The sequence below is a fragment of the Equus quagga genome, chromosome 7 (genome assembly GCF_021613505.1).
Source record: "Equus quagga isolate Etosha38 chromosome 7, UCLA_HA_Equagga_1.0, whole genome shotgun sequence".
Lineage (NCBI taxonomy): Eukaryota > Metazoa > Chordata > Mammalia > Perissodactyla > Equidae > Equus > Equus quagga.
Window position 1 is genome coordinate 39,913,348 of NC_060273.1, and position 144,179 is coordinate 40,057,526.

The following is a 144,179-nucleotide window of genomic DNA, read 5'->3' on the forward strand; positions in this document are numbered from 1 at the left end:
GAAAGCTGAATCCTCCTCTCCTGCCAAAATAGGAAGGCGACAGGCAATGCCCAAAATTGCTAAATTGAGATAAAGCAGAAGAGGCCTATTATTAAGAAAAAGCACAGGACTGAAAGGTTGAAAATGGTCACCTCTGAGGTGGGGAAGGAGCAAGAACTATTAGAACTCATAGAGCTATCTGAATTGTTAAAACTCCTTGTAGAGCCTACGACCCAACAATCACACTCCTGGGTTCACACCCCACAGAAGTGTCTACCAGAAGACAAGCTCGAGGAGGTTCATGGCAGCCTTATTCATGACGGCCCTGTCTTAGTCACCATGGACCGGGTGGCTTATAAACACAGATACTTATTTCTCACGTTCTGGAGGCTGGGAAGTTCAAGATCAAGGCCGTAGCAGATTCAGTATCTGGTGAGAGCCCGCCATCTTCTCCCTGTGTCCTCACATGGTGGAAGGAGCAAGGGAGCTCTCCGGAGTCCCTTTTATAAAAGGCACTAATCCTGTTCAGGAGGGCTGCACCCTCATGACCTAATCACTTCCCAAAAGCCCCACCCCATAGGGATGTGGAAGGGGCACAGACATTCAGTCTGTAAGCCTCAAACTGGAAACAACTCAAATGCCCACCAACGGCAGAATGAAGAACCTGTGCCATGCCCGCGCAGTGGAGCAGCACTCGGCCGTGGGAACAGACAGACACACAGCATGGATGAGTCCCACAGACAGCATGTTGAGCGAAAGAAGCCAGACATAAAAGAGCAAATACCGTATGATTCCATTTATACAACGGTCCAGAGCAGGTGCAGCTAAGCCGAGCTGGAGGCCGTGAGGACAGTGGAGCATCTGGCTGGAAGGGGACAGAAGGAGCCTTCTGGGGAGGTGGCCATGCTCTGGCTCTTCATCTGAGTGGTGGTTCCATGGGCAGGTAAACTTGGTTAATAATTCATCAGGCTAAACACCTAAGACTTGTGTATTTTAACACAAAATTATGTCTTGATAAAAAAGACCAAACTATATGCATATATTTAATTACAAAATTAATTATAAATAAATGAAAGCACCCTAATTTTATTCACTTGTAAGCAGGTGGACAAGTCCACATCTGTAAAGGTCTGGAGGGACACACCCCCAACTGCCAGCAGGGGCCCCTTCCAGAGCTGGGGGGGGCGGGGGGTGTGGATTTTCACTTTTTATTATTTAAACTCACATATAGCCTGAAGTTTGCACAGAGGACAATGCTTGTTATTTTAAAATACATGTGATTATAAATTATATATATTCTATTTCTTTCACTTTAAAAAGAGTAAGACAGGGGCTGGCCCAATGGCCGAGTGGTTAAGTTCGCGCGCTCCGCTGCAGGCGGCCCAGTGTTTCGTTAGTTCGAATCCTGGGCGCGGACATGGCACTGCTCATCAAACCACGCTGAGGCAACGTCCCACATGCCACAACTAGAAGAACCCACGACGAAGAATACACAACTATGTACTGGGGGGCTTTGGGGAGAAAAAGGAAAAAATAAAATCTTTAAAAAAAAAAAAAGTAAGACAGAAAGCAATGGTGGGTGGTAAAGGGTATACAGTCAGCAGAGGGACCATCCTCAGCAAAGGTGTGGCCCAAGCACAGGGTGGCAGGGTGTGTTTGGGGCCAGTGGAGGGCATGAGTACGGGGATCCCGGGCTCCAGGAGTGCAGCAGGAAGTCTGGATGTGGACTCTTAATTGCAGTCTGAGCCCTTTGGGTCTCACTGTACAGAAGATGGGAGCTGGTGAAGGCTCTGGAGCAGAGCAGATGTGGTGCATCAGGAAGATCTGGGCTCTCCTGGAGGGAAGCCGCTTGGGGTCAGCAGACAGGGGAGGGGGCTGCAGCAAAATACGCTGGAGGCACCCCAGGCTGGCTCGGCCCATCCGGACAGGAAGGAGGCCCTGAGCGTGGAATCCTGGTGTTTCTTGTCGGCAGAGGATGTGGTAAGACCTATAGGGCTGTCCTAGGCCAACCCTCCCACTCTCACAGGAGAAAACTTTCTCTGCTCAGGCACAAGAGGGGAGGAAGGGAACGCCAGGCTAGAAAAGAAAGACAGACGCTCCTGTGGGTGGACACGCCCCGCCAGGGACAGCATAGCTGTCCCGCCAGAGGAGACGAAGCCGGGCTCGGTGGGCACCGTGCCAGGGCCCACAACACTTTCAGGGACCCACTAAAATGCTTTCTTTTAAAATCAGAAGAAAAAAGACCTTTTAGGTCAAAAAGTGTATCCATATATAATATCACTATATTCATCATTATACTAGTGGTCATAAGATACAATTCTTAATATTTTTTTAACAGAAGAAGGGGCCCAGGAGGGTGAAAGTGCCCAAGGACCAAGAAAGTCAAAATGCTATCCTGATGACCACAGGGCCTCAAATGACACCTTAAGACAACAGTTGACCCCGGAGTCCTGGAAAGACACCGAATACAGACTGCGAGCGGGAGAGAGAGGGAGTGAGAGGAGGAGAGAGCGTGGGAGGAAGGTTTGGGTGTGAACTGACAGTGACTGTGACCTCGCTGGCGTGCAGAGTCCTGGCCCCACACCACGCAGGTCTCAAACCCTCCCGCCACCCTGGGACCCTGGCACCACCAGAGCATTCCTAGCGGCTCAGAACGCTGAAGCCCAGGGCGGTTCCACAGCTGATTCAAGATGACAGCTACAGGCACGACTTGAACCCAGGCAGCTGAGTCCAGGAACTGTTCCGAACCAGCCTGTGACGTCGCCTCCCAGGCGAGGCCTGACGCCTCCGAGATATACCTGTGTTCCCCCGTATGGGTGACTCGGGAGATGGTAACACAAACAACAAAAAAGACACATGGGAGTGTGCGGGGGTGGGTAGGAGGGGGGCTTCTGTCCTTCACATGGAACAACCCCCCCCCCCCCCCCACACTGCACACCTGGGACAGGCCAGGAATCAACAAGGAGCAGGAGATGCCAAGATGGATGGACACGCTCCCTGCCGGTGGGAGCTCCTGGTGCACCCTTTGTGGGAGAGAGAGAATCCAGGTTTCAGACGTGCTGACCAGGCTGTGGAAGCAGGGACGCTGAGTGGACCCGTCTGGTGGGAAGACCCAAGGTGGGGCAGTCAGGCAGGGCACAGGCCTAGTGTCAGGAGGCCTGGGGTCCAGCTCCACCTCTCAGCCTCAGTCTCCCCATCTGTAAAATGCGGGCAAATAAGGTCATGGGTACGAGAGGGCCCGGCAGGCAGGACACAGGGACTGTTGGACCGACTGCAATCCGAAAAGGCCGAAGCAGGGAAGGGGAGCCGCTGTGCCCAGGAGATCCGGGCGGCCCTCCCTGGCTGTGGCCGGGCCTGGGGGCATCGTCCACACCTTTTCCTCCACACCTCCACCCCTGGCGGCGGGAGGACACGTCTGGAGTGGCTAAAGGTCATTTCTCCACATCTGACGGGCCCTGTTGGGCTGCTGCCCGCACATCTTCAGCGGCCAGCCCGGCCCGGAGCCAGGCCCCCGCGTGGGCCGCAGCGCGGGGCTGGGGCGCGGCACAGGCACGAGGGGAGGCCCTGGGGGAGGCCCCCTGCCCAGGGGGCGGCTGACTGTCCCCCGGAGAAGCCCCCGAGAGGCCCCCACGACCCCAGCCAGCGGCCTCGGAGCAGGTGGGTCCCAGCCGGGGCGCTGCGGCGGCCGGCCGGCCTCGCTCTCGCTCTCGGGCCGCGCGGGCCCCGCAGCTGCTCGCGGGCCTGAGCCTCCTCCGCGGCCGGGCGGCGGGCGGGGCGGCGGGGGCCTCCTGCCTCCCTGCCCGGCAGCTGAGGTTATTTTTTTCCCTCGGCCGCTGCTGAATTTCCCTTCGAGTTGGATAAATAAGCAGCAGGTTCCAACGTCAACGAAACAGGAGTTGAACGGCCGCACAAAAGCGGCTTTCAGCGCTGCGGGCGTCCCCGGGCCGTGCTGGCCGCAGGGTGGCCGCGGGGTGGCCGCAGGGTGGCCGGCCTGGACGCAGAGGGGCGCCCGGAGCTGGGCGCCCTTTCGCCCCCGCGCGCGGGCGCCACGCCCCTTCCCAGCAGCTCCCCCAGAGCCTGCCCTGCAGGGGCCTGCTTCCTGCCGCGTCCGCACGTCCCTGTCCCTCTGCCTCGCAAGCCCGCCTTCCCAGGCTCCGTGCGAGCCCTCCCTCCCCAGGCCTCACGCATTTGTCACCTCTTCCATCCCCGCCTGCCCCAGCAGAGCCCACTCCTCCTTCGCCCCCACAGCACTCCCTCCCTTCTAACCTTCCAGGCTCCCCATTGCCCGAGGGTGAGTTCTGGCTTCCCACCCTCCACACGCGCCCTGGCAGGCTGCCTCCTTTCTCTTGCCCACGCTTTTGCCAAGCCCGTTCCCTCTGTCTAGAACATCCTTCCTTCTCCTCTACCTGGCCCCCCACCTGCCTTTGAGACTCTGCTCATGGGTCATCTTCTCGGACGCCCCCCCCCCCCCCCCCCCCCCCAGTTTCTCTCTCTAATCACAGAGCTCAGCTGACACCATGGCGGTCACTATTCTATCTGTGATGCCAGCTGACCATGAGCACCCAGAGGGCAGGTGCCTTGGCTTGTTCATTCTGTGTCCCCAGCACCCAGCCTGGTCTGTGCTGTGCCACAGGTCTCACGGAGGAGGTGCTGGGTGCATGCTTGCTGCCAAAAATTCCCAAAAACATCGATTACTGTTCCATAATATAAAGGAAATGCAAGCTAATCTATAGTGACAGCAGATCAGTGGTGGCGTGGGGAGGGGAAGGTGGGGAGGGAAAACTTTTGGGGTGAAGAATATATTCATTATCTTTTTTTAAAATCCTGGTGCTATGTCTTGCCCTTAGGCGACTTGCTTCAACTCTCTCTCAAACGGTTTCCTCATCTAAACATTAGAGTAAATAAGAACCACCTCATAAGATGTATGAGGATTAAATGAGATGTAAATTAACAATAAATGGTAGTTATTATTAAGCTCATTGCACACTATACTGACCAGTTATTATATATATGAGTTATGTATGTACCAGTTATTAACATTTTAATGTACCGCTTCACAGTAAGACAGCTGTGTTTTAATTGGAAGATATTTATTATCTGGATCAATTGTGGTGATGATTTCACAAGTATACCCATGTGTCAAAACTCATCAAATTATACACTTTAAAGATGTGCAAGTTTATTGTACGTTAGTAACGGACCTCAATAATGCTGTAAAAAATTCACACACCCATTGACCCAGAAAGTTCTCAGACTATGCACCATAGAAACAAAAGCAAAAATACATTCAGAAGTGGGCAAACTTTTTCTGTAAATGGCCAGATAGTAACTGTTTTCAGCTTTGTGGGCCATATGTCACAACTACTCAAGTCTGCCTTTGAAAGCAACCATAGATTCTATGTAAACCAATGACCATGGCTGTGTTGCAATAAAACTTTATTTACAAAAACAGACAGTGGGCCAGACGCGACCTGTGGGCCACAGTTTGCAGACCCTGAATATAGATACATACGCCCATGCATCTGCATGGGTAATACAGATCATAAGAGAAACAGTCTGAATGTGTATGCATAGGGGATTGGCTGAATAATTTATAATAAATCCACACTGTGGAAATCAGAGTGACTAGCAAAAAGAAGGGGTTGGAGCCTGTGTGTTGACATGAAAAGACATTCATGATAGATTTTTTTAAAAATATTTTATTGTGCAAATTAAAAAATATGTGGAAAAGTTGACCAAAATTTTAGTGATCCCCTGAATTCCCGCCACCTAGATTCTACCATTAACATTTTTCTTCACTTATTTTTATCATATATCCATCCATCTATTCATGATAGATTTTTAGGCGAGGAAAATTAGGTGTGAAATGTACAACATTAGTTCCATTTTAGTAAAAGAAAGAAAGATAAGACTGCACTTCATGTGTTTATAAAGTCTAGAAAAAGTATTAAAAGCGATGCCTGAACTCTTAATACCGATTACCTGAGGGCTAGGATTGTAAGGGGAGGGAGCAATGATCGTTTTATTTCACTGCTCACCTAATGTTGAATTAGTTGTGAAAATTGTAAAAACCCTAATAAGGAGTTTTTAAATTTTTATTGAGGTCATAATAGTTTACAACATTAAGAAATTTCAGTTGTACATTATTGTCAGTCACCATATATATGCGCCCCTTCACCCTTTGTGCCCACCCCGCAACCCTGCTCCCTTCTGGTAACCACTAATCTCTTCTCCTTATCCATGTATTTATCTTCCACAAATGAGTGAAATCATGCAGTGTTTGTCTTTCTCTGTCTGGCTTATTTCACTTAACATAATACCCTCAAGATCCATCCACGTTGTTGCAAACGGGACAATTTTGTCTTTTTTTAATAGCTGAGTAGCATTCCCTTGTATATATATCCATCTCTTTTTTATCCAGTCATCAGTCAGTGGGCACTTGGGTTGCTTCCATGTCTTGGCTATTGTGAATAATGCTGCAATGAGCATAGGGGTGCATAAGTCTCTTTGAATTGTTGATTTCAAGTTCTTTCAGTAGTGGGATAGCCGGGTCATATATTTCTATTTTTAATTTTTTGAGAAATCTCCATACTGCTTTCCATAGTGGCTGCACCAGTTTGCATTCCCACCAGCAGTGTATGAGGGTTCCCTTTTCTCCACACCCTCTCCAACATTTGTTGTTTTTTGTCTTGGTAATTATAGCCATTCTAATGGGTGTAAGGTGATATCTTAGTGTAGTTTTGATTTGCATTCCCCTGATGATTAGTGGTGTTGAACAACTTTTCATGTGCCTATTGGCCGTCTGTGTATCTTCTTTGGAAAAATGTCTGTTCATGTCCTCTGCTCATTTTTTGATCGGGTTCTTTGTTTTTTTGTTGTTGAGTTGTGTGAGTTCTTGATATATTTGGTTTCCTAATAAGGAATTTTTTTTAAAGATTTCATTTTTTTCCTTTTTCTCCCCAAAGCCCCCTGGTACATAGTTGTATATTCTTCTTTGTGGGTCCTTCTAGTTGTGGCATATGGGACGCTGCATTCTTTGTTGTAGGTCCTTCTAGTTGTGGCATGTGGGATGCTGCCTCAGCGTGGTTTGATGAGCAGTGCCATGTCCGCACCCAGGATTTGAACCAATGAAACACTGGGCCGCCTGCAGCGGAGCGTGTGAATTTAACCACTCCGTCACGCGGCCAGCCCCCCTAATAAGGAATTTTTAAAACGCTTCTTAGTAAGAATCGAAGTCTAGTGCAGCCCTTGACATCCTCATAAAGGGAAGCTGAGTCAGAAACAGGGCTCAAGCTTGGTAGAGGTGGGCCCATTCCCAGAGCTGCGCCTGAGTGCCTCACCCAGCCCGCCCTGTGTGTGGGCACATGTGCACGTGCACACGGGAATAACCTGGCTCCTGCGTGTCCTCGAGTGTGCACACACACCTAACTTGCTGCTGACCCCCACACACAGCACACTCAAGTGCCGGCGCCACCTCCATCTGCTCAGGCTGCAATGACACTCCATGCACAGGAGCAGGTGTGTCATTGTACCTGCTGGATCCTCCATCACCAGCGACAGCCCCTCCTGAGGGTGTCCTGGGCGCCTGTTAGAGGTGCTTGATAGCCCTCCTTCTGGTTCCTATTTGCTCACACAGACACCTCTGTCCCCCAGGGTCCGATCAACACCCCTTCCCCAACCTCGGGCCCCACTTGCACTCAGCCTCTTCCAGAAGGATCTACAGCCCCTCCTCATTACGACATTTTTTTCATTCAGTAAACATTTATGGGAGCCTACTCCAGGCCAGGTGCCAAGACACCCAGGAGTGTGGCCTGGCCCCTGACCTCCAGAAGCTCCTGGGCGTGTGGGGAGACAGGCACAGGTGTGGTGGCTGGAAGGCCCAGAGGCGGGTGGAGGGTCGTCCTGGAGGAGGCCATATCGGAGCCAAGGTGGGGAAGGGAGAGGCAGCATGAGTCCAGTGGGGTGAGTGGGGCTACAGTCAGGGAGGACGTGGTAGGAAGGGCCTCTGGGAGTGCGGGGAGTCTAGAGGGGTGTGGGGGGGGGCGGGGAGGACACAGGTCAGGAGAGCGTCCCTTCCCATTCGTGCAGGGCAACTCGTTGGCCCACAGCCAAGGGCCCCCAGGAAGGGAAGCATCTCCCCAGAGAAGAGCAGTTGAGAGGGTTCTGTTCCCACCTCGCCCCCATCTCTGGCCCCCTCCACCCAGTGGAGCAGGGATGGGGGTGGGCATTGATGGTAATCTCCCACCTCCCCCCGGTCCCCTCCGGTCCTCCTCATAGTCTCCCTTTCAGTGAGGCCTCGAGTATTGTTCCACCTTTGTAAAGAGGGGGATCGAGTGACAAAGCCGGGTGGGTGGGCAGGCAGCCCAAGAGGCCTCTTCTCTCCTAGGCAGCATCTGCCGGGGGAGAGGCTGTTCCACACCCCCCACCTCTGGCTTCCCAGGATCAGCTGTTGCCATGGTGACAGGCCTGGCATCCCACAGTTCCTGGGGCACCCTCCCCACTATGGCTGCCAGAGGAAGGGCCCCTCAACCCCTCTCCACCCTGACGGGGGGCAGGGGCACAGAAAACCTGGCTCCCAAGCCAGTCCTAGCAGCGGGGAGCCTCCACCATTCTCAGCTGCCCGGTGAGGCCGCCAGCAGAGGGGGCAGCTCCAGAGCCCCCACCTCCTACAGAAACCGTGATGTGGGGGCTCGGGAGGCAGGGCCATGCTCCACTATCCTCCACGCACCTCTGCCTCCTTGGAGCAAGATACAGGGAGAAGTAAAATGTCCCCATGGTCCTTGAGCAGCTGCTGGTATTGGGGCAGAGGGGGTACAGATGGGGGGCTAATAGTATGTGAGTGCACACGTGGGGGGACAGTGAGTGGGTGAGGACCCTGAGCCCACAGAACAGAGCCTCCAGCCCCGCCCAGGAGAGCTGGGGGGCTGCCCCTAGGAAGTAATGCTGGAGGCTGGTGTGCCAGACAGCAGAAGAGACAGCCTTCTGGGCTGGGGAGATGGGAGGCAGGAGGGACGTAGCAGGAAATGAGGAGGCAGGCGGGGAACTGTGCCCGGAGGGGCTTCTGCTACCATCCCCAGGTGCGCTTCGCCCTGGACAATGGGATGCTGTCACTGGCATTTTAGGAACCTCCGTTATCCTTGACCAAGTGGTCAAAACCAGGTCCTTTTTCCAAAGGTACCCTGCTCCTGAGGTATCCTGCCTCCCTGGGAAGCTCAGGGTCTTGCAGCCGTGCTGCTCACAGCTCACATACCTCAGTCTCAGCCTCACTCACTTATTGTCAGCTGTCACTGGCAGGCTGAGCCATGTCCCCAGGGAGTCATGGTTACTGCTGTGTGGTGCCTCACTGGTTCCCTTTGTACATCGGAAGGGACAGTCTGCCCCTCCCCGTGGTGTAGGGAGCTGGGGGAGTAATAATCTGGTATCCTTCTGATGGCTATCAGGTTTAGGTGAGGAGGGTGTGAGGTGCACTCCTGAGACATTCCATGGGATGTCACTGTACGTCCCCCGTGGGCTCAGTGGGCACAGGAAGGAGAACAGGCCTCTCTGGGGGCCTGGTGGGGCTGGGTGGTGTGGGCAGCACCAGAGAACTGCAGGCTCCCAGGGCAGAGAGGAATTCAGAGGGAAAGCCCTTTGCCAAGGGAGCTCAGAGAACAAGGGGGTGGGGGGAGGGTGCTGAAATCGAGTCCTCCAGCTCTGTGGGAAGCAGTTTCTAAGCAGGTCCAAGAGGTGCCCAAGGGGCGCCCTAGAGAGAACAGGCCCTCCCAGCCGATAGGGTGACAACACCCCTCCCGATGGGAGGACTGCAGCCTTGTGAAATGAGTACGGGGTCCGGAGTCAGACAATCACAAACGGAATATTTAAGAGCTTTATGTCCTCGGATCTGTCACTCCTCCCTGAGCCTCGGTTTCCCCATCTGAGAGAGGGCTAGCGTATCATTCCTGGATTGCCAGACGAGACAATGAGGTCAAGTGTGTAGCATGACTGGTCAGCAGCACGTGAGCAACAAATGAGTTGCTAATTTTTACCGTAGGATTATCTGCCTGTTCTACAGAAAAGGAAACTGAGACTCAGAGAGAAGAGCCGAAAGTCACAAACAACTAGTGAAGAGGCAGAGGCTGCACTTGAACTGTCACTGAGTACAAAGCCGAGGCTTCCCACGCGTGGAAACCCTGGAAATAGTCTCACAGCCGGGAGGAGAGAGGTGACCCCGTATAGGGAGACAAGGGAATCCTGCGGCTGGCTGTCCTGTCGCGGGGAGAGGGTGGGCAAGCAATGGGGAAGAACCGAGTGTGAGCGGGCAGACGAGTTCGCGCCCACACCCGGGCCCCAGGACCGCGGCCCGTTGTTTCCCCCCGCTCGGCTCCGAGGCGCGGCGCCTTTAAAGCCCGGCGGGGGGGCGTGCCCGGCGCGCGGGGGTCCCGCCCCTGGGCGTGTCCGCCGGGCGCCCCGCCCCGAGGCTTGTAGCCGCGGCCCCGGGAGGCGGTGCCCGCTCTGGCTCCCCGGCCGCTCCAGTGGCGGCGGTGGCGGCTCGGTGGGCTCGGCGCCTCCTCTCCCTCGGGCGGCTTCCCCGCGCGCTGCCCAGGGCGCTCGGCGGCGCCCGGATGCACGCGGGCGGCTCGGCAATGGCCCGCGCCCCGCGACGTGGCGGGTGGGCACGGGGGCGCCAGACGGCGCGGCCCGAGTGAGCCGAGGCCGCCCTCCTGCCCTCGGCCGGGGCCGCCCGGGATGGCCGTGCCGCCGTTCCGCGGGGCGCTGCTGCTGTGGCAGCTGCTGGCGGCGGGCGGCGCGGCGCTGGAGATCGGTCGCTTCGACCCGGAGCGCGGGCGCGGGCCGGCGCCGTGCCAGGCGGTGGAGATCCCCATGTGCCGCGGCATCGGCTACAACCTGACCCGCATGCCCAACCTGCTGGGCCACACGTCGCAGGGCGAGGCGGCTGCCGAGCTGGCCGAGTTCGCGCCGCTCGTGCAGTACGGCTGCCACAGCCACCTGCGCTTCTTCCTGTGCTCGCTCTACGCGCCCATGTGCACCGACCAGGTCTCGACGCCCATCCCAGCCTGCCGGCCCATGTGCGAGCAGGCGCGCCTGCGCTGCGCGCCCATCATGGAGCAGTTCAACTTCGGCTGGCCGGACTCGCTGGACTGCGCCAGGCTGCCCACGCGCAACGACCCGCACGCTCTCTGCATGGAGGCGCCGGAGAATGCCACGGCCGGCCCCGCCGAGCCCCACAAGGGCCTGGGCATGCTGCCCGTGGCGCCGCGGCCCGCGCGGCCCCCCGGCGATGCCGCCCCCGGCCCGGGCGGCGGCGGCACCTGCGAGAATCCCGAGAAGTTCCAGTACGTGGAGAAGAGTCGCTCGTGCGCGCCGCGCTGCGGGCCCGGCGTCGAGGTGTTCTGGTCGCGGCGCGACAAGGACTTCGCGCTCGTCTGGATGGCCGTGTGGTCGGCGCTGTGCTTCTTCTCCACGGCCTTCACCGTGCTCACCTTCCTGCTGGAGCCTCACCGCTTCCAGTACCCCGAGCGCCCCATCATCTTCCTCTCCATGTGCTACAACGTCTACTCGCTGGCCTTCCTCATCCGCGCCGTGGCTGGGGCCCAGAGCGTGGCCTGCGACCAGGAGGCAGGGGCGCTCTACGTGATCCAGGAGGGCCTGGAGAACACGGGCTGCACCCTCGTCTTCCTGCTGCTCTACTACTTTGGTATGGCCAGCTCGCTGTGGTGGGTGGTGCTCACACTCACCTGGTTCCTGGCGGCCGGCAAGAAGTGGGGCCACGAGGCCATCGAGGCCCATGGCAGCTACTTCCACATGGCGGCCTGGGGCCTGCCGGCCCTCAAGACCATCGTTATCCTGACGTTGCGCAAAGTGGCGGGGGATGAACTGACCGGGCTCTGCTACGTGGCCAGCATGGATGCGGCTGCGCTCACGGGCTTCGTGCTGGTGCCTCTCTCCTGCTACCTGGTACTAGGCACCAGCTTCCTCCTGACCGGCTTCGTGGCCCTCTTCCACATCCGCAAGATCATGAAGACAGGCGGCACCAACACGGAGAAGCTGGAGAAGCTCATGGTCAAGATTGGGGTCTTCTCCATCCTTTACACGGTGCCTGCCACCTGCGTCATTGTTTGCTACGTCTATGAACGCCTCAACATGGACTTCTGGCACCTTCGGGCCACGGAGCAGCCGTGCACAGCACCCGCAGTACCTGGAGGCCGGAGGGACTGCTCGCTGCAAGGGGGCTCCGTGCCCACCGTGGCTGTCTTTATGCTCAAAATCTTCATGTCGCTAGTGGTGGGCATCACAAGTGGTGTCTGGGTATGGAGCTCCAAGACTTTCCAGACCTGGCAGAGTCTGTGCCACCGCAAGATGGCAGCTGGCCGGGCCCGGGCAAAGGCCTGCCGGGCCCCTGGGGGCTATGGCCGTGGCACCCACTGCCACTATAAGGCCCCCACTGTGGTCTTGCACATGACTAAGACGGACCCCTCTCTGGAGAACCCCACACACCTCTAGGGACACAGGCCTGCAGGGGCGGCTGTTGTCCCCTTCTAGCCCCCCTCCGGAGGAGACAGCTGACTAGCAGCTGCCCAGCTGTCAAGGTCAGGCAAGTGAGTGCGAGGGGGCAGAGGACCAGGGCGGGCAGACTCTCCTTCAACCTACTGTCAGGACCCAGTGAGGCTTACTCCCAAATCGCGTGGCGCAGGGAGTGGGCCTGGCTGAGTCCCTACAGGGTCCTGGGGGAGGATGTGGAGAGTCGGAGGGGCAGAAGGGGGCGTGGTCCAGCAGGGAGTTTATTTAATGATGTAATTTATTGTTGAGTTTCTCTGGAAGCTGTGACTGGAATAAACCCCCGTGTGGCAGTGCTGAGTCCTCTCTGGGCTGGAAAGGCGGAAGGTAGGAGGGTGAGGGCCCTGCAGGAGTCTCCCTTGTGAGCAGAGCTGGGGGTGGGTGCTCTGGCTCCCCACCAATCAGGAGAACATCCCCTGTGGAACAGCTGTATTTTGCAGGAGTCCCAGATTCTGGGTGTATGTGTTTCCCCTCTCGCCTATCTTCGCTCCTTTTGGCAACTTGCTTGCTTGTCTCTGAGTCCTGGGTTCCTGCTTCCCCAAGTGAGACTGGGCTGCCTGCCGGCATACTCAGGGAGTCCCCTGGGATGACACCCCCACTTCTAACCCTGGGGAGTCTAGCTTGTTTGGGAGCTGTGGCTAAGACTCTGCTTCTCTCATTTGTGTAGAAAATGAGGGCATCAGCCTGTCTCAGAGGTTCCCTCGGAGGCTCAGGACCAGCTCCCACTGTCTCCTGTTGACCCATCCTGTTGTCCCCTCCCTGGGGCCTGAGGGCTGAGGCTGGAGTCTGACTGTCCTCATTGCTTTCGAAGATTGCTGGTGTGTCCACCTCACTCCTTGGGGCCCTAGTCAGCGCCCACCCCACCCCCTCATCTCTCTCAGTGGAGAGATATGGGGCTTGACTGGCATTTGGGCATCTTGGTAGCACAGACAACATGGTCACAGAGACAGGGAGCCCCTGAGTATAGTGGGAATGGGGTCCCAGCGCCTGAAGGGCTGTGGGAAGGTGTGAGGTGCTGAGCAGCAGTGAGAAATGGGACAGGTGCAGGAGAGGCTGCTGGCACATTTGTGTACCGGTGGTGGGAAAAGGTACTGTGTGTAAATGTATGCTGGGGGAGCCCAGGGCTGCTGGGACCTGCACTGTCTCTGTCCACTATCAGGTGTGTGCGGCCATCAGGCTGGGGTCAGACCCAAGAGCCCCACCTTGGCCTCTGCTTTGACCACTGTGATGACTCCAGCCAGGTGAGGGTCTTGGTTACTGTCCCTGGGTGCATAATACACAGAGCTAGCGTTCACTGTCACTGCCAGAAGGCCCCAGGGGCCCAGCCCTGCTGCCAGCCTTGCTTTGGAGCCAAGGGGAGGCCCAAGGTCGACTGCTCCACATCAGTAGTGGGGTTGAGCCCTCGAACCCAGGGCCTCTCGGCCGGAGCTCTGCCCTACACCAGCCACCCATCTCACAGGGACAAGAAAGAAACCAGACGAAAATCAAACAGGTGGTGTCAAATCCCCAGAAGACAGCTTCCTCACCTGAGGGAGGTTATGGGCTGTCCCTCACCACGAGGAACAGTTTGCACCCTTTGCTTGTGCATTTCTTGCACGTGGAATATCTTCCACATCTAACTGCTTCCCCTCCAGAGAGCACAGAGTAAGTCCCCGTGTATTCTTTGACCAGCAAAGCCCAGTGACCCTCACACCTTGTAACGCTCCCTGTGAGGGTCCTAGACTGAGACAGAATGAGCATATTTCAAGGGGACTGGGGCCCAGTTGGGGGTGGGAGAGGCAGCGGCTGCATTGTGCTGGGCTCACAGGCCGGGTTTGCGGGGAGTGGAGCTGAAGCTGCTAAGGGCCTGTACCAGGGCAGGGGCAGCCGGAGCAAAAGGAGAGGATTCCAGAGACTGGGGAAGGGAAGGCAAGTGCTGCGTGTATGGGCGAAGGGGGGAGGGGAGGGGAGCATCAAGCGTGGCACCAGCTCACCCCTATTCCTTGCCAGTCGGTGGATGGGGGAGGGGTGGTGCTTGGCTATGTCCCGCTCAGCGGAAACAAGACTGGCTTCCAGAACAACTGGATAGGAGGGATGAGGGAGGAGGGGCAGTGTAGTTGGGATGCGCCAAAGGGGACTCTGCTTTGAGGCTGGGATGGTTCACATGGGCCAGGACTTGGGAGGGAGGGCGTGCAGGCCTTGCCAGCTAAGGCTTCTCAGCACTGGAAAACACTACGGAAAAGTGCCAGACCCTGGAGGAAAAGGAAGGGAAGTTAGTAAAGACCTTGTACAGAAGTTCTCCATTTGATCCTCCTCTCCCCACTTTACAGACGGGGCCATGTTTGGAGGGCTTGGCTGGCTCCACATCAGAGCCAGGCAGTCTGCGGCCTCCGAGCCTTTGTGACTCCCACCACACCACAGGTTCCCTCCTGGGGGGATGGCAGGTGTTATAACCTGGGTGGTTTTGTCCAAAGAAACCCCTCCCACAGCAGGACCTCCCCCCACCCCCAGAAAGGAAATCCCAGAGCCCAAGAAAAACGCCTCAGAAACCAACATCTGCTGGCCTGTGTAGTGTGACCCCAGTCCCTCCCCTCACTGGCCTGGTGGCCCAGCGTGTGGATCTTCAGAACAGTGGCTGTTTGCGCATGTCCATGCAGGCTTAGCCTGTCTGTGTGGTCTGAGCTTGTGCGAGGGAGGGCCAGGGTTAGGAACTTTGTAGCTCTGACCTATTTAGTTCCAGGGACACGATTCAGAGTTCACAGGAGTTAGCAGGAATGATCTTGACTGAGGTCAGACTGAGGAGAGGCCCCAAGGGTCAGTCCCTGCTCTCAGTCCCCCCCTGAAGGAAGCAGCTCCAGGCCCCGGGGGAGGTGGGGGCAGTCCAGCATGTACCAAGGCCTGAAGGCCCCGGGCAGGGGTAGCAATGGAAGCGGTAACCAAAGGGCAAGCTTTTCTTCCTACGTGCCTTGAGTTTCTCACTCAACATCCTAAGGAGACCCTGGCTCCCTGGCAAGTTGGAGACATGGTTTCCTAGTGGAAGAGGGCCTGCCCCTGAGTGGTTGTTTGGAATCCAGACACCACTTCACTGCCACCCAACAGTGCTCTCTCCCCAGAGACAGGGTTTGAGGAGAAGGAAGAATACATGGGAGGGGGAGCCCTCAGCTGATTCCCAGAAGTAATGATTCAGAACCCTGTCCTCAGGAAAAGGTTCTCTTATCCCCATTCGCAGTAGTCAACCCAAATTAGGTGGCTCCCCCTAGGTAACACCCCTGGTAGGGAGAAAGGGGCTGAGATGGTTGAAAAGGACCGGGATAGACCCTAGATGAGGTGACATGGCCCCACAGGCACTATCCTTATAGCCTAAGAAACCCACGCGAGGAAAAGGGTTTCACAGATGCAGGCTGGGAGCCCGAGTCCAACAGTGATTGTGTAGAAAATGCTCAGAGGTACCACAGCTCCCCTTCTCCAGAACTTAAGGGCTGGTCAAATTCGACTTGACCTTGGGGCAATCCACTTCCTCCCCTGCAGGACTGAAAATCCCCAAGTGCTCAGCACCAGCTCGAAGCCCACCCTCACCAAGGCCACAAAGCGAGTCAGTGGCAGAACACACACCCAGGGCTTAGGTTTCTCCTCACATTTCTTCCCGTTTACCTTCTGCTGTCCCCGATTCAGTTGGTCAGGAACTGGACATTTCACTTCTCCGTACATGGGGTCATGGAGGGGTGCTGCAAAATCTTTGAATTCCATAGACAGGTTGCCACCTAGCAGTGACCTATTCGAATCAACCACTCTGACTTTATAAAAAATAAATGAAGCCATAAATAAAATAAAATTGGCTATATGGTAGAATTGTTGAGGCTGAGTACACAGGAATTCATTATATTTTCACTCTCTTTTTGTGTATGTTTGAAATTTTCCTCAAAATGAAAGTGTTTTAAAACGTCAGGAGTTCCCCCAAAATCATGTGCTCGAGGACTACACAAATTCCCATAGTGAAGCCTTAAAAAATACTTCCCCCTAATTCCTACAAGTTTCAAATGAAATTTTTGGGGGAGTTTAGACAGAGACAAGTAGGAGGCTTAAAGGTCACGCTTCAATTACCCAGGGCATCAGAAATCTCTCCCGGAAGCAAAGAAATGCAGTAGATGGATCTGACCTGTGGTTAAAAAGACAAGTCAGAGGGTCCTCTCAATCCTGAAGAAGAACTGGTTCCAAGAGTCAACGGGAAACCCGTGCCGGGACTGCACTAGCCACTTCCACCCCCACGAGCACAAAGAAAGGTTCATCAAAATTGTTTTTTCTTTATAAACACAAGTACATAATGTTTATTTGAAATTCCAATTTATTACAAGTTTACCCTTTAATGGGGTCCTTCCTCCTTAAAGACCATTAAAAAAAGAACAAACAATTCAGGTGTCACTGAAGTGGGAACACGGGTTTCGCACTGTTAACAAGAACAGACTGGCTCTAGGGTAAGAAACGGGAAGGTGTTGGTGGCTGGGATTACGAAGTTGTAATGTCAGTGCTAACTCCAAGCCTGTGGGAGAAGGGACGGTAAACCTATCCAGCAGCCACTGGAACAAATCCCCAAAGTCCCTGGGCGAGGAGGACAGGGGAGAGACAGGGACCACACCTTGAAGTTTAATATAACGAGGCTTTATTCTCAGGTCCTATGAGTTGCAATCCCCTTGGTGGACTTCTTTTCCCTTAATTCAAATAGATACAGAAGAGCTTAGGTGCTCAAATCTTCCAAATTAAAAGTTGATAGAAAAGAAAATTAAACCCTGTTTTGCATTTTTATCAAAATCTGCCATAAAAGGGAAAGAAGACTACAAAGTTTTGCCTAAATCTAACCACTAGCGCTAGACTCACTGTGGGAGGGGGCTGTCTGAGCCCCTCCCTACCCTCCTCCCATCCCCCACTGACACGGGCCACTCAAAGATTCAGGTTCTCAGGGAATTCCAAGTCTGCGGCCAGAACAGGCGCGGAAGGAGGCGGAAACAGCCACCACAGCAGGCAGAGGGACGCCCCCGTCGCCACCAGGCGCCACTGCTTGCCCTGCTGAGCCTCCAGCCCAACTTCTCTGAAGGAGAGAGGACGGGCTGAGGGAGGAGATGGGGTAAAGTAAAGCAAACACATTATCATATAAATTGTACTGTACATGTGCCAAAGCAAGATGACAGAAATATTTTACAAGATGTTCTTTATACAATATCACTGCTGAGACAAGCAACTTTTAATAACTAGAAAAGTCAATTTAAAAAAAATTAAACATTGAAATTCTTCCTGCTTTTCTTCTGCTCCCCTAAGAGCTTGTCTGGTATGTGGGTGGGCTGGGCTCCAACACCCCTCTGGCCAGATCCATCAAAGTAAAGGTTATAAGCATGATTATAAGCAGGACTCCAGTCTCTAAATGAAGTGCCTTAGATTTTTTGTTTTTGTTTTTTTTGAGAGGGTGAAGTGGGGAGAGAACTGTCACAAAGGGGAGGGGTATTCAGGAATGACTCCAGGACATGTCCCTTTACTCTGCCAAGATCAACTCAAAAGACCAAAACTGTTTCATGATGCTGGTGAATACAGAATTCTGTATGGCACTCACTGATACCGTCACCTGAGAGGGACAGGGAGGAAGGGACAGAGTATGGGCTTAAAGAAACAAGACTGGGTATAAATATAGATTTTAAAAAACCAACACTACCGCCCCAATTGGCCTGATTACCCTTGATCCTTCTATGTAATACAGTAATCTCTCCTCTGGAGACCAGAGGGCTTGGCACTGTTTGGTGGCCAAACTGGGAGGGACCTTAGGAAAGAAGAAAGGAAAAGGAATCGGGTTCACAAGAAAAGCTGTACCCTTAGACTCTTCCTGGAAGTTCTTAGAAAGGGGGGTTAAGGCCATCTACTGCCCATAACATTTCTGGGCAGAGACCACCAACCCAACATTAGGCTCTCCAAAGAGCTCTGCTTGATGAAGGCCCTGTGGAGAGTTGTGGAAACACAGCCCACGCTTGGAATGACAGGGATTTCTGGACTCCCTGTGATCTCCCTTCCATGTTCTTCTCCATCTTCCTCTCTGGCCACCCTCCCACCCTCCCTTGCTCTCTCCCTTGATTCCCCCAACCTCAGCTCCCTTACCAGGGCCCTGCCTTTCTATTTCTTCTGTCTTCGTCCCCTGGACTGTCCAATGGGCTCTGGCTCACTGTCCCCTTCATCTTCAGCAAGCCGATCAGGAAACTTCTTGCGTTTCCTACGGACATATGGGTGGCCAGGAAGGTGTTTATGCAACAGAGCCACCAGACACTGTTCTGTCTTCACCATGCAGTTTAGCACATGGCTGCCTCGGCAGTTGTAAAGCTCGGCATTGGTAAACACTTGCTTCATGTCAGTAAGAAACTCCTGCACAGAGTGGTAGCTCCCACAGGAACATTTGTTCTGCATTGTCTGGAAGTCCATGGGGTGGGTGATCACGTCATAATAGTCCTCGGCCTCATCTCTAGTCACGGGCTCCCTGTGGAGAAGAACCAAATGAAGATATTAGCCCAGCCTTGAATGTAACCGACAGAAACCTTATCAAACCACCAGCCACAGAATGCCACCTCTGCTGGGATAAGCCAACTGGCAGGCATAGAGAAGGTGTGGTCACCTTGTACTACGAGCTGTCTCTATCAGTTTGGCAAGCTAATTCCCCTGCCACTGAGACATGTTCTGAAAGGAAAGGATCAGGGTTGTTCCCCGGGGTTCAGCTTAGCGCTCCCTCTGCCAGCGGCTCATCTGAATGCTCTTAGAACCTAGAAGCCGTGCTTGAGGACACAAAGCTCACCTGAAGGGCCAGCTGAAGCGGTACTTCACTATCTTGTGGAGGATCTCTTCACACTTCTGCAACTCCAGGCTTTGCCTCCGGGAGCTCCGCTTGGTCTGAAGCACCTGATGCCAAAGAAAGAAGTCATGTTATTATAGGTCCAAGAAAAAAGAAGAGAAAACAGAATAGAAAATGTGTATATCTACTTAAGAAAAAAAGAAAAGACAAGACGAGTTCAACCATTTTCTTGGAGCAGACAGTCAAAATCATCTGACATTCAAGTCAGGGAGTGCTCTCAGCCAGGGGCAAGCATCTTCCCATCAGCCCACTTGCCTCCTCCCTCGTGGATGGTGATCAAAGAAGCAGAGAGCAGGCAGCAGTTGCCATATTACAGCAGTCCTGCTAGAGGTCAGCTAGAGAGGGCCACTGTCAACAGGACACTAGCCCTCTGAGAGCAGATGGACCTGGGATTATGGGAACACAGTGGATGAGGATAAACAAGCAACTGCAGAAAGCCAGATGGGTTATAGGGACCACGCGCAGCCAATTTTGTGGGGGCGGGGTGTCTGAGGGAAGAAAAGCAAGAGGTACAATGTCCTTTCTGGGCTCTCCCGCTGCAGGTATGTGGGAACTAACTGGCTAGGGAGAAAGGGGGTGGGGCCTCCCCTGCAGGTAGCCATGACAGCTGTGACACACAGCAGAAGGAGAGCCACAGAGTTGAAGGAGTCAGGGCTGGGCAAGCAGGAGGACCTCTCCAGGCCCTCTGAGCTCTGTAATGACTTGCTTTATGTTCCCAACCCACCCCTAACCCCAATTTGACCTGTCAAAACAAGCAAGTTTTCAAGAGCCTCTTTTTGTTCTTTAAAGCTCAAGTGAAATCTAAAGCAAAACCACTACAATTACATTGGTTGAGGAGCAGAGGGGAGGGTAACGTCCCTCCCATAACAACTGTCGGCAAAAGACCCAAGAGTAAGCAAGCCTCCAAATTGCTGACATTCCCACAACAGAGACCCAGCCCCTCTGAGCCACTGGAGACACATGGATACTATTTTAAAATCCTTCAAAGTTAGGGAGGAGCGAGCGGGGGGGCGCCTCCCACCTGTCGCCTGATGAATTCCCAATGCTGGAGTAGGGAATAAGGAAGAGAAACGTCACAGAGGACAATAAAGAATTCTTACCAGCTCATCAACCTCAGTGTCATCCACAGGTGGTGGCTTCGGCCGAGACCTCCTGGCAGGATGCGGCTTCTTACCTGGTCGTCGGCCTGGCCTTGCTACAGGGGGGATGACACCTTGCTTGCCCCGGACAGTCTTTCGAGGTCTCACTGAAATAAAAAATATGGATTCAGAGCAAACAACTGAGGATGAAGGGAGCATGTCTATGGAATGGGGAGATAGTCTGGACAAGCAAAGCAACTGCTTCCTTTGGTTATAAGGTGCTCTTGCCATTTATCTCTTGCCTTACCTAACGGCACACTTTAAAGGTAGCAGGAGTAGATGAGGAATAGATACCTCTCATCAACTGCCAAAGACCTTTTAAGAGCCTCTTCAGAAGGCCAGTCCTTTAGTACATCTATCCTCTGTCCCCACCCTGTTCAGTTACTCCCAGGAATGAGGCCCTTGAAGGAGTTAGTTGTAAATGGACTCCCTCAGGAGGAGAGGCCATTTGCTAATAAGTCTGCCTGGAATTGCAGCCCAAGTTCAGCCTCAGAGAGTGTATATGAGATGGAACTGTAGAAGAGATCCTGTTTCATAATTCCCAGAGTTATCCTACACTCACCATCACAATCTTTTCAGAGTAAAACTGATACTTATGTGAAGTATTCCTCATTGAATCCAATTTAGGGCTAGCCCCAAGTCCTGTTTTCTTACATTTCTGAAAACCACAGACAGTGGGCCAGGCCACTGCCCAGGATCCCCACACAAAGGCACCCAAGACCTACTGTGTCTCAGGTTTACAACAGGTGCTCAATGTCAGACAAATCAGCATTCTTCCATATGCCCTCAGGGAGCAAAGTTCCAGGAAGGATTAGCTCAAAACTTCTCCACTAAAATTTTCCCTAGAAAGTGGGAAGGTGCTGTTTGAACAGAGACATGGGTATACAAAGGCAATGATACAATCAATGAGCAACATTTTATATTCTACTTCTGGACCATGATAACCCTTCGTTGGCTATTTTAGGGTCTCTAAGCTCAAGACCAGGTTAGGAAGAGAAAGTAAGAATCTGATGCCATGGATGAAACTCGGAATACTAGGGACAGCCACCAACCTACGGCCTTGAGTTGCACTAGAGAACATCTTCTTTGGTGGCCTAAAAGGCAGGGCAGACAAAGGGTTCTGAAGCACCAAATACTTCCTAGATCCTTTTGGCAGACAAGTCCCTAGAAACCTGGAGAGGGAACAATTCCTTGGAAAGAGCAATAACTCAAAAGTGAAAAGCAACTACCTTGAAAATAAAATCAATACATTGCTATATTCAGAATCTTTTCCCAGACAACCATGCATCTAAATCATGACTCTCCAGCTGGCAGACAACGGTCTCTGTAACGCAGGGTTAATGGACTTACTTGTCTGTATACCCTGGGTATCTGGGAAATCATGCCCACTGAACAAACAAAAGGAGGCCTACGGGAATAAGAGAAATTAAGGTGTCCCAAATTAAAACCCTGCAGGACTGGGGAGATGGGAGCAGGTGTGCAGGCCCAAAGCCCTCAGGTTTTGGCAGCACCACTGCAGTAAGAGACCGGTCATGCCACACATCCTCTCTCTCCTTATATCAAGTACAATTGGTCAGAGTGCTATGACCTTGGGAACTACACCATCTCTTCAAAAACTCATCAAAACCTTCCTCTGTGGTCTCTTTTACTAACCTACAAAGAAGGGTGTATTTTGCCAGGAGGGAGGCTGTTAAAAGGCTAGACTGGGGGCCGGCCTGGTGGCGCAGCGGTTAAGTGCGCATGTTCTACTTTCGTGGCCCAGGGTTCACCGGTTCAGATCCCCGGGTGCGGACAAGGCATCACTTGGCACGCCATGCTGTGGTAGGCGTCCCACTTTAGTAGAGGAAGATGGGCATGGATGTTAGCTCAGGGCCAGTCTTCCTCAGCAAAAAGAGGAGGATTGGCAGCAGATGTTAGCTCAGGGCTAATCTTCCTCAAAAAGAAAAAAAAGAGGCTAGACTGCAGGACTTCAGGTTTAACCATCAAAATTTGACAAGACTCAGGGCCAGCCCTGTGGCCAAGCAGTTAAGTTCGCGCACTCTGCTTCAGTGGCCCAGGGTTTGCCAGCTTGGATCTTGGGTGCAGATCTACACACCGCTCATCAGGCCATGCTGTGGCGGCATCCCACACAGAAGAGCTACAAGGACTTACAACTAGGATATACAACTAAATCCCAGGGCTTTGGGGGAAAAAGAAAGAGAAAGACTGGCAACAGATGTTAGTGCAGGGCCAAATTTCTTCACCAAAAAACAAAAAAGAATTTGATAAGACTCTCAGACTCATGAAAAATGAACATGAGAGTAAGAATCAACGAGGTGAGTGTAAATGATGAGGCTCTTTTTTCCCTACTGGCATCTAGTGAGAAACAGATCTGTACCTTCCTAACAACTATGCCTAAGCCATGGAAAAACCAATCTTCTCTTTTCAAACTAGCAAATCAATAGCCCTGCACACTACAGGGAAGAGAAAATCACTGTAACCAGAGGAAAACTCATTGCTGTGAAAGGAGCACTGCACCAGAGGCCAAGAGAACTGCTGGAGATGGTAATGGGCCTAGCCCTTCCTTACCCATTGTCCCAATACACCAAGGGGTTCAGAACCAGCAGACGTGTCATAAACATACTTGGGGCCCTGAATGCCACTAAATCTTGGACTAAGTGGATCTGCTATAGGTTAATGTTCTTGACACCAGGCCACCTGGCCTCCTACTAGGAAGGTGGTTAAATGGCACCTTGAAAACCCATTTAAAACCATGGCAGTGGAGTCACCCCCCCAGCCACAACACGTGTGAAAAGGAAGATGGCATGATTGCAATGCTGGGTATCTACTGCCAACCCAGTCTTCCCAGTCATCTTGGAAGGTGGTGAGGTTAACTATGAAGACAAACTGAATACTTACATCGCAAACCAGCCACCTCGTAATCTTCTTCCTCCTCCTCCTCTTCTTCCTCTTCTTCCTCTTCATTGCTCTCATCATCTTCACTATCCTCAGAGGCAGACTCTTCAGTATAATTCCTGTGGGGAGGAAAGAGCATAGGAAACAGGGTTCTAGGCCCAAGTGGTCCTAGAAAGGATGAAGTCCCACAGGGGTCCCGGCAACTTCTTCCTCTTCACGGATTAGAAAGATCTGATGACGAGGAGAGGGAACCTGAATCTTGGCCAAGACACAGGAAACAGAATAAAAAATTAAGCTTCGACAGCATGCCTCCTCCACCAGGCCCCAAATGGTTTGGGTAAGACACCAACAGCAACAGAAATCAAGGCCAAAATGCAACCCCACTCATCCTCACACAAAACAAGACAAAACTCTATTCCTTTTCATCTCACAAAAATAGCCAGATAATGTAACATTTCAGGTATTAAAAGCTGTCCCCAACTCTAGGGTGGACTGAAAGGATAAACAGCCCAGACAGGTGTTACTCCACCTTGATGGCCCCCTTCCAGGAGCTGAAACAGCTTGCAGATGACCATAACATCAAAGCAATGGTAATCCCAGCTCAGAACAGGTGGTCCAAAGCCCCACCATTTCAGAGCAGCATGCCTCATCTCTCTAAGTGTAGCTGGAATGGAGTGAGAAATAACCGAGTAATACTGTTAGGTGGGGTCAGGATCAAACAGCTCTGCCCTTTCAAAGAGAGAACAAGCCAGAGTGCCTATAAGCTGCCCTTTTACAACCTCAAACTTCAACGTGGAAAACACCGGTATTCCCTTGGCAAATACAAAGAGTCTCCTCTTTAAAAGGCCCTGTGATTGGCTTTATTGGGATTGGAGTGAAGAACAAAGCACCAACTCCACTCTCAGAGCACTAACAATCTCATGGGAAGACAGTCATGTAAAAATCTAACCATAAAGGCAAGATGCAACAAATACTGTTTTAGAGATTGAAAGCTCAGTTGGAACACAGAGGAGGAACAAGTAATCCTAAGGATGTACAGAAATTTCAAGAAAGCAGTGCAATTTTAGGTAGGCTGTGGGCAATTTACCCAGGTGGGAGTGCCGAGGAAAGGAAATATTCCCAGCTGGGAGGAAAGCATAACAGGCAAGCATGCACAGTGAACAGCCTGTAATAAGCACATAAACACAGGAATGAAGGCTCATCAAAACACAAGCTAGTAATGTATACTAAGAGCCTCAAGAGTTAGATAAGGAGTCTGGACGCTATTCTAGAGGCAACAAGAAGATTCAAGTCTTTGAACAGGATGGTGACATAAGCAGATCTTTGATTTACGTAAACCATTCTGGTATCACCACAAAAGCTGGATGGATAAGAGGGGGAAAGATATGAGGTAAGAAGTTGAGGAGACACTGAAGGAGCCCAGGTGAGAGACGTAGGAGGGCCAAATGACAGCAGGGAGCATGGAGAATGGACAGTAGGAGACTGATTCATAAGACTTCTGGACATTAAAATGAAAACATCTGGCAAATGAATGAATATGGAAGATGAGGGAGAGGAAGATGTCCAAGGTGACACCACAGTCCTAATCACGATAAGGGAAGAAAACAATAGCTATGGGTAATGAAGGTAACGAGTTTCGGATTTCTAACCAGTGAGTGGTTGCAGAAGTAATCACGAATTAAGAAGTGGGCAAAATGGAAGCAAGAGGCAGAGGGAGATATATTATTATTTGAGAAGAAGGTATGATCAAGAAAATATAGAATACGGCTGGTGGTGAAAACTAAAAATGTCAATATTAAGCTAAAATTAAATCAGAGTCCTTTGAGCTACTATAATACTTTAAATGATAAGACTCTGTATCCAAAGATGAACTTAAAACTCCTTGGAGTCATTCAGTTTGAACAAGCGAAGCTTAATTATAACATTTATTCATTTGTTTTTAAAAGAAGAAATTCTCACCTGCCACGGGAATTGCGCCTGGCAGTAGCAGGCTGGCAAGCTGGGCACTGCCACTCACCATCTGGTACTTCATAGAGGGCCGGCCTCAGACAAAACAGGTGGAAGGCTTTATTACACTCATCACACAAGATCAGTTTGTCATCCTCACCTGCAAGGAGATAACTTGTATAGCACTGTTGGGAGCATGGCAACAGTCAATGAGTTGTAAGAAAAAGCAGCTCACCCTCAATTAACGCCATGGAAGAACAAACATTCTAGCATACCCACCTTTTTTTAAATGTAGTCATTTTCTGAAAAGAAATGTAGCATAAACTAGATGATAACTAATTTAGGGTTCAGGTCTTCTGACTCACATCCCCAAACCTACCTAAGGCTATAAGAGGACAGTTAACATTTACTAAGAAGTAGCCAAGACCAAGTGAAAGCAGGAAATTTTGCTGCTCCTCTCCCACTAAGAAATGAATCCCCATGATGTATTACAGTTTCGGCTCGTCTGCCTCCCTCACTCCCCAAACTATTCACAACTCATACCTGATACAGTTCTCTTAAACCGTTTCGTTTCCCTACATTTGGTGTACTAACCAACTTAACATGATCATATTTCTCCTCTCCAACTTTCATTCCAAATCAGTTTTTAGAGCAATCAAATGATTTTACACAGGTCTTTTCATCCTTGGGAATTAAATCCTAACCTAACTCACAAGATAACTTGAGCCACTGAAAAGTCAGTCACCGGGAGGCTTTCAGCCATGAAATTCCTGTTACACGTATGGGCCCTGAAAGCTCTCAGCATTAAACAGTCCCAAATGCCTTGTTTTGTAGACTCAGTGCTGGAAGGCCCAACCCAAGTATTCTTCACAATGTATAAATACTGCCCTCTGCTGGTAGCACCCGTCTTAACTTCACGGATGACTAAAATTGAGAGATGGTAAGAGAGATTCAAAATTTTAGGTTAACTAATTTTGTTCCCGGTGGGAAATTTAAAGATTAGAGAGTTCAACTGCTCTTACTTTATACTCAAAATAGAGGAACAAAGGGTCTGCTTTGATTTGCTGGCATGTGATTCAAAGACTAGCATTCTACAGACTTCTAGGAAAAGGTAAAATTTGTCCCACCACATTTAAAAACTGTACACAGAATACTTTAGGGGAGAAAAGATCTTGGGAATGGAAGTCCTAGTCCCTAATAGACTCAGATAAGCAACTTTGATCTAAATATACCTTTCTTTCGACAAACTTTGCATCTAGCATTTTCTGCTGACATATCCCACTTGATACAGGCATCAAGCATCCCAAGTAGAACATGCATTCTGGAAAAGGTCTGAGCTTCACGGATTGCTGTCTTCCATTTTTCCAGAGCAGATGCAACCTAAACAGAGACCAAACCAGGACAGCATTACTACAATGACCCCAAAGAACATGAAATGTGAATTTTTCATGCAATACTAACAGTATACACTGAGAGAGGACTAGGAATAGGTAAAGACAAGAGAATTCTGAGTACATTCACCTCCTAGAGCTCCTACAGTCTAATCCATTTATCTTACAGAAGAAATCAAGGCTCTAAAGGGTTAAAAAAAAAAAAAAAAACTTGCCAGAGATCACACAAAGAATTAAGGGCAGAGGGGTGGGGGGTGGGGGGTGGGGGAGGGTGGCCCCATGGCCGAGTGGTTAGGTTTGAGTGCTCTGCTTCGGTGGCCCAGGGTTTTGCCAGTTTGGATCCTGGGCGCAGACAAGGCATCGCTCATCAGGCCATGCTGAGACGGCGTCCCACACAGCACAACCAGAAGGACCTACAACTAGGATAGACAACTATGGACTGGGGGGCTTTGGGGAGAAGAAGAAGGAAAAAAAAGAATTAAAGTGGGGAAATGACTAGAGACAGGTCTCTTCTAGTGAAATCCACTTAAAGATTCCATATCATTTAAATGCAGAAACACTTGTATTGTGTAAGCGCTAAGATGCAACAATGTCATGCAGCTAATAAAAATTCAGTTAACAAGATTATCAGTTTCTGCACTAATAGGTGCCACAATCCCAGACTACAGGGCCTGGAAATAGTAAATAAAATCTATACAGCATTCTACAACCCTTAAAAGTATTAAGTACTGATAGGAAATATTCCTCATGACTCTATCACCACCTTCTAACTTAAGTGAAAATGTTCGAATCCCAAGAGGTTAGCCTGACTTCATTCTGAGCAGTTACTCTCCGCACAGCCTGCGATGCCGCCTCACACCATCAGAAAATGCAAATTAATTCTGAATTAGCCAAGCAAAACACGGTTAGGATGGAGCAAGATATAATCAGACATTTCAATGATAAACCCTCTCCTATAAAATATACATTCTAAGGAAGAACAGAAATGCCATTTTAGGATAATTCACTTATTTGTTTTACTGTTTTATTAGTCAAAAGGTGATTTGGGGGATGTTTTCAGAGCACTTCTTGCCTAAATGATTAGATGAGCATCCATGTAAACAAATGCCAATACAGGCTATCATTCTCAGACAGTTAGAAAATACATCAGACAGTCAGAAAATACAACAGAGATGGATAAGGTAAAGCTTAGGCAACACAGTAGAAGCTGAGAGACTGGGTTGGCTTATTATCATCTACCTTGTGGAGGTCATATTGCTTAACTCAGTCATGAAGGAACTAACGTTAAGTCAGCAATGCCTACCACTTTTACAACCATTACAACCTGGCTTGCTCTAGCTAAATGACAACACCACTGAGGGATGCCCTGACCTGGGCCGAGAGGTCTATTTTAAGTAATATAGTCTTCCTCCTATAGGAAAGGGCAGTTAGCCTGGAAGGCCACAGGCTTTAAAACAGCTGCCAAGGGACAGAGACAGCTGAGCTACTTCTGAAGCTGCAGTGTGAGAGTTGAGGGAGGGAAACAAAGGCTGTCTTTTCTTTTTCCTACAGAAATAGAGGACCACAGAGAGCCCTGTGTCTATAAATTTTTGAATAACAAGACTAAGTAATATAAACACATAAAAAATCTATTTAAAAGACTGCTAAAGTTCTCGTGGAAACACTCATTCCTTACTCCAACCTCCAGTGCATATATTTCAACATCTGCTTTCAAAATACAACACAATTTCCTTCCTTCCCTCTTCAGAGCTCCTCAGTAAAAAGTGAGGTCCACAATCACAGCTACCTTGCTGGTCTTCTCCCCTGATGTAACGGAGAGCTGACATATGACTACCACACATTCACTTACTGCCATAACAACTCGAATCTCTTCATAAATTTTAAAATTTTAGGTTCCGTTCTTAAAAAGAGTGCTATTGAGAACAGGCAGGGAATGGCCAAAATAGGCTTTGCTGTCCTCTAGTGGATAGTCAGATGCACACAAGTATTCAAGAAAAAGTCGTATCAGCATATACTAGTACTGCTTTTTACTTTATTTCCCATAAATTACAAAACTCAACATTCAACAGCTTATCTGGCCTCATTAAAATTAAAAAAAAAAAGAAAGATATCTTGGAAATAAGCTTAACCTCATTTTTAAAACAGATTTATTGAGATATAATTTATATATTAACAAGTTCACCTTGTAAAGTGTACACTCAATGATTTTTATATATTTGTAGAGTTGTGCAACTATCAACACAATCTTAATTACAGAACATTTTCATCACCCCAAAAGAAATCCTGTACCCATTAGCAGTCATTCCCCATTCCCTACCCCAACCCACCTACTTCCCTGCCCTAGGCAACGACTAAGCTACCTTTGGTCTATAGATTCACCTATTCCAGACATTTCATATAACATGTGGCCTTTTGTGACCAGCTTCTATTACAAGCATAATATTTTCTAGGTTCATCCACATGGTAGCATGTAATAGTACTTCACCATATTTTAATTGCTGAATAATATCCATTGTATGGATAATTATGAACATTTTGTTTATCCATCAGTTAAGGGACATATGGGAAGGAGGTGGAGCAAAATGGCAGGGTGAGCTGACCTGGGACACTCTCCCCTTCAAAGTACAACAAAGGACTGAAAAAAAACTCTGAATTTCAGCTAATGAACCTAATGCCAGGACTCAGAGACCTACAGTATCAAAAGACAGAGGACCCCTCGGAGGAGCCGGAACGCGGTAGGAGAGAACATCGCTCCATCCCCTAGAAACCGGGATCGCCACACGGGTCCGGGAAGGAGCAGGGGAGGGGCCGCACGACCAGGGTATTGTCTAGGACTCCCGCTGCCGGTACAGTGGAAACCCGCTGAGGGGGGAAAGCTTCAGGGCGTGGGGACCCCATAAACGCAGGGCCCCGGGAGACCAGAGAACAGAACTGATCGAATCCAGATAGGTCTGCAAGAGAAACCGCCCCTGCCCCCGCCCCAGCAAAGCGCACTGGGCACCGCCATCTTGCCCGAAGTCGGAGAGCTCAGAATGACGGCACTCGACCCCCATCTAGTGGCGAGAGGCTGTAACTGCAACCGAATTCCACCACCATGCAAAAAACCGCTCCTCTACCATCCAGCAATTTATAAAAGCCCCAGACCAGAAGGAAAACAATAAAAACATAGAATTAAGTCCTGAGGACTTGGAATTAGGTAAACTAAGTGAGAATGAATTCAGAGCAGCTATAATCAAAAAACTCAATGAGGTAGAGAGAAAGAGAAACAAGCCAAGTTCTGGAGTTACTTCACAAAAGAGATTGAAATCATAGAGAAGAATCAAACAGAATTACTAGAGATGAAAAACACAATGGACCAGATAAAACAGAATACGGATTCCCTGAATGCCCGGGTAGACTCCATAGAAGAGCAAATTAGCATAACCGAAGACAGACAGGCTGAATGGCTCCAGACAGACGAAGAAAGAGAACTAAGGATTAAAAGGAATGAGGAAAGTATTAGAGAGACAGCAGATTCAATGAGAAAGAATTTAAGGATCATGGGAATTCCCGAGAACATGGAAAAGGAAAATGGAGCAGAAAGTGTGCCTAATGAAATTATAGAAGAGAACTTCCCAAATATAGGGACTGAGGGAGAAATGTGTGTAGACGAAGCTTTCAGATCTCCTAGATTTGTCAGTGTAAAAAGACCTACTGCAAGGCATATAGTAGTACAAATGGCAAGAATGAATGACAAAGAAAGAATACTCAGGGCTGCAAAAGAGAATTACCTACAAAGGAGCTCCCACCAGACTTTCAGTGGATTTCTCTGCAGAAACCTTACAAGCTAGGAGAGAAGGGAGTGACATCTTCAAAGCTTTAAAAGATAGAAATTTGCAGCCAAGAATACTCTATCCAGCAAGAATATCCTTCAGATAAGAGGGAGAAAGTAAATCTTTTCCAGACAAACAAGAGTTAAGGGAATTTGTAAGCAAAAGTCCTCCACTACAAGAAATCCTCAAGAAGGCTGTCATGCCTGAAAAAAGAAAAAAGGGAGAAAGGGGTCACAAACCACAGAGTAGGGAGACAGATAAACAGAACCAGAATAGGATAACAAATATTCAATTATAGCATTAGGATAAAGGTAAGGAAACTACCAAAGCAAAGATGATCTTATCACTGTAACTACAAACTCATAACACAAGTTGGAACAAGAAGTGAAAATAATAATGTAGGAGGGGAAGAGCAAAGGGACTAAATTAGTCTAGGCCAAGTAAGTAAGAGACCACCAGAGAATAGACTATATTATACACGAGATTCTAAATACAAACTTCAGGGTAGCCACTAAACTAAATAACAGAACAGAGACACAAATCATAAATAAGCAAAAATCTAAGAAACCCAGCATAAGAAATTGCAGTATCAAATGGGTAGGATAAAGCACACAGGAAGAGAAAAGCAGGAAAACCAGATAATGAGCAACAGATTGACAGCTTTAAGTCCACATGCTTCAATAATCACTCTTAATGTAAACGGATTGAACTCTCCAATAAAAAGACACAGAGTGGCAAAATGGATTAAAGAACAAGATCCAACAATTTGTTGCCTCCAGGAAACACACCTCAGCCCCAAGGACAAACACAGGCTCAGAGTGAAGGGGTGGAGGACAATACTTCAAGCTAACAGCAAGGAAAAAAAAGCAGGTGTTGCAATTCTTATATCAGACAAAGTGGATTTCAAAATAAGACAGGTAAAGAGAGACACACAGGGACATATTAATGATCAAAGGGACACTTCATCAAGAAGAAATAACGCTTATAAATATCTATGCACCCAACATAGGAGCACCAAGGTTCATAAAGCAACTATTAACAGACCTAAAGGAAGATGTTAAAAATAACACAATAACAGTAGGGGACCTCAACACCCCACTCACATCAATGGACAGATCATCCAGACAGAAAATCAACAAAGAAATAGTGGAGCTAAACGAAAAACTAAAACAATTGGACTTAATAGACATATATAGGTCACTTCATCCTAAAAAAGCTGAATACACATTCTTCTCAAGTGCACATGGGACATTCTCAAGGATAGACCATATGTTGGGAAACAAGGCAAGCCTCTACAAATTTAAAAAAATTGAAATAATAACAAGCATCTTCTCTGATCATAATGCTATAAGGCTAGAAATTAATTACAAGAAAAAAGCTGAGAAACGCACAAGGATGTGGAGACTAAACAATACACTACTGAACAAGCAATAGATCATTGAAGAAATTAAAGAAGAAATCAAAAAATACCTGGAAACTAATGAAAATGATAACATGCCATACCAACTCATATGGGATACAGCAAAAGCTGTATTAAGAGGAAAATTCATCGCAATACAGGCACATCTTAACAAACAAGAAAAATCCCAAATAAGCAATCTTAAACTACACCTAACTGAACTAGAGAAAGAAGAACAAATAAAGCCCAAAGTCAGAAGGAGAGAAATAAAAATCAGAGCAGAAATAAATACTATTGAAACGAAAAAGGCGATAGAAAGGATCAATGCAACAAAGAGCTGGTTCTTTGAGAAGATAAATAAAATTGACAAACCCCTAGCCAGACTTACAAAGAAAAAAAGGGAGAAAGCTCAAATAAACAAAATCAGAAATGAAAGAGGAGAAATAACAACAGACTCCGCAGAAATACAATGGATTATAAGAGAATACAACGAAAAACTCTATGCTAACAGAATGGATAACCTAGAGGAAATGGATAAATTCTTGGACTCCTACAATCTCACAAAGCTCCATCAAGAAGCAGCAGACCATTTGAACAGACCAATCACAAGGAAAGAGATTGAAACAGCAATCAAAAACACCCCAAAGAATAAAACCCCAGGAGCAGATGGCTTCCCTGGGGAATTCTACCAAACTTTCAGAGAGGATTTAATACCTATCCTTTTCAAGCTATTCCAAAAAATTAGGGAGGATGGAACACTTCCTAACACATTCTATGAGGCCAACATCACGCTGATACCAAAACCTGACAAGGACACCACGAAAAAAGAGAACTACAGGCCAATATCACTGATGAACATAGATGCAAAAATTCTAAACAGAATTTTGGTCACCAGAATTCAGCAATTCATCAAAAGGATCATACATCATGATCAAGTGGGATTCATACCAGGGACACAGGGGATGGTTCAACGTCCGCAAATCAATCAACGTGATACACCACATGAGCAAACTGAGGAATAAAAACCACATGATTGTCTCAATAGATGCAGAGAAGGCATTTGACAAGATCCAACAGCCAATTATGATAAAAACTCTGAACAAAATGGGCATAGAAGGGAACTACCTCAACATAATAAAGGCCATATATGACAAAACCCACAGCCAACATCATACTCAATGGGCAAAAACTGAGCACCATCTGCCTGAAAACAGGAACGAGACAAGGATGCCCTCTATCACCATTCTTATTTAACATAGTACTGGAGGTCCTGGCCAGAGCAATCAGGCAAGAAAAAGGAATAAAAGGAATCCAAATAGGGAGGGAAGAAGTGAAACTCTCGCTGTTTGCAGACATGATCTTATATATAGAAAACCCCCAAAGAATCCATTGGAAAACTTTTAGAAGTAATCAACAACTACAGCAAAGTTGCAGGGTATAAAATCAATTTGCATAAATCAGTAGGATTTCTACATTCTAATAAAGAACAAACAGAAAAAGAACTCAAGAACACAATACCATTCACAATCGCAACAAAAAGAATAAAATACCTCAGGGTAAATTTAGCTAAGGAAGTGAAGACCTATATAATGAAAATTACAAGGCCTTTCTGAGAGAAGTGGATGATGACATAAGGAGGTGGAAAGACAGTCCATGTACATGGATTGGAAGAATAAGCATGGTTAAAATGTCCATTCTACCTAAAGCAATCTACAGATTCAATGCTATCCCAATCAGAATCCCAATGACATTCTTTACAGAATTAGAACAAAGAATCCAAAAACTTATATGGGGCAACAAAAGACACCGAATTGCTAAAGCAATCCTGAGAAAAAAGAACAAAACGGGAGGCATCACAATCCCTGACTTCAAAACATCCTACAAAGCTACAGTAATCAAAACAGCATGGTACTGGTACAAAAACAGGTGCACAGATCAATGGAACAGAACTGAAAGCCCAGAAATAAAACCACACATCTATGGACAGCTTATCTTCGACAAAGGAGCTGAGGGCATACAATGGAGGAAAGAAAGTCTTTTCAACAAATGGTGCTGGGAAAACTGGAAAGGCACATGTAAAAGAATGAAAATTGACCATTCTTTCTCACCATTCACCAAAATAAACTCAAAATGGATCAAAGACCTAAAGGTGAGACCTGAAACCATAAGGCTTCTGGAAGAAAATGTAGGCAGTACACTCTTTGACATCAGTATTAAAAGGATCTTTTTGGACACCATGTCTTCTCAGACAAGGGAAACAATAGAAAGAATAAACAAATGGGACTTCATCAGACTAAAGAGCTTCTTCAGGGCAAATGAAAACAGGATTGAAACAAAAAAAAAACCCACTAACTGGGAAAAAATATTTGCAAGACACATATCTGACAAAGGCTTAATATCCATAATATATAAGGAACTCTCACAACTCAACAACAAAAAATCAAACAACCCGATGTAAAAATGGGCTGGAGACATGAACAGACATTTCTCCAAAGAAGATACACGGATGGCTAATAGGCACATGAAAAGATGCTCATCATCGCTGATCATCAGGGAAATGCAAATCAAAACTACACTGAGATATCACCTTACACCCATTAGAATGACAAAAATATCTAAATCTAATAGTAACAAATGTTGGAGAGGTTGTGGAGAGAATGGAACCCTCATACACTGCTGGTGGGAATGCAAACTGGTGCAGCCACTATGGAAAACAGTATGGAGATTCCTCAAAAAATTAAAAATAGAACTACCATAAGATCCAGCCATTCCACTACTGGGTATCTATCCAAAGAGCCTGAAGTCAGCAATCCCAAAAGTCCTGTGCACCCCAATGTTTATTGCAGCACTGTTTACAATAGCCAAGACATGGAAGCAACCTAAGTGCCCATCAACAGATGAATGGATAAGAAGATGTGGTACATATATACAATGGAATACTACTCAGCTGCAAAACAGAACAAAATCATCCCATTTGCAACAACATGGATGGACCTTGAGGGAATTACGGTAAGTGAAATAAGCCAGTTAGAGAAGGATAATCTCTGTATGTCTCCACTCATATGAGGAACTTAAAAATGTGGACAAAGAGAACAGATTAGTGGCTACCAGGGGAAAGGTTGGGTGGGGTGTGGGCACAAAGGGTGAAATGGTGCACCTACAACACGAATGACAAACATTAATGTACAACTGAAATCACACAAGACTGTAACCTATCATTAACTTAATAAAAAAAATCAAAAAAAAAAAGGGACACATGGATTGTTTCCATTTTTGGCTCTTTTGAATAATACTGCTATGAACATTTGTTTATTACTTTTCATGGAAAAAAAGTATGCCCAAGCTCTCACAGTAATTTAGGGCCAGGTCTCCTTCAGTTCTCCAGATCCTCAATCCAATGCTCTTGGCATTATACATACTGGATAGTCATTAGCATCCTGTTACTATCCACTGAGTTATTCATCCAAACCAGCCTAGACTCTAACCAGCCTCTAATTTTCAGGGCAAAAACACTCAGCACACAAGATTTGAAAGAACATCCTGTTTCCTCCCATTGTACAAAATTCCAAACAGTCCAGCACATTGAAAAAACACACACACACACAAAACTCCTACCATATTCGAGACAGTGTTTTTAAAAACAGATAAATAGTGGCAAGATAAAGTTTTGATATTCAACACTGGTGGCATCCAGTAAAGGCTCTCTGTCTAGACACACTACTCTGATGAAAAATTAAAATTCTCTAGCACGGTTAAATAAAGTTGGTTAGTTAGAAATGGATATAACAGAATCAAGGGGAAGCCAGCTTACATGCAAGTCACCATTAATCCCTTTACGTAACAGTATAAAGGTTAATATCATATCTCGGCAAGGATATAATGAGGCTTCAGATCACATTCTTCCACAAAAGAACATTTAAAATGCAAAAACAAATAATCAGGTTGTCAGGACAAACGCATCCAAAGTAAAGAGAGAACCTAACAGAAGCCAGAAATTTGCCAAATTATACATCTTTCTCATTTAATGCAAGAAAATGAAATAAGCATTAAGTATTTGAAATCATCGACTATTACAAAATGGGATTTGAGAGAGAATCTACTTTTATAAATAAGGAAACTGAAGCCCAGATTAAGAGACTGATATTAGCTCATGCAACAACCTAGCACCAGCTGAAAAAGCCCTGGCCTGTGCTAAGTGGAAACCTTCAAAGCAAAGGACAGTGGAAAATTTCAGAGCCATGGCAAAGTTGACCTTTGGTGGGGAACTGCGGGGCATAATGCCATTTTAATGGAGAACATTGTTGAACTACTTAGTAGGCAACCTAATTGATTTTCCAAGAAACTCTTCCATGCTTTCCATTTGTGTACATGTCTGGGCCCCAAGGTTAAACCTGCAAAGTGCTCACATTTTCCTCCCTAACTAAGCTAAGAATCAAGTCTCATATGACAAGCTAAAAAGAGGTTACTTCGCTATGAGGTTGAGTACTAAAAAAGAACTTAATGAGAATTCTACAGCTACTAGTTCCTCGTGAGAAGAAAATGTTACCAGTAAAGAAATGGCAAGGAAAGATCACATCAAGAGACTCTTCCATATAGAACTGAACAAAAAACAAAACCCATATAGTACTCAGTCAGGCTAAAAAGTGTGCCTAATGAAAAAAGATTTAGCAAAGGACACTATTAACTATCTCAGGCCTTCGACTTCATCTAGAAGACTACCTGGATGCCCTATGGCCATTTAAAAGGAACACAGAGGAAGGTGAGAACTAAATCCCAGAAAGACAACGACATAAGTGTGAAGTCTCTGAGTTTATATCATGAATTAATAGTTAAACCTTTATCTAACTGAATCTTCATTCTCTGATCTGCTTACCTCTTGCCCAAAATTATCTTTCTTCTATCACGTATCACCCTTGACCTCAGGAAGAAACTTAGGGGAAACATGACAACTGTGTACAAACATCTGAGGAACTTTAGAAAGTAAACTGGCTCTGTGTAAACTCGAAGAGCAAAACAAGGACCAGCTGTCAATGATGAGAAGGCCAATTTCAGCTCAATCTAACAAAGCCTATGCCCCCTTTCCATGACCTGATTAATTCCTACTTACCCTACAAAACCCAGCTGATACATTCTCCCCTCTGGGAAGTCGTCTCTATTTGCGCTAGGTATGGCTCACACTGCTCTCTCCTCAGTACTTTCCACACTACTGTAGCCATCTCTCACCCTCAAACTGAGTTTCCTGAGGGCAAAGATTTCTGGCTTCTACTCCCCACTATAACCTCCAGACTAACCACACTGGCTGACAGGGGTAAGCTTTTACTAGATGCTTGTAAAAGGAAGCAAAGAGGAAGAGGAAGGGAGAGAGAGAAATAAAAAATATAGGAAAGTATTCCACTGGGTAATGGCTAGGACTTCTCCCTTAATGTACTGTTTTCAAATTCTTTTCTGCACAAGTTATCTTAAGCAGAAATCTAATATACAAAACAGAAAAACATGGAGCTGCTAATTATTCTAATAAAGAAGAACCGGAGACAACATAATGTTCATCAGTAAGGAATCAAGATGTTAAAAAAACAAGCATAGGGGCCAGCCCCATGGCCGAGTGGTTAAGTTCACACGCTCTGCTTTGGCGGCCCAGGGTTTCACTGGTTCGGATCCTGGGTGCGGACATGGCACCACTCATCAGGCCACGTTGAGGTGGAGTCCCACATGCCACAACTAGAAGGACCTGAAACTAAGATATACAACTATGTACCGCGGGGATTTGGGGAGATAAAACAGAAAAAAAAAAAAAAAAAAAAAGATTGGCAACAGTTGTTAGCTCAGGTGCGGATCTTAAAAAAAAAAAAACAAGCAAGCATAATATTAGGTAGATCTACATGGACAGACAGGGAGGAGGAGAAATGCCCAGGATACGTTGCTGAGTGAAAAACTGCACAACATTATGCACAGGATTCCATTCTGTAAAACTCCAACAAAATTATCTTTGTATGTAGATAGAAAACACATCAAACTATTAGAGTGATATCCTTGGGGAGCGAAACTAGGATGGGAGTTGTTTCATGTTTTACCCACCTCTCACATTTGATTTACTTATAATGAGCGTGCTTTTTCTTTTTTTTCTTTTCTGCTGAGTAAGATTTGCCCTGAGCTAACATCTGTGCCAATCCTCCTCTATTTTTTTGTATGTGGGACACTGCCACAGCATGGCTGGTGAGTGAAGTACGTCTGCACCCAAGATCCGAACCCATGAAGCTGGGCTGCCAAAGTGGAGTGCACAGAGCTTTAACCATTTGGACACAGGGCCAGGCCTGTGCATGCTACTTTTAAAACTATAAAAACAGACAACTGGATGATATCCACATGCAAAAAAATGAAGTTGGACCCTTACTTTATACAATCTATAAAAGTTAACTCACACTGCCTTAAAGATCTAAACATAAAAGCTAACTATAAGACTTATAGAAGAAAACAGAGGAAAAGCTTCATGACATTGGATTTGTCAATAATTTCTTGGAGATGACAACAAAATAACAAATAAGTTGAACTTGATCAAAATTTAAAACTTGTACACATCAAAAGACACTATTAATAGAATGAAAAGGCAGCTCACAGAATGGGAGAACATATTTGCAAATCATATATATAAAAGGATTAATATCCAGAACATATAAAGAACCCATACAACTCAACAACTAAAAAAACAACCCAATTAAAAAATAGCCAGGGGACCAGCCCGTGGTGTAGTGGTTAAGTTCAGCATGCTGCTTTGGTGGCCTAGGTTTGTGGGTTTGGATCCCAGGCGTGGACCTACTCCATTTGTAAGCCAAGCTGTGGTGGTGACCCGCATATAAATGGAAGAAGATTGGTACAGATGTTAGCTCAGGGCTAATCCTCCTCAGCAAAAAAAAGCCAAAGGGCTCAAACAGACATTTCCCCAAAGAAGATAGACAAATGGCCAGTAAGCATGTGGAAGAATGCTCAACACCACTAATCACCAGCAAAATACAAATCAAAACCAGAAGATACTAATTCACAGCCTTTAGGACCCAGGGTACTTTCAAACAGAATGTAAGTGTGAGCAAGGATGTGGAGAAACTGGAACCCTGTGCACTGCTGGCAGGAATGTCAAATGGGGTAGCCAATGTGGAAGATGTTATGGCAGTTCCTCAAAAAATTAAATAGAATTACCCTATGATCTAGCAATTCTACTTCTGGGTATATACCCAAAAGAACTCAAAAGTAGGGACCAAAGCAGGTATTTGTACACCCATGTTCACAGCAGTGTTATTAAATGTGAGGGCAATCTGACTGCAACATCTGTCACCCCATTGATCACCAGGGTTGATTTGGCTGATCTAGCTGGCTATCCCCTTCGTCCTTCACCACTCCATGTGCATCCCTCTCAAAGTTGTGCACTTAGAGAGGGTGACCTTCACCTATAGAGGAGGACCATTCTTCGGTCAAGGGTATACAAGTAACTGCACTCCTCTGCTACAAGCTCTCAAGGTCCACAGCAGCATTACACACAATGAGCAAAAGGTGGAATTGACCCGAGTGTCCATCAACAGATGAATAAACAAAATGTGGTACATACACATAAAGGAGTATTACTCAGTCTTGAAAAGGAAGGAAATTCTGGCACATGCTACAACACAGATGGACTTTGAAGACATTATGCTAAGTTAAATAAGCCAGTCACAAAAGGACAAATATTGTATGATTCCAGTTAGATAAGGTACCTAGAGTAGTCAAATTCACAGACACAGAAGGAAAATGCTGGTTGCTGGGGGTTGGGAGGAGGGTGAAATGGGTAGCTTAGTGTTTAATGGGCAGAGTTCCAGTTTGGGAAGATGAAAATGTTCTGCGGATGGATGGTGGTGACAGTTGCAGAACAGTACGAATGTACTTAAGGACACAGAGCTGTAGACATGAACATGGTTAAAAAGTTAAATTATTCTTTTCATATGTTTTACCACTGCCTCTTAAAAAAAAGGAATCAGCTGAGTAAAGGGAGAGGGGGCACTCTGACCCTTTATCCAGCCCTAGAGGCAGGGCTGTGCCCCGCACCCCAGTTTGGAAACCACAAAGTTTAGTCCAGGTGATAACAACGGAGCAACGGCTCAGGAACAGTGCTTATAGTAGCTAAGAAGCACAAGGTCGGACTATTTTAAAAGTAGATCACACGCTTCTACTCAGTCATAAAACTACATCTTCATAACTAAATACCTTTGCTTCCTCTGCCATTTTTCTCTCTTCATCCACCTCTTCAGTCTTTGCTGAATCTTCACTTTGGAGTTTTCTTCTCTTTTGCTTGGGAGCCATGAAGCCCTGAAGAAATTTCTTTATGACACTGGCTTGAAGGGCAATCACACACTCACCAAAATCCTTCAGTTTCTCTAATGAGATCACCTACAGAGTATGATTTAAAAACCAGATTGAATGAAAGGCCAAGAGAAAGACGAAAGGAGGCTATTCTCAACTAAATTCAAGTCAACCTAGACCCAAATGGGTCTCATAGCATTAATTTAACTGGGTTCCTCAGATCAATGCATGGCTTACGCCTTTAACGCCTTTAAAAGTAGCCAGCTACTTCCACTTCCCCGGTGAAGGGATCCCCTAGATGCTGAAACTTGCTCTACTTAGAGAAGTTACAGAACTCACTAATTCACTCAGTAATTGAGTACCTACTATGTGCAAACCACAATCTCAAGGCAAAAAAAAAACTGAGAAGGAAAATAAAAATTTACTGATCTACTGGCTTACAAACTATATGCCAGGTAATATGCTTTACAGACCTGAACTCATCTAAGCCTCATAATCATTTTATGGATGAGGAAACAGAGGCCAAATCACTTTGATCCAAATCATGACCACTACCTTCTCAGTCACACAAAACATACCAATTAAAAGATACCATTTTATAACTAGAAAGAGAAACAAAGAAAAATGATAACTCAATGTTAGTAAGGTATGGACCTGGGTTTTGCACAAAGCAGGCAATTGATAAATATTTGATAAACAAAAAAGTAAATGTAATATTTGAAATTGGCAAAATTCCTTGGGTTGCATAATTCTTCAAAAATCATTAAAAAAAATATTTAAATCCTTTTTCTCAGGAAATGTACCAAGAATTCACCAAACTAATTAAAAACAAAAAAAAGGTTGCTACATAATTTGCTAATTCTATTAGTAAAGAAATAGAAATACAAAAGCCTGACAGTAAAAGATTTATTCTATCGACCCCACGGGTTATTCTGTACCCCAAAGTGATATAAAGACTACAAGAAATGGACAGTATTTATAAACTGGGAAAAATGGAGGAAAAAGATGCAACTGTTCACAAAAATCATACAACTATTAATACAATGCTATAATGCATATGAATAATTTAAAACGACCCAAAATATGAGTATGTTTAAAGTTACATGGACTTTATTATTTAAAATCAGTAGAAAAACATTTTACAATAATAACTGAGAGAAAGTATTCTACAATCTTCTCTCCAGCTTTGATACCTAAACCTTCCTGATTCTGAGATGGGAGGTTGGGGGGCGGATCTCGAATTGTTTCACCTATATCACCTAAGGGTCCTTCTGAGCAGTAAATGACAGGACTATTAATGGGCCTTGAAAGGTACCCATTTAACAGCTTGAGTGTTACCCAACAAAAGCATAACCACTGAGCTGCTAAGGTGTAAAGTAATGGACAAAAGCAGGACACACAAACATGTTTCATACCTTAAAGCATGGGCATCACATGAGAACAGGTAGGTTAAATAATGCTATGTGACTAGGACTTCAAGACTGATTTTCACTCAACTTAATAGAAAAGCTCTTTTTGACCAAAGGTTCTGAGTCAACTATTAGATTTTTCTGGATACCAGCAGAAGACAATAAAGGAAAAATATCATGTGTACATAGAGAATTTTTGGTTCCATACGTCTCTTTCAAGACACACCCAAACATGATTTCCAGGGTTATCCGGGCAAGTCAAGAACACTATCAGGGAACAATTTCATGAGTTTTCCTGAGTAAGAGATGTCAAAGGGTGTTTTCTTATATTCTTACCCGAGCTTCAAATTCTGATGTTTCTTCCACATAACCAAGTCCTCCCTTTTGTAACCTTGTTGCAACTTCAATGAGGTCACTGCGAAGAAAGTTTAAAAGCTCCTGGTTGCCATCACAGGATTTTAGACCCAAATTTGGCTTCCGGGCCAGATGAATAGAATGAATAATGTCCTGGTATCTAGACAAGTTGGGGCAAAAGGAAAGAGAGATAAAGGAACTTTTGAGGATGGTCTATAAATTTCAATTACTTAAATGATATGTTTTATTTTTAGAAGACTTATTTAGATCTCTTTCATCTCTCCTTGGTGTTTTTTTCTTTTCTGAGGAAGATTAGCCCTGAGCTAACATCCATGCCCATCTTCCTTTACTTTGTATGTGAGACGCCTGTCACAGCATCTTGTCGTGCATTGCCAAGTCCACACCCGGATCCGAACCGGCGAACCTCGGGCCACCGAAGCGGAACATGCGAACTTAACTGCTGCGCCACCGGGCCGGCCCCTTCTTGGTGTTTTTTAAGTCTCATGTTTCTTTCAGAAATTTTGAAACTTCTCTTATTATTCATTCATTTTAAAAACACACATTTTTTTCTGTATAATTCCAGTATCTGAAGTGTGTTGCTTTTCCTAGTTCTCATTCATGTTACCTGGTTTGTGTATTTTTGTGACTTTTTTACCATGAGTTTCTTGGAATTTTATCTGTGGAAATTCTTTGAGGCCTGGTTTGAGGCTGTGCTCCTCCAGAGAGAATGTGCATATGCTTATGTCAGTTGCCAGAAACTGCAACCAACGTGAGACAATTTTAAATCATCTGCCTGGAATTCTTCACAACACAAAAGCAGCAAGAATTTGAGCTGAAAACCTACACAAAGACTTTCAAGTTCACTCTCACACTCAAGATTATTAACCCTTCGAGGTCTCAGCAATAAAGACTCCAGTAAGACTCTCCATCCTGGGTGGGCCATAAGATTCACTGTCGGATTCTTATACTAAGATGAAAACTAAAGCTCAAGGTCATCTAAGTTGAGTACTAAGCTGCCTTTTCATTCAATAATAAGAGTTTTTAATATTATTTTTCTGAGTACAACTTCACTGTGTCCCACTGGTTTCTTATAAAGGATTCTCCTTTTATTGCTTTCTAGATACATCATTTCCCTTTTATTTGCTTCTTTGATTTAAGTGTCATCTAGGAATACATTTAACTTACTACCAGTGAGGATCTTCTTGGTCATCTTCAAAGAATTTATTTCTAATTTTATTGCAATCTGATCAGAGAACATATCCTGAAACTCTCTACTTTTTAAATTTGTTGAGATTGTTTTTGTGGCTCAGTATATGATCAATTTTTATAAATGTTCGATGGATATAACAAAAAAACTCTTTTTATGTTTCCAACTGACCTAGTATCCTTTTGTACTTAAAAAACATTTTTTTATTGAGATATAATTGACGGCACATCCTTTTATTTATATCCTTCATCACTTTACATATTTTCTTGTCAAGGACATATATATTTTTGTTTTATAAATTTGAACCTCAAATGGTTTGTGATACATTATCCTATCCCCTTGGATCCCCAGAGGAAACAACTCAACCAACAAGAAAATAGACAAACAAACTGGGATAGATTCACAAATATTGCACAGATTCATGGAATAGTAGAGAGAAAAGAAAATGATGGAGTTCAGTTATAGAAAACACGATGGCTCTTTAGTAAAATAATGCTGAGCAAAGACCAGTGAGTCTCAAAAGACTATGTCCTGCTTGATAGCCTTCAACAAGTTAAAAAAAACAAGCACAACAAAAGAAGGCTTTTTAAAAAATATTCAGTAAAACCAAAGGAAGAAGTGTAAGATTTGCTTTCAATCCTGACAATCTCTAACCTCTTCTAAGGGAAGGATTTGATCTGTTCACATTTAGTGAATGGAACAAGTCTTTTCAATCCAACGCATGTGTCTATCAAATATTTTAACCAAACAGATGTAACACCATAGAAATGTATTCTTTTGTGCTTAATATCCTTAATATATAAAGAACTCTCGCAACTCAACCACAAAACATCAAACAACCCAATCAAAAAATGGGCTGAAGACATGAACAGACATTTCTCCAAAGAAGATATACTGATGGCCAATAAGCACATGAAAAGATGCTCATCATCGCTGATCATCAGGGAAATGCAAATCAAAAATACACTAAGATATCACCTTACACCCATTAGAATGACAAAAATATCTAAAACTAATAGCAACGAATGTTGGAGAGGTTGCAGAGAAAAAGGAACCCTCATACACTGCTGGTGGGAATGCAAACTGGTGCAGCCACTATGGAAAACAGTATGGAGATTCCTCAAAAAACTAAAAATAGAACTACCATACGATCCAGCCATCCCACTACTGGGTATTTATCCAAAGAGCCTGAAGTCAGCAATCCCAAAAGTCCTGTGCACCCCAATGTTTATTGCAGCACTGTTTACAATAGCCAAGACGTGGAAGCAACCTAAGTGCCCATCAACAGACGAATGGATAAAGAAGATGTGGTACATATATACAATGGAATACTACTCAGCTGCAAAACAGAACAAAATCATTCCATTTGCAATAACATGGATGGACCTTGAGAGAATTATGTTAAGTGAAATAAGCCAGCAAGAGAAAGATAATCTGTGTATGACTCCACTCATATGAGGAATTTAAAACTATGGACCAAGAACAGTTTAGTGGATACCAGGGGAAAGGTGGGGTGGGGGGTGGGCACAAAGGGTGAAGTGGTGCACCTACAACATGACTGACAAACGTTAATGTACAATTGAAATTTCACAAGATTGTAACCTATCAATAACTCAATAAAATAAAAAAAAAATGTATTCTTTTGTGATTCTATGTATTGACATTTTCCCTTGTCTTTCTTAATTTGCCTAGTCACATCTGAATTTAGACAGCATGATTCTAAATATAATTTTAATTAATTTACACATTAAGCAGTGGGCGAAAACCAGTATGATTTACCCATTATTATTCACAAAAGTCTGGCCAAGTTGTAGAGAAGGTACTGAATGGTATTTTCCTTCTCCCTTCAATCAAACCTAAATTCAACCACAAAAGCGTGCAGCCAGATATTAAAGGTGGCCTTAAGCCAAAACCTTGTGCTCGCTTTGATAGAAACAATGGCTAGGACTGGAAAGACACTAGCAAATCTAGATGGAGTTGATGCTAATTTTGTAGACAGTTTTTATTCTGGGGGGCTGGTTTGAGATCTAATTCACATAACACTAAACTCACCATTTTAAAGCATATACTTTCAGTGGTTTTTATGTTGTGGATGGAAGCATCAAAACTATCTAATTCCAAAACATTTTCACGACCCCATAAAGAAATTCCAGTCCCGTTAGAAGTCACTCCCAATTCTCCCCTTCCTCCAGCCCCTGGCAACCACTAATCTGTTTTCTGTCTCTATAGATTTGCCTCTTCTGGATGCCTCATATAAATGGAATCATACAGTATGTGGCCTTTTATGTCTGCCTTCTTTGACTCACCATAATGTTTTCTAGGTTCATCCACATTATAGTATATATCAGTACTTTGTTCCTTTTTTACGGCTCAATTTATGGATATACCACATTTTGTTTATCCATCCATCACTTGACAGCCATTTACGGTGTTTTCACTTTTTAACTATTCTGAATACTAAAAGGATATTCTTGAATACCAACCAATGTGGAACTACATTTGCAAGGCTGCCTAACTACAATAAAGCTCTCAGCCTGATGCATGTCATGCATCATTTACTGAATAATTCTGCTACCTTGCATATACATGATTTAAAAGCATTATTTTTCCAAACACGCATGATGTGTCAAGAAAATATCAAGGAAAAGAAGATAAAAGAGTTACAAACATTTTAAAAAATTTACTTTGGGCTGGCCCCGAGGCCGAGTGGTTAAGTTCGTACGGTCTGCTTCGGCAGCCCGAGGCTTTGCCAGTTCAGATCCTGGGCGCGGACATGGCACCGCTCATCGGGCCATGCTGGGGCGGCATCCCACATGCCACAACTAAAACTACACAACTATGTACCAGGGGGCTTTGCGGAGAAAAAGGAAAAATAAAATCTTTAAAAAAAAAAAATTTACTTTAATAGCTTTTATGGCTAAACAAAAAAACCCTAAGATATTTCTAATATCTAATGCTAAACGTGAGATGCAAGCAGCAAGATGAAAATCCTTACCTCTTCTCTAGTCTCTCTTTAAGCTGACTTTCTCTTATTCCCTGAGGGTGCAGGCAGTTTAGCAACTCATCCAGTTCCTTCTGACTATCACATAAAAACCTGTAGAGGCAAAACACATCTGATTAAAAATCTGAAAAAACTCAAAACACTAAGGAAGGGATCGAGGGTTGCTGATGGGAGTTGGGAGAGCAGAATTTCATACTCGTTCACAAGTACAACAAATAATTTATTGTTTCCATGAGGTCTAATGTTAACTTTAACCTAGGACGTTGGAGTCAATGTTTCCTACTAAAATATAGTATAAGACAAATTTCATAAAGTTAATAGGCACATTTGTCCATACACCTTCAAAGAGTAAACTTATATACAAAAATAAAAGACAAAGGTCAAGGGTGATCCCAGCTAGAACAGTCAATGCAATCACAAAGTAGAAGGGACCCTCTCCAAACTTAACTCCCTGCCTAAGGCAGAAGTGACATAAAGGAAGATTAATGGCTATGTATACAATTTTTTATTCTTTAATCAATAAAGATGAAAATCCTAAACACTTCTATTCCCAAACAGACTGAAAAGCATTTCCAACTCTATGTAAGATCTACCATATATTACACATAGTAACACTGAGGGCTGGGGGTGGATAAAATTTCAAGCTCAAACAAACAAACATATTCTTACCAAAAACTCAAGTCTGCTTTTAAAGCAACGAGTCTACATATCCAAGAAATCAAAGTCACACAAAATGATCTTGATAGATAATCACTAACACACTGGTATCATTACATTAAATATTTTCTTCACATTGAAAACGAAACAGAAAGAGCAACCAGATGAATGCTCACATTACCATAGGTTCTGTCCTTGTTTGGGTATGGTGGTCTCTACAGCAATTTCTGTTGCTGATCCATGTTGTGTGTTCATGCTTACATTTTTGCCTAGGTTTGGTTTTTTACCTAAGAAAAATTTATACATCAGGTTGAATACAGTAAATACCCAATTCCTAGTTTCAAACCTAAGCAGTACATAGTGACAAATCCAACAACTAATAGCACAGATGTTGCCTATTAAATATACCCACATGTACAATAAATGCTAATTTCTCTTAAATAAATTACACACAGCACATTACCTGAGATACCTGCTCTCTGTACAGTAGAATAGTTGTACAAATTTCAAGAGTACTGCAACTTAGAATGGAGAGGGATGACTAAACTCTTTATATCAAAGCAAATAAAAAATTTACTCCTTGTACCATGTTTAGCCAAAGGCATCTGTGGTGAAGGAGAGACAACTGAAATATTTTCTACAAACTTACCCCTGGAGGCTTCAAATGTCAAATACGATTAACTTTTTTGTAAACCAGATCCTATATACTAACATATGACATTAAAATAGATAGATCTTAAGCCAATATTTGAGTCCCTACGTAATACTACAATTGGTTCTCTCCCCTGCTCCTACTCTCTTCCCTTTATCCTACAGCATCTTCTCTGTAATAACACATAACCTTGTTTAGTCTTTTCAGTCAGGCAATTCTGAAGAGACTCGCCATGCTGGAACTAGAAAACGTGAAGCAACAACATCCACCAGGATGCTCTAGAAGTGAAGGGATTTAGATGCCCATCTTCTCTCAGAAGATTCTCAGGTCACAGAGTGGACCTGATTTCTAACAACAACCATTAAACTTTGAAAACACCTTATAAAATCATAGTCCCTCATCCTGCTGGACTCTCTCCCAAGTCTGAAGATCCTGACTTCACATTTACTGCTCTCAAACATAACTGCCCTCACCTGGGTATTTACCAAGTCTACCAAAACTAGATTTTTCTAAGTGCTACAATCTAACACTTAATATAATTCAACACGAAAATGCCTTAAATTTGAAGTTTTGAGCTATATATTAATATCCTTATTTAATATTTTTGTGAGTTTGAAGTTTGGGTTATGAGTTTTTCCAAAATGAAAGAAAACTACTTAAAAAAAAAGAAAGATTTCTCAAAGAAATATAATGATCTAATATTCAAGAAGCAATTTTCTTTAGGTTATAAAAAGTAGAGCTGGAAGGAAGCTTGTGGATCATCTAAACCCATGTTTTCAACACGGAGTCAAGTTGCCTCCCAGGTAACATCTGGCAATGTCTGGAGACACATTTGGTTGTCACTATTGGTATCTAGTGGGTAGAGGCCAGGGATGCTGCTAACCTACAACACAAAAGACAACCCCCCACTACAAAGAATTATCTGGCCCAAAATGTCTAACACTGAGGTTGAGAAAATCTGATCCAACCTAAACATGTGATTTTTTTAATTTAAAAAAAATTCTTTTTTTATTTTATTTATTTTTTTTGAGGAAGATTAGCCCTGAGCTAACTGCTGCCAATCCTCCTCTTTTTGCTGAGGAAGACTGACCCTGAGCTAACATCTGTGCCCATCTTCCTCTACTTTATATGTGGGACGCCTACCACAGCATGGCTTGCCAAGCGGTGCCATGTCCGCACCCGGGATCCAAACCGGCGAACCCCAGGCCGCCAAAGCAGAACGTGAGCACTTAACCACTAAGCCACCAGGCTGGCCCCCAAAAATTCTTCTTTTAATTTCTTTCTTGAAATACTTTATACATATATATTCAAGAGTCATGCATGTGTCACTCAACAGGGATACATTCTGAGAACTGCAATATGAGGCCATTTCATTATTATGCAAACATCACAGAGTGTACTTACACAAACCTAGAAGGTATAGCCCACTACACACCTAGGCTCTATGGTACTAACCTTATGGGACCACCCTCGTACACGCGGTCTCTGTCACTGACTGAAATGTCATTACGTGACACATGACTATACATATATACTCCAAACAACAATATATATACACATTTAGAAAAGTATGCTTATGTATTTATTTACAAACTGATCACATCCATGTAACCAGAACCCAGATCAAGAAAAAAAACATTTTCAGTGCCCCTTCATGACCCATCCCCAGTCACTTGTTTTTAGCCAGATATCTGCTGTGTTTCTGCTCACTAGGATTTTAAAATGACACTCAGGACCTTTTCTGTCTTGTTTGCTATCTTGTATCACAGCACATGAAAAATGGGTTGCCACATAAGACATGCTCCATAAGTACTGAATAAATGAATTTAAAAGTGGAGGAAGAAAACACATAACTGCCTTCTTGGCCCCCTTATCTTAACTCCAGCCCCTGAGGGACCTACAACAAAGAGATTTCCAAGGAACAAAGTTTGAAAGCTATTTGTATATAATCTAATACCCAAACATGCTGACACTCAAGCTCTTTAACTTTTCATACTATGACTAGAACAAAGTTGGTAATCAAATGGTTAGTTTCCTTCCTTCTTCTATGCATTTCACATCCTCCTACCCCACTCTAATATATCTACCTAAGAAGGCAATAAAGAAATTTTGCAAATGGAAAAAGTGACAAAGGTAAGCCAGTCCTTAATATTGACCCTATTTGAGCAGGGTAGAATAACTAATAGATGTACATACTACGGGGACAGTAGTCCTCATCAGGAGAGTCTGTATGGTCTTTGCGGTGATGGTTGAATCGGTAGTCGATGCTGTCATGAACCCAGCCTTTTTCAATGAACAATCCTGGAACTTCATCTGAGAAAAGCCAGTATCTACAAATCACAACCACATATTAATAAGATACTGATAGATCATGAGCGCAAGATGACTTTACTGTTGGAGAAGATGATTATAGACTATCACTGAACATTCAGTCAGATACATATTATAAAGTAAAGCATAGGATACCACAATTTTTGGAATTTGAGATTCATTTAATATCTGTAATTTTTGTAACTTTTAATATTTCTCTCCTGTAGGTTCTACACAAAGTATGCATTTAAAATATACAACCATTTTTAAAGACCTCTGTTTGGATTACATTTCACTTATCACCACAATTTGAGCTTCATATCTGTGGTATCTTCAAAGACAGAGTCATGTCCTATGTAACTCTGTAACCCTAGCATTTGGCACAGTCAATACTCAATAAATGTGTGCTAAGTAATTCTGTTTCCCAAATCCACAAACAGGAAAGCCTGTCTATTCTTAGTACTTGAGACCATTTCATAACTATTAACAATATAATAGCCCTAAAAGATGACAAAATTAAGTTTAATAACTTACCTATTATGGTTTCGATCTGTACCAATAGGAGTCCTACGCATGACTAGTTTTGCCTTGGCAATTCCTTCCTGGAAAGCCTTCTCGGCAGCTGCTTTGTGCTTTCGTATTCGTTCTTCTTCAGCTTCACGTTCCAGTTTCACTGTTAAAGATAAAAAAGAATCAACTAGATTTTTTTCTAGTAAATTCCACTCTTACAAATTAAACAAGATACGAAGTGAAAAGTGCTTGGTATAAAATAATTTTCATCAGACCTTAGTTTCCTTCTCCTAATTCCAATCTGTTATTTAAAAAAATGACATACAAAGCAGCAATTTCTATCTGGTCCTCCTATGTTCTTTGCAATCTGGTGATGTCTCATCATCAACTCAATGCAAAATCTTTTTTCTCCAAAATTTAACTTATTAATTTTAATAATTAATTTTATTGATTTTTTTTTCCTGAGGAAGGAAACACTAACATATTTTAGTCCTGAGGAATCTGACAGTAATTCAGCCTATTACCCTTGGTGACAAGAAAAAAGAACTGAGAAAAAGGGCAGGGAAGCACTTGTGGATAATAACAATTATTGCATATTGAATACTATTTTCCCACTTAGCAAGTTACTACTGTTAATGATGCAAAAAAGAAATTTATAATCAATTTGTTGCCGATCATTCATTACATGGGTTTATTCTATCCAGATACAAATTTCCCTCAACAACAAAAGAAGTCCAGTAATCTTGCCTTTTAAGTTTTTCCATAACTGTCACAAATTTTGTTACTATAAGTACAGAGCACTGCTATTTACAATGTCACAATTTTTCATGCTGATCTTCTACTGACGACAACATCTACAACATGGTGAGGATCTGGAAAATGCATCAGTTTAAAGATGTTACTTTACAAAATTAAGACAAATCTCTCTTATTTAAAACCATCATGATATATGTTACCTTTAATAAAGTTTTCTAGCCTGAATGAACTGCATGTTTGCAACAATGATTACAGTAGAGATCAGTACAAAGGTAAATGACAAGAGCAATGGATAAATTACAATAAAGAAAAAGTCCTTTTCCTGAGGCCACCAAGAAACAAAAGCAATCTAAGACAAGTCATCAAAAGAAGACCAAATTTAGTTCCAGAGGTTACAGCACTGAACTAGATATGGAAAGACCTGAACTCTAAGTCAAATACTGGTCTTTGCAAAATATTAATATTCTCTGTCCCTTGTTTCTCTATATCAATAATAGAATATGATACACCTTTCCTTTCTCCTATATTAAGATAAATACAACACACAGAGGGACACTTCAGGAACTCAAGAAGAAAACATTACAGTTCAGGTAAAACACAGCTGAAGTGTGATATATACAAAGTTAATCTACATGCTGTTTTATTTGGAATGCAATTATACTGTCTTTAAAATTGAAAAGTACAGGGGCCGGCCCCGTGGCCAAGTGGTTTAAGTGAACACGTTCTGCTTTCGCAGCCCAGGGTTCCACTGGTTCGGATCCTGGGTGCAGACATGGCACCGCTCATCAGGCCACAGAGCACAACCAGAGGCACCCACAGCTAGAATATACAACTATGTATTAGGGGACTTTGGGGAAAAGAATAAAAAAAAAAAACGAAAAGTACACATATATACATACTCACACACACTGTGCATGCACATATACAGATACTTAAACATTTCAATGGCCTTAAGTAAACTAAAATTTGTTTTAAAAGATATGTATTTTCTAATGAAAGAACTACTAAAACAACAAAGTTGTTTGACTTAACCTAAAATCTCTCACATAATTTAAGACTATTTCTAGGTATCTATCTGTCTAATACTTAGCATCCAACTTTGACAAATAAATGGTTTTTACCATCTTTATTTCATAAGCTGAAAACTTTCATAAGGTTGGAAACTACAACATGATCAAAATAGTTCAGTCTTAAAGAAAAAAAAAACCCTAATAAATTTAGTTGGTTTATTGTGGGTAATAGCAACTAGAACTTTGTGTACACTGTAAGATTGATCACACAAGTAAGTATTGATATTGATGGGTGCCAAGGTTCTCAGGATACAAGAAGGGACATACAAATATAGAATAAGAAATAGCAAAGCAGAATCCTTGCGTGTCAAGATTTACTTAGGAATAAATTTTACAAAAGAAATACAAAATGTATACTCTGAAAACTACAAAACATTGTTAAAAGAAATTAAAAATCTACATAAATGGAAAACACTCATGTTCATGGATCAGAAAACAAAATATCATTAAGACGGCAATACTCAAAACTTATCTACAGATTCAACACACTCTGTACCAGAATCCCAGCTGGCTTTTTTGTGGAAGTTAACAAACTGATTCTAAAATTATTGTGGAATTACAAGGAACCCAGAATAGCCAAAACTATCTTAAAAAAGAACAAGTTAGAGGATTCACATTTCCCCACTTCAAAATTTATTACATGGGGCCGGCCCTGTGGCTGAGTGGTTGAGTTCACATGCTCTGATTTGGTGGCCCAAGGTTTCACTGGTTCGGATCCTGGGTGCAGACAGAGCACCGCTCATCAGGCCACGGTGAGGTGGCATCCCACATGCCACAACTAGAAGGACCCACAACTATAATATACAACTAGGTACTGGGGGGATTTGGGGAGATAAACGCAGGGAAAAAAACTATTACAAAGCAACAATAATCAAGACACTGTGGTACTGGTATAAGGACAGACACATAAATCAAAGGAATAGAAGTGAGAGTCCAGTAATAAATCCATGTGTCTATAGTCAAATGATTTTTGACAAGGGTGCCAAGATCATTGAATGGTAGAAAGAACAGTCTTTTCAACAAATGATACTGAGACATCACAGGACAGCCACATGCGCAAGAATGGGTTGGATCCTTACCTCAGACCATACACAGAAATTCACTCAAAATGAATCAAAGACCTAAACATACCAGCTAAAACGTTAAGATTTTTAGAAGAAAAACATAGGGATAAATCTTCATGACCCTGAATTTGGGAATGGATTCTTAGACATGACACTAAAACCAAAAGCAACCAAAGAAAAAAATGGATAAATTGGACTTAATCAACATTTTTAAAATTTGTGCTTCAATGCACACTATCAAGAAAGTGAAAATACAACACACAAAACGGGCGAAAAAATTTGCAGACCGTATATCTGATACAGGATTTGTATCTAGACTACCTAAAGAACTCTTTCAACTCAATAATAAAAAGACAACCCAATTTGAAAAAGGGCAAAAGATCTGAATTAATATTCCTCCAAAGAAGACATACAAATGACCAACAAGCACATGAGAAGATGTTTGACGTCATTAGTCACCAAGGAAATACATATCAAAACCACGAGATACCAATTCACATCCACTAGGATGGCTAAAATCAGAGAACCATAACAAGTGTTGTAAGGATGCAGACAAGTGGAGAAATCAAAACTCTCATACACTACTGGTAGGAATGTAAAACTGTGCAGTCACTTTGAAAAACAGCCTGGCAGTTCCTTAAACAGTGAAACATAGTTCTATATGACCCAGCAATTCCATCCCTAAGTATATAAGCAAGAGAAATGAAAATTTATGCCCACACAAAAACTTGTACACCAATGCTTGCAGCAGCATTGTTCACAGTAGCCAAAAGATGGGAACAAACCAAATGTCTGTCAACTGATGAATGGATAAACAAAATGTGGTATTATCCAAACAATGGATTTTTTTTTTTTGGCCGATGAAGATTTGTTCTGAGCTAACATCTGTGCCAGTCTTCCTCCACTTTATATGTGGGGAACCACCAGAGCATGGCTGATGAGTGGTGTAGGTCCATGCCTGGGATCTGAACTCGCGAAGCCAGGCCACAGAAGCAGAGAGCACTAAACTTAACCACTATGCCACAGGGCCGGCCTCAAACAATGGAAGATATTCAGCCATAAAAAGGAATGAAGTACCGAAACACGTTACAACGTGGATGAATCTTGAAAATATTATGCTAAGAGAAAGAAGCCAATCACAGAAGATCACATATTTATTATACGATTGCATTTATATTTGTCAGAACAGGCAAATCTATCGACAGTAGTTGACTGATTGCTTAGGGCTGGGGAGGATGGGTGGATGGGTGATGACAGCTAAAGGGTTTGGGGTTTCTTTTTGAGGTAATGAGTATGTTCTAAAATTGACTGTAATAAAGGTTACACATATATGTGAATATATTTTAAAAGTTGAATTGTACACTATAAACGGATGACTTGTATGATATATGAATTATTTCTTAATAAAGCTGTTTCAAAAAAAGTTGATTTTTTTTTAAAGATTGGTACCTGAGCTAACAACTGTTGCCAATCTTTTTTTGTTTTTTCCTGCTTTTTCTCCCCAAGTCCCCCCAGTACACAGTTGTATCTTTTTTATTTGTGGGTCCTTCTAGTTGTGACATGTGGGACACTGCCTCAGCATGGCCTGACGAATGGTGCCATGTCTGCACCCAGGATCAGAACCAGCAAAACCCTGGGCCACCGAAGCAAAGTGCGGAGAGAGAAAGAGTGAACTTAACCACTTGACCACGGGGCCAGGCCCCAAAAGTTAAGATGTGATGGTGTATCAAAGCCTAAAACTTTTATGTTCTTACATCTTAATAAGACAAACACTAATATCTGAGTTGGCTGTGTGCTGAGGGTTTCAAATACCTCGTCATTCAATTGTTCTAACAATCTTAACAAGCTTATGAGGAAATTGAGGCATGGATAAACTAACTTGCCCAAAGAAAGACAGCTAAGGCAGAGGCAGAGTCTGAACCCATGTCAGGAATTCCCCAAGTTGTATGTTATTTCCACCACACCTATTTGTGGATTTGGTCTGTTACTAAACCCAAAAGATGCCAACATCACATTAACCTAAGCCAAACTATCATTAACTGCAGAATGCCAGGCTGAACGCTCCGCTCCTGCTATATGACATACTTAATAGAGTATGGGTTATTACACAAAAATAACTAGACAGTTATGACAAATAGAGACTCTAGCAGTACTTTAGTAATTTCCTTCCTTTTACTATCTTCTAAAGGGCTTCTCCTTTTCTCTCAACACAAGACTTTACCTTTCATCTCTCTCTCTTGTATTTCCCGCTCCTTCTTAGCCTGAATGGCAAGCAGCCGTCTGCTCTTCACAGCACTAATCATGTCTTCAGCTTCCATATCTACTTGGGGCTCAAACTTCACAACTTCTTTTTTCCTATCAGTTTTGCCTAACCCATTCTCCTCTTTTCCATTTTCTTTATTTCTGGCTTCCATTTCTTTCCGTTTCTGTTTCTCTGCTCTCTTCTTATCATTTTCTTCCTTCAACACAGCAAGCCGTTCCTTCCACAATTCTGCAGACATCTGCTGTCTGGTTTCCATGTGGTCTTGCACTGAGTATGTCATAAGAATCCGATGGCAGAGTGCTGTCAAGATCTGTAGCTTCTCTTCTGATGTTAGTTCAAAAAATTCAGAGGTCTCTAGCTTCTCTAGGAACTCATCCTGTACCTCATTGTCCTCAAATGGTGCTGAATCTTTATTATCATCTGTGTCTGAGCCCTCACTTTCTTCCTGAACATCAGATTTGCGCAAGCAGAGCCGCACCAGCTCTGAAACAGAATGCAGAGTCAGAGGGATTTCCGACAGCTTCATTCCCAGCTCACCATAGTCTTCTGCTATTTCATCTTGTAATAAGGTCTGCAAGAGGATGACCAACACTCTATTCAGGTATAAAAAGCCACCCTTTTCTGCACTCAAGGCTTCCATAAGGGATACAGCAGTAATAGGATACTGAGCATCTGGTAAGAGTAGCCCAGAATAACAGCTCAAGAACTCCACCACCATGGCCACATCCCCAAAGAGTGTGTTGGGCAGCCCTTCAGGGGTATCCACCAATCTAAATGCTGGAAGGTTTTTACCAGTTAACTCTTGGTCCTCGTACCGCTTCTGTTTTTCTAGTTTCTCAAGCATTTCTTTCTCTCTCCGCTCCTTGGCTTTCTCCTTCAACTTTTCTTTCAGCTCCTCTCGTTTCTTTTTCAAATATTCTTTGCGTTGCTCTTCAGACATAGAGGCCCACCTCTTTTTGTGCTCCAGAAGCTCAAAGCGTTTTTGAACAATACTTCGCAATTCTTCTGGGAGACGAGCCCTATCTTCACTAGAGAGAAGACGAGCTGTTTTGGAGATAACACAGGACAGGGCGCTCTTCTTGTCCTCCCTGTCTTTGTTTTCTTTGTAGTAGGCAATAAGGTGTAGGGCAGCAGGAGGCAGATGTTTATGAGGTTTACTAGATGATCTAGGTGTACCTCCAGAATTCCGTGGGGCTCGTGTCATCTTCTGAGTGCCTTTGGCCATATCCAACAAAGTCATCTGTTTCATTTTGGTTTTAGGAGTTTTTAAGCCCTTTTTTGGAGATTTGGAATTCCCTGTGGATTTCTGGCCATTCAGGATGCCTTTGCTTCTGCCCTTTGCTTTCAAAGGTTTGTCACTGTGCTTCCCTGATTTCTTGGCAGGTGGGCCTTTCTTAGGAACGTGAAAGTTAGCATGTAGTTTGTTGGGTGACATCATCTTCATCACTTCTTCCAGATGCTCTTCTGGAGATTTGGAATTCTTTGAGTTCTTCACTTTGAGTGGTGAGCCATTCAAGGATTTCTTTAAGTGTACATGACACCATAACTTAGGATTTAGTGGTGAACTCAGAGAAGAGTTGTCTGTCTTGGATTTCTTTGAGGGCTTCCTGTCTGGGGATCCAGTATTCTTCCTCTTAGTGGAAGGGTTGAGAGTCATGTACTAGAATTTAAGAAGAGGGGCAAAATTAATTTTAAAAACTAATTTAAAGAAGCACTAGTTAAACAAACTAAAGGACTTGGTCCCCAGCTACCCAGGTGAAGCTATATATTCACTTCTCCCCATAGACATTATGTCTCTGAAAAAACAAAGACATGAATGTTAGCTAATGTTTTAGCCATATCAAGAAAAAATTCTCTTGATACCCAGACTTAAAAATCTATACTCTAATATTAGCTATTTTTGCTATGCAAACAGTTTTCTGTATATACAGATTAGCAGTTCTTAAATACTTTAATGAAATCTGTGAAGCATTCCCCCAGAAACAACATACAAAAGTATACATACAATTTCAGAGTCCATCCATGGATCCCAGATTAAGGATGCTGGATCTAGATAATGGCAACCTCTGAGGAATTTTAAAGATTTTATTTTTTTTTCCTTTTTCTCCCAAAGCCCCCCGGTACATAGCTGTGTATTTCTAGTTGTGGGTCCCTCCAGTTGTGGCATGTGGGATGCCGCCTCAGCATGGTTTCACAAGCAGTGCCATGTCCGGGCCCAGGATGCAAACTGACAAAACCCTAGGCCTCCAAAGCAGAACGCGTAACCACTCAGCCACAGGGCTGGCCCCACTCTGAGGAATTTTTAAAGTATTGCTCTTAAGACAGGACTGGACTTTTGTTCTTTAAAACTTTGCTCCAACTTGGGGTATTCTATGCTTTTAAGTAAAAAGTATACTATTTAAATATCTTTCTCCAAATTCAGAAGCATATTTTCTTATTAAAAGTATCCATGAGTATGCTAACAACAAAAACACTGCTCACAAATAAGGAACCCTCCTGACTCTGAACTCCTGGTTCCTCAAACTCTTCTTTCTCCTCTCCCCATACCTGAAGAACTCATTCCGATGAATACACTACTAACTATAAGCCCTCTAAATTCTCAATTTCATACAATTCTCTCTTTGACTATCCCCTCACATCTTTCAAATTCACCCCCTCTAGTACCCCAACTCTGCAATCCTTCAATCCCACCAGAACCTTAAATCCATTAATTCTATCACATTTTCACCAAGCTCACTTCCTTATCTTTCTTTACCCAGATTAAATTCCATAGTCCATCATTATAATCAATCTTGCATAAACCTGTGCTTTCTTTGCCTCTCTTGCTCTATTGTATCTACTTAATCCTGGCCTACACATGTTCAGCTTAAGCATGACTAGAATAAAGGATACAACAACAGTGTGTGGTCTTACTTTACATTCATCGCACCAGGTACCTCAAGTAGGTCTTGAACGCCCCCCAGTAATCACAGTATATTCCCTTAGACCATTCACTTTCCCAGTCTCCCAGACATACATCTTCTGTCTCCTCAAACCTCCACTTTATCCCCATTATGTAGAATTAGAAAACAGGCTAGAACTCAGTCAATTCGTCATGATACCATTGTTTCTGTTTAAATTTGTATTTAAAAAAACAAATTCACACTGTAATTATATTCTTTAAAGCATCAAAATCAGCAAAGAAAAAAGCCTGGCAGCTAAAATGCAAACTAAACAAAATAATAACCAAGCAAGGAAAAAGTAAAATCTCAAAAAACAAACAAAAATTTGTTGTTTCAAGTATTAAGAGGAAGCCTAGATAACCTCTAGAATACTTGATTTCTATTACCCAAAGCAGCTGGAGGGCACATGGAGGGCACTGAGAGACTTGCTGAACTTAACTTTAGGTTTTTGAGTGTAAACGACTAATTTGATAAAAGCAACAGCAAAGAACCAGTCTGCAGGCAATGGGCAAGACAGATTAGTGTGGGATGGCACTGGAGGCAAGGAAAAAACTAAAGACTATCGAATATGAAATTATGAGCCCCTTTAAAAAGACTGTATCAGGAAATGGCTATGGTGAAATAAATCCCAGAGATGATACAGAGGAACATCTAATGCTCTTGTTAGGAGTAAACAAACAGGTGCAGTCTAATTTAATAAGCTGTACTAAAATGCCAAATAAGATTTAAACATTAAGGATATAACCATCAAAAAAACAAACTCACAGAACCAACGCAGCATAAGAGCAGAAATACGGTCTGCAATGAACGAGCGGGCTATGCCTAAATCCTTCTTCTGGCTAAGTTCTCTAACTTTAAAGGCCAATCTTCCTTTTAAGAAATACAAGTGACTGCAGGTTATTGTTCCTCTAACTGGCTGTTTTTATTGCCTGACTAAAACTGGATATTTTGTTCCCCAATTACCCTCAGTACAGGCTGAGAAAGAGGTTTCACAGACTACAGAATATAAACACTACCAATGAATCAGAGGATACTTTCCCCAGAAGCAGAATTTCCCAATTCTAGTTCCCCAGAACTAAATTTAAAAACGTTAAAAAGAATAAGCCAAGATAACTTATGTAAGATTCCATTCTCCTCGTGGACAGTAACAGTACCAAGACTCCAAAGAGAACAATATTTCAGAGAACATCCTACAAATCATAGAATAAGACCCAACACTACCCTGGCAAGAACTGTCTTCCAAAAGTTAACCATTCTCCTCTTCAGATAGCTTGGAAAATCTTTAGAGTATAGACATAACCAATTGATACTTTTTCTAATACTCAGGATAACAAGTTATATTTAAAGTCATTCTACAATGAAATTTATCACTAAACAGGAGACTAATGTGAAGCTGTTTCATTTCTACCATTTTAAATAGATATCTTTTAATAGGGTCTATTATAATTGGGCCACTTCTTAATTTGCTGATTATATATCTTTCTATTTAAAAAGTCACTCAAATTTAGCATAACGTTCTTTAAATTTCTTCTACTTAGAAGCACTGTATTATGCAGAAATGATGCAAGAAAGAGGTGGGAAGGCTTAGCCACGAGAGGGTCCAGCAACCCAGTTTTATTTATAAGGTGTGTTTTTTGCCAAGCCACACCATATAACTTTTCTTTTTCTTAAAAAATGAAAGAAATTAACTCACCCAACCCCCTCCCAACAGGCCGGCTCCCCGCGTGAGCAGTCCTCCAGTAACTGGATCATCTCAGCATAGGGCATACTGGGCAGTCACAGCCAAATGGGAGCCGGCATGGCTGGACTCAGGGGGATCTGAAAAAGTATAAAACCACTTATGTGCTAAGGGTCTCCCCCCTCCCCCATTCAGCATAAGTAATCTACTAGAGTAGAGGGAGAAAAGAATGGGTATCTGAAATAGCAGCATTATAGTTTTTTGGCAAAGGCCCTTCCTAACTGCTAAACAGGAAAAAAATATTTATGAACGTCTCAGCAACATAAGAGGCTGTAAGAAAAAGTGTACACAATTCTGTACTTGTTCCCTGTCATCTGGAACAAACCACCACCACAAATAAGGAAATCTAATAAACAAGATAAAAATGAAGAAACTTTATTTATAGCAGCTCATTTAGATGCTAAATTTAACTTACTAGTAAGCAGCCAGAAACCTAAATTAGAAAACTATGGCAGTTTATATTCTGATTCTCATTTCACTCTTCTCATTCACGCAAAAAACCGTATTAGGAGTTTCAAGGCAACACACACATTCACATAGCAGGCTTATCTCAATCTCTAGATGCCTTTATCAGCAAATCTGTGAAATGTGTTACTATAAACTATTTTTAAGTGACTTGAAAATTAATGTAATTTATTTTTAAAAGTACTTCTGCTCTAGTCTCTAACTCATAAACTTCAAGAGCCAAAATTTATTTAAAGAAAAATCTTAGGGCTACAAATACTTACTTGAAACATCAGTTATTAGGAGAGATAAGAAACATCTTTTAAAATATATAATTAATATCACTAGTAATGAGACAAAATTACATCATGTGCCTTTTGATATGACTCACTAAGAAGAATACAACATTAATTCTGTGCTATTTCTACCAAAAATTCATAGCCTGAAACTAATCATGAGGAAACAAATCCAAATTGAGGAGCATTATACAAAATAATTGGCTTGTATTCCTAAGAAACGTCAAAGTTTTTGAAAGACAAAGAAAAGCTAAGGGACTGTTCCAGATTAGAGGAGACTGAAGAGACATAAGTAAATACAATACATGATTCTACACAGGATTCTTTTAAAATGAAAATAAATTTTTTTTGGCTAAAAGGATGCTATTAGGACAAGTGGCCAAAGTAGAGAAAGAACTGTAGATGAGAGGGGCTGGCCCCGTGGCCGAGCGGTTAAGTTCGCGCGCTCCACTGCAGGCGGCCCAGTGTTTCGTTGGTTCGAATCCTGGGCGCGGACATGGCACTGCTCATCAAACCACGCTGAGGCAGCGTCCCACATGCCACAACTAGAAGAACCCACAACCAAGAATATACAACTATGTACCGGGGGGTTTTGGGGAGGAAAAAATTTTAAAAAATCTTTAAAAAAAAAAAAAAGAACTGTAGGTGAGATAATAGTACTCTTTTAATGTTAATTTCCTGACTTTAATAACTATACTACAGTTATGCTGGAAAATATCTTTGTCTTTAGGAAACACATATTCAAGTATTTTGTAAGAGGGCATCCTGCCTTACAGGCTACCCTCAAATGGCTCAGAAAAAAATAATTTGTGTTTGTAAAGAGAGAAAATAATAAAACAAATGTGGTATTGATAACATTTGAGGAAATCTACTTGAAGGGTACACGGAAATTCTTTATTTTGTCAACTTTTCTGTATGAAATTATTTCAAAATAAAATGTTTCTTAAATGTAGTAAGAACTATATTAAATCAGTCCAAATCACTTCAGGATTCCAAATATCTTAAAAAGCGTTATTTTTTTGTTACGCCTCTATCCACAAGCTTCCCTACTAGGATACACCAATCCAAAATAAGAGTTCAGACATTACAGATAGACTAACAAAACTCTAGAGCTGCGATGTATCACAAGAAGCAAATGAGCTCAGATGGCTGATTTCAGCTTAGATGACAGTTACGAATCACCCAACTGCCTTCTAAATCATTCTTCCAAGTCATTAAGGCCTACAAAAAATTATGTTACCCCTAAACTGTCAGTTGCTTTTTTCTCCTCAATGAATAGAACTTCTTAAAGAAATGAATTCAAAACAACAAAAAAAATGAATTCACTAGACATGCACCTGTTATACGTACGCTAAACAGCACAGGATACAAAATGAGTAAGATAGTTCTTATTCTCAAGTAATTTATTTTCTAGAGTTTACAAGACCACAAACACGCCCTCATCATCACACTAGACCGTCCTCAGATAACACTCCAAACTTCTATTATCTCTAAATAATCTTCCCATCTAAGCTCTCCCCATCAGTCCTTTACTAAAAGTATTACTCAGACCTTGCTTCCTCTCTCCAGGTCTCATCTCTCTCTGCAGTAGTTGTACTCAACAGCCTAGTAGAACATTTATTTCTATAAAAACCAAAGAGAAGACAAAGAGAAAAAAAAATTTTTTTCACTTATTGCCTTTGGGATAGGCGGATCAATGTGATCAACTCTAATCCTCAAGGCACTATTTAAAATTTCCTTTACATGAGGATATAATCCAAAGCCATGTTTTATGGTCTGCTTATCTGTGCCTTTATTATATTCTGACCTGGCTGAGATGCCAAAAGTTCTTTAAGAAAACCAATTTAAAAAAAAAAGAAAGAAAAAAGAAAACTAATTTTACGAAATGGAAAAATACAATTTTTATGCAAAACTCAGGAGACAAAAATCAGTGAAATGTCAAATAGTATTAGGGAATAAGCAACTATTCTTTAAGGTTGGGAAAATAAATAAAAAGATAAGTATACTCCCTTAATGTTGTAAACTGGTCCTTTACCTGAGTCTCAATTTCTCTAAGTAGAGTCACTGCCTTCTCACAGCAGTTTAGTCTAAACAAGCTTGCACTTCCCAGCCTCAATCTGAATCACAGCCAGATTTCAGTAATATTTTCAGCCCTCATCAGAAAATTTGAGAGTAGCTAATTTCTTCAGCAATCACAAGATATAAGTTCCTGGAATTCTAGATTCTGGCTCCTACAAAAAGTGTGGATAAGCTTTTTTGTTCTAATAAACTCCAAAGACCTTTTACCCATAAATAATACTCAGTCTTTTCTTTCATATTATTCATATACTTGAATCACTAAACTAAAACACAAAAAAGACAGATGTCATATTTAAAAACAGGAAAACATTTAAGGACTCATATGATCCAATGGTCTAAAAATCCATTCAGAGATGATTTTATACAGGATTCTCATAAAAGATAGTAATCTCATGTTATAACCACCAAAAGCCATATCACAGTTCCAAAATTCTACAGCAATGAAATAACGATGAATTACAATTTCTGCTCAGTAAATAAAAATATTTAAGAAAAAATTTAGGTCCACTAGAGTTCCATGGAAAATTCAGTTCTGATCTAGAAAAAGTCAACTAATTCCTAAATTTTCCTTTTCATGCAAATAATAAAAATCTAAAGAGCATAATGGAAGATAATGCTTGATCATGCTGCTCTAGAATAAGAAAACAAGCGAAACGCTGAACTATGGTTGGAAGTCTTTATCAATGTTGGGAGAGAGAAAATTATTTCTTAATATACTTTTGTCAGCAAAATCAAACTAAGATAACTAAGGTAATTCAGTTTTATGACTCAAGATGTCCTTTGTTTTACACAATTAAAAGGAAAGAGGGGCGGGGCTGGCCAGGTGGCACAGCAGTTAAGTGCACACATTCCACTTCAGCAGCCTAGAGTTCGCTGGTTCGGATCCCGGGTGCGGACAGGGCACAGCTTGGCAAGCCATGCTGTGGTAGGCGTCCCACATAAAAACCAGAGGAAGATGGGCACGGATGTTATTAGCTCAGGACCAGTCTTCCTCAGCAAAAAGAGCAGGATTGGCAGCAGATGTTAGCTCAGGGCTAATCTTCCTCAAAAAAAAAAAAAAGAAAAAGAAAAAGGAAGGGGGGAAAAAGAAATCCTGGAACTCAGACTTAGTTTCAATCAATCAGCAGCCCTCGCCCATTCTGACCCAGAGACCAAGAGAAAAACATCAGTATGCAAATAAGTAAATTTAGCAACAAAGGAAGCATAAATACTCTCAAAACCTACATAAAAAATCTTACTGGAGAAACACTGAGATGGAAAACACAATCAGAAATCCAAGGCCAGGGGCTGGCCCGGTGGCGCAGCAGTTAAGTTCGCACGTTCCACTTCTCAGCAGCCCGGGGTTCGCCCGTTTGGATCCCGGGTGCGGACATGGCACTGCTTGGCACGCCATGCTGTGGTAGGCATCCCATGTATAAAGTAGAGGAAGATGGGCACGATGTTAGCTCAGGGCCAGGCTTCCTCAGCCAAAAAGAGGAGGACTGGCTGTAGTTAGCTCAGGGCTAATCTTCCTCAAAAAAAAAAAAAAAGAAAGGAAAAGAAAAGAAATCCAGGGCTAATGCCTTGGCTTTTGTCATTCACTTTCTGCTGGTTCTAATTAGGCTAGCCTCAGTTTCCCCATCTGGAAAATAAGATACAACTTCACAAGAATGTTTTGAAGATCAAATGAGATGATTAAAGAAAAACACACATCTCAAAAGGGAAATGCTAGATTTTTTACTAACCTATGCTAAAAAGTAGTACTTATTCCAAGTCCTTTTGGTCATCTTATCTGATATACAAAATCAGTTTTCATTTTTGGAAATCAATTTACAAAATATTTTTTGTACTTATACCATACCTCATTCCAAGGAGGAACTGGGGCAAAAAAGCAAATGTATGTAGTTTGTTTTTTAATTATGCAACCAGAGTAAAAAATAAATTGAACTAGGGGAGATAATCAATGTGGCCTCTCCCCTACCAACCCCACATCACAACCTAGATGAAATAGATATATCTGAAAATTTTTTAATTCATTACCTAACATTAGAGTTCCAAATCTGCTATAAATCTAATACTATCAGAGTCATCTGAGAAAATAAATGCATCTAACAGTGTTCTACCCTGCTGTCCAAAAACTAATAGTGATCTTACCTTGTATGGATCAAGTAAAAAGTCACTGAACTTGCTAGGCAAGGAATATTTCTTCACCAATTCATCTTCTACCACCCAAGGTGCATTTTCACCAGTACCAGCCCGTAACGCATTATGCCGTATAAAGTACCGAAGTATCTCCTTATTTGGTGGGCGTTCTGTACGAATCAAGCTGTCTGCTGGCACATTACTGATGATCTAGGTTAACAAATATAAATAAGTCACCATGGGATAAAACGCAATTAACCAATGAGAACAAAGATTTATGTTCTCTCCAGAAAAAGTATAATGCAATCTATAAAATAAGGCTACAAACTAGATGGAAGAAAAAGTAGACTAATTTTCAGAGACAGAATGTTAAAGATATCGCTAGGCAATTTGTCAATACGTATCAAAGTCCTAAAAATGTGAATACCCCTTGAACCAGAAAGTCGTCTTATTAAGAATTTACAAGTAAATGGACAATCATCATCAAGTGTTTATAAAAGCAAAAAAACAAAGGAAGGGAAAACTACATAAAGGTACATCAATAAGGGATTCATTTTTTAAATTAAAATAAATTCATAAAATGAACACTAAGCAGACGTGGGAGAAAAATGTTTCTCAATCAGGACAAACTTATCAGAATCTAGGGTGCTAATAAAAGGCAGGTGCTTGGGCCTCATCCCAAACTTACTGAAACAGAACCCCTGGAGGTAGAGCATGGGAATCTACATTTTCAATAAACTCCCCTGGCGACTATCATACATGCTACACCCTGAGAATACTGTTTGCAAGAAAATTTAATAACATTACAGATGCTTACCATACATCTGAAATGTAAACAAAAAAAGCAAGTTACAAAAGAGTACATACATTATTCCTTCCTTTAAAAGTCACTTAAAAGCTAACCACCATTAACCACATCTATATTCACCCAATTGTCATCTCTGAGTACGGGGTTAGACATATCTTTTTTCTTATTTGTATTTTCTATCTTCCTATAAACTATATTTACTACCTGTGTACAAAGCAATTTACACTCATCAATAAGAATGCGAATTCCCACTAAGAATAAGAATTCCCATAATTAGGGAAGTAGTTGAGATTCCCCAGCAATAATGTTTTAACTAGCTACCTTGCTGAACGGGAGGTAAGAAACTTAGTGAAAAACTGTATTTAACATCCAATTTTCAAATATAAAGAAATCCTAAAAGTCCAGCCACATCTTCAGATCACTAACTATAAAACAAGTAAGTCAAAATGGAATAAGACTAGTCAACATTCTGAGGTGGGGGAAAAAACCACCACCCTGAAGAGGCAAAACATCTGAGTTATATAATCCTTCCCAACCTCATTTACTAAATTAGGAACTTTGATAGAATTATTAAATTTCTCAGGCCTTAGCTGTTTCTTCTATAAACCAGTTAAACATAAAGAAGTGCCGCTGCTTTCCACACCCAGCCTCCTATCCCGCTTCTTTCTAATTCTAAGATTTCACACATACAGGTATATGAGTACCTGGAAGTAGTACGCCCTACTTCATGGAAGCAAAGATGCTATTAATGAAAGACATTATTATATGCACCACTAAGAGAAAAATTTTTGCCAACTGATTTTAAGATATATTCTGATTCTGGATGTGTTAAAAAATATGAAAGATGAACATCTTAGAATCAATAAAACATAACACTAAGTTATTTCAAGGGTATTTACTATCTTAGATTATTACCTCCACAGATTCCTTGTAAAAGCACTGGTTAGAGTTGACTCAGTTTATGAGTTTAATTATATTACAAACTGCGCTATTTGTTTTTTTTTAAGATTTTATTTTTCCTTCTTCTCCCCAAAGCCCCCCGGTACATAGTTGTATATATTTTTAGTTGTGGATCCTTCTAGTTGTGGCATGCGGGCTGCCACCTCAGCATGGCGCAACGAGCGGTGCAAGGTCTGCGTCCAGGATTCGAACTTGCGAAACCCCCGGCCGCCGAAGCAGAGCACGTCAACTTAACCCACTCAGACATGGGGCTGGACCCACAAACTGCTCTACTTTTAACTGAGAAGAGGTATTTCCTCAGGAAGTCCATAACTACTGGGAACAGATTCTTATTTTTCAAAAAACTGAGTTTGAAGCTTAAATGCAAATTACTTACACTCTAATGATTCTTAATAAAAAGAAAAAAAGCATGCTATCTCCTAGGAAAGAAAATACAGTTTAACTTAAAGTCATAATTACTAAGACTCAGAATTTGTTGTAAAAACATTCATTTACATTTTTGTTTAGCACATTTTCTCTGAGAAAATTAGCCCCAGGATATTTTCTTAAACAACATCTACTACATGTAAGAGGTGTAATATAAAGTGCCAACTAACCTTATCCTCATTTTGTAGTTTCACATCATATTTGTGAGGCAGAAATTTTGGAGGAGCCCATTTTCTTTCTCCTTTTTTTAATGAAGTAGGGAGTTTCCGTGGAGATCTACGTGCTCTGTCATCTAGTCAAATCAATAGAAAATTAGTGAGAAAAAAAATAATTCTTTTTATTCTATCTATTCATTCATTAACACCAATCTTATTGAACATCTATCCTGCACCAGGCACTCAGTGATGGGGCACCAAGATGAATCATAAAGTTCTTACCTCAAACAGCTAAAGTCTATGGGAGGAGTGAACAATAATTATAATATAATGTGGTAAATACTAAAATAGAGGTTGGTACAGAAAAATAATATGAAAGCAGAGAGAAGCAACATCTAACTTAATCTGGAAGATAGGTAGGAAAGGCCTAGAAAGAATAACTTATTCAAGTCATTATACAATGTAATGAGGTATGGGTGAATATGATCTAGAGTATGGTAAAAAATAAAATAAAATAAAATAAAAATCAGACTAAAGAAGTAGGGGCCAAATTATAAACAACCTTGTATATGGTTTAAAGAGACTAGAATTTGTCTTATGGACAGTAGAGAAACAAAAGACTTTTGGTCTAACTGACTAGATGTACATTCCAGAAAGATCACTAGTGTGAAAAAGGGAAGAACACTTTCAGCAGTTAGAAAACAAATAAAATGGGAAGGTGAGACTGAAGATAAGGAAATCAGAAGAGGCAACACTAACATCTGAATTAATATAACTGGAACGGAGAAGAGTCAAGGTATTTAGAAGACAGTAACCAACTGGATGTGGAAATGTTACAGGTTTCCAAGTTTCCTGCCTTAGAGACCTAGTAGATGACTGTGTCATTAACTGAGTAAGAGAATGTTGAAAGAACAGGAGGGCTCTTGTTTACTTGCTTGGGGAGACAACACAAAGAGTGAGATGATCAATTTAGCTTTACATGTTAAATTTGAATTGCTTGGGACATACAAGTGAGAACTAGCTGAAAGTTAAGAAAGTAAACTCATCTCGGCTTGGGAATCATCAGCCTACACACAGATTAAGAGTTTAAACTACGGGCATGAATGAAATAGAACAGCACATGTGTACTAAAAAAAGGAGGCGGCAGAACAAAACTCTGAAAGAAAGCAAGGTCACCTGGTGAGAAAATATTTTGTATACGGTACTAGAATTTGTCTATCATATTTCTATGGAAATTCTAATCAAGTTTCCCCTGAAAACATTCAGAGGACATCATACCATTAATTCTTTAGCCTGCCAGCACTCTTTCCACATACTAACAATAACATTATGTCCCAGTAATTAAAACCTTAACTATGGCACCTAACACTCCAAAAAAACCAAAGCCTCAAACTAGGGGTTCCTGGTACACAATGCTTAAGGCATATAAGTAACAACTCTAACATATCACTGGCATTCCAATGATCTGATTTTAGAGGAAAAGAAGTGTCAAAAGACATCATCAGCCAATACCTAACTAAAACATTTATTGACCTCAAGTCTCGGGAATTACAAGTCATGCACATATAAAAAACTTCAGTATCAAAAAGAAGGAAGAGAGAAACTGAAAAACATAGACATTAGCATTCATAATACAGAGTGGGAAACAAAACCGAAGCATCAACAACTGGGGTGGGCTAGCTACAACAAAGTCTCTGAAGTTTCCTTGGGACCAGATAAGGACGTCCCTCTAAAAACCATCTGCACATCCAAAACATCTGGAGAAATACAAAACAGAATGAAGGACAGCATAACATTCCAATTCAAACTCTGTAACAGTTTAATAATTAAGTAAAAATATCTGATCCTCTAACAGTCATGAGAAGGGGGGTCAATATACACAAACCCTTTGAGCACTCACATTTTGAGACCGAAGGAATCTATGCTATTCCTTACTTACACAGACTTTTTTAAAAAAATGAAGGCCTCAGAAGCTGAATAAATTTCCCACTGGGGAATGTCTAAGTTCTTCAACTTTCAAAACATTATTGTTAGAGTCTCCAGGTCCCTAAAAATTACTTTTAGACATCACAAGTTTCAGAATTCTAGCAGTTCCCATATGAGAGGGACTTGAGTTAAAGAATATCAATAAAAGGAAATATCTTAAAACGACCACATGGGCGTGCATTGCCAAGAGAAACAGAGATTAGAATTTGGCCCTCCTACTCTGAAACCTCCCTCCACACATATATACATATTTCCAACTTAAAAAGAAAAATAAAGTAAACTTTCTTTGCCATCTTGAGTAGCTAGGTATGTACACAGAGATTTCTAAGTAACTAGAGGAAATGACTTCCCAGTGGTCTTAACTGTGTAGGGAGATCTAAGTCTTGATTCATTTTGTGGATATTTTAGTTGTTTTCTGCATCATAAATGAACAAAAGCATGTCTATCTACAAAACTCAATTACAAATTTAGTCGCTAGAGAACTCAAAAAGATTTGTGTATAATAAAATGAACAGAGTTGCATAACTCAATACGGAGAGCTAGCATCATACATACTAAGACTCTCTCTCCTTCCTTCATCCTCTTTCACAATTGCCTCCTTCTTCTGATGGTCCTGAGCGATTTGGCTAGAATTCTCTTTGTCACTTGAGGGAGAATCACAGGCACCATCAGATTTCTTCTCAGCGGCCTCTTCATCCACTTTCTCCAAAGGATGAATCTTCACAATCCTCACCTTGAGCATTTTTTCTTTCCCAACCTATAAAGAAGATAGTAGAGAGAATCAAAGATAATAGATAAGAACTAGAAACCTAAAGATGATGTTTAAAATACATTATCTGATAGACATTCCACTTTACCTAACAAAAACTCACTAAAGCCATAATGTAGACAAGTAGTGACCTATTTCCAACTTTATTTCTCAGACTTATGGGTTGACTCTCAAAAAGTAAAATGAGGGAGCAAGCCTAGTGGCGTAACAATTAAGTTCACGCGCTCCGCTCCGGCGACCTAGGGTTCACAGGTTCAGATCCTGGGCGTGGACCTAGCACCACTCATCAAGCCACACTGTGGTGGCATCCCACATAAAATAGAGGAAGATTGGCACAGATGTTAACTCAGCAACAATCTTGATCAAGCAAAAGGAGGAAGACTGGCAACAGACGTTAGCTCAAAATCAATGTTCTTCACAAAAAAATAATAATAAAATCACAATCTAGTTCATAATTCCTATACCAATGTACTAAGGCCAAACAGCAACCACTGCACAAACCTGAGATGTTCAAGAATTTCCATTTTTAAAAACATCAACCATACACATAAATATCTGTTGAAAAGACTACCTCTTCTTCACTCAATTACTTTTCCACTTCTATCAAAACTCAGCAGGGCCGGGCCCGTGGCCGAGTGGGTTAAGTCACGCGCTCTGCTCCGGTGGCCCCGGGTTTCACTGGTTCGGATCCTGGTCGTGAACATGGCACTGCCCGTCAGGCCATGCTGAGGCGGCATCCCACATGCCACAACTAGAAGGACCCACAACTAAAATATACAACTATGTACTAGGGGGATTTGGGGAGAAAAAGCAGAAAAACAAATCAGTAGTGTGTGTGTATATGTATGTACATACACATGTGAGTCTTTTTCTGGATGCTATTCTGTTCCACTGATCTGTTTATCTTTACAACAATTTCATACCATCTTAACACTTTAAAATAAGGCTCAAAATCAGAAAGTATTAGGCCTCTAACTCTGTTGTTCTTTTTCCTTTTTTTTGGTAAAGATTTTTTTATTTTTCCTCTTTTTTTCCTCCCAAAGCCCCCTGGTACAAAGTTGTGTATTTTTACTCGTGGGTCCTTCTAGTTGCGGCATGTGGGATCCCGCCTCAGCATGGCTTTACTAGAGGTGCCATGTCCATGCCCAGGATCCAAACCAGTGAAACCCTGGACTGCTGAAGCAGAGCACGCAAACTTAACCACTCGGCCATGGGGCCAGCCCCGTGTTGTTCTTTTTCTAAGTTGTTTTGGCTGGATTCTTTGCATTTCCAAATGAATTTTACAATCAGCTTGGCAATTCCTACCAAAAAGCTGCTGAGATTTTACTGCAATTGTATTGAATATATACATCAACTTGGGAAGAGATGACATCTTAATATTTTTTCTGACTCATGAACAAGGTACATTTCTCCATTATTTAAGGTCTTTAATTTCTCTCAGCAATGTTTTATAATTTTTAGTGTATAGGTCTTGCATCTTTTGTCAGATTTACTATAGAGTGTTTCATATATTTTGATGTTAATGTAAATAGTATTGATCTGTTGAAATTTGAATTACAAACTGTTTATTGCTAACATGTAGAAATACAAATTGGTTTTTGTATATTTATCTTGTATATCTCCACTACACTAAAGTCACTTAGTTCTACTAAGTATTATGGTAGAGTCCATGAAATTTTCTACATAGACAATCATGTTGTCTGCAAATAAAGAAAATTTTACTTCTTCCTTTCCAATTAGGATGCCTTTTCTTTTTCTTGACATACTACGCTGGCTAGAACCTCCAATACAATGCCAAATAGAGCGGGAGAGGAAACATTCAGTCTTCTACCATTAGGTATGATGTTAGCTGGAGGTTTTTCTGTAAATATCCTTTATCAGGTTGAAGTTTCTTTCTCTTCGCAGTTTCCAGAGAGTTTTCATTAGGAATTGATGTTGGATTTTGTCGAATGCTTTTTGTGTGTAAATTGAGATGCCTATATGGCTTTTCTTCTTATTTATCAATAAGGAGAATTACAAATTTAAAACAACCCTGCATTCCTAGGATAAACCCCACTTCATCACAATGTATTGTCCTTTTAATATAGTGTTGGATTTCATTTGCTAAAATTTTAATCCATGTTTACAAGGAAGTTTTGTGAAAAGACTTTTTTTCCTAGTCTGTAGTTTTTTCTTGTAACGTGCTTGTATGGTGTTAGTATCAGGGTAATGTCAACCTCATAAAATGAGTTGCAAGGAATTCTCTCCTCTTCTATTTTCTGGAAAAGTATTTATAGAATTGGTACTATTTCTTCCCAAAATGTTTGGTAGAATTCACCAGGGAAGACAACTGGGCCTGGAGTTTTCTTCGTGGGATGATTTTAAATACAAATTCAATCTCTTTAATAGATATAGGGCTATTAAGGTTTCTATTTTGTTTTGAGTGGGCTTTGGCAGTTTGTGTCTTTCAAGGAATTTGTCTATTTCATTAAGCTGTCAAGTTTACTGGTATAAAGGTATTCATAATATTCCCTTATTATCCCGCCAATATCTGTAGACTCCGTAATGATATCACCTCTCTAATTCTTCATATTGGTTAATCTGTGTCTTCTGTTTTTTTCCTGAGTTTGCCGAGAGGCTTATAAATTTTATTGATCTTTTCAAATTACCAGCTTTTGGTTTCACTGATTTTCTCTACGGTTTTCCCATTTTCTATTTTATTGATTTCCGCTCTGATCTTAGTAATTCCTTTCTTCTTCTGTTTCCTTTAGATTTAATTTGTTCTCCTTTTTCTTATTTCTTAAGGTAGAAGACAAGATCAATGATTTAAGATCTTTCTAGTGGTGCTACACATTTCTAGAGTGCTACACATTTCTCTTAAGCACTACTGTAAGCAGCATCTCACAAACTCTTAATTATATTGTGTTCTCATTTTCATTCAATTCAAAATATTTTCTAATTTCCCTTTTGATTTCTTCTTTATGAGTAAGTTAAAGGTATGTTGCTTAATTTCCAATCATGTGCAGTTTCCAGATACGTTATTGATTTCTAATTTAATTCCATTTTGGTCAGAGTATATACTTTCTATGACTTAAACTCTGTTAATTTATTGACTTTTTTTATGACCAGAGTATGGTCTCCCTCGGTAAATTATGCACTTGAAAGGAATGTGTATTCTGCAGTTATTACATGGAATGTTTTGGGTTTTTTTTTTTTGAGGAAGATTAGCCCTGAGCTAACATCTACTGCCAATCCTCCTCTTTTTGCTGAGGAAGACCGGCCCTGGGCTAACATCCGTGCCCATCTTCCTCTACTTTATATGTGGGACACCTACCACTGCATGGCTTTTGCCAAGCGGTGCCACGTCCACACCCAGGATCCGAACCGGCGAACCCCGGACCGCCGAGAAGCAGAATGTGCGAACTTAACCGCTGTACCACAGGGCTGGCCCAGGAACGTTTTATAAATAACAATTAGGTCAAGCTGGTTGATGATGTCATTCAAGTTTTCTATATTCTTGCTGACTTTCTGTCCACTTTTTCTCTCAGGGAGAAGGGTGGGGTGTTGAAATTTCCAACTATAATTGTGATTTGACTATTTCTTCTTGTAGTTCTGTCCATTTTTGTTCCATATATTTTGAAGCTCTCATTAGTAAATGCATAAACATTAAGAAGTGCTATGTCCTCTTAATAAACTGACCCCTTTGTCATTATGAAATGCTTTTTTATCCATGGTAATATTCTTTGCCCTGAAATCTACTTTGATACTTATATAGTCACTCCAAAATGATTTCCTTCAACTAATGTTAGGACGGTATCTCTTTCTCCATCCTTTTACTATTATCCTATTTGTGTCTTTCTTACAGGCAGCAGTTTTGCTTTTTTATCCAATCTGACAATCCCTACCTTTTAACTAAAATGTTTAGATCATTTATATTAAATGTAATTATAGATAACAGTTAGGTGTATTTGCTTTCTATTCAGCTTCATCAAAACTAAAATCTTCTGTACTTCAAAAGACATTGTTAAGAGAAGGAAAACACATGCTTTATACTGGAAGAAAAAGCAAAAGCGTATTTTGAATAAGGGATTTGTATCCAGAATATATAAAGAACTCTCAAAACTGAAAAACATGAAAACAAGCCAATTTAAAAAGGATGAAGGGGTTGGCCTGGTGGCGCAGCAGTTAAGTTCCCATGTTCCGCTTCAGCGGCCCAGGGATCACCAGTTCGGATCCCGGGTACAGACATGGCACCGCTTGTCAAGCCATGCTGTGGTAGGCATCCCACATATAAAGTAGAGGAAGATGGGCACAGATGTCAGCTCAGGGCCAGTCTTTCTCAGCAAACAGAGGAGAATTGGCAGCAGTTAGCTCAGGGCTAATCTTCCTCAAAACAAACAAACAAAAACGACGAAGATTAAAACAGACACTGCAAAGAAAATATGAATAAAAGGATAGCAAGAAGCACACAAAAAGATGCTCAACATTATTAGTTATTAAAAAGAGTAAATACTCAAGAATAAAATCCTTAGTCAAAGAGTATGTGCATATCAACTGTATTCAGTAAAGCCAAAGTTTTTACCAAAATAGTTAGCAGTGAATGAGCAGTAGTACATTCTTGTCAAAACTTAGTGTTATTTTGACTTTTTCATATTTACTAATCTGACATGTACAAAATGATCTCACTATGGTTTTGATTTGATTTTCAGGATTACTAATGAATTTAAACATCTTTTTACATGTTTATGGGCATATCTCCCGAATCTCTTTCTCCCTTCCTCAAACCTTTCATCTTCCACCTTGCAAAGGTGTGCAGAGTATTTTCCTTTTGCTCCAAATCTATCTCCATTCTTCTCTGCCTTGCTCTGTGCTTAAATAGGCTGACCTCTATGGACTACATCAAAGGGCTCCCTTCCGGCCCAGTGGTGTAGTAGCCAAGTTCACATGCTCCACTTTGGTGGCCTGGGGTTCACATGTTCAAATCCTGGGCACAGACCTAGCACCACTCATCAAGCCATGCAGAGGCAGCATCCCACATAGAAGAACTAGAAGGACGTACAACTAGGATACACAACTATGTACTGGGAGAAAAAAAAAAAGGAAGACTAGCAACAGACGTCAGCTCAGGGCCAATCTTCCTCACCAAAGGGCTCGCTCCCCTGTCCTCTAGATTTGAGCGAGTTTAGCCCATAGGAAGTATCAGCAAAAGATGAGACAGTGGAAGAAAAGTGACACTGGGGTATTTATTCCCCTATCTCCCAGCAGGTTGGTTATATGTTACTACCACGTATTCTTCTACAACTACACTACTCTCTTCTAGCTCCAATATCTACACCTTCCCCTTGTTCCCTTGGGGTCTAGAAGTAGTCAAGTCTCTCCACTGTTGACAGCCAGAGAGTACTTAACCCTTCCTTGTTAGTTTTCCTTGACCTAGATCAGATGTTGTCTGTTATCTAGAGTCCCTTTATTAAACTCAATTCAATTACACCATTTGAATATGCCATCTGTTTCCTGCCAGGACGCTGAGTGATATAAAGTGTGTGATTAAAACCCACTGGTGATCCCACAGACATCACAAATACAAAAAGAAGTTGCTAGCAGATACAGGGAGTCAAAGTAAATTAAGAAAATAAGACAGACTTTGGAACCAGACAAAGGACAAAAGTTTGAATCCTTGTCCCATCACTTACTGGCTATTGTTGGGCTACATAAGCCATATCCCTCCCTCTTTTGTCTTGCCAGCTTGTTTTTTTTTTTTTAGTGAGGAATATTGGCCCTGAGCTAACACCTGTGCCAATCTTCCTCTATTTTGCATGCGGGATGCTGCCACAGTATGGCTTGATAAACAGTGTGTAGGTCCGCATACAGGATCCGAACCCACAAACCCCAGGCCATGGAAGCAGAGCATGCAAACTTAACCACTACGCCAGCGCCAGCTTGCCTCTTTTGAGGCTTAAAAAAACGAAAGGCAGTATTCACTTTCTCAGCCTCCTTACTGCTAAGGGTGGTTATATAAGCCATGGTCTTGCCAATAACATGTAAAAGACAAAGGAGGGTGGGGGAGAATATGCTCCTGGTAAAGAGTTTCTTACTATGCTTAGATAAGCATTTCCTCACTCTGAATACAATTCACAACCAAGAGGCAACAAAGCTAAGGACCAGACCGAACACGCTGAGAAGAGCAGAGCAGAAAGGCAGAAAGACACAGAATCTGGAGTGGGATCCAAGATGGCGCCGTGAGTAGTCCTCTTTGTTTCTCCCCCTTCGAGTCTACAACTATTTGGACACTTATCGCTTGACAAAGGATATCCAGACAGCATCTCAGGACGTCTGAGATACCCACGCGACTATACATCGGAAGGCGGACAGACTTTCCTCCGGGAGGATGTGGAAATAGGTGAAAACTCTCCGACCCCGATGAGCAGCCTAGACCCGCAAGCGGCTTTCTTCCAACGGACGCCCCCAGAGGATCTACACACATCTAGGGCAGGAGCGAGCACACAACAGAGGAGCGACGGTGGAAACAGGTGACCAGAACCCTACCTAAACCCCCCGCAATTACTCCTAAACGCAGAGGGAAACTTTGGAGTTGCACACCTGAGCCCGCGGGGAGAGTCTCTCCCTGCCATTGGCGGGGAGACCCCGCCTGGTGTTCGAGACCCCGCCTGGTGTTCGCGGCGCCCGGAGGGTCCTAGAGAGAGTCGCTGGGGGTACGGAGGGCTCCCAGCTGCCGTTGCCCGCCCTGAGGGAGTAGGGATTGCCGGAGATCTCTGAGAGGACCGGGGCTGGGGGAAGTTTCAAAGGCCGGCTTTGCGACCCGGAGGGGAAGCGCCGGAGTTCCGCCCGGGCAGCAGACAAAAACTCTCTATCTGCCATTAGCAGAGGGGCCACGCCGAGCATTCACGGCTCCGAGCATTCACGGCTCCGGGAGAGGCCCGGGGAGAATCCCAGAGGGCGGGGCGACCCCCAGCTGCCGCTGCCCGCCCCGTGGGACTAGGGATTGCCGGAGATCTCGGAGAGGACCGGGGCTGGGGGAAGTTTCAAAGGCCGGCTTTACGACCCAGAGGGGAAGCGCCGGAGTTCCGCCCGGGCAGTAGACAAAATCTCTCTATCTGCCATTAGCAGAGGGGACACGCACAGCATTCACGGCTCCGGGAGAGGCCCGGAGAGAATCCCAGAGGGCAGGGCGACCCCCAGCTGCCATTGCCCGCCCTGAGGGAGTAGGGATTGCCGGAGATCTCGGAGAGGACTGGGGCTGGGGGGAGTTCCAGAGACCCAGCTTCGTAGCCTAGGGGGAAACCCTACAGGCTCACAGCAGCCTTAGGGAAAGCCTCTGCACAGCACCAGTAAGAGGCACCCAGCCGCCAGCCATAAGGCTGGAAGACCCCAGGGCAAAAGCAGCATAGCTAGGTGAACTAACCACAGACTGTAGAAGATGCCAATAGCTCTCCTGCGACCCATAGAGGACAAGTGAGATTTTGTGGGTGCCGTCAGCAACGGAGAGACAAATATAAGTGATCCCACCCCTGGCCGCCGGAAAAGCCCATAACACCGTTGCAGACCCCAAGGAGAGAGCACATCTAGGTGGGCTGCAACAGTAGGCACCAGCAGCCTGAAGCCCCCCTGTGACGGCCCCCACGGCAGAGGAGGGAATCCAAAGGGCTACTGTGGCTACGAGGAGGGGCCCAGGCCCAGTTAGCAACTGCAGACAGAGGTCCTGGTTGGTGCAGTATAAACAGCTGCTCCCCTACCGCAGCAGCTGAAACAAGTGAAAGGAGCAACTAAACTCTATCTCCATACGGAGGCACAAATCAACAACATCAAGCAATATGAAAAAATACATTAAATCTCCAGAACAGAAAGAAAGTAACAAATACACAGAAAACAATCCCAAAGAAAATGAGATATATAACCTAAATGATGATGACTTCAAAACAGCCATCATTAAAATTCTCAATGAGTTAAGAGAGAATTCTGACCGACAACTCAACAAGTTCAGAAGCTATGTCACAAAAGAGTTTGATACGATAAAGAAGAACCAAACAGAAATAATGGAAATGAAGAACACAATAGAGGAGATTAAGAAAAATCTAGATGCTCTGAGCAGTAGGGCTGATAATATGGAGGAAAGAATTAGCAATTTGGAAGATGGCAATATAGAATTGCTGCAGGCAGAGGAGGAGAGAGAAGCAAGACTAAAAAGAAATGAAGAAACTCTCCGAGAATTATCAGACACAATTAGGAGATGCAACGTAAGGATTATAGGTATACCAGAGGGAGAAGAGAAGGAGAAAGGGGCAGAAAGCCTATTCAAAGAAATAATGGCTGAGAACTTCCCAAATCTGGTGAGGGAGATGGATCTTCAGGTGACAGAAGCCAATAGATCTCCAAACTTTATCAATGCAAGAAGACCAACTCCACGGCATATAGTAGTGAAGCTAGCAAAAGTCAACGACAAGGAGAAAATATTAAGGACAGCCAGGCAAAAGAAACTAACCTACAAAGGAACCCCCATCAGGCTATCAGCAGATTTCTCAGCAGAAACTTTACAGGCTAGAAGAGAGTGGAATGATATATTCAAAAATCTGAAGGACAAAAATCTACAGCCGAGAATTCTCTACCCAGCGAAAATATCCTTCAAATACGATGGAGAAATAAAAACTTTCCCAGATAAACAAAAATTAAGGGAGTTCATTGCCACAAAACCTCCTCTTCAGGAAATCCTCAGGAAAACCCTCATTCCTGAAAAATCCAAAAAAGGAAAGGGGCTACAAAACCAAGAGCAGAGGAGATAAGTAGAAGGACAACAACAGAGAGTAGCAGCTCTACATCAGAACAGATTAAACCATGGGACGAGAAACAAAGGAAACTGAAGAAAACCGGAAAACAAGACACAAAATGGTGGTGGTAGGCCCCCACATCTCAATAATCACTCTAAATGTAAATGGATTGAACTCCCCAATCAAAAGACACAGAGTGGCAGGATGGATCAAAGAACAAGATCCAACAACATGCTGCCTCCAGGAAACACACCTCAGCCCCAAAGACAAACACAGACTCAGAGTGAAGGGATGGAGAACAATACTCCAAGCTAATAATGAACAAAAGAAAGCAGATGTCGCTATACTAATATCAGACAAGGTAGATTTCAAAGCAAAACAGATAAAGAAAGATAAATAGGGACAGTATATAATGATAAAAGGGACTCTCCACCAAGAAGACATAACACGTATAAATATATATGCACCCAACACAGGAGCACCAAAATTTGTAAAGCAACTCTTAACAGAACTAAAAGAAGACATCAACAACAATACAATAATAGTAGGGGACCTCAACACACCATTAACACCAATGGACAGAACATCCAGACAGAAAATCAACAAGGAAATAATAGAATTAAATGAAAAATTAGACAAGATGGACTTAATAGATATATATAGAACACTTCATCCAAAAACAGCAGGTTACACATTCTTCTCAAGTGCACATGGAACATTCTCAAGGATTGACCATATTTTGGGAACCAAAGCAAACATCAATAAATACAAGAGAGTTGAAATAATATCAAGCATCTTTTCTGATCATAATGCTATTAAACTAGAAATCAACTACAAGAAAAAAGCAGAGAAAGGTGCAAAAATGTGGAGACTAAACAACACGCTTCTCAGCAAACAATGGATCATTGAAGAAATTAAAGAAGAAATCAAATTTTATCTGGAGACTAATGAAAATGAGAACACGACATACCAAATCATTTGGGATGCAGCAAAAGCAGTCCTAAGAGGGAAATTCATCGCAATACAGGCTCACCTCACTAAACAAGAAAAAGCTCACATAAGCAACCTCAAACGACGCCTAACAGAACTAGAAAAAGAAGAACAAACAAAGCCCAGAGTCAGTAGGAGGGAAATAATAAAAATAAGAGCAGAAATAAACGATATTGAAACAAAAAAGACAATAGAAAGGATCAACGAAACAAAGAGTTGGTTCTTCGAAAGAATTAACAAAATCGACAAACCCCTAGCCAGACTCACCAAGAAAAGAAGAGAGAAATCGCAAATTAATAAAATTAGGAATGACAGGGGAGAAATCACAACAGATACCAATGAAATACAAGAGATCATAAGAGAATACTATGAAAAACTATATGCCAACAAATTGAACAACCTGGAAGAAATGGACAAATTCCTAGACTCCTACAATCTCCCCAAACTGAATCAGGAAGAAATGGAGAATCTGAATAGGCCAATCACAAGTAAGGAAATAGAAACGGTAATCAAAAACCTCCCCAAAAATAAGAGTCCAGGACCAGACGGCTTCTCTGGAGAATTCTACCAAACATTCAAAGAAGACTTAATACCTATTCTCCTCAAACTGTTCCAGAAAATTGAGAAAGATGGAGAACTCCCTAACACATTCTATGAAGCCAACATCACTCTGATCCCCAAACCTGACAAGGACAACACAAAGAAGGAGAACTACAGGCCAATATCACTGATGAACATAGATGCAAAAATCCTCAACAAAATTTTGGCAAACCAATTACAGCAATACATCAAAAAGATTATACACCATGATCAAGTGGGATTTATACCAGGGACACAGGGATGGTTCAACATCCGCAAGTCAATCAACGTGATACACTACATCAACAAAATGAAAAACAAAAACCACATGATCATCTCAATAGATGCAGAGAAAGCATTCGACAAGATCCAACACCCATTTATGATAAAAACCCTCAGTAAAATGGGTATAGAAGGAAAGTACCTCAACATAATAAAGGCCATATATGATAGACCCACAGCCAACATCATACTCAATGGACAAAAACTGAAAGCCATCCAACTGAGGACAGGAACAAGACAAGGGTGCCCACTTTCTCCACTCCTATTCAACATAGTACTGGAGGTGCTGGCCAGAGCAATTCGGCAGGAAAAAGAAATAAAAGGAATTCAAATAGGTAACGAAGAAGTAAAACTCTCGTTGTTTGCAGACGACATGATCTTATATATAGAAAAGCCCAAAGAATCCACAGAAAAACTATTAGAAATAATCAACAACTACAGCAAAGTAGCAGGGTATAAAATTAACGTGCATAAATCAGTAGCATTTCTATACATTAACAATGAACTAACAGAAAAAGAACTCAAGAACTCAATCCCATTCACAATCGCAACGAAAAGAATAAATACCTTGGGATAAACTTAACCAAGGAAGTGAAGGATCTATACAATGAAAACTACAAGACTTTCTTGAAAGAAATTGACGATGACATAAAGAGATGGAAAGACATTCCTTGCACATGGATTGGAAGAATAAACATAGTTAAAATGTCCATACTACCTAAAGCAATATACAGATTCAATGCTATCCCAATCAGAATCCCAAGAACATTCTTCACAGAAATTGAACAAAGAATCCTAAAATTCATATGGGGCAACAAAAGACCGCGAATTGCTAAAGCAATCCTGAGCAAGAAAAACAAAGCCGGCGGAATCACAATCCCCGATTTCAAAACATACTACAAAGCTACGGTGATCAAAACAGCATGGTACTGGTACAAAAACAGGTCCACAGATCAATGGAACAGAATTGAAAGCCCAGAGATAAAACCACACATCTATGGACAGCTAATCTTCGATAAAGGAGCAGAGGGCCTACAATGGAGAAAAGAAAGTCTCTTCAACAAATGGTGCTGGGAAAACTGGACAGCCACATGCAAAAGATTGAAAATTGACCAGTCTTTTTCACCACACACCAAAATAAACTCAAAATGGATCAATGACCTAAAGATTAGGCCTGAGACAATAAGTCTTTTGGAAGAAAATATAGGCAGTACACTCTTTGACATCAGTTTCAAAAGAATCTTTTCGGACGCTGTAACTCCTCACTTGAGGGAAACAATAGAAAGAATAAACAAATGGGACTTCATCAGACTAAAGAGCTTCTTCAAGGCAAGGGAAAACAGGATTGAAACAAAAAAACAGCTCACTAATTGGGAAAAAATATTTACAAGCCACTTATCCGACAAAGGGTTAATCTCCATAATATACAAAGAACTCACACTGCTTAACAACAAAAAAACAAACAACCCGATCAAAAAATGGGCAGAGGACATGAACAGACATTTCTCAAAAGAAGATATAAATATGGCCAATAGACACATGAAAAGATGTTCATCATCGCTAATCATCAGGGAAATGCAAATCAAAACTACACTAAGATACCACCTTACACCCGTTAGATTGGCAAAAACATCCAAAACCAAGAGTGACAAATGTTGGAGAGGTTGTGGAGAAAAAGGAACCCTCATACACTGTTGGTGGGAATGCAAACTGGTACAGCCACTATGGAAAACAGTATGGAGACTTCTCAAAAAGTTAAAAATAGAAATACCCTATGACCCAGCCATCCCATTACTGGGTATCTATCCTAAGAACCTGATATCAGAAATCTCAAGAGTCCGTTGCACCCCTATGTTCATCGCAGCATTATTTACAATAGCCAAGACGTGGAACCAGCCTACATGCCCAGAAACTGATGATTGGATAAAGAAGATGTGGTATATATACACAATGGAATACTACTCAGCCATAAAAAAAGACATAATTGGCCCATTCACAACAACGTGGATGGACCTCGAGGGTATCATGTTAAGCGAAATAAGCCAGTCAGAGAAAGACGAACTCTATATGACTCCACTCATAGGTGGAAATTAGTAGATTGATAAGGAGATCTGATCGGTGGTTACCAGGGAAAAGGGGGAGTGGGGGGAGGGCACAGAGGGGGAAGTGGTGTACCCACAACATGACTAATAAAAATGTACAACTGAAATCTCACAAGGTTGTAATCTATCATAACATTAATAAAAAAAAAAAAAAAGCAGCCAAGTCAGAAAAAAAAAAAAGCCAAGTCAGTAAGAGACTGAGACTACTAAATATTAACACTAATTATAGATAAGTTACTAGTAAAAATAAATTGGGTTTACAGACTTCATACAATTGACTCGATATTAAGTAAATGAATCAAAGTTTTTTAATATCTAAAATTTTTCAAATATCTAACATATAATTAAAATTGATCTACATATTTTAAGCACATTTAGATTATCAGGTGTTTTGATTCAACAAATACGGATAGACAGACAAAAAATATACTAAAATAAGGGTTATGAGAAGCCAATTTTCATTTTTTGAATGAAAAAAAGAAAAAAAAAAAGAAAGACACAGAGTCTAGGTCCTTGACAGTATTATTCGGCCTCTATACCAAACTTGGAATTACTTGCCCCTAAGACTTATTATGTGAGATAATCAAATGTCTTAACTGCTTAAGTTGATGCTACTCCAAGTGTTGTCTCCAGAGTGTTAGCATCACCACCCCAGGAACTCATTAGAACTGCAAACTAATTTCAGGCCCTACCCTAGACTTTCTGAACCAAAGTCTCAGGGTATGGGGCCCAACAACGTGTATCACAAGCCCTCTAAATGATTTTATTTAAGCTAAAGTTTGAGAAGTACTTGCCACTGTTAGTCAGCTATTTCATTATACACAGCTGAAATCACTCAGAACTAACACATTATATCAACCTGAACAAGCTATCTAAATATCTTACTGTTTACTACCTCAACTTTCCTGTGCAGATTCTGCAAGACATTATGTAAAGCGACTAGCCCAATATCCAGCACACACAGATATTTAACAAATATTAGCACCCTTCCTCCTGAATCTTACTTTAAGCTTTCAAAGGATTACATACGGACTGCTTTAATGTTAGCTATCACTTTAGTAACAGTTATCCTTGAGTTACCTGGGCTAGAAAATTAAAAAACAAATTTAAGTAGAAAAAGAAAAAAGTCAACTCGCTCACTATTACTGTGAAACTTTTGCTTGTTGGTACCATAGATTTGGATTAAATAAATCTGAAAGTCTTTTAAACAAAGTATGAAAAAAATTACCAAACAAAAAAAAGCCAAGATAGCAGAGAGTTATCAAAAAGGGACAAAACAGGGAAAACAAGGGTGCAATGGTACACAGTGTAACAAATATCATCATATTAAACATTTCCAATAATGAATATGGTTCAAAAGTTTGGTCCTCATAATATTTGATATTAAGTAAAGCCATCTTCATACACAACACAATTTTACACACACAGAAACACATTCTGTCATATATGTTGGAAGCTCCAATCCTGACATATAGTTAGTGAGTCAAATAACATTAATAAAAAAGGCGTTTACCTCAAAGTCACACTCTTCTCCCACAGCATATTTGGTCATGATCTCCAACCAAGCAGTATCTACTAACTTTTCTAAGGAAGCTGTGTTATGGTGAACCATTTCCAGAACAAGTTTCTCATACCAGGCAGGGAACTCCTCCTTCAAACTAAACAAATATGTTATTAGTTATCAAGAAAATGCAGAAAAACCTATCCAGAGATTTACCCCAAGTCAATTTAAACATTTCTCTAGCAAATGTACGCAAGGCACTGGGGAATAAAAAGATTAAAAACCATGTGGTACACAGGAAAAAGAACGAACTTTTAAATAGCTTTGTCAAACTGACCTATCCAAGTTAATTTTCTCATCTATAAAGTGAAAATAATAGGCACATCATTAGTAAGGCTGCACATTTTCTCATTTGTTTGTTTTCGCAGTAGACTTCCCTTTTTAGGTATGAATTATTTATTCATATCCTTTGCCCATTTTTCGGTTAGGAGACCAGAACTTGATTATATTTGTGTTACGTCTCAATCAATAACATGCTTTCACATGCACTCATTCAAATAGTTCTCACAATGTCTTGTGAGATGCCTAGAATTTTCATTTTGTGGGTAAGGAAAATAAAGTAGGAAGGGTTAACATGTTGGAACCATGACTTGAACACCAAAGCCCTTGCAAAGTAAAAGAATGAAGTACCACTTTCCACCAATTAAACTAGCCAAAAAGAATTTTAATTATCACACTCAATATGAGCAAGTGATTAGTGCAAAGTAGCATACACACACTGCTCGGTAGCCTGTTTCAAGTCTTTTGGAAGGCAGTCCGACAACAATTATCAAAACCGTCAATGGGCACAAAGATATTCACTGCTGGATTCTTGACGGTAGCAGAAAATGGGAAGCAACCTAAACAGATAGTTGTTAGAGATTCAATTCTGACCAGATAGTTTAATATTTGTGTTGTGGGGCAGAGGAGAGGATCAGGCACAAGAACATTCATCGAATGCAAGTATTAGGTTTATTGTCATATTACAATATTCTCAATCACTCTCTGTAGGTTCCATAACTACAGATGTTCCTTTAACTGATTGCTAGACTTAAAATCTTATCATACTCCCTTACAATTAATTAACATACCAAGTTATCTGCTATTCCCCAGTCACAATCAATAAGCTTCTAGTCTCCCTGCCTTTATTAAGGCTGTTACCTTTGTCTTCCCCTCCCTGTCCTCCTTCCCAGCCTAATCATACTTCCAAGATGCCCTCAGACTTCCTTAATTCCATTAGGCCTTTCTTGGCCCCTATAAATTCACTCTCTCTTTCTATTAAGCCTCCCAATCACTCAGGTTTAAAACTCCATTGTCTGTGGTATTTCCGGGGAGTGATGTTGGACAATGATATTCAGATTCTTTTACTAACTCTGTACTGTTTACATTCTTTAACAGATATTCATTGCTGTTATAATCAGAAAAAAAGATTTTTACTTTGAATAAAAATTGTAAAACCTCAGTCTTTTTCAATAATTGCTCCCATCACCTCCTATATTATTAGCTATCAAATCACATAAAGCATTCCCCAAGTGTGTTCTTCAGAACTCCCCTTCAATGTAATGGATTCTAAGGCCAAATAAGTTTGAAACCCACAAGATTAAACCATGCTAAAGTTTCTTTACTATAGGTCTTCTGAAAATCTTTAATACGCTTATGTGTATTATGACTTTTCAAGAACAAAGTTTGCAGTGGTTTTCCAAAGTTATGGCCAAAAATTCTCTCTTCAGAAAGGATGAGAGAACCCATCTCATTCTTTCTATTCCTAACAATGCCATGATTCCCTACCTGAATACTCTCTTAGCTAGCCTACACAGACTTCCCACTTGCCTCTTCCCTTTCTAACTTATCCTACACACTGCTTCCAGATTCATCTTCTCAAAGCCCAATGCCAATCAATGAAACTGTCATATGCACCTCTCCTGTTCAAAAATTATTGCTGTCCTCTCACTGTTTACTGAATTAAATACAAAAGTCTCATCTTGTCTTCTATAATTTGGCACAAACTATCTTCGAGCAGCACCTTCTTCATGAAATCCCATGAAGTTTTCCCAAACAACCCCAGGTTAGTCTCTCTAGCCTCTAAATTCCCACTGTACTTTATCTCTTCATGTGCAGTAAAGCAATTTATTTTCACTCTGAAACCAAATTCTCTTATTTGTTCCTAACAGTTTTCACTTGATTCTCTCTAGGTTTTTCAGGTATATAATCATATTACGTGCAACAATAACTGACCTCCTCCTTACTACTCTTTATACTCTTTATTAGTTGTAGGCTAATGGCTATTATCTTTTATTTGCACAGAATTTTGACACACATATCCTTCTGTCCCAAAAAGACACCCAGAGAAGGTAGTGTAATCTCTATTTGGAAAGAACAAACAGTTAGTGCTTATGCAGTACAGAGGATTATTCCTAGGCACTATAACCAATTCAAGCATAAGCCAAATATGAGACCTGCCCTCAAGAAGTTGACAGGCCACCACAGGGGTCAGCAACAGCCCATGGGCCAAATCCAGTCTGCCACCAGTTTGTGCAAATAAAATTTTATTGGAACACAGTCACTCCCACTTGTTTATGTATTATCTATGGCTGTTTTCACTGTACAACCTCAGTTAAATAGCTGAGACAGAAACCACATGGCCCACAAACTCTGAAACATTTACTAACTAGCACTTTACAGAAAACGTTGGCCAACCCCTGGTCTAGTATACTAAACAAGGCATACACATAAATAACACTAATCCAAAATGGAACAATGTAAGTGACCCAGGCCAAGGAGAAACAGGCAGCAGGTTAACAGTCTTGACTAATTATTAGTCAGTGATGGAGCCATTACTAGAACTCAGGTCTCAAGTGAACCTAGAGCTGTTACACTAGACAAACAGCAGAACAGTATTAGATTACTAAATTGTATGCTCTCTGCTTATCTGCTAACAAGACAAGTCAATGAGAAGTCCACAGAAAAAGCTTCTATTCCAAATTCCCCAGAGTACTGTTTTATCATCCCTAGTTTCTACTTATCTTTTGCATGCTCCTACTGCACAAATTTTGAATGTTTTCTTTGAGAGAATATCCAGACAAGCAAGCACTTTGAACACAGGATTTTTTCAAAGACCTCATTCAACCACCCGACTTAGATAAACTGTCTTCAAACCGTGTATTTATTTTTGATAGCTGCTGTAAATACTGTCCTAAATTTCAAACGACCACAAAATAAAGAAAACTTTCTGCTAATTTGCTGCCTCCATATTACTGCTAGATTATACCAGGTTCCTTTGCTTAGAACCACATCTCCAGAGTATTTACAAGGTAAAAGTACAGAGCAAGAATACTCAAAAGCCTGGAAAATGCCTAAATGAGTATACATACAACTATATATTCCAAACACTCTGTTACTAGCAAAATATCACTAGGCAAAGGCACTCAGACACCAATACATTATACTAATGTAATGCATTCCAATTTACGCCCCACAAATTTAAACATAAATTTTGCTTTATGGTTAACATTCCCCCTTTCCTAATAAGGTGAAGACAGTGGTAGAAGGGCAATGCTGCCATTACTTACAGTTCAGCAACTTCCTGTTCCTCCTCCCAGGCCTCCTTGTGTGTTAGCTGACTGCTTCCGGTACTCTTACACGTCCAAATGCGCTCACTGTATCTTTCCAAGCGGGCTTCATACTCTCTGTTAACAGTGGCTCAGGAAAACAATATTCAAGAAACAGAGACAACCAATCCATATCCATAAAATACTTATATATATAAATAAAACTACAGTATCTTTTCTATAATGTATGGATGGCATGAGAAGATAAAATTGAAATCAGATTCTCTAAATGAGATGATTAAGACTAAAGTACGATTAGAATGGTCTGTCTTGTTTTACAAATAAAATGTTAATATTTTAGTACAAATGTGATTTCTTCAATTCACTCAAGTTTCATTTCACGAGACTTACACAGTACAAAAATTTGTAAGGAAAAATAAAGGCAAAACACAACCCAAGTCATGAGGAATGAGAAGCTGAGGTATGTGAAATCACCACAGGCGTCAGATGGCCAGCAAGTTTAGGATCAGGTCCGCTGTGAGAGGAGATGACTAGACCACTGTCTACAGGCGGTTTGGAATAACCTCGCGCATATGCTCTGACCCAGTTACTAAAAGCCTTCCGGTCTACCTTGGAAACACATGTTGATTCGTAAGGTTTAAAAAACAAATTCCAAGGGCCGGCCCCAAGGCATAGTGATTAAGTTTGGCGCGCTCCGCCTCAACGGCCCAGTTCCCGGGTTCAGGTTCTGGGCCATGCTGACCCCCAAATAAAATGGAGAAGACCGGCACAGATGTTAGCTCAGGGCTAATCTTCCTCAACAAAAAAATAAATAAATAAATGCCATAAAGTCTTAAAATAATTTTGATATAATAATATTGATCCAGTCTTTATATTGTCTCCAATAATACTACATTCACAAGTCATTTACCAGTCATTGTTCAGTCTTCATGAGGGAGATAGAAGAAGAGATCCTATAAGTTAGTGCCAGGTATATGGTAACCTTCCACACATCTCAACTGGAATTCACTACCAGCAAGCCACATTCAAATTCAAGTGACAAGTAACGAATTTGCTTTTATGCACAGCAACAGATGCTATGCAAGAAAATAAACTAACACCACAAATAGAGAATTAGCTGCCAATCTCTGTACTTTCCAAGTGACACTTTGTACAGTGGTTGAGGGCCAGCCCGGTGGTTAAGTTCGTACATTTCGCTTCAGTGACCCCTGGTTCGTCAGGTTGGATCCAGGGTGCGGACCTATGCGCCGCTTGTCAAGCCATGCTGTGTCAGGAGTCCCACATAAAATAGAGGAAGATGGGCACGGATGTTAACTTAGGGCCAGTCTCCCTCAGCAAAAAGAGGAGGATTGGCAGCCGATGTTAGCTCAGGGCTAATCTTCCTCAAAACAAACAGAATATAGTGGTTGAACTAAAAGTATTCAAACAGCTCCCTCTGGAATATTACCTCACAACTAAACAAGTAATTCATTTTTAATATATGGAGATTCTTGGTTTTCCAGGGTTATCATCAGTGAAAAGACAAACGACAAGGACAAATCCACAGGTAATCCAAAACAGCAGTTTTAGCCAATAGTATAAGCACCTTCCCTGACTACATCACTCTCCAGATCTGCCAAAACCAAAGCCGTGAGTCTATTTCATTACCAGGGGTGGTATTAATATTTAAATGATTCAACAAAAGAGAGTATAAATAAAAATCAGGAGTCAGACTTCCATCCAAAGCTATGTAAATCCAATCACTGAAAATTTATAAAAACCTATAGAGAGAGAAAAGGAAACAGTATGGCTTCCGGAGGGATATTATCATAACTAACCAACAACATGGATTCCTTTTCTCCTTTTGTTTGTCTGTTTGCACTGGAGGAGGGGAGGTAAAATAAAGACAATGAAAGAATCAGTACATGGATTTATTAAAACATTCAAAAGCTTGATAACATTCTAATACATTATTTAGCTACACTGAAGAAATTCACTGTGTAATCAGAGAGAATGTGAGATTAGCAAAGATGTCCTAAAGAGAGAACATTAAGTTCTTACTATTAGCTGTTATTTTAAAAAATAGGAATAAGATGCCCAGTCTATTCCCCTCATACCTAGACCCATATAGCCAACAACATACAAGACAGGTATCACCTGGATGCCTCAGTGATACCTCACATCCAACTTTTTATAAACTCAACTCTTATTATCCCTCCCCTCTCCCAAATTTGCTCCTTAACAGATATTTCCAACCTCACTGAATGGCCCTAGTGCCCAAGTCAGAAATCAGAGTCATCTTCATCTCTTCAGTCCCTAACTGCAACCATCTATGTTTTCCTCAATTCAGTCCTTCCACTCCAATAACAGATCCTAAATCCAGCCTCGGATTCTCATTTCTCACTCAGTCATAAGATTTTAGAACATTTTAATTGGCATCATTGGTAATTCCTGTCTTCTCTAGTCCTTTGTGCTACTCACCCTAGCATCCTTTTTCCTCAATTTTGTTTGTTTTTAAACCCATTTCTTTTTTTGAGTACCTAAAAATCTCATTTGCCCTCAGGTCTCCTGAAATACAAATATGTTCACAGGGAAGCAATCCTCTGGCTCCCATAGTACTGAAAATCACTTCACCAGTCAAGATTTTGTTGAGCTTTATTTCCTGTGATTTGTATTATTTTAAGAAGAGAAAAAGGGGAAACTTTTTCAAAGAAAATATATTTAAATTGATCATAGTTTTTCAAACAATGAAAGTCCCTTTTCCCCTGAAACATATCTTTCCCACCTTCCTTTGAAAACCACCGCCATCAGGGCCAGCCACGGTGGCCTATTGGTTAAGTTCAGCAAATTTGGCTTAGACAGCCTGGGTCGGGATCCTGGAGGCAGACCTACACCGCTCTGTTAGCCCCATGCTGTGCTGGCGGCCCACATACTAAAACACAGAGGAAGACTGGCACGGATGTTAGCTCAGGGCGAAGCTTCCTCAGAAAAAATAAAATAAAATAAGTAAGTAAAATCACTGCTATCACCGTAGCATTCTCATTCTGGGTGACCTCATCCATTCCCACTTCAACTACTACCTATATGCTAACAATTTCTATCACCAGCTCAGTCTCTCTCTGAACTCCAGGCCCATATATCCACTAGTAATACAGACATTTCTATTTGAATATGCACAGCAACTCAATATAAGAACATCGAAACTAGGGGCCAGCCCAGTGTCACAGCAGTTAAGTGTGCACGTTCTGCTTCGGCGGCCCAGGGTTGGCCGGTTCAGATCCCAGGTGCGGACAAGGCACCGCTAGGCAAAAGCCATGCTGTGGCAGGCATCCCACATATAAAGTAGAGGAAGGTGGGCACAATGTTAGCTCAGGGCTAGTCTTCCTTAGCAAAAAGAGGAGGATTGGCAGCAGTTAGCTCAGGGGCTAATCTTCCTCAAAAAAAAGAAAAAAAAAAACATTGAAACTAAATACTTCGCTTCCCATGCCCCCCATTCTCAGTCAAACAAAGAGAAATAAACTCTTGTTCTTCTTCCAGGATTCTCTAAATCAGAGAATGACACCACTAACCAAGTGACAACCAAAATAATATCCATGACTCCTCTCCCAATCAACCACCAAATCCTGTCAAATCTACCTAATTTATTTCTGAAATCCACCCCAAGGGCTGGTAAATTTATTCAGACTACCATTATCTATCACCTAGATTATGTTGCTGCTAGTCTCAAGGCTGCAGATCCATTCTAAACACTGCAGCCACAGTGATCTTTCTGACCTAAAAGACTGCTTCTTTCCTGTTCAAATTTTTCAACAGCCTCTGCTAAATTTAAGGCAAAGTCCACACTCTTCAGCCCATCTCACAAGGACCTGTGTGATGCAGCCCTTTTCTGTATCTCTCACGACTAGGCAATTCCATCTCCCTTCCCACTTCTTCACTCCAGCCATATGAAACTTGTTCCAATTTTTCAAAATCAAGAACTTTCACATTCACAAACTCTTCAAAAAACCAAGTCCCCTATCCTTCATCTAACTAAATTCTAATCATCCTTTAGATCTCAACTTAAAAGTAACTTCCCCCAGGAAACATTCCCTGACCCCTGAAATATGGCAGACTGTATTATTCTTTCCAAATACTCACCTCCCTTCCTTAAAAGAATTCTACATCTCTACCCACTGCCATGGGGCCTGCAATGCTTCCTGTGAAGAGGAACATACATCCCCTCCCAGTGATGCTGAGCTTGGCCACATGACTTGCTGTGACCAATAGACGTGAGCAGATGTGACAGATGCCACCTCCCGGAAGAAGCTGAAAAAGCAATCCTGGTTTCCTCCAGCTCTTACTTTCACTAGAAAAGCACGCTGCAGACAGGGACTGCTCCTTCAGCCTGGATCCTGGAATAAGAAAAAATGTGTCCTTCGCTTTTTTCACCTGTTTTCTTTTTTTCCCCCAAATGTGGCCTCTAGAAAACTTTTAATTATATGTGGTTCACATTATATTTCTATTGGACAGCACTATAAACCTAAGGTTTACATCTAGGAATGTACGTCCTCTGACAATAACACAAAATGTTTGACTAGTCATCTAAATTAGATTAATTTCAAGTCTGAAACTGAAATTCCTGCAAGAATCCCTAACATTGGGTATTTTTAAGTTTATGTAACTATGTTCTGGTTACTACTTTGACTTATGTTAAAAGAAAGCGAGAGAAAAAATGAAAATGAAAGGAGTAAAAACAGTCCACTAGAAGGATACTGAGTCAGCTGCCTCTAAATCCTATTTCAGATTTTAGGTTACCAAAATAATTCGCTCACTCTCAAATAACCACTCAGAGCAAATGCCAATTGAGGTTTCAGTGTTCCAGAGACCGCTGCACATATATTGCAGACAAAATGTCAAAGTAATTCTCCAAAGGTTGTGAAAGCTATAAATGATAAGATATTTTCAAATCCTAGACTATCTCAATACGAATCTACTTTTTCATGAGTTCAAGAGCTACCTCCTTACCACAATATGCTGCTGCTTTGTTCTCTTTAGCTTTGTAAGGATTGTTTCTTTCAATAAAGTACTTGATAGCCTGAAAGAAAATGGCCCAGAAAAGTATGGAGGTTAAATAAGCATAACTATAACCCTAAGAGTTGTACGTAAGGTGACAAAGTGCCAACTCAAGATTTGCTTTTTATCCTATTTTCTTTCTTTGGACCAGTTTATCATTAAGTTAAAAATAACTCTAATCTGGTATAACTTGTTACTTTAAAGAAATTAAACTATAAAAATCAACGTAAGAGCTCAGTAGTCCCATTGTCCAATAAAATCCTGTCTTGCAACTACAACTTAACTCCAACTCTGGAGACATGCTCTAGACATGTTTTTCTAGGCAAGTCAAATTATTCTTGCCTAGAGCCAGAATAACTGTATATTCTAACAGCCCCTCCACATTACATCTCTAAAAGTTCTCATATATTGATGCTACAAAGATTATGAACTAGTTCTTTCTAAGCTTTACAAACTAGGAGTTAAAGCAATACAACAAAAATACTAATCTACAGCAGGCTGCATGTAGGTTTGCTTCCTCCTTAAAATCCATCTTGACTTAAAATACAGTCAGTGTTATCATCCTATTGTCAAATAATCACATCAGAATTGATTTTGATATAGTTAATTTCTCCAACTATGTCTAGTGTCCTGCCTGTAGTACTTCCCTAGGAAGTAATGTACCACAGACTCAAAGCTACCGTACAATAATCATCCATATATAACACCCAATCATTAAATGTGTGCATCACTGTCACACCACTGTAAGCTTAATAAAGGTATACAATACTTTCTTTAAGTCAATAAAATATCATACAAATTTGCTATAGAATATACATGCAATCAAAAGGCAGGTATTAGGAGAAAATTAAAGTATCAAATCCGATTAAAAACATAACAGTAAATATAAATTAAGAACTGGAAATAACAATACTTCAAACGCAGCTGTTACCCAACCACATACTTGTTCTCCTCTATAAAATCACTAATAGCCTAATAAAGAAATATGCCAACCTGCCAACCACACAGTACAATTGTTTAAAAACGATCCTCAAAGTGCTTCCACTTGTAGAAATTCCCCAGGGAGCAATTTCCCCCCAATAAGTAACACATTTAAGAACTCCTTTGTTAAAAGGGTTCTAAATACTGGTACGGGAAATGTAAAAAATGAAGATTTTTATTAAATACATACCACTTAAAAAGCTTCAGGTTTCAGTTTTCAACCGTCATCAAGAGAAACTGCTCATATAGTTCGTTGTATTTCAATGATTTTGCTAAATGATATGAATACGCCTGTGCTGCCAGTTCTAAACTAGCTATCTATGGCCATTTTTTACATGGCTCCAGGCCTACGACAGACTCAGAACTTGCCTCTTCTCTATCGCATGTTTTCCACACTCCACTAGAACCAGACCTGAAAAATTAACGTCCGATGATATTAGTATGTGAGTAACCATCACCTGCTCAAAAGATGACATCTGAAAAGGATATGGCAGCTTCCCACAAGTAATTTTTTACTCCACTAATGTTTTCGAATGTTATAAAAAATTTTTTAAAGTAGGGCACCTTTAGAATAATGCTGTATGTTTTTAGTAGAGCTGGAGTACTTCTCCAAAGCAATCCAAAAGTCCTAACAAGACAAGAAAAAGAACCAGATTACCACCCGCACTCCTCCCTTAAATGCACCTTTGACCACAAACTGATACGAAAAATGCACTAACATCATTCAAATTCCTTTTTGATTTACTTACAGGGATGAGATAGGAAGAGCACTGGATTCTACTCCGAGCTCCAGTCACTTACAGTGTGTGACCTTTAACAAGTCAACCTCAACTTCCTGGGCCCACCTGGCAAAGCAGGCAGGAGAACCCAACCACCTCCAAGGTCCATTTCAGCTCTGAGATGCTACAGTTCTATTTCTTCAAGAGCATTCCTACAGCATGGACTTACTTTCCAGGTCTCTCTGTACGTAAACACCCAATATTCACAAACTGCACTCAAACATGAATGAGGTTACCTTATAAAGTATTACGTTGAAGGGGGGAATCAAAGAGAAATGAAATGAAATGACATCGCTCACATGGGCACTTCCTTCGCAGAAGCAAACAAGCAGAAATTACTAAGAAGTCAAGACCTTCCAAAGGGAAAAAGCTGATAAATCAAAATACTAATACATTCGCCTTCCCTCTTGAAGCTGCCCGTACACTAAAGAAAGCTTAACTCAGAAATCTTCTTTTTCACACTTTAACTTCAAAAAGGACTCATCTGGCATCCATAAGGTAAGTAAATAAAAGTCATACAACTGATAACTAAAACACTCAGCTTGCGCAAGAAATCTTAAACAACGATTAGAAGAGAGGATGCTTATTTAAAAGACAATGCTTCCTACTTATACGTCGTGCCTAATTTTACTCAAAAACAAATCCCAATCTTCTAAATTGTCAAAATTTCAAACGTGCATGCCCAGGGAAGCAAGGCATCAGCTCCTCCAAGGGAACTCTTTTTCTTCCCTTTCCTCTGAGTCTGGAAACCCATTCTCGGTCCCCCACCTCCCGATCCTGTCAGATCATCACCGGCCTCCAGCCCCGCCGGGAGAACAGAAACACGGGTGCCCCCGCAGAGACCGGGTAAAACGCAGCCGACACGGTGCAAGCGGATCACGAGGCCGCGCGGGTCCCATTTCAAAAACTTCAGCTGACGGTTTGATTAAAAAGGAAAAGGCAGCAGCGAAGGCAGCCCCGCGCCCCCCGGGCCCGAAGGCCTGCCGCCCTAAAGGAGGGGGACGCGGGGTTCGCTGCCGGCCGCCGAGGCCCGGGGACAAAGTGCGGAGCCGGGCAAGGATGGAGGGCGCGGGGCTCCGGGCGGCCTGCGCGGGGCCGGCCAGCCCCCAGAACGCCGGGCTCGGGCTCGGGCTCGGGCGCAGGCCCGCCGGCGCCGGGCGCGCTGACAGCTGCCACCGCGCGGGGCCGCGCCGCCGCCGGCCCCGGACCCCCGTCCCCCCACCCCCCGCGGGCGGCCTGGCCGGCGCGGCTGGAAAGGATACTCCCGAGTGCGGAAGGCCTCCTGAGTGTGCGCGATGGTGAAGAGCGGCTCCTCGCCGGGAAGCGGCTTCACCAGCGGGAAAGGCTTGCGGCCCAGCAGTGGCGCCATCGCGGCGGCGGCGAGGCGGCGGCCCCTCGCGAGCCCGCGGCGCGGCACTAGGCCCCGCGGCCCGGAGCGAGCGCAGGCTCCCGGGGGTGGGTGGGGGAGGGGAGGGGTGAGAGGGCGGCGCGAACTCGGCTCCCTCACTGCCGGCGCGGCCGCGCGAGGGCCATGCAACCGGACGCAGGGGCACAGAGCTCCCGCGCACGCCGCCGCGCCGCCCGGCAGCCTCCGGCCAACCTTCGCTACGGGTCCCCGCGTTCGGCAGTCACGACTCCTCCTCAGCTGCACCGGAGGAAATTATTGAAAAATGGCGGGAGATTCCCCTCCTCCCCCTCGCCCGGCCAGCGCACACACTAACTTGCTCCCCTGTGGCGCCGGTGGCGAATGCTCCAATAGGCGGAGAGCTGGTCAGTGCTCACAGTCTACTGGCTCGGAGGAGCTGCCGGTCTCCTCTTGGGTCCCGCCCCCTTCCCCAGCCGCGCAGTTGCGTTGCAGCGCACCAGAGGGCAGTATGAAGAGGTGAAAGGTCACGTTATGTAAGCGCCGGTGACAGGCGTGCGGACCTCCAGCGGCGGAGTTGAAAGTGGGGGACAGCGGAGACCGAAATGCCGGGAATTCAAGGAGGTCAAGCCAGAGAAGCCCCCTAGCATACAGACTCTGCGCCATCTGTCACCGACGGCGACACCGACATCCGGGCACCAGTGTCCGTGTGGTGCGCCGGAGGGGGGAGGGGGAGCGCGCGGCCAGGGGCTTTGTCTTTCCACTTGTGCTCCGCCCCCTCCTTAAAGGCGCCGCGCTCGGCCACGCCCGGGGATGCGCGGGTGGGGCGGATGGGAGGAGGGGTTGGCGGGAAGCAACTCTAAGACCTTGCCCAAGCAAAGGTTCCACTGAAGGACAAGGAGCCCCAGCCTTGCTCACCCAAAGTTAACTTCTTCTTTATGAGGGTGTCGTTGAGATCCGGATATTAGTCTGATGCTTGTTTCTAGGGGCTTGCTAGAAAGGGTAATACAGAAGCTTCTTTGGAAAAATACATTAAAGGACTTAAGTGTTAAAGATACGCCCACTCATTCCAGTAGTCTTTACTAGCACCTGCAATGTTCAAGGCACTGTGCTGGGTGCTATAGGGGAAAAAAATAAGATAGAGAAGGAAAAACAGGGCCGGCCAGGTGGTGTAGCGGTTAAGTGCACGGGTTCTGCTTCAGTGGTGGGGGGTTGGCCGGTTCACATCCCGGTTGTGGACATGGCACAGTTTGACAAGCCATGCTGTGGCAGGCGTCCCACATATAAAGTAGAGGAAGATGGGCACAGATGTCAGCTCAGGGCCAGTCTTCCTCAGCAAAAAGAGGAAGATTGGCAGCAGTTACCTCAGAGCTAATCTTCCTCAAAAAAAAAAAAAAAGACTGCCCTGAAAAAATAAGAGACACGGATCATCACTATGCTATGTGATGAGTGCTGTACAGAGTGCGCAGGAAGGGGTCAGCCACGAGGCCGAGTGGTTGAGTTCACGCGCTCAGGGTCCGTGGCCCAGGGTTTCGCAGGTTCAGATCCTAGGTGCAGACATGGCTCATCAAGCCATGCTGAAGCGGCATGCCGCGTGCCGCAACTGGAGGGACCCACAACTAAAATATACAGCTGTATGCTGGGGGGGATTTGGGGAGAAAAAGCAGAAGAAAAAAATATATTGGCAACACTTGTTAGCTCAAGTGCCAATCTTTAAAAAAAAAAAAAGTGCGCAGGAAGAAGACAGCAATTACTGTGCCAGGAGTGAGGACATTTGAGTTGCTTCTCCAAGCAGACTACACCCACATAGTCCAAAATCTGTTTGGCTATCCAGTCCAATAAGAAACACACTCGTCAAAAATTCTCTCCCTATTTTAATTGTCTCCCTCACTTCAAAGATCTTCAGTGGCCACAGAACATCCCTTCCCAGCCTGTTCTTCAACAGGGCTAGACTGCTAGGTGGCCCTGAATGCAGCAGGCCAGTGCCAGAACCTGTTCTCCTTTTCTTCCCACTTTGATGTCAAAAGTATACCCCCCTTAAAAGGTACGTTCTAGGTCAGATGCCACCTCTCTGGAGCCTCCTCTGATCACCTACTAGAGAAGGGAACTCATCTTCTTTCAGTAGACATTTCTTCTAAGAGGATTAGGAGAAACCTCAGAGGATATGGCATTTGAGTTGATTATGAAAAGGTAAGTAGCAATTCACTAGGAAGAGAAATGAGGGGTGAATATTCTAAGCAGAGGGGGCTGCAGCAGACTTGGTAAATTCAGGACAATATGCCTAAAACATGGGGGTTTTGAGACAGAAAGTATCCAGAGATGAGACTGGCAAAGGAAGTGATCATCATGACCACAGCATGTGATGGTTGAACTAGAGTGACCACTGAGAAGGAATGGCACCAGTTTGTGGCGGTGATTCCAAAGGCCTCAAATAGATCAAGATCAGTGGAGAGAGGCAGACAGATTTGAGAGGCACAGACTGGGTGACTAATGAGATGGACATTTGCAGGACTAGATATGTAACTACACACAGAGTAAGGATTCCAAAACACTCAGAAACAATTTTTTGGAAAAAGTTGATATTTCAAAGGAAGCATCTAATTGCACATGAGAATGGGCAACCATCATCATCTCAGCACTTGGGGCGGCTGTGGCCTGGGTTCCAGCCCTGGTGTTGGTGAAGCAGAGATCTAAAACGGGAGAGTCAGTGACGGGCTCAGTTTCAGCAACAACAACCGGAGGTACCCTGGAAAGCCATCCAGAACACTGTTGGGAATTCTGCAGCCGGAAGTGGAAGCTAGAGGCGGAGCTTTGTGAGCACGGCCTATCAGCTGGGGCCCCACAATAAGGAGCTGAGAAGGGCCTCCTCAAATAAAGAGCAGGGCTTACCTTGGAGAGATGGAATTATGGTTGGTTTTATTTTCATCTCTGTATTTTTCAATTTGTTTTTCTATACGGTTATATGTTAGGTTTACAATTATAAAAATAATAAACTTTAATGTGACTCTTGCTTGGTAGATTTCCTCCATTTCTGTGGCTCAAATTTACAAACAATGGAGCTGATTAACAAGATTTTAACATCTCATCCTGAAAATGTCAAAAACAAAAAAACAATGGGAGAGACTAAGTTAACACAACTCTCAGTTCCCTGCTCTAATAATTTCACTGACTCCTGTTGTGGGAAAATCCTTTCTGAGTTCACTCTTCCTGTCCAGTAGCCATCTCCTAACTCCCAGCTAGCCCCAAGTGGACCATTTCCTCCCAAGTTCCAGAATTCACTACACTTCTTCCTACCCACTGCCAGAAGTGTGCTTCTTTCTCCTCTGTGCGTCTGAATCCCACACTTTCTTCCTAATGCTTTTTCCTGATTGTTCCATTCCACATCTGCTTTCACTGAACTCCCAAGTTTTTAAATCATAATTTTAGCAACGTTTGTTGTTTAATGTGTTTTCTCTCCCAACATTTGAATAAACAAATTAATAATAAAGGGCAGAGATTAAAATGTGTGATTTCCAGGTATCTGTACCAGACCTGCCACTGCTCAGAGTCAGCTGTGGCTGCCCAGCGCCAGGAGTAGCACTCTCTAGAGAAACAGAGTACATTTCCCTGTGCAGCGCTCCGCCGGGTAGTTTGATGACATGAGCTCAGTCAGCAGGGCCTGTTTTGTGATCTGTGTCATGTGGAGCCGTGCCCTGCCACACACTCATCTTTCACTGATACAGACACAAACCCTTGCTTAGACAGTTTCAGCTTCTGGCTGGTCTTTTCCTGCCTGTCCTCTTGGTTCCTCAAACTCAAAACATCCCAAACCCATAGTCTCTTATCTTCCTTCCCTCCATCACTTGCTCTATCTGGGTGTTTTTGTTTCTATTACTGGCCCTAGCTTCCTCACAACCTCACAGGCTCAGCCTGGACCTCTCCTGAGCTCCACAGCCATAGGGTCGAGCAGATACTGTCAATTCTGCCTGCCTAAATCTTAAACTCTCTCCTTCCTGTCATCCCCACAGCATCCAACTTCAGGCCTTTATTATTTCTGGCCAAAACTACTATAATGACTTTCTTCTTTTACAATGTTTTAAACTACATTAAAATTACGTATTTTTCATGGTAAAATGAACATAGTTCCAAAAAGGACACATATAAACATAGTTCAAAAAAATTTTCGGGGTCAGCCCTGTGGCATAGTGGATAAGTTCAAGGGTTCGTTCGGATCCCAGGTGTGGACCTACACCACTCGGCAGCCATGCTGTGTCAGCAACCCACGCGTGAAATAGAGGAAGATTGGCACAGATGTTAGCTCAGTGACAATCTTCTTCACCAAAAAAAAAGGAAGATTGGCAACAGATGTTAACTCAGGGCAAATCTTCGTCAGCAAAAAGTAATTGAAAATCTCAACTAGTTCTACAAAAAGTAGCCCTGCAGCACCCTTCCCTCATCCTCTTCCCACCCCCCCAAGCATCCATTTTCAATTTGTTAAGCTCTTTCCTCTGGTATTTACTTCCATATTTCTAAGTAACATATATTCTGCTGTTTTTCAGTTTTAAAATTAGCTGTTGACTTTCTTCAGTGGAAGAGGAGGCCTTTGCTCTCTTATATCCCCCCACAAACACCTGTCAACCTGCAAAAACAGAAGCCATTTTAAGAAACAAAGCATTTATTTGGGATCAAAGAATTGCAATTCAGGGAGCATGAATTCAGGTAGAAACCCAAACAGTGTCCCTCTAGGGAGTAAAAGTCAGGGGCTTTTTTTTTTTTGAGGAAGATTAGCCCTGAGCTAACTGCTGCCAATCCTCTTTTTGCTGAGGAAGACTGGCCCTGAGCTAACATCCGTGCTCATCTTCCTCTACTTTATATGTAGGATGCCTGCCACAGCATGGCTTGTCAAGCGGTGCCATGTCCGCACCTGGGACCCGAACTGGCAAACCCTGGGCCTCCAAAGTGGAAGGTGTGCACTTAACTGCTGTGCCACCAGGCCGGCCCCGAAGGGCAGGGGCTTTTAAAGGCCAAGAAAGGAGATTGTACTACAAAGAATTTTAACCAGAGGGGCTGGCCCGGTGGTGCAGTGGTTAAGTTCTGCTTTGGCAGCCCAGGGTTCACCAGTTCGGATCCCAGACGCAGTCCTACGCACTACTTATCAAGCCATGCTGTGGCAGGCATCCCACATTTAAAGTGGAAGAAGATGGGCACGGATGTTAGCTCAGGGCCAGTCTTCCTCAGCTAAAAGAGGAGGATTGTGGCAGATGTTAACTCAGGGCTAATCTTCCTCAAAAAGAAAAAAAAAAAAATTTTAATTGGAGTTGGAGAGAGCTAATCTTGGCTAAACAGTGATTGACTATTGATTCCATCTTCAGGAAGTCCCCAATCCTCAGTCTTTGTGATTGGCAAGTCCATTCTCCTATTGACTTCTCAAACAATTGCTAGTAAAATAAATCATTTTGGCCCAGTCCAAAGGTTTGGGACAGCAAAGCAGTTTCTCTGGAAAGGCAGCTCTGACTCCATTTTAAAATGGCTCCTGTGTAGTCAAGTTTGACACACCACACACAGATACAAGCATATTCTCTAAATAATCATATTGCAATAGGTTAAATCAATATTCAGTGTATGACTTATGGTTGTGTATTATTCACAAATAATCCACATGGTGAACTGGGGGCATTTCCTTTCTTCTAATGTTTTCCCTGGTTTGCTTCAGTCTACTTTTACTTCGTTTTCTATGGACCTATCACTGCTCTATCCCCAAACTAATAGAACTGTAAGTCTCCCCTCAACGTGTGCGAACACTAAGGTGGGCAATGCCCTTCCAATTTGTCCCCCTGCTTCCCTCTCCATGGCATCTTGCACACTATGTCACTCCCCTGTTCTTGGCTGCCAATGGTCAGTTCCCTAAAGCCAACAGAGTAAAACCAAACTCTCTGGCCTGACCTTCAAGGCCCTCCCCACTCTCCCCAGTCTTTCTGCTACTTTCCTCTGACTCCTTACTCTGCAGACAAACTAGTTTATCTAGATTTCCAAATATCACTCCCCACTAAAAGGATCCAGGGCTCCTTGGAAAAATGACTGGTGCTGGAAAGTCCAAGGTGAGTCAGGAACACTTTGTGCCTGAAAGTAAGAAACTGCTCAAATAATGATGGGGACGTGTCAAAAGGACACAGGAGCCAGCATAAAGGGATCCTAACTGGCTGAACCTAGGACAATATGAATAATAAAAAAATGACAGTGATGTATTATAACACATTAAATATAAAGGGAATCCATGAGCTTGGAGTAATACTCAAAAAGAATAAAAAAGAAATGCAAATGCAGAGAGCAGAAGGGAAACTTGGTATTTACAGAAGGCTGCCAGTGAATGAATGTACAAAGAATTATAGATTTAGAAAAATGACCATTTTGCAACCTCCAATAAAGTAACTGATTCAGAAACAGATCAATCTGTTTGTCTGTAAAATCACTGGGCAAAAATGTTGTTGGGGAATGGTTTAAAATGATCACCTCCAGAGATTACTTACGTAAAAGCACCCCAACAGTGGCGAAGTCTGGCAGACACCACCTCAGCCAAGTGCTCAAACTCGGCATCACCAAAAATGAGACAAACTGACAATATGTGCTCTCGATAGAAGGCAATGAGATGTACACATCACTTAACCAAAACCATTTAACCTGAAACCCTTAAAAGAAAAGAGACAAATCCAGATTGTGGGACATTCTACAAATAACTGACTGGATGCTTGAAAAATATCAATGACATGAAAGACACTCACCTCCCAAAAAAGATTCTAAAAGGAGACTAAAGAGACATGAGAACTACATGCAATGTGAGACCCCAGATTAGATCCTGGATCTAGGGGGTGAGAGGAACTACTATAAAGTACCTTATTGGGACAATTGGGGAAATCTGAATATGTTCGTGTTAAATAATATTATTTAACATATGATAACGATACTCTGGTCATGATGGGAAATGTCCTTGTACTTAGGAGATACAAGCTCAAGTATTTTGGGCTAAAGTGTCAGAATGACAACAACCTATTTTCAAATAATTCAGAAAAAAAAAAACAGGGACTGGCCTGGTGGCACAGCAGTTAAATGCACACGTTCCGCTTCGGCGGCCCGGCATTCGTTGGTTGGATCCCAGGTGTGGACATGGCACCGCTTGGCAAACCATGCTGTGGCAGCCGTCCCACATAAAGCAGAGGAAGATGGGCACAGATGTTAGCTCAGGGCCAGTCTTCCTCAGCAAAAAGAGGAGGATTGGCAGCAGTTAGCTCAGGGCTAATCTTCCTCAAAAAAAAAAAAAAAAAGAAAGAAAAAGAAAAACGTGTATTGAGATATAGAACAAATACAGCAAAATGTTAATCATTGGTGAATCTGTGTGAAGGGTACACATAGTTTATTGAACTATTCTCTCAACTTTCTGTAGTTTTGAAAATTCCCAAAATAAAAAGTTGGAGAAAATGGAAACTCAATTCCCTGGTTACTCCCCACACAACCCTGGGCTTCACGGCCTAGCATTGTTAGCTCGTGCAAACCTGCCCCGAGGAGTCTCTCCTAATACCACACAGGTATTCCAGGGCCCAGCCTCAAATGCCACCTCTTCCATAAACCTTCTCTGACCTCGAGTCCCCCCAGATTCTCCCCTGGACGCTGACACACTCCACCCTCTCCACCTCCCAGCACACACTCCCGTCTACCTTCTCTTTCTCACCAGACCATCAGCTCCTGAAAGGTGGAGACCACACGTCTACCAGTTGTACTTTACAGAGAACCCAGAAGGTTCTCAACAAATATTTGTAAAATAAATGAATGCTACTTTCCAAGACGGTGAGTGACTTGGGCATGAAAATCCTCCCATGCACTCACCTTTTGCATATTCCAAAATTCTCTTGGGCAAAATCCATCAAGCTCTATTGATCTTCTTTAGTGCTTACTCATATTCAATGAATTGAGTTAGCAGGCTCATGTGTATTTTTTTTTTTTTTTTGCTTGAGGAATATTAGTCCTGAGCTAACATCTGTGCCAATCTTCCTCCACTTTACATGTGGGTCACTGCCACAGCACGGCTGACGAGTGGTGTAGGTCCACACACAAGATCTGCACCTGTGCTGTGAAAGTGGAGCACCAAACTTAACCACTAGACCATGGGCAAGCCACTCATGTATTTTTCTTAGTAATTCAAACGTGCCTACACATTGGGCCTACCACTCCCCAGGGGGCATTTACAAGCTATTTGCGAATCACTTGCGATCATCTCCTGACTTTTCCTCTTCTCTTTTCCTTCTCATCCTCCTAAAACTTACCCTATCAAGATCCTCAGATGATGGTGGAGACTGCTAGCCTGAATCCCTTAGAATATCAATGAAGTGGTGTTAAAGTAGAAGTCAACGAAAGAAGAAAATGGTTTCTAGTGCACCTTTTTCATCATCCTCTATGTTCCGTTGTGGCCTCTGGTCCAGCACTTACTACTATTCTCTAGTGGCTGTGTAGAGGTCTAGCTCCTTAGCCGGCCTACTAGGCTCCTGTGTGCCAAGTCCCAGCACCTAGTCACAAAGTAACCACGAATGCCAACTGCTATCTCCTCTTGTTAGTTTTCCCTCCTGCGTACCTTTTGTGACACTTGATTCCAATAATTCTGTTTTTCATTTATAGAAACTCTATTTGGTCCTTTTCCAAATCTGCCTGGTCATTTTTATGGTCTCTTAGTCATTATACTTTCAATAATTTCCTTTGTTTAAACACATTAAAACATGCTTATTTTATGTACCACATACAACTCCAGTATCTGTGAAATTCATTTGACAACTTGATAGTACATGTTATTTTTTTTTTCTGGTGAGGAAGATGGGCCCTGAGCTAACATCTGTTGCCAGTTGTCATCTATTTTACGTGGGATGCCACCACAGTGTGGCTTCAGAAGTGGTGCTAGCTCCACACCCAGGATCTGAACCTACGAATCCAAGGTTGCTGAAGCAGAGCATGTGAACTTAACCGCTATACCAACAGGTCAGCCCGTTAAAACTTTCAAGGAAAAGCAAACTAGGGATGACAAAACAGGGCAGCAGAACTTGGATTCTTGACTTCGCCATGACACCTGGAGCCTCTAAGAGAAATGAGAGGGGCCGGCTGGGTGGCACAGTGGTTCAGTTCATACGTTCCACTTCTCGGTAGCCTGGGGTTCACCGGTTAGGATCCTGGGTGCTGTGGGTATGGCACCTCTTGGCAAAAGCCATGCTGTGGCAGGTGTCCCAGATATAAAGTTGAGGAAGATGGGCATGGATGTTAGCTCAGGGCCAGTCTTCCTCAGCAAAAAGAGGGGGATTGGCAGTAGTTAGCTCAGGGCTAAACTTGCTCAAAAAAAAAAAAAGAAAGAAATGAGAGGAATCATTTTAGGGAATACTGAAATGAAATTCTTGAACATATACAATGTAGAATTCTTTTCAACCATGACTCTGTTGTTTTTCCTAGGAATCAGGAGCAAAAAGGAACTCAGGACAGAAAACAGATTTGTGACTGCCAGGGCCTCAAGGGAGGAGCCAATGGGGACTGAGCACTTAATGGGTATGGAGTTTGTGTTTCTCTTTCTTTTTTACTATCAAAAGTTTGGAGCTAGACACTGGTGATGATTGCGCACTATCATGAACGTATTTAGCGCCACTGAACTGTACACTCGGAAGTAGTTACAATGGTAAATTCTACATTGTGTGTATTTTACCATAATAAAAAAATAAGTAAAAAAATAAGAAAGAATTCATGAATGCCTCCCAAGGACCTGGAGCTGAGGAAAACATGTCCAGTGGGTGCATTCAGCAACACAGGGACAGAAGTATAGTTCAAACTACATGACAACTTCCAAGGGAGTCTCCAAATCATTTTCATCAGAAAGTCACTCTGTGGGAGTAAGAGAATTGACAGGGCCCAGCCCCCAGCGACTTCATAAGCACTCAGCCACCACCCCCCAGCCCCTGCCCCCACAATCTTCCAGAATGAAGCACTCAGATACCAACAAGACATATTTCAAATAGTTTAATTTTAAAAATATTCTATTCAGTGCTAAAATATGTCTTCACTCACTGTTGCCCATTTCCATTTTCTTAAATTTTTGAAACAAAAAATAAAATCATAAAGTTCAATTAAACATGCAGATTTCAAAGAAAAGGGAACTTTCTAGAAAGTCTGAGCTGAAGGAGTACTGTGGGGGATGGGTATTGTTGTCAGAACCTCAAATTCTTGCTGGGGGAGTTTGTGGCAGGAGGCAGGGGAGGCCGGAATGAAATGTGCAGTTGAAAACAGGGAAGGCTGCATGTGTGCATGTGTGTGTGTTGGGGGAAGGGGATGGTTACGGTAAGGGACAAAGAACTGTCAGCAGCTAGACAGCCCACGAGAGGCAGGATAACCTCAGGAATGGGCAGAAGCGCAAGGACAGCAAGAAATCTATATGGACTTTTCTGCCCTCCTGTAGAGAAAAGCCCTTCCCTTCCCTCCAAAATCTCTACCCAGGCCTTCAACAGCAGCCTACAGGGCCCCTAGCCCCAGGGAAAGTCCATGAATCTACAATCTCCATTCAAGTTCAAGTAGCCCTAAGCCCTCTCTTCTCTAGAGGGCGCCTTCCACATCTCTTTCCTCTTGTAGAAGCGCCAGCAGCTCCATCCAGAGGTTCTAGAGCAGAGACCGCTAGCTGGAGGTGACAGATGAAGCTTGGGATGGCTGAACCTCCAGCCTACTTGAGGTGGAAAAAGGACATGAGTGCTCCTCTTCCCAAGAGCAAGCAGACACAGATGCCAGGGACAGGAAGATGACGCTACCACCCAAGTCCAGTGTCGGCCTTCCAGCCCAGAAGGTTCCTATGTGCAGGCTCTGGGCCCCAGGGCTTGCCCTTACCCCAGCAACACAGCACGGCCAGAACCAGAATGCAATAAATAGAGGCAGGGGGTCAGGAGGTGAAGGGCACAGGATGGTGCTAGCTTTCTGACGTTGTCTGCGGCACAGCAGGTTGGTCCACACAAAAGCGTTTCAGGGGCGGAGCACCTGAGTCTTCCTCTTCCTCAGCAATCTAGGAGCAGCCAGAGAATGAAATTATAGAGCCACCCCTCTGGACCAGAACCTCCCCATCCACCCTAATTACAACCTTGAAGCCCACTCCCAACTGCTCGCAGATAACCCAACTTCTTCTCCTACCTTCTAACCTGGAGACACCAGTTCCCCTTGCTGCTTCCCCACCCTACTACAGCACACTCGCCGCCGCAGATCCTTTCACATCAGCAGAGCCCTTACTTTCTTCCTAGACACTGGGAAACCCACAGTGCCTCCTTACCTGCGTCTCTAGTGGAACTGGTTCTTCCTTTGTGAGGGTGGGAGGTTCATCAGCAACTTCTGAGGCGGGCAGGGAGGGCTCTGAAAAGGCAGCAAGGTCAGCGTCACTGCGGGGCCTCCTGAGGGAGACGCCTGTGGAATCTCTGCCTCAGGCTGGGGGAGCTTTCCTCCCAGCTATGTGGAGGCGCCGTGGCGAAGAGGCAACACTGGCCGGAGAAGCCACATATATTATAAGAAACTCGTAAGACATAACGCAAAGTGCATCAACTCCGAAGTTAGACGGAATGCAATTGGAGACAACCAGTTCCACCACTCACTAGCTCCGTGATCTTGGACAAGCAATTTAACCTCTCTAAGACTCCAATTCCTCATCTGTAAAATGAGACAATAGCTGCCATTTCATAGGGTTTTTGAGGGACTTATCCCAGGCATCAAATATGAAGAGTACCTGATTCCTTTATTCTGTGAAAGGAGAAAATGCAACCATTCCTCAAAACAGCCCAAACTGCTAACAAATGGCTTGAGACTGCCAGGCTTTGAGGCACCTCCTCTAACCTCTTACTTTAAAGAGAAGCATCAAGAGCAAGAGGCAAGGCCCCTCCAAGATGCTCATCCGGGGTCAACTGAGACTCACCCTCAAGGATCTCCTGGCCCAGAGTAGGGGGCTGGGAGTCGTCTGTGCGGAAGTCAGAGGTGTGTGCGGGGCTCAGGGACTCGCTCTGCTGGGGGCTGGGGCTCGAGTTGGTGCTGCTGTCCACCTTGAGTTGATAGACGTCGGACACAGAACTCTGATTGCTGTTTTCATCTGAAAACCAAACATGACACAAAGGCAACAGCTGAGGGTGGTCACTTTCCTTGAGAGTAACTCAGTACAGAACCAGGGGCCTGGTGTCTCCTTAGGCAGCCAGAGACACCAAAGGGTACCAGGATCACTGCAGACACCCCTTGAGCCGAAGGCAGCACTTACGGGGCTTCTACACACTGCACATTATCAACAGAGTCTGTGTCGACTAATTCAGCATTTTCTATTTCACAACATATTTCTAAGCACCAGATGCAGCCAGAATCTTTAAGTGTATACAACATCTGTATTTCAGGAAGATCAGGATCTGCTTATTAATCCCTTCTTTATTACCTGCCAATTATAGATTGGACCTGGTGTTTTCTCACTGTCCAGCGGAAAGGAGGGACATAGCTGTGCCTCTCAACCTTCCACACAACACAAGATGAGTAGAAAATGATCAAATCTGCCTGGTACTCTTGGCCATCTGAAGGAGGGTGGTGGTGTGTGGTGGGGTCAGCTCTTTAGCTGCCCAGGCTCCACCCGAGTGCCTCGAGGATCAAGGGATTCCCACCTGGAAAGCTCTGTCTGAATGCATAGTCACCACCTAAGTTAAAAACACAGGAGTCAAGGACTCCTTCCTCTCCCTCACCTCCAGCGGCCAGCCACCAGATCTGCTCTACCCTACTGCTCTGACAGCACTTGCGTTCGTTCCTTCCTCTCCTACTGCCTTGGGTCAGGCCTCATTATCTCGGGCCTGCCTCCTGCAACAGCCACTGACTGCCCTTCCTCAGTCTCATGCACTCCCAACTGTACTTCACACCACTGCCACAGTGACCTTTCTAAATCCTTCGACAGTTCCCTGCTGCCTAAAGGATAAATTCAAACTCCAGTGCTTCTCCAGGCAGGCATGAGAGGCCCTATCACGACCTACAAAGTCCCTTCTGACCTCTAGGCTCATTCACTGCCTGCGTTCTTCTATACACACCCTTGGCTCCAGCCAAGCTGGACCCTGACCTAAAAGATGCTGCGTGCACAGATGTCTGGTATGACGCACTCTGTCCAGGCTTTCTGAAAAGCCCCATACACGCCAACATTCAGCTCAAGCATCACCTCCTCCACAGAGCCCTGCGTCCCAGGCTCCCTTGGGTGGAAATGACCATCCTGTCATTTCTGCTCCTGTTGTATCCTGTGTACACCTGCATTTATTTTACACACCAGTTTCCTTCCACTATACTCTGTGCAGGAAGGCTCTGTGCCTGACTGGTCTTTGAATCTCCAGTGCACTACACAGCACCTGGCACACAGTAGGGGTTCATTAAATGTTCACTCGTGAAAAGGATGAGATGGTGGCCAGACTGAGGAAACGAAGCCTCCTACCTCTCCCAGAACCTTATGATTGTGAACACCCTCCACACAGCTAGAGAACCTTTTCTCCTTCCTGTATCACCCTGACCTTGGGGGCCGGGGGAAGGTGGGAAGGGGCTACCTGCAGGCTCTCAGTCTAGCTTCAAAGAGACAACTGTAAGTCCTTTCTAGTCTTTCCTCCTCCAAGACCACTACCTTCTACACTAGGTGGAAGTAGCATTTTATTATAAAAAGAATAAAGCTCCATCACTTTTGAGCTTAGGCAAACACTTTTCTCCCCCGAACATCAGTTTCCTTAAATAGGGATAATGATAACTGCCTGGTTTACATCACAGGCTGATGTAAGGATACAAATGAGAAACTGAAGTGAAAGTGCTTCCAAAACAGTAACTGCCACGTCGGCGTGAAAGGTGGTATGAGGCCGGCAGCGCTGACACAGGCAGGACGTTCACTGAGATGGCTGAGGAGCACAACCTGTGCTCACAGTGGACAGCAGGTGCCCCGGCTTTGTGTGGCCTCCTCTAAGGCGCTATTATAATATACAGTCTAAAGAAAAGAGCTTCTGATCCAGAAAACCAGGACCTAACACAAGGTCTGTCACTCACTAGTTACGTGACTTTCAATCCGTAACTTCACCTCTCTATGCCTAGGTTTCCTTAAATGGAAACTGAGGATATTATCATCTATCTTGCAGGGTTATTGTAAGGTTTAAATGAAAAGACTTATGTAAAGTGCCTAGCAAGATACCAGCAAAATAGTAGGCACTAAAATGATCCATACAACTATTCCTCTTATTATTAATTGGTTCCTCTAAGTTTTCATTTTCCTGCAAGGAAGACATACGGATGCAACTCACCCTGGAATTCAAGAAGGAGAGAGGAATTGGCTGAGGCATCAGAGGGAAAGCCATTAGGTTCCCGGGCTGCTGAACTGTTCGATTTTGACTTTTCTTTCTAGAAAAGGAAAAAAAGAGGAATATGACAGAGCCAAGCAGGAGATTCACAGAGAGGGAGAAGGGTGCTGAGACACCACAGACGTCTGGATTAGGACTGAAGAGGAATAATGAGAGCAGTTTGAGAATCCAGGACGCAAGGAACAATAGAATCCTGGACAAAGTGCCCCCAAGCCTCAGTGTCTCTATCTATAAACTGAACCCTTCCAGAACTAATATGATGACTCAAAAGTGAGAGGCAGTGACATAGCTTCTACTCGAGCTCCCTGTGGTACTCTTTCTTTCTGCCCTGATCAGAATGCTCTATCCAACCTTTCACTATGTCAATGGGTGAGAAACATGAAATACCCCTTTGAGAAAGATTCCTGTTTTAGTACCACAGCAGGAAAAAAAAGTGAAAGAACAGCCCTCTAACTGGACAAAGGAAGGAGTCACTTTATACGTAATGCAAGCAGTGACAGGACAAACGGGCCCCTGCTGGCTCTATTCCTGACCAATCAACCCCATCCATTCAAAATGATCACCCCGTGTCCACCTTTGCCTGTAATATTATTTCCTTCAAGCAGGTTGCAGGTTACACATGTAGGGGAACCACAGTGGGAAGGTAAGCACTAACTTGCAACAAACAACCCGGGAAAGGACATAATCTAAGCATTTGCAAATGAGACCATCCCAAAAGGCAAAACGTTCAAATCTGGGTAATCTCAGATTTCCTAATTCATGGGCCAGCCCTGATGGCCTAGTGGTTAAAGTTCGGTACGCTCTGCTTCAGTGACCTGGATTCAGTTTTGGGTGTGGAACCATACCACTCATCTGTCAGTAGCCATGCTGTGGAGGCAGCTTATACAAAACTAGAAGGACCTATGACTAGAATATACAACTATGTACTGGGGTGGAAAAAAAAATTACTAATTCATACTTTTAATACATGTCTATTTATTGTACATGCATCATACTAGCATTACAATTTACAATCCTACCTCTGTAATAAACCAACTGTACACATTTATGCATGTCCTTCCCTTCATTCTTTCACATGCAGACATAATTTTAATGTAATAACACTTCACCATTTTACTACACAAGCTACATAAACATGATTTTTAACAGCTGCATAACATTCCATACAACATAATACACTCAATCACTTCTCAACTACGGGGCATTTAACTTTAATTTATTTAGGATTGTGTTTATTTATTGCTACTAGGAATAAAGCCCCATTGCTCAACTTCTACTTCTTCCTGGATTATTTTATTTGAATAAATTCAGAAAAGAATATTCCTTCTAGATCAAAAAGTATAAACATTATTTTTCTTGTAAAACACTGTACCTCACCACTCTCTAAAGGATGATGGCAATATATTTGATGTACTAGTTTCACTAAGAGTCATGCCAACATTTGGCTTTACCATTTTCTTTTTCTGATCTCTGACTTATCTTTATTTTAATGTTCTGTGTTCAGGTAAAATACGTAATTCATTATAGGAAATGCTGAAAATACAGAAAAAGAAATGAAAACCACCCACACAACCAGAGACAATCTATACAGATATCTGTATAAAAATGGATCATGATGCAGTATTATAGCTTGCTTCCCTTTTCCCCTTCACCACATTAAAAACATCTTCATATGCCACTGAGTAATCTTCTACATATCTTTTCTAATGGTTACAAACCTTTACAAGATACAGGTACACAATAACTTAATGAATTCTCTACAATAAGATCTTTATTTTGCTTGCAATTTATAAATACAACAAACAATATTCTAATGCTCAACACCATAGATGTACCTTGCACACATCATGATTATCTCCTTAAGATAAATTCCTCGAGGTAACACGTCTAGATCAAAGGGATAAATATTTTGAAAGCTTTTTTTCCCTCTCGGCTTTATTGAGGTATACTTGACAAATAAAATTGTAAGACACTTAAAGTGTATGCTGTGGTGATTTGATACACATATCCATTGTGAAAGGATTCTTATCATCCAGTCAATTAATACATCCATCACTGAAAGCTTGTAAACATACATATATGATCCACTTAACCTGTAGAAAGTTTGCACCAATTTACTCTTCCATCAGCAGGGTCCCACTCCCTTGTATCCTTCACATTTTTTCCTTACCAATTTGATCACCATTTTCCATTTTTCCCAATCTAATAGATCTATGCTAGTACCTTAGGAGATGGCACACTACCATGGACCACTGGAGGGTGGATAAACTGATGGACCTCAGTGCCCAGCTCAGAAATCAACACAAACACTGTGAGAAGCCCTTGGGAGAGACAAAGGGACCTGAGCCCTGGGCAGGGAGAATTTGAAATAGGAAAGGGCCAGGGGCTTATTATGTGAGAAGTCGGTTGAGGGAGACTTTCCAGCACTGTCCTTCCCCCAAATATACACACACTACCCAAGAGATTTAACTGTCCAACCTTTGGGTAATGGCACCAGCGGAGCCAGGGCTGGATGAAGAATAAAGGGGGGCTCCAGAGCCCCCCCAACTTTCACCCACCAGCTCCTTGGGCTTGGCAATGACCAGGAAGGGTGGCTGCTCCCAGATAAAGGTAGCACGTGTAAGACCAGTACTTGGGAGTTCCCTGGCAGGCAGGGGAGGATAGGAGAGGGAGAAAGGGAAAGGCTGAACCCTGAGGCTAACCCCATTCCCTGAATTCATTTAGAGGAGGGCAACCAGAGTTTAGGCTTACATCCTCCCTTCAGTTACATATTACTAGCCAAGGCAGCTCAGAGGGAGTAAGAGATGAGTGCACAGAAAAAGCGAACCAGACATTAGAGGGAAATTAGCACCATGAAAGACAATAAACAGAACAAGGTATACCAGAAGCAGCAGACTAATGAGACAGAAGAATTTAAATAAAACATGGCAAGTCTCCTCAGAAAGATAAGGATGATAGTGGAAAGCTGTTTTGAAGAAGAATCAATTAAGGAAATTTGGCATGAATAATCTAATTGTTCAAAATAAAACCTGAGTGAGTTTAGTAGTAGATATAGATACAGCTGAAGAAAAGAGTAATCGCAAAAACTAGGCTGAGAAATCAGAATATATGAGGAAAGAACAAAGAGATGAAACAAATGAGAGAAAGCTAAGAAACAAAGAAGCTAGACGTGAACATCACAGGATATTCTTACAAAAGTTCTAGATCAAAGATAGAGAAGTAGTCTAAAAGTTTCCAGGAATACAAGAGGATCACCTATAAAGAATCCAGAATTAGACTGACAGCAGAGTCTCAACAGCAACACAAGAAGCACAACAGCTGAGCAATAGTTTCAAAATGCTGACAGAAAATATAATTTTTTTTTTAAGATTGGCATTCAAGCTAACATCTGTTGCCAATCTTCCTTTTTTTTCCTTCTCTTTCTCCCCAAAGCCCCCCAGTACATAGTTGTGTATTTCTAGTTGTGCATCCTTCTAGTTGTGGCATATGGGATGCCACCTCAGCATGGCCTGATGAGCGGTGCCATGTCTGCACCCAGGAACCGAACTGGCAAAACCCTGGACCGCTGAAGCAGAGCGCATAAACTCAACCACTCGGCCATGGGGCCGGCCTCTAGAAAATATAATTTTGAACTTAGAATTTCATATACAGGTAAAATGATTAAACGTGAAAGTAAAACAAAGATATTTTCAGAAAGTTTTCTCCACAAAAGCCCCCTTTGACAAAACTCTTGAAGGATGTATTCCAGCAAGAAGAGAAACGAATCCAGGAGAAAGCAATAACAAATAGGCATAAAGGGATAGTAAATACTTAGTAATGTTTATTTTGTCTAATTAAACAATGACTAAAACAAGATATATCTGTAACAAGTGAAATATCTGAACTGAAATCCTAGTCAAAACTAAGGACAGCGTAAGGATGGACGTGGGAAGGGGCAGAGACCAGAGTTAATTAAAATGTGTTATGAGTGTTATCAGGTTCAGAGGGAAAACACAGATTTGGATAAGCTTTATACATTGATAGGGATAAATAATAAGTTTTACTAAGTTAGAGGTAGCGAATAGAAAAACAAAAGTAGAATGCAGAACTTTCAAATCATAAGAAAATTTGTCTAGTCATCATGAGGTGAAGAGAGAGAAAAAAAGAAAGTGTATCATGGCAGAAATTCTTGTCTATATTAATGAAATTTTTAGGTGGTCACATTTTCCCAGCCTTCCTGGCCACTAGGCAAGCCACGAGCTATTATGAGCACATACAGTGAGTGTATATATCCTGAACTGAATTCTAGAAAACTCCTTAAATTCACGAAAATACTATTTGCCCGTCCTTCCACTTCTCCTGCTGCCTGCAACCCGAATGTGTTGAATGAATGGCTCAACCTTGGAATACAAGGTCAAAAATGAAGCAGAAGGAAGGGGGTTCAGAAAAAACAAATGGAGCAACGGAACGAGGAGCTGTCAATGAGTAAAGAGTTTTAGTTTTGCAAGATGAAGAGTTCTGGAGATTGGCTGCACAACAAGGTCAACGTACCTAACACCACTGAACTGTACACTTAATAAATGGTTAGGGACTGGCCCCATAGCCGAGTGGTTATGATGGCACGCTCCACTTCAGCAGCCCAGGGTTTTGCCAGTTCAGATCCCAGGCACGGACATGGCACCACTCATCAGGCCATGCTGAGGCAGCGTCCCACACAGCACAACCAGAAGGACCTACAACTAGGATATACAACTATGGACTGGGGGGCTTTGGGGAGAACAAGAGGGAGAAAAATTAAAAAATAGTTAAGAGGGTAAATTTTATGGTATATGTATTTTACCATAATTAAAAATAAAGTAACATGAATAGTCATTACTCTCTGAAAGATTAAATTTAAAAAAAAGGAGTAGAAAGGTTGGAAGAAACCTGGGTCTCTTAGAGCAGAACCATCACACCAGCCCTGGACTGTACACTTCTGTTCCTCTAAGAAAAAGAACAAAATAAACTTCTTTTTGTTGTGAGGAAGACTGACCCTGAGCTAACATCTGTTGCCAACCCTCCTCCTCTTGCTTGAGGAAGATCGTCACTGAGCTAACATCTGTTCTAACCTTCCTCTATTTTATGTGGGATGCCACCACAGCAGGGCTTGACGAGCGGTGCTAGGTCTGTGCTGGGGATCTGAACCCGCGAACCTCGGGCCACCAAAGCAGAGCGTGTGAACTTAACCACTATGTCACTGGGCCAGCCCCTAAACTTCTTTCTTAAACCACTGTCATTTTGAGTTTTCTGTCACCCACAGCTAAACCTAATCCTAATGTGCCCAAAAAGCAGAAAATGTGAAAAGGGGGGAAAAACTGAATTAGAAGACATAGCAGTCAAATATAAATCAAAAGAAGACAGGGTAGAAATTATAATACCAGACAACATAGAATCTGAGGCCAAAAAGAGGTGGACATAAGGGACAAAGAGAGACATTATACACTGGTAAGGGGAATGACAGATCAAGATGATATAACAACCATGACATAAACATACACACATCAAAAACAGAGTGTCAACGACATAAAGTCAAAATTGACTTAGCCACAAAGAAGCAAACAAACGCACAATTTCACACACTCGTCTCAGAAACATATAGAAAAAAACATACAAAAAAAAGCAAAGATACAGAAGATTTGGATATCATGATAAATGATTCAATTGTTTCATTTCATACCTAAGAGTATATTTGTTTTAATCACAAGTAAATGGTCCAAAAATAAATCATGAACTAGGTCACAAAAAAAGTCCCACTAATCCCAAGGAACTAATATCCTACCAATTTAATAAAACAGAGTACCAATTTTAAAAGGATAGCTAAAAAAACCTCACATATCTAGAAACTAAAAATCTTTCTATCAAATAATCTTTGGGTTAAAGAGGAAACCAAAGAGGAACTTACAAAAAATTTAGCTGATGATACCATCAATGATATTTTGACATTCATATATGTCAAAAGTTATGGGAAACTACTAAAGAAGTGAAATGTATTTCAAAAACAAGAAAAACTAGAAAAAAGATCTAAGTGTTCAATACAAGAAGCTAGGAAAACAACAGAGTTAATCTAATAAAACACAAAAAAGGGAAATGATGGTAAAAACTAATGAAATAGCAAACAAAAGACTGACAAAATTACAAGATGATTTTTCATAAAGATTTTAGAAGAGGTGACAAGACAGATCACATTGAGGAAAAAAAATGCAAATAACAAATGTGAAAACGGCAAAATAATTACCAATATAACAGGGACTTCAAAGTACAAAAGAATATGATAAGTAACTATGTATCAGTACACGTGAAGCTCTGACCAGCGTTCTTCAGCAGGGGTACTGCCGACATTCTGGACAGGCCAATTAACTGTTCACTGCACAGGACTGAATGACACACTGCCAACAGTTCAGCATCACTGGCCAATGAAGAAACACCCTGCCTCATTTCTAAACGCTCCTGGGGAGGCAGGGAAAGTGGGGAAGACCCAGCACTGCCCTCTATTAAAGAACCAATGGCACACGTGAAGTGGGGAAATTTCTGGAAAATACATAAAAGAGCAAAACAAGTATCAAAAAAAAGAGAAAACCTAAATACATCAATTACCATTAAAGCCACTGTACTCCCCCCACCAAAAACTCAGACAGGAGTAAAAGTGAGTTCCATTAAACTTTCTCATTTTAAACCAGTTGTTCCAGAAATCAAAAAAGAAGAGAAATTGCCTAATTTGTTTTAGGAGGCTGGTGTAATCTTAATACCAAATCAACGTAAAGACAGCATAAGAAAAGAAAGTTACAGACCAATTGTACTAATGAACAGATGCAAAATCTTAAATGAAATATTTGTGAATTGAATGCAATATTGTATTAAAAAAAGTCTCAAAAACCAACAAAAACAAAGCATGTCCACATAGAATTCGTCTTAGGATCAAAGAATGGTTCACCATCAGAAACTTTATTAATATAATTCCCCATATTAATAGATTATTGATTAGAGAAGGAAAATCACATGAACATTTCAGTAAATACAGGAAAAGCAGCTAGATAAAGACCAACACCTATTCATAAAATTGAATAAATCTTAGAAAACTAAAAAAAAGGAATTATTTACTTACTTATTTATTTTGTTGAGGAAGACTGGCCCTGAGCTAACATCTGTTGCCAATCTTCCTGTTTTTGCTTGAGGAAGATTGTCACTGCACTAACATCTGTGCCAATCTTACTCTATTGTATGTGGGATGCTGCTACAGCATGGCTTGACAAGCACTGCTAGGTCCATACCCGGGAACCGAACCTGCGAACCCTGGGCCACAGAAATAGTGTGTGCGAACTTAACAACCACACCGCCAGGCCAAACCCCGGGAATTTTTTTTTTTTTGATGAAGATTAGCCCTGACCTAACATCTGCTGCCAATCCTCCTCTTTTTGCTGAGGAAAAGTGGCCCTGTTCCTCCACATTATATGTGGATGTCTGCCACAGCATGGCTTGCCAAACGGTGCCCTGTCCACACCCGAGATATGAACCTGTGAACCCTGGACCGCCAAAGCAGAACATGTGAACTTAACCGCTGCACCACCGGGCCAGCCCCATCCCAGGGAATTTTTTATTTTGATAAAGGCCACCTTCCCAAAAACTTACAGCAAGAGAGAAAACTCACTCTACTTGACATTAAGCCATTCTAAAAACTGACAGTACATAAAACAGTCACTCCAGTGCAGGAACAGATAAAACAAAACAGAATACAGAGTTCAAACAGATATAGATAGGAACAGGTACACAACAGAGATGACATCACAAATCAGTGGAGAAAGGATAGATTACTTAATAAACAATATTGGGGAAATGGCTCACTGTATTAAAGAAAATTAGATCCATATTTCCACTATTGAAAAAAAACCAAGAAACCTACATGGATTAAACATCTAAATGTGAAAGTTAAAACTGAAAAGCTAACAGAAGATACAGAAGTTCTTTTTTTCTTTTGGTGAGATAGATCGGCCCTGAGCTAACATCCAATGCCAATCTTCCTCTTTTTGTTTGAGGAAGATTGTCCCTGAGCTAATATCCGTGCCTGTCTTCCTCGATTTTGTATGTGGGATGCTGCCATAGCATGGCTTAATGAGCAGTGTGTAGGTCCACACCCAGGATCCGAACCAGCAAACCCCAAACGCTGAAGTGGAGCATGTGAACTTAACCACTATGCAACCAGGCCAGCCCCAGAAGTCCTTAATGACCATGGAACAGAGAATAATTTAGAAACAAGACCCAAAAGGTAAAAAATGTAAGGACAAATTCATTAATTTGACACAAAAAAATTAAAGGACGTTATGACAAAGTTATCAGACAAGTGACATGTCAAAGACATCTGCCATGTACAAAACTGACCAGTTTTTTTATATCTAAAATATCAATCAAAGAATCCATGCAAATCAGAAAGGTAAAGACGTGAAAGGCATTGCAAAAATGGGTGCAGCTGTGGGGCTGGCCCCGTGGCCGAGTGGTTGAGTTTGTGCGCTCCGCTGCAGGCAGCCCAGTGTTTCGTTGGTTCGGATCCTGGGCGCAGACATGGCACTGCTCATCAAACCATGCTGAGGCAGCATCCCACGTGCCACAACTAGAAGGACCCACAACGAAGAATATACAACTATGTACCAGGGGGCTTTGGGGAGAAAAAGGAAAAAAATAAAATCTTTAAAAAAAAAAAAAATGGGTGCAGCTGTTCTGGAGAGAAATCTGGCAGCATTTAGTAAAACTAATTACATACGTACACCCTGTAACAGAGCAATCCCACTCCTGGGCATCCAGTTCAGAGAACACCTCCCACAAGTCCTCAAGAAGAATGGTTTAAGGGATGCCCACTGCAGTCATCTGTGCTAGTAAAAAGCTGGAGACAACACAAAGAAACAGACCCATAGACAGACACCTGAAATATGACAAAGGTGGTTCTACAGGGCAGGAGGAAAGGAATAGTCTTTTCAAAAAACGGTTCTGGGACAAATGCATATCCACATGGAAAAAAATGAAATTGGGCCCTCTACTTCAAAATATACAAAAATCAACTCCAGGTGTGTTATAAACAGTTACAGAATAATAAGCTTGTAGAAGATTACAGGAAGAATATCTTTGTGGCCTCAAAAAGTAAAAGATTTCTTAAGACATTTAAAAGTACTAATTATAAAGAAAAAGATTATTTTGTCTACATTAAAATTTAAAAAGTTCTGTTACTCAAGGCAGCATAAACAGAGTGCAAAGCCAAGCCACGGAATGGGCAAAGATACAGAAAGTATAATCAATAAAAGATTTGTGTCCAGAACAGAGAGAATTCCTGTAAGTCATAAGAAAAAGACTACAACCAAATAGACTTAAACAGGCACTTCCTAAAAGACAAAATCCAAAAGGCTAATAAATACCGAAAAGGTGCTCAATCTCATTAGTAATTACACAATTAGCCATCAAATTAAAACCACAACGAGACATCTTTACATATGAGTCCAACAATGCCAACTGCTGATGAGGATTGGAGCAATGAGAACTCATATTTCTAGTGGAAATATAAATTGGTACAATCACTTTGGGAAATAGCTGGTATAGGTCAAAATATACATAACCAAAGACTCAGCAATTCCACTCCTAGGAATATATCCTGGGAAAACTCATGCACATGTTGACCCACATACTGAATAAGAATGTTCACAGGAGCACTGGTCCTATTACTCCAAACTGGGAACACCCCAAATATCCATCCACGTGAGAGTTGGAAAGATCAATCACGGTACAGTCCTGTAATAAAATTCCATACAGCAAGGAAAAGGCACAAACAGCTCCGAAGACGAACGGATGAATTTTACAAATGTAATGCTGAGCAAAAAAGCAAGACACACAAACATAGATACTTCATGATGCTGTTTATATAAGGTGACAAATGTTTACGAATGACCAGAGAAGTGGTAAGAAAAGCAAAAGCAGGACAGTGATTTCCTCTAGAAAGGAGGCAGGGGTGCTGGGAATAGTCCAAGAGAGGCCTCTGCGGGAGTTGGCAATGCTCAACGTTTTGACCTGGGTGGCTTTTACAAGGGTATTAGCTTTATAATTATTCACTTTACTGTACACTTATATTTTATGTACTTTTCTATATGTGTTTTATATTTGAGATATTTTTAAATAGGTAGGGAGAAAAAAAGTGGAGACAATCTGGGTGTTGATCACCCAGGGAATGTGTAGATAAATGTATTCGCTGCAGATAAGAGAATACAATGCAAGGGTCAAAGGTTAACAACTCTATTTACAATTACAGAAACACAGTTCTCAAAAACAACGCTGAACAAAAGAGAAGAAATAGAGGTTTATAGGACAAAGCTATATATAGAAGTAAATTTTTTAAAAATACAAACATGAAACAACCCTATGTATTTTTCAAGAATACACAGGTGTCCAAATAAACCCAGGGAAGAGGAATTAGAAAGGAATATATGCTTAATAAACACATAAAATACACTACAGTGGGTAGCTAAGTGGATAAGAACAGGAGTCAGCAAACTTCTTCTCACAGGGCCAGATAATAAATATTTTAGGCTTTGCCCACCATTAGGTCTAGGGCAACTACTCAACTCTGCCATTACAACTCAAAAGCAGCCACAGACAACAGGGAAACCCAAGAGCATAGCTGTGTTCCCATCAAACTATACTGACAATCACAGGGAGCAGGCACACCTGGGCTGGAGTTCGCCAAGCCCTAGAAAAGAGGAATGGGTTAAGGAAAGGGAACAAAGGGGAAAATAATAAAGTGAGAGAGGCTTTGCGTGGACCAATGACAGAGGGTGCCTTCAAGTATTTTCAACTCAATTCTGGGGAAATAAATTCCTTTAAAATGAAGAGGTGATCAAAGAAAGAAAAAAAGGAAACGGTACCTTTTTGTTGTTTTGATTTTCTTCCACACTTACCTCCTTGCTGTCTGTCACAGGAACCCACTTAAATATCCTAAGGGACGTGTCACCCACAGTCACCCACTTTTTCTCCCTAAAAGAAAGACACTTCTTAGAACTGACAAATAATAAAATTGATTTTCTGTTCACAACTTGTGCTTTTCTACTTTTCAGCAGACCATTCAATCCTAAACGCCTTCCAAACTTCCTCTCTGTCAAATCATACCTTAACTTTCAGTGCAAAATCACCCCTTCCAGAAGACTTCTCTACCAAGCTCCTTTACTCTGAAGCCTCTGCTTACCACCTTTCCTTACGTAAAGTGTACCAAAGCCTTGTTCCTCAAAGACTGCACCAATACAGAGTACCAGCACATTTTCACACTCAGGTATCGACCCGACCATCATTTATTTTCCAAAAACTAACTCAATTCCATTGATACTCATAAAGCCCTATGAGACAGGGCCCTGCGGGAGGTAAAGGATATGTAAGATATGGTCCGTACCTTGGGAGCTCATAAGAATGCAAAAGGTAGGTAAGCAAATCATTCTAACACATGAAGGCGGCAGGGAAGGTGAGAAGGAGGCTGAAAGACAGAGTAAGATTAGGATATACCACGGAAATGTGGAGAACTCCTGTGACTCCTGTGGAACTCTGGGTTGAACCACGATTCCATTTAACAATAATTGCAGGAGCGGGATAGGATGCTTGCAGCTAACAGAACCGAGCCTTACATTGGTTTCAGGAAGAGGTGAAGGATGAGCCACGGAAAGACTGCTTTAAGGCTTTATTTCACAGAGGAAGTTACTTTTGAAATAAAGCTTTAAAAAAATGAGTAGTTTTTTTCTCCTGTGGAAAGACAAGTGATATCCTCGAACAGAGGAGTAGCTTATGGACAAGTAGGGCTGGGGAGCTTGAAACATGATTTCTGAAAGTTTCATGTCCAAATTTGAGGTTACAAAAAAGCAAAAAAAAAAGAGTAATGGCTGTTACTGTTGCTATTGCCGATGGTGTTCAGCAAATAATGATTTCACAGAAATGCAGAGACTGTGATGTAACAAAAAGAAGAATGGACTAAAGACTTAGGAAACTGGAATTAATTCCTGGATAAGCCACTCCATTTCCTCATTTATTCAACAAACATTTAATATTCAAGACCATACGCTAGGCCCTGGGCACACAGGGAACAGGATGCACAGTCCCTACCCTCACAGAGCCTGCGCTCCAGCTGGAAGCAGACATCAACCAACTCGCTTCACAGCCACTCAACCGTTAGGTTTACCCATATCAAATCGCCTTTAGCGTAGGTTACAAAGTCAAATACAAAAAACGTCATGCGATTCAACTTAATACAATTGTGGAAAGTTCTATGAAGAGGACCTGACTTAGACTGGGGATCTTAAAAGGTGTCCTTGAGGAAGCAACTTTTGAGCAGAGCTGGGAGTTAACCAGGCAAGGGGGAGGCGAGGGCAGAGGGAGGAGGCCAGGCAGCAGAGCAGTAGTGTGGCTCCCGCTGAAAGATGGCCGGCATCCTGGGAAAGACGGTGGTTTGAGCTAGGCTGCTGAGGCAGGAAGGACCATCTTCCGTCTTTTTCCTGAGAGCAAGAGGTCACTAAAGCATTAGCCTAAGCAGTGGAGTGCTGTGAGCAGACTTACACTTGAGAAAAATGAAATCACTCAGTACGACAACATGGACGGACTGGTAACAAACAGGAGCTGAGGCAGGGAGATGGCAGGGAGGCTGGTACACAGTTTCAGCTGAGAGAGGATGGATGCTCCTCTGGCCTAGGCTGCTGACCCCGCAGAGATGGCCAGAAGAGAAAGAAACGCCTGCCAATTCTTAGGTTTCACCAAAACCCAAGGACGACTCGATTTGGAGGGGGAAAATCATTAATAACTTATCACTCATTAATATTTATGAGTCCCAACTATATATGAAGCCCTTAAAGAGAGAAGGAATTTGGTCTTGTGGGGAAACGGACAAGTAAACACGCAAATCAAGTCCAAGGTACCGATGCCCCCAAACGGGGTAGAGGGCTGGCAGCGGGAGGACTTGCGGTAGGCTCCCCGGAGGGAGCCAACACCCACCCGGGCTCTGAAATCAGCAGTAGTAACCAACTAGAGAAAAGCAGCCAAGAAGGTGGCGCACACAGGCGGCCGTGAAAGTCTAACGTGATGCGCGGACAGCCGGCGCCGGCAACGCACGTTCCGGGAGCCGGTCCCAAACGAGGCAGGTGTAGACGACCCTACTCACGGCTCCAGGGCCCCCTAAGAAGACGCCGACCCAGCGCGCCGCGTGGGGGCCGGCACGAGGGGAAGAGAGGGCTCCGATTTGGACGACCACGCCTACTCCCGCGGCAGACGGGGGCACAGAGAACCTCGCCGCAAACTCAGCCCAGGTGGTACGTGGAGCGCTCAGTATGGCCCGCGGGAGACACTCAGAGATGCCAGTCTACTACGAGGGGCAGTTCGGGACTCTAAGGGATCCAAACGCCGGGGGAACGGCGTGGGGACGAAGCCCGCGGCCGGCTGCGCGTGGGAGCCAGACCCCGGGCCGGAGGGCGGCCGAAACCCGGTGGCTCCTCCCGGCGGCGCGAGCCCGCGGGCAGGTGGGCGGGCCCGCGAGCCGGGCGGCCCGCTGATTGGTCGCGGCCGGCACACCCTCTGACCTCACGTCGACGCGAGCTGCACCCTCCTCCCGCCTTCTCCGGCTCCCCCTCCCCCCAGCGTCTGCCGGTCGGCTCCCGCCCCGCCCGCCAGTCCGGCGCTCCTCAGGGTCTGGGCCGGCGACCCCGGCCAGCGCCCTCAGCCCCGGCCCCTCACCATTTCCGCACTTTCTCGATGGCCGCCATCACCTTCTTGATGTCGTCCTTGGCCCGGCTGCGGGTCTCGGCCCGGACCGACCGGCCCGACATGGCGGCGGAGGAGCGGCGGGGGCCGGGGCACTGCTCCCAAGACGGGAAATCGCGCGCCTCACGCGCCGCCGCCCGCCCGCCGCAGCAGCGTCACCGCGGCCGTCGCCCCCTCCCTGCGCGCGTGCGCGAGGAAGCGCGCGCACCCGCCCGCCCCTTGGGGCTCGAGGCCTCAGCGCGCCTGCGCACCCCGCCCCGGGCGTCCCTCCCTGGGCGCCCCGGGAGTCCCCTCAGCCGGCACGCTGGGCCCGGTGCGGGGAGAGCGGCGGCACGTGCTGTGGGCAGGGCGAGGTGCGAGGCCCTGCCAGGTCCCTGGCTGTTTCCCGGGGGGTTTGAACCTTTGTCCTCTGGGCAGGGCCGCGGCCGTAACCTATATGTTAGGGGTTTGACCTTAATGGGACCGCGGTTCTGCACCATCCTGTCCTGCCTCCTGTCCTGTCTGGCGCCCTACCTCCCCAGATAATACTGCTGTGCTCCAACCAACCGCAGAGAATCTCACACGTTTCTTCAGTATGCCTCTGGGCCTTTGCACACACCTGTTCCCCACCTGGAATTCTCTTACCTCTTCATCTGATGAAGTGACCACTTGCTCTTTCAACTCGGAGAAGCTTTCCCCTGATGTCCCGGGGTTCTGTTCGTTCATACTTAGCACGCTACATCACTGTCTCATTTAATCCAGCACTTATTGATTAAATGATGCCTGCGTTGTGCAAGACTCTGTGCTAAGTACTGAGAACAAAATCTGGGCTTTTGCTTTAAAAGAGCTTATAGTTTAGTAGAACATGCAGACCAGAAAACAGGCATTTAAAATGCCATTTTATAAATGCTAGACTAAGGGAGGTACAAGGTGCTAGATGAGGAGTGTCCAGAGGCTTCTGGGAAAAAATGACCTTGAAGCTGAGCTCTGAAAGTCAGGTAGATGTAATTGCTCCAAGGCCTGACTGTGCCCTCAGATATTGAAGATACTCAATAAATGTTCGGGGGAATGTTGAATCTTCAGTGCAGCGTCCTTTCTCTTTGCCTCCCCCCAACCACTGCCACTACCACACAGGCATTTATTGATGCCTGCAGGATGCAGGGAGGGGCCTGTAGCAGCTGCTTCGGGAGACATAAAGGAAACAGGAGACAGCTTGCATCGGTTGGTAGTGGCTACTTCTCTGACCTCTACAGAAACTTCCTTCTGTGTGCCTAGAGAAATGCCTAGCTAAGCCTGAACTTGACGCAGCCTCTGACTACGACTGTTCAGCCTTTCATGATCTACCAACATCATGGCTTGATAGCAAATGTCATCTTGCTGGTGAGAGGTGGAAGAATAGCATCTGCCTGACCCGGGAGTGGATGAGCAGAACCAGCATGAGCCAGGCCAGACCTCTGCCTTGGGCAAATTGCTCTCAAGGCAGTAGCTTCCCTTCTCAGAGTAAGAGCTACAGTGGCCTTCAATGCCCCATCTGTCCCCACACCTCCTCTCATTAATTCTGTGACCTCACCTTCTACAACTCTACCTTTTGCTGTCTCTGCTCCAACTACACTGGCCTCCTCGCTCATGTGAAAACACTCAGTCAAGCTCCTGCCTGAGGACTTTTGCACTGTAGGCCCCTCTATCTGGAACATCCACCTGCATATATTTGCGTGGCTTACTCTCTCACCTCCTTTAGGTCTTACCCAGATGTTATCTTTTCAATGTAGCCTTCCTGGCCACCCTCTCGAAGACTGCAGTTCTGCCGCCACACACTCGGTATCTCCCTTCCCCAGTTGATTTTTCTCCGGAACATTCATCACCATCTGAAATACTATTTTATTTGTCTGTCTTGCTTATTATCTATCTTCCTTCCAGTAGTTCCATGAAGGTAATAACATGGCCTATTTTATTCTGTTCACTGATTATCCCTAGTCTGGAACAGAACCTGGCACCCAGTGGGGGCTCATTAAATATCTGTCGAATGTTCCACCTCAATGCTTGCCCTTCCAGGAGGCCTTCCCCAGCCTCCCTCCGCTGAACCCCCACAGGACCCCGAATACAGTCTGCATCACACTCAGAGGTGAGGATTCCAGGGCAGGCAGGAGAAGCCACCTGAAAGACCACATAACTTTGGGTGTATGTCCTCATATGTTCCTGAAGATCACGTGGTATGTTCCTGCTTAATCGCAATTTGAGGTTCTTTTCTTCCTTCATTTGCTCTTTATTATCTGCCACCCCCTGAAATGTCAGCCCTGTGGGGGCAGGGACCCTGTCGTCAAGTTCACCTTTACATCCCCAATGGCTAGCACAGCGCTGGGCACAGAGGGGGGCGCTTAATAAAAAGTTATCACATGAATGAGTGAACGCATGAATATGGTTCTTCTCCACGGGCTCTCTTTAGGGCCCACCCTCAGCTGTTGTCTCCCTTTCTGTCCTGTCCACGTGGCCTGTAAATCGTCCCACTTTCTTTGTCAGAGCGATGTAGCTCCGTGGCTGCACTCGGTCCTTGCCCCAGCCAGCACACGTGCCCAAGGCCCAGCACATCTCTGATAACTTCTCACGCCTCTTCTAAAATCCTCTCCGTGGCTCCCATTGCCTACGTTCAAACAGATACCATAGCCCAGTATGACTTAGGGCTCCAAGTATGATCCCAGTCACAGGGAAAGGGTGCTGGGAGACAGAAAGCCTGCGCTGGCATCCCAGCTCAGCCATTCACTTGTCTCGCGGCTTTGCGTGGGTTCCCTAACCACTCTGAATCCCAGTTTTGTTTTGTTTTTGTTTTTTTCCTGTGAAATGACTTCAATAACAATGGCTCTGTACTTTACAGAGTTGACCTGAGGACCTGGTGAGGGAGGGAGTGGACGAGCTTTGTAACCTGCAAAGTGCCTTACAGGCAGAAATATTCTTTTTGGCTTCCAGTGCCGCTGCTGCTGCCTCTGCTCTAAATTCCAACTGAACAAGACCCGTCCCGTGTCCCCTGAGCAGACCCCGCACATCCTGCCTCGGGGCTGTTCCTCACACCATTTCTGCCCCTGAATGCCGCTCCCTCTCCTAACCCACTCACCACCCTCCTTTTGAAATACCCATCTTTCAAGACTCAACCTCCTCCACAATTGTTCCAAAAGCATGCAATCCCACCCTTATTAGGCCCCCCAGAGCATTGAGTTCACCTCTCAGCCCTTTTTATTTTACCTCTCAAAAAGTTGTGATCCTCACCTGGGCTGCTTCAGCGGACAACAGGCCCTGAGGAACCTGGTGGTTCGAGCCTGGAGTCCTGCATGTTCGGCTCCCACACTGGTATCTGTGAAGATCTGTTTGAAGAGAAGCCTTGAGGAGAGAGAAGGGCCTGAGCTGTGCTGAAATTCCTGTCTCTTTCCTCCTTCTTGGGTTCTGTTAAAAGCCCTGTTGAGAGAGAAGACAGAAGACCAGGATCAGGGTCCCCTTCTTTCCAGGAAAGCCACTTTGTAAGGCCACAGAGGCCCAAGAAACAGTCCTGAGGAGTAAAGGAAACCTGTAGGAGGTTGTGAAGGACTCTGCATGCCTTGTTAAGCAACAGCGAACTTTCTGGAATTCATTAAGAGAGGTTGTATGGGCTGAAAATGGAAATGGTTCAAGGAGGCCTTCAAAACATTCACAGGTGGGTCCGTGATGCATTGCTAATGAGAGTGCTGGGAAGTGAGAAACCAGAATACAGTCAGTGAGGGCCAGTCGGAGGCAGAGAGAGCCTGGTGCTGCCCCCAACTGTGAGGAGCTTGTTAAAATGCAGGTTCCTGGGCCCTGTCCCCAAGGTTTTGTCTCCACAGTTCTGTGGATTTTATTTTTGGCATGTGTATTCTATTTCATATTTTTGAAATTTATCTTAATATATAACACATGCATGTGCTGGAAAATTAAAAGGGTACCAAAATGTTAGCAAGTGTTGAAGCTGGCTGATGGATACACGGGGGTTCATTCCACTGTTCTCTCTACTTTCATATACTACTCTGAAATTTTCCGTAATAAAAAAAAAATTTTTTAAGGTATATAGTGAAGTTCAAAGGTTAAAGAAAAGAAAGCAAGTCCCTCCCTCTTTCCCTCCGTGGTCCTGCACTCGCCCTGTTCCCCACTGCCTACCTTTCCAGAGATGGTCTACACCAATGGTCTCAACCTGGCTGTGCCTGGGAAGCTTCAAAACATGCTGATGCCTGGGTTCTTCTCTCCCCCATCCCTTACTCCAGCCCCAGAGGTTCTGATTTAGGGGCCTGCAGCCTGGACATTGGGACTTCTTTTTTAAGCTTTCCAGATCCCTCTAATGTATAGCCAAGGTTGGGCACTACTGGTCTACACATTTACAAACATACATACAAAAATACATATTCAAATTGTAGTACACTTATGCATTATTCTGAACTTCTATATTTTAAAGATTTTATTTTTTCCTTTTTCTTCCAAAGCCCGCCCTGGTATGGTACATAGTTGTGTATTTTTAGTTGTGGGTCCTTCTAGTTGTGGCATGTGGGACGTCGCCTCAGCATGGCTTGACGAGCGGTGCCATGTCCGCACCCAGGATTCGAACTGGCGAAACCCTGGGCCACGAAGCAGAGCACGCAAACTTAATCACTCGGCCACGGGCCGGCCCCTGAATTTCTATATTTTATGTACTATATCATTGTATATGTTTTTTGTTGCTGCTGTGACAAATTACAACAAACCTCGTGGCTTCAACAGCATGAGTGTATTATCCTGTAGATCAGAAGCCTGACTCAGACGGTGCTGGGCTAAGATCAAGGTGCAGTCCTTCCCAGAGGCTCTAGGGGAGAATCTCTTTCTTTTCCTTTTCTAGCCTCTAGGAGCTGCCCACTTTCCCTGGTTCATGGCTCCTGCCTCCATTTTCAAGGCCAGCAGCATCAGGTGGAGTCCTCCTCACACTGTCATCTCTCCTATTCTCTCTTTTGCCTCTCTCTTCCACTTTTAGGGACATTGTGTCCCTGTGATTACATTGGGCCCACCCAGATAATCCAGGATAATCTCCCTATTTTAAAACCAGTTGATCACCAGCCTTAATTCCATCTGCTATCTTAACTCCCCTTTGGCATGTGCGATGGACTGAATGTGTCCCTCAAAAGTTCATACATTGAAATCCTAAACCCCAGTGTGATGGAATTAGGAGGTGGGGCTTTTGGGAGGTAATTAGGTCATGAGGGTGGAGCCCCCATGAATGGTATTTGTGCCCTTATAAAAGGGACCCCAGGGAACTCGCCCTCCCTCTTTCTGCCATGTGAGGACACAACAAGAAGATGACCATCTATGAACCAGCAAACAAACTCTCACCAGACACCAAATCTGCCAGCACCTTGATCTTGGACTTCCCATCCTCCAGAACCATGAGAGATAAGTTTCTCTTGTTTAAGCCAGCCGGTTATGGTACTTTGCTATGGCAGCCTGAACTGAGAGCGCAGGAAACCTGACCTAAGACAGCAGGCTCCGGGGATTAGAATGTGGATGTCTTTGGGGGTGGGGGCATTATTCTGCTACCACACTGTAGAGATTTGTCTATACCCGGGGAAAATGCGTTTAATGTATTTTTTTAAAAGATGATCTTATGTGTAGCCCAGTTTTCAAGCAAATGCTGGGGCCCTCCTTGGAAAGAGTATGCAAGATTGAGTAGGGAGCTCTGATCCGGTTTCACTATTTGTTTAAATATTTGCCTTACACAAGAACCAAACCAACAAAAATATCCTTTATTTGTAACCTAGGTGTGTACAGCCAGGCCTGCCTTCTCCCCACAGCCACAGGGAGGAAATATCTTGTATACTCCACACAGCCCATGGAAGGTGCTCAGCAACTATTTGTGGCAGGAAGGAAAGAAAGAAAAAAGGGAAGGAGGGAGCTCTCCTTACCCGCCTCCTGACACTGGGTGTGCCGGCTTCCCACCTGCCTCTGACTGAGCCTGTTCTCTCTTCTTCCCCAGCCCTGTTGCTACTTCCAAGCCCCTCCAGCCGAGGGTTCTATAATACTCTATGACACCCTGGATGTCCTCATTTTGTCATTTCTGAGTGCCAGGTACCATACTGGGCAGAGGGCTGTGCCTCACCCATGGCAGGTAACCACATTCTGGCCCATGTTCTGGGTACAGGCATGGCTGGGAGGCTGCAGAGCAGAGGGGGGTAAGAGCCCAAGTGCTGGAGCCAAGTTCATGTCCTAACTCTGCCCCTTGGGGAAGTCCCTTACCTCTTTGTTTCTCAGTCTCACCATCTGTAAGGCGGAAACAGAAAGATCCACCCAACTGTGTGGCGAAGTTTAAGTAGCCTAATGTGCATCAAGCACTTCAAATCTTGCCTACCCCATAATCAGTATTCACAATGTTACTGCTATTGTTGTATTTCCTGATGCTAGATCAGGCTCCTTCTGGATGGAAGGAATGCCATCCATCCATCTTTGCTTCCCAGTGGCAAGCACTGAGTATGGGGTGCAAAAACTATGCAAAAGATGGCTTTTGAATTAACGTGTGGCGAGCCACGTACTAGGGGAGCACACTTCTTCAACAGAGTCCACACACTGAGTCTTTGACAATGATCATCAAGAGCCTTCATTTGTCACATGTATGTAGGTAGCTATGAGTGGTGGTCATCTGATGCTTTTGACTGCTCAGCAGCTCTCTCTCTGTAGCCAAACTTCTCTCTTCTTTGTTGGAAAACCACCTTCCCCTACCTCTGTCCCTGGAGTTTGGGTGAGACTGACTCTGCCCTTTGCCTCCAAGATGGACACAGATGGCCCAGGTGGACACAGGTGGCTCAGGTCTGGCCAGTCAGAGCACTGCATATCATCAGTTACAGCATCGGCTCAGGGATGGATATGTGAACTAACCAGGGTCCTCTGCAGGACTTTTTCTGGAAGTCTTTAGAAAGAGTCACTCTCTTTCCACCAGCAGCTAAACTGGAAGATTGTAAGACTGGAGCCACTGAACCATATTGATCACCATCTGAGGAGAGCCTTCTTGATAGTGAAGTCAGCACACAGGAAAACAGAGCTAAGAGACGGAGATGGGCAGATTCCGGATGGTCTCTGTTGAGCGCCTAGATCTAGCCATGCCTGAAGACCTAAAATTTTCATTACATGAACCAACAAACTCTTTTTCTTTGCTTAATACAAGATGAGTCAAGTATCTGACACTTGAAACTGAGGGAATCCCAATATAGTTCTGGTTAATTTATCAAACAAAACAACACTTCTTGAGTGCCTCTTAGATATAAAGAACTGTGAAACAGCTGAACAAGTTGAGACCAGAAAGGTTAATGAGTTATACAAGGTTGCATATAACCTGTGTGGGGCAGAGCCAAAATAGAACTCAAGTCTTTCCCCTGCTGTAGCTGCCTGTACAGCAGCAAAAGTAAGTACCCCTGAATTGGAAGAGAAGGTGTAAGTAACACGATCACAGTTGGGGTGGGGAACCCAAACACAGGATCTTTTACCTGCTGCAAAATAGGGCCAATAACTGAAACATCAGACTTGTGGCAAGGAAAGAGGTTTACTATCGAAAGGCAGCCAGATGAGGAGATGGGAGTCAGAACTCAGATCCTCCTCCTCGAGGGGAAAAAGGCAGGGCTTTTTTGTCTGGGGTTTTAGGTAGGAGAGGGAGAGCATGTGCTGGGGTTTTAGGTAGGGAAGGGGGAGGATGTGGCCTTGCTGGTTGTCATCTTCCCACCAGTCTGTGTTTGGCCTTGAAGACTGAATTTCTTTTCCTTGACTGTCTGGGTTTTTCTGGTTAGTTTTCCTCTTCAGCCTGCATTTGGCCTTGTGAGGCTGAATCTTGATGTCTGGACCTTGACTTTCTAGGAAAGACAGTTTGCTGTTATACTAAGGACGGACAGAAAGACGTGGTTAGTTTCAAACAACAGTTGATGCTGCTGAATATGCACGGCTGAGGTTAGCAAAACTTAACTCAAAGTTTTTGTCCTCTTCTTCTAGCCCAGGGAAGAGTTTTTAACCTCTTCGTTCTCAGTTTCAGGGTAGAGTAAGGTATTAGGGATCATGGTTTAGATATATAGAAATCTGGCTGCCACACCATTTCCAGTCCCCCAGACTCAGGGGTTGTTTAGGAAAAACACTTCGATTTCTCCCTCTAGAGCTTTCAATTCTGATCATCAAATGTGTGGGGTTTTCCCACACCAACCAACTCTCCAACAACAGTGGGATGTCCTACAATTCAATTCGGTTCTGACACTCTCTACCTGGAGTTAGCACATCAGATGCCACAGGTTAAGGGCTCAGTCCTACAAAACTGCCTCTACCCCTACCAGTCCCCATTCAATTCAGAGGCCAATGGAAAGTCGAGGTTGTCAACTGTACTTCTGACTGACTGGCCATAAATCAGAGGATCCCATGACTTCCTCCTTGGGTTTGATTAATTTGCTAGAGCAGCAAACAGAACTCAAGAAAACGGTTTACTTACTAGATTACCAGTTTATTATAAAAAGATGCAACTCAGGAAGAGCCAGATAGAAGAGATGCTCAGGGCAGGGGTCAGGGAAGGGACACAAAGTCCTATGCCCTTTCTGGGTGCACCACCCTCCCAGCACCTCCACATGTTCACCAAACCAGAATCACTCCAAACTCCTTTTGGGATTTTTATGGAGGCTTCATTACATATTCGTGACTAAGCAAATCATTGGCCATTAGGGTTACCTTAATCTCTAGCCGGAGGTTGGGTAGGGTGGGGCTGAAAGTTCCAACGCTCTCATCCTGTGGCTGGTTCCCTTGGCAACCAGCCCCCATCCTGTGGTTATCTGGGGGCTTTCCAAAAATCACCTCATTAACATAAACTCAGGTATGGTTGAAAGCATCTCGTTATGAATAACAAAAAATACCCATTTCACCTTTATTTTACCTTTGGAGCTATTTCTAGAGCAGCAAACAAAAACCAAATATTATAACAAAAGTTGCCCCTATTGCTCCAATCACTTAGAAAATTACCAGGCAATATGTATGGGACCTGTGAGCCAGGAACCATGGAAAAAGACCAAAATCTGTGTTTCTTCTTATAAATCACATCACAAGGATAAATGAAGAGGTGTTCTCTACTAAGTGTATTAGTCAGGATAGGCTAGATTAACTCCCACACATCCCATGGCTTTAACACAATACAAATTTATTTCCTGTTCGTGGTCACAACACAACGCTGGGGTCGGGGAGGACCTGCTCCACCTAGTCATTCAGGGGCCCAGGTTCCCTCCATCTGCTGGCTCGTCCATCTAGAGCCTCAGCAATCTCCACTGCATCCTCTGCTCCCAGCTGGCAGAGAGGAGAAGAGAGAGCCTGGAGAACCACAGGAGGGTTTCTAGAAGCAGTCCCAGACTCAACAGACCACTTCCGCACACATGCCAGGACTCAGCACCTGGCCTCTCCTAATCTCAAGTCTAGGCTTGTATCCAGGAGAAAGAGAAGCATGGACACTGATGAGAACTAGCAATCTCTGCCACAGTGGGCAAGTCCCTGGCAGTCCTACTGATGAGGATCAAGGCTGCCCCGGGAAGAGAACCCCAAGATGTCTGCCCTTCATACTCATCTATATCATCTTCTGGGAAGCATAGGACATCCTGACTTGATCTGATCTGATTTTTATCCAAAGTTATAGGGCCACCCAATAACCAGACTCCAGCTGCTCTGATACCATTTTAACGACTTTTTTTTTTTTTTTTACATGATCTTCCCTTTGTCTTGTAAAGAAATAACTCACATACCTATGCCTTATAAGTTTAGCCCTAACCCTCAACCCATTGCAGCTCTTCGCTGCCCGTGGGTCCTGTCTCCATGCTGCAGCTCTTTGCTACCCATGGGTCCTGTCCCCATGTTGCAGCTCTTTACTGCCCATGGGTCCTGTCCCCATGCTGCTCCGTGCTATTCTCTGAATAAAAGAGCACTACTGCCAGACCTTGAGAGTCCAAGAAATCTTTCTTTTGAGTGCTCAGCTCACTGAGCCTGCATCACTACCACTCCCAGTGAATGAACATGGGGTTGGGGAAACTTGGGATGCAGCACAACAGGAAGTTCATGTTTGCCCTGGGCTCCAGATCACAAAAGGCTTAAAGACATGCAGGGCAGAGGCCACGTTGTTAGGATGAAAGAAGCACTCAAGGACCAGAGACTACTACAGTCATCAACATTACCTCCAACATCATCAACACCTCTTTCATTTTGGGTTTGTTGTTATGGTTGCTATTTTTCCTGCCTCTGGGCTCCCAAAGCCTCTGAAACACACCTGGGCTGTCAAACCTGCTGGCTCTATGGGGATGGTTTGTGTGCATGCCTGTGTCTCAGACTAAACATCATTTTATAAACTGTTAATGCCAAGGCGAGGACTTAGCATTCATTTAAGATCTGATTGATTAGCTAGATCCAAGCCTGGCCCCGTGGCCTGGTGGTTAAGTTAGGTGCGCTTTGCTTCAATGGCCAGAGTTTGGTTCCCAGGCACGGAACCATACCACTCATTGACAGCCATGCTGTGGTGGTGACCCACATACAAAATAGAGAAAGATTGGCACAGATGTTAGCTCAGGGCAAATCTTCCTCAGGGGAAAAAAAAATCTGATTAGTTGGATCTGAAAGACTTGAGAGAAAGTGAGAAGGGGGACCACTTATTGGACAGAGGGAAAAGAGATGATGCTGTCAGCAAACACCAGGGTTTGGGCTGTTGAATCTTGCAACATCACAATGGCCTCTGGAAGCTTTGTCATTGATGTGGAACAGCCCCCCTGCCCTCTGCTTCCATCAGCTGATTCCCCAGAATCACCACATGGGGAGACAATGATTCTGGGTTGCAAGGATTCCAGGCAGTCTTGGAGAGACCAGGGGAGCAAACAGGTCTGAGGGGTCTGGCAACTGCAGATGCTCCTGCCCCACCCCCACTGCACGGCTGCAAAGGCTTCTTGGTAGCTGCTGCCTTTTCTTGCCCATGTGCAGAGTTCAAATCGTCTGGTTGTGATGAAGGTGAGCTGAAGTCCTCAAGGTACTCAGGTGACTGTAGCCTCCAACCCCAGGGTTTGGCGTTTCAGTTCTGAAGCCTTAATGATCTCACTCAGCAGCTGTCAGTCGCTGGGAGGATCATGTTCCAGTGTGTAAACACAGAGGACGGAGAGACCCCAGAAAGTGATGGAATGATTTCTATTGGCAGCACAGTTGCATGGTGGATGGGGTAAGTGGTGGCCATAGTGAGCTCATTCACTGCTGAGCAGTAAGTATACGCGTTCATCATGTTAACCAACAAATACGCAGTGGTGCTGTGTGCTCACTTGTGTGGGTGCACTAGGGATAGAGAGAGGAGCAAGACACACTCCTAAGACTATAAAGTCCCTGCTCTCAAGGGACTTACCTCCGGATGCAAGGTCAGAGGCGGTGTGTGGTAGCACCACAAACAAGCTTCAACTCTATACTCCATCCCAGGGTTGAATTCTTGCTTGCCACTTAACCTCAACAAGCCTCAGTTTTTCCATCTGCAATATGGGAGTAATAATTGCTTCCTCACTAGAGCAGCCATGAAGTGAGTGAGAAAATATATGTCACGAGAGGTTATTATTAGGATTTTCCATATATCATGTGATGATCTTACTGATTTTATAAAAGAAGTACACGTTCATTGTGGAAAACATGGACAACACAGACACAGAACTTTATGCACCTTTTCCCAAGATGTTAGTCTCTGAAACACTTTACTGGGGTAGCTGTAATTATAAAAATATGTCCACATGCAAGACATTATCCAGGGCTTCAAGAATTAGAGAAAGATCAGCAAATGAAGGAGCTGGTGTCCTTGATGCTCCTGAGGGGTTGGGTGCAGGGGTGAGAAGACCCTGCTGCCCCTGGGAAAGTAGTCAGCCTGAGGCAGGGAGAAGGAAGGGAAGAGTCCCTGGGACGGAAGAGCCCCCTGTTAGGATGGGAAGGCCATCTTAATCTGTGTATTGTGTGGTTTAAACACCTACAAGTCAAGTCTGTTTCTGACCCTCATCTTACAGCAGCCTCAGGTTCTGGGAGTTTAAAGGATGTGCCCGAAACCACAGGCTGGTAAAGGCCTGCTGCCCTTGCATCAGGTGTTGGAAATGGGCGCTTCAGAAGGGAGGTATCCAGAACGAGCACCCAAGTGGGCACCCAGAGATCATGAGGCCCGGCGTAACTGGGGAAGGTTCCAGGGAGGCGGAAGTTCTTTTCTTTGACTGATTGGCCCTCTATCAGGCTGTGAGGATACTGAAATTAGTCAGACATGCCACCTGCCCTCCAGAGAACTGTAGCACAGATAAATGACAGTACAACGTGGGGTAGCGATGGAGGAATGCTAAGGCTCGTGAAAGCGCTGAGGAGCCGTTAAGTAAGTCTGCAGTAATGGGGGAAAGGCAGTTTCCAAAGAGAGACTCCTGAAAGAGCCAAGGTGATGGCCCGTGTGACCAGGGACAAGCGCCGGGGGATTTCTCGGTGCTGAGCAGGGAGTGGAACAGCCCGCTAGAGGCTCCTTGGATGGCTCACCTGCAGTTTCTCCTCTCCTGGGCACAAGCAAGAAAACACTCACCCGTAGGAATAGGAACACAGCCTCAGACAGGGCAGTGGCGTGTGGATAATATTCAAAATCAAGGCTGAACAGCTCGGTGCAGTGGTTCCCAGACTTGGGCATCAGAATCACCTGAGAGCTAATAAAGACCACAGAGGCCTGGGCCTGTTGAGGCAGGACAGGACCCGTACCCTTGTAGCAATACCCAGGTCCCAGGTGATTGTGGCACCTGCCACAGCTTAAGGACCGTTAAGAACATAGACCCAGACTCTATGGGTTTGAATCTCAGCTCAGCCACACGCCTCTTAAGAAGTGACCTGGGCAATGCTGTTGGTTCCTGATCTGTGATATGGAAATTATAACATAACTATCTCATGGAAATGCTGGATGAAACGAGTTATTATCAGGACAGCACTGGGAACAGTGTCTGCATGATAATGAGTGCTCCGTGTTAGCCACTATTATCAACTCTGTTTGAGTTGTGGGAGAAAGGTGCCATTAAAGAAGAAAAGAAAGTAAAGCAGAAGATTAGAGTATAAAATAGGGTCTTCCATAAGAAGTTTGAGATTTTTACAAAAACAAACAAAAAACCTCCCACTCGATTAGCTGGCATACACTACCAGCCAGTAAGCAGTCTGAGACATTTAAGCATGAAAAAGCTGAGCTCACTTGCTGCAGAGAGGACATCTACGAGGAAAGCAGGAGGAAAAGCTCTATCAGCGTGTCAGAGAGAAAGCTGGCGAGCTCAGCTCCCATGGCTTCCTTCCTAATGTGTCAGATGGATCCCGGGATGCGATGCAGGAATGACCACAGTGTGAACGGTTTCTGCATGGTACCCTGGCTGCAGCTGGGTCTCTGGCATACTCGGAAGAACTTGAAGGCGAGAATGGAGAGCCAAGAATCAGGACCCAGATACTGGTTAAGAAAATATACAAGGCTGCTCCCACATATCCAGAACTTTCAGAAGAGCTCTGAGACAACCTGGCCAAACCCCCAGGAACTCACAATAAAATACTGTGTTTAATTTTGGATGTGTTAAGAAGAGCTCAGTATACTGCACTTGAAACTGCAGGGAAAAGATGAAGTGTGGTTAACAGAGAGGTTGACAGGGCTCCACGTGGGAAGAGGACTTCTGGAGAGAGCTGTCCTGGCCCTTCTCCTGCCATGCCTCTTTCCATGAGGCACAGAGTTTGCAGGACCAAGGAAATGTGACACCCAGAGCTTGTGTCCCCACCTCACCCACCAGACCACAGGCCAGGTACCCATGACCCTGGAATCCCTGTCCAGATTCAAACCTGCTTCCAGAGCCTCTATGAGCCTCTCCCTAGGTCCATTCTCACAGAGGTGATGCCACCATGGTGCACACCCTAAGGCCCGAGTGGTGGGCAGCCAAGGGGTGGTGGTTTGCAAGGATGTGATGGCACTTGGAGGTGTGGGCTGGAGTGTCCCTCGCAATGTGGGAAAGAATGAGGAGGGAAGAGAAGTGGAGCCATGGGATGGCCTGCTTTGACACCGTATTGTGGCACAGACCTGAGTCTGAGAATTCTAAATTCGAACTTGGCCTTCCTGGATGTTCTATCAAGATAGGAGGGTAGAACACATTTGAGCTCAGCTTGATTTATAACTTTTAAATATCAAGACATGGCATGTGGGCCTCCATCTGTAGTCTTGCCTCTGGCTTTACAAATGTCAGAGATGGGCCTAGTGGTTAAAGACATGTGCTTTAGCACCAGATAGGCATAAACCTAAATATCTGGGCATGCCGGTTATTGGTTATGTGCCTTGGGCCATTTACTTGGACTCTCTAATAATACTGATGTTAAGGTTCTTTCGGTTGCAGGAATATCCCAATGCAAATGGACTTAATCAGAAACAGGAATTTATTGGCTCTTATAACTGACAAGACCAATGGTGGAAACCTCAGGAGTGTCTGGATCCAGCAGTGTAAACAGCATCCTTAGCAAGTAGTCTCTTTACATCTCTGGCCCTGCTTTCCCGTGTTGGCTTCATTTTCAGGCAAGACCGCACATAGTAACAAGCTTACATCCTACTTACTAAGCAATCCCAGCAGAAAATTAAAGAGATTTTCACTTTCCTAAAGTCCTAGGAAAGTCCAGGGATCTGCTGATTGAATGTCCAGGAGGGTCTGGGTCTATCCTCTTTATATCACATGGATTAAGAGTTGGGGAAGTGTAGTTCACCAAATAAAAACAAAGATGTGGTTACTGGGAGAATGGCTGAGGCAGAGGCACCAGTGAATTGGTAGGGATTAAATAAACACTCAGCACTCAATGTTGGCTGCTATTAATGTGATCAAGAAAATCCAAATGGACTCAAACTGGAGGATGGATACTGAATAGAAAGCAAGTGGAAACTGCACTTATTTTCCAAGTGCCCTGAATTCTGAATCAGAGCTGGAAGCTTGAAGAAATGAAGATTTGGAAATGCAGTCACAATCTCAGAAGACATTCAGAGGTTTGTATGAATCATGCTTTCAGCAGCTGTGGCTGGCTCTGCACTGCCAACCAGTGCCCATCAGTGGGACTCAGTCTTAAGAGCTGTGTGCTGAAACCAAGCCATGCTCACTGGAAGGCCTATATTTCTGGAATTTTGTGGAGGAGTATATGAATCTCCAAATTGTTAAGTTTCTAGACATGTGGCTAATTTGGGGCAATGTTGGGTCTATCTAATGCTATATGAAATAACCTACCATCACTGATAACTCATCACAGTACTATGTGCTTCCTTCCTACTTACCTCCTATAATTTCCCATTATAGAACAATCTTTTACATACGATATTCTTATTACCTTGATGGAAACTGACTATCAATAGGTCTCTAAATGTACTTTCATGGCTTATATTTTCTTTCTTTTTTTGGTAAGGAAGATTGGCCCTCAGCTAACATCTGTTGCCAATGTTCCTCTTTTTGCTTGAGGAAGATTGTCCCTGAGCTAACATCTGTGCCAATCTTCCTCTATTTTTTGTATGTGGGACGCTGCCAAAGCATGGCTTGATGAGCAGTATGTAGGTCCATGTCTGGGATATGAACCTGCCAATCCCGGGCCACTGAAGTGGAGCCTGCCAAACAACCACTATGCCACCAGGCCAGCCCCTATTTTTTCTTTTCTTTCCTTTTTTTTTTTTTTTTTTGAGGAAGATTAGCCCTGAGCTGACATCCACTGCCAATCCTCCTCTTTTTGCTGAGGAAGACTGGCCCTGAGCTAACATCCATGCCCACCTTCCTCTACTTTATATGTGGGACTCCTACCACAGCATGGCTTGACAAGTGCTGTATACGTCCATACCTGGGATTCGAACCAGTTAACCGTGGGCTGCCGAAGCAGAACATGCAAACTTAACCACTGTGCCACCAGGCGGGACCCTATTTTTTCTATTTTTGATGACTGGTAAAAATAGGCTATATACCGCCATTTTTAATATTTCTCAACTTTTATTTTGAAAAATTTCAAATCCACAGACGTTGAAACAGTAATATTAAAATATTAATGCTGCCTTCACTCACAAGGATTTCTGATCAAAACCTACGGCAGCCTCAGCTCTATGTTAATACCCAAGTGCCTTCTCCTTGCTTACAAGAGCAGCAGCCTCATCTTTAGTGAGAGGAGCTCTGTCCTCAGGAAGTCTCCATAATGACTTCTCTGTAGTGCTTTCACTGAGCTCATTAGAAACTCACAGCCCCGCAAGGTACACAGGACAGGATTTATTCCCATTTTACAGTTGAGGAAGCAAACTCAGAGAGGTCAAGTGATCTGCTCAAGGTCTCAAGCGAGTAATGACCCAGCTGAAACTGAAACTGAAGACTTCTGACTCCAGTAACTCAACCTTCTCTGGGCACTTGCTCTCCTGGATCTACAGTGAGAGTAAAGCCAGAGCCAAGCAGATAGGCAAAGAAGTGTTTGAGTCTCATAATCTGACAACCAGAAAGCAAATATTCATCAGGAGCCATACACATAGCATTACCAATCAGAAGCCTCTTACCAGGAACATAAAACCACAGTGCAAACCGGGAGTGGGAGGATACACAGAGGGCACTGAAACGTCTGTCGGCTGCCCCTGGTTTGAGTTCAACACTTACTGAGTGCTTACTCTGTCCCAGGTACTGTGCTTGGGATACGGAGCAAGTCAGACAGACAAGCATTCTATTCTTATGGAGCTCACATTCCAGTGGGTTAATGAACAATCCAGAAGCCGCCAAGGAGAGACTGGTGGGCTGCATCTGGCCCACATTAGTGTTGTTTGGTCAACACGGTACTTAATTTTTTCCTTTTATAATTGCCAACTCCTAGCTTCTCTCAACTGGCAACTTGTGCAGGATTCCTTAATAGTAAGTAACGGCCACTCCTGCCCCTTACCCAGGACACACGCCCCCCCAGAGATCACTTCAGTCCCATTTCCTACTGTCTTATATCGGACAACTGTGGCCCAATTCATGCATTTACATTACCCACTTGATATCCACAGCATTTAAGCTGAAACCCCTGAAGCAAACAAATATCCAAACAAGATCATTTCAGCTAGCATTAAGTAGTACAAAATAAATAAAGCAAGCTAACGTGATGGATGTGATATGATTGGTGGAAAGGGCTACTTCAGACTGGGTGGTCAGGGAGGGCCTCTCTGAAGTCTAACTGAAACTGAGAACTGAATTATGACATGCACGACAAGTCTGCCAACCTAAAAGCAAAATGCTTCCAGGCAGAGGGAACAGCATGGGCACAAGTCCCCCTTGAGGCTGGAAATAACTTGGCTTGGTTGAGGAACAGCAAGGTTGGGGTGGCTGGGAGAGCAGTAACAAGATTACAGAGTAAGGAAGAAGCCAGATTACACGGCCCTTGAAGGCCATGGTGAGAATTTTGGATTTTATTCTAAGTGTGATGAGAAGCCTTTGAAGGGTGTGGGACCACTATAATCTGATTTATATTTTCAAATGGTCACTCTGCTATGTAGAAAAGTGATTTAATGAGGCACGAGAGGAAGCAGAGAGGCCAAGAAGCTATGTTATAGCAACCCAGTAGGTGCTAGTGGCTAGGACCAGGCTGGTAACAGAGAGATGGAGAGAAGTAGCAGATTCAGGATATAATCTGGACTATAACCAAAAGAATTTTCTGATGGGGTGGACAGTAGTAGTGGCAGTGGGGCGGAGGGAGTAATGAAAAGGGAGTAATTAAGGAGAACTCCAAGGTTGTGGCTTGTTCAAACCACAATTTATGAGTTGGAGGCAACTAGGAGAAGTCCCAGTTTTAGGGAGAGGGAATAAGAATTTGATTTTGGATGACTAAATTTTGCCTAGACTCAATCAAGTCTTCCTAGATCCCTCATTTCCTTCACCTCCCACATCCAAGCAGTCCTCATATCCAGAAGTTCAGACTTCTAAATACCTAATCTCTCATCAAACCTGTCCCTTCAACTTCAAACCCATTGCCTCTGTCCTGATTTAGACCCCTCCCTTGCCCTGACTTTGGCGACAGCCTTCTACAGCTATGAGTAAGTGAAGAGAAATCACTTAACAGACACGTGTCCCTCTCTCCCACCAGCCACCTCTGACGGGAGAGATCACGTCTTCTTCATATCACTCTCCGGTGCCTAGTGCAGTCATGGGCACAGAACAGGCACTCAAATGTTTGAGGAGCTGAAGACAGGATATAACTCTTGGAAGAGAGCAGCCCCATCTTCAGGTTCTATGATTGCTCCACACAACTTAAAGCAGAACCAGATACGAAATGCATGATCAAGTTCCAGAAACTTCACCTTCTCAAGGCATGTGTTTCTAATTTAGTTTCAAACTACACTGTGTAAGACCCATTTTCACCCAGTAGTTAATAAATGATAGTGGACAACAGATAACATGTATTACTACTCTTTTCCACTTGTCTTCCAGATCTAGGGACTGTATACTCTCTTACCCTGATAACATCTTTGTAAGGAGGTCAAGAGAGGATTATTCTCCATTTTACAAATAAGAAAACTGAGGCACTGAATGAAATCCCTTAATTACTTTGTGATGGAGTTAGGAGCTTTGCCTGGCTTAAGTCTAGCCTTTCCCTGACACTATCCCGCAGTCCTGTAATTGGAAGATAGCCCAGTTCCCATCCCTGCAGAAGTGCTGGTCAGTACTCAAGTGTTCCTTATGGTTTGCCTCCACCACTACAAACTTCTTTGGGTACCAGGCTGTGTGTTGCCACAAGGTCAGAGACCACATTCTCTCTCTCTTCTACGTACCACTCTCCTCAGCGCCTGGTGAAGACAGATTCCACCTCTTGGGCCCGGGAAAAAAAGAAGCACCTTGGTCATTAGCCTGGGAGGTCTAGTAAGGCCAGGAGTCACAACCAGCAAGAAGAGAGATCTAAGTAGGCAAGAACAGTTTCAACGGGAAAAAGGAGAGAGGGGCCACCATTAAGAAAATCAGGATACTCTTTTCAAAAGGTTTCCAGTTGGGGAGCACCTGGGAAGAAAAGTGGCAGCAGGCAAGATCCTTCCTGCCACACCCTCCCAGAGTCATTTCTTCAAGACACCCAGGCTCTTCAGGGCCTCTTGGGCCTGGCTCAGCTGCTGCTGCAGCCTCTGGCGGGTGCTCTCATTGGACGCCCGCTTCAGGAGGCCCTGCATTTCCTCCACCACTGCCCGGTGGCCAGGGGTGTTGTGGAAGAGCCGCACTGCCCGGTCCCCACAGGAGGCCAGAAGCCGGCCAGTGATGTCAAAGGACAAGTCAGTGATATACTCCCCATGGACCTGCTCAAAGTACTCCTCCTTCTCACCCCGCCGGGTATTGTAGAGATGAATACTGCTGCCACTGGCCAAGGCCAAGACCTGGGCGTCAGGGGAGAGTGCCAGGCGGCATGGCATGGTGCTTGCCTCTTCAAAGTGGCCTGTCCTCAGCAAGTAGGGGTCCTGCTGCTTCTTGTATTCCACGTCTGTGTCCCACAGTTTCCATGTGCCATCCTTGGAGACAGAGGCCATCCTGCAGCGTGGAAAATCACAGCTCTAGGCCCAATACACCCTGGAAGGGAGGGTGCTGGGACAGCACTAGGGGCTCCAGCTAGGAAGCCAGCTCCACTGCTGTGTCTACTTCCTGCTGAGGGCTGGCCACCCCACCCACTTCAGAGCTGCCAAAGAGACAGGCAGAAGGACCCAGGGTGCCAAGAGGGGCTGAGGGCCAGGAATCAGGTAAGAAGTCAGAGAGGATTCACTCACCTCCGGGAATCATTGGAGAAAGCGAAGAAGAGGACAG

The 144,179-nt window shown here is 43.6% G+C and overlaps 4 protein-coding genes across 4 annotated transcripts in view; 1 reads left to right on the top strand and 3 right to left on the bottom strand.

Annotated features, from left to right (window-relative positions):
• The first annotated feature begins 10,190 nt into the window (after positions 1-10,190).
• On the top strand, positions 10,191-16,309 carry FZD9 (frizzled class receptor 9). The gene has a single exon (XM_046665660.1). The coding sequence runs from the start codon at positions 10,705-10,707 to the stop codon at positions 12,478-12,480; it is 1,776 nt and encodes a 591-aa protein (XP_046521616.1). The 5' UTR covers positions 10,191-10,704; the 3' UTR covers positions 12,481-16,309.
• Positions 16,310-17,147: 838 nt separating this feature from the next.
• BAZ1B (bromodomain adjacent to zinc finger domain 1B) lies at positions 17,148-96,605 on the bottom strand. Its single transcript, XM_046666484.1, is given in 20 exon segments — positions 17,148-18,683; positions 18,685-19,021; positions 19,334-19,437; positions 20,491-20,636; positions 23,428-23,543; positions 25,384-25,531; positions 26,604-26,751; positions 40,203-40,385; positions 42,044-42,221; positions 46,264-46,362; positions 47,108-47,213; positions 49,775-49,908; positions 50,423-50,561; positions 55,510-57,211; positions 65,184-65,381; positions 67,536-67,657; positions 70,062-70,263; positions 84,501-84,645; positions 88,097-88,213; positions 96,150-96,605. Coding segments are annotated over 20 exon segments (4,470 nt in total). The 5' UTR covers positions 96,257-96,605; the 3' UTR covers positions 17,148-18,644.
• Positions 96,606-106,252: 9,647 nt separating this feature from the next.
• Positions 106,253-124,574, bottom strand: BCL7B (BAF chromatin remodeling complex subunit BCL7B). Its single transcript, XM_046667890.1, has 6 exons — positions 124,366-124,574; positions 121,563-121,638; positions 110,560-110,656; positions 108,189-108,359; positions 107,556-107,635; positions 106,253-107,294 (listed from the first exon to the last, which is right to left on the bottom strand). The coding sequence occupies exons 1-6, from the start codon at positions 124,455-124,457 to the stop codon at positions 107,202-107,204; spliced, it is 609 nt and encodes a 202-aa protein (XP_046523846.1). The 5' UTR covers positions 124,458-124,574; the 3' UTR covers positions 106,253-107,201.
• Positions 124,575-140,289: 15,715 nt separating this feature from the next.
• TBL2 (transducin beta like 2) overlaps positions 140,290-144,179 on the bottom strand; it is a 7,615-nt gene continuing 3,725 nt past the window's right edge. Inside the window, exons 6-7 of the mRNA XM_046667408.1 lie at positions 144,143-144,179; positions 140,290-143,909 (exon numbers count right to left, since the gene is read on the bottom strand). The exon at positions 144,143-144,179 is cut by the window's right edge and continues 116 nt beyond it. Of these exons, the coding sequence (XP_046523364.1) occupies positions 143,447-143,909; positions 144,143-144,179 (500 nt within the window). The 3' untranslated portion in view covers positions 140,290-143,446. The remainder of the gene's footprint in view (positions 143,910-144,142) is intronic.

What these genes read in the sequence shown, in the direction of transcription:
- FZD9 (XM_046665660.1), top strand. Translation starts at nt 10,705, where the DNA reads ATGGCCGTGCCGCCGTTCCGCGGGGCGCTGCTGCTGTGGCAGCTGCTG.
- BCL7B (XM_046667890.1), bottom strand. Translation starts at nt 124,457, where the DNA reads ATGTCGGGCCGGTCGGTCCGGGCCGAGACCCGCAGCCGGGCCAAGGAC. An exon ending in ATCGAGAAAGTGCGGAAATG is followed by an intron (nt 121,639 to 124,365) that starts GTGAGGGGCCGG and finishes TCTTTCTTTTAG; the next exon opens with GGAGAAAAAGTGGGTGACTG. An exon ending in TCTCCTTCTTGAATTCCAGG is followed by an intron (nt 108,360 to 110,559) that starts GTGAGTTGCATC and finishes TTTGGTTTTCAG; the next exon opens with ATGAAAACAGCAATCAGAGT.